Source organism: Lissotriton vulgaris, chromosome 7, assembly GCF_964263255.1.
Source record: "Lissotriton vulgaris chromosome 7, aLisVul1.2, whole genome shotgun sequence".
NCBI classification, from domain to species: domain Eukaryota; kingdom Metazoa; phylum Chordata; class Amphibia; order Caudata; family Salamandridae; genus Lissotriton; species Lissotriton vulgaris.
This window is the reverse complement of record NC_141695.1, coordinates 1,126,215,978-1,126,360,156: the sequence shown is the minus strand read 5'-3', so window position 1 is coordinate 1,126,360,156 and position 144,179 is coordinate 1,126,215,978.

The window sequence follows — 144,179 nt, the reverse complement described above, 5'->3', positions numbered from 1 at the left end:
ACTAAGCCCTTTGCTGGCAGAATTAAGACAAAATCCAAACCTTGACAGCCATCCCTTGTGTTCTTTATTCTCCTTACTTTTACCCCAATTCACCCCCACCCCTCGAATGGGGGTATCGTGATTCTATTTGTAACATTTTGCTGATTAACTCCTCCTGTAGTTTCAAATTCATAGAAGGTGATTAGGTCTGGGTTTAGCCAAGACCTTTTGATTTCAATAAAATTATGTGTATAATATGCTTACTTACCTACTTAACAGGGCTAATGGTAAGCTGTCTTCATGCCTTTGTCTACTACAGGGCTATTCAAATTTTTCTTGCACCCACTACAAAAAAACATCATGGGGCAGTGGGTCAGCCTACTCCTGCCTTTGGCTGACTTCACTGTGAGTGACAGCATTCTGTCTTTTCATAAGGAGCACATCCACGCACAAAGTAGTTCTCCAAAGAAAGTCCCAACAGTTTAACCAAAAATAACATTTTGCAAAAACCACGAAAAAACAAAACAAGCACTGACAAACCTAAAAGGGTGGCAGCCTATGGACGACCCATTAGCTTTGCCGATGCTTATTTTAAATTGTGTGCACAGGGTTTATTGTATGCTACAAATATGCTGATGACTCAAAAGCCCTTGTGGTTAAGGTGTATTTGAAAAAAGTTAATAAGCCATGAGAGTTTTTCAAACCATTGATTCTAGCAAACAGGGATCTGGGACTCACACTCAAATAAGCGATGAGCAGGGAAATCAAAGGGGATTCATATCGAGAAAGACCTTCTCACATCACGTAGCAGTTCCAGCAGCTTCAAAGTTGAGTTCTGCAGTTTTGCAAGAGTTCTATTTACCAGGATAGTGGAAGTATTTGAGGAAAGACAAAGACTTGCCAGACCCTTTCAGGTCATTCATAACAGACTCTGCTTCCTCCTTTCTGCTTGCTATTGGTCTGCAGTACATTCCCAGGGTTTTTCGAATCCTTCAATTGTTTATGACTCCATCTATCTGAATGGAAGGTTGTTTTATGCCTTTAGAATTATTTTTACATATTTTTAATGATACGATGGGCATTCAGTATTCAGGTCTTTCAGAAGGTTTTGCAGGGCCTGGGTTAGAACCAGTATATGGTGACTGAAATTATATCAATCATTATGAATGTAGGAAAATGCCTCTTTTTATGTGGTAACCCCCATTTTTTTGTGGACTGATGCTGTTGTTTTTTTTTTACTCTGAGCACTAGGACACTGCTAATGATGACCCATTGCTTGTTTTTCTGATCTCTACTCTAAAAAACGTTGAATTTGGCTATACTGCTAATTGGCATATTTAACTTACCTATAAATCCCTAGTACATGATACAAAGTGCAAACAGGTTTTGAATGTTAAATATCACTAGTGAACTTCAGCACCTATTGTGTCACCACTACAGTGACAACGTGAAACATGGCTCCACGCATACCACTGTAAGCTGTCTGTTAAAGCTACAAGCTTTAAATCTGATTTGTCAAAATAACCCCTTTGCCAGGTCAAAACCTTCCTTTTAAATATTAAAAAGTCAGCCCTATGTAGGTCTTACAAGCACTAAGGCGGGAGACATGGTATTAACAAGTAGGACATCTAGAAATGTAAGGTTACACATGTTCTCACACTCACAAAACCTCAGCAGAATCGGTTGTTCGATTAGTGACCAGTTGGAAGACGCCCGTATATGTTCAAGATCACAATACAATAAGATATACCAGTACACGGATAATGATTGAAAATATAGAGACTCAGAAGAATTCACTACACAAATCTCGACGCAACATTTAACCGAGTACAGTTTTTTGGCACCAGCAGGCAAAGAACATCTTCCATAGTACTTTACCTAATCCATTTAATCCTTAATCGCAAGAATATAAAGAGAAGTCTCCCAAATTCTCCCTCCACGTACTCGTCCTCTGGGAGCAACACTCATGGGAAACTGCGAGAAACATAAAAACCACAATATCCATATAGCAAAGCCAGTCTATTCGGATTCTATTACAGAAACCGCTATTGTGAAAGAAATACAGAATTCCTGAAGAAGGCATACGCCAAAACGTGTTGAATGGGAATTGGTTCTGTATTCGATGAATTGTTGTATATAATCCTTGTATTTTGCTTTGCACCATTTGTTCACATAATCTATGTTGCACGAACAGTCACTTATTTTATATGTGTAAAAAAAGAGTAAAAAAACCCCCAAAAAAACAGATAAAAAAGATGAAATAATAATTGAATATAACATTGTCATTATAATAAAACAATAGAACATATCAGGAACACATATAGTGTTAATTCGTTTATTTGTACAACGTCTAAGTTTGTCCTTGTGAAATATGCACAAAACCCGGTGCTATATGTTCGCTTTTCCTAAAGTATAAAAAAGAATGCAACCATCTAAAGAAAGGATCCTCTGATACCTTACAACAAACAAGCATTGGCAAAGCCAAGGGGGCTCATCTCGTTACCTATTAGTTTTGGCAATGCTTTTTGTCAATGCTATGGAGCATTGGCAAAAGAAATAGAAAAACGGAAGAAAAAAGGCATGATGTGAAGAGTATCTATACACATCACTAAATGCTCTTAAGTTTCCTGACCAAAACTGATAGTGGACTAGCTCTTTTTATCACTCTGTCTCAAAACTGGTCCTACAAGGTACACACGGGCATCAGCCATGGTACAAATTAACTTTCCTTCCTTATAAGGTTGCAAGAAAGGTGCCACTAAAATAGCTTTTTTTCACTCTGTCAAACATAGCCTGGCAATCATTGTTCAATCCAAACGCTAAATTTTTCTTTATTAGGCTTCTGAACGTCTTTATAATACTTTCAAAGTCCTTCAGGTATTTGGACTAGAAATGACAAAGTCCTTCAAAGGAGCATATCAATTCTTTGTCCTGAGGGGAAGGTGCACCAACAGTGCTATCAACCAAATTAGGCTTGGCCTCACACAATTGCTTGTTAGCGCATCACCCAATGCTGTACTTTACTCGCTCTGAACTTGTCCTTTTTCAACGTCACACCTTTGACTTGCAAAATTTGAAGAATACTATGAGAATTGCATCATATTATTGCACATCATCCCCAAAAATCAAGATGCTGTCCTGAAAGACTACCACAGTTTTAATTTCATTGATCATATCATAGATGACTTTCTGAAATACAGAGGCAGCTGATGCCAGACCAAATGCCATATGACAAAACTGAAAAGGGTTGACAAATGCAGTCAAGGGTCTTGAAGCAGAGACTAACACCACCTAATAAACAGAACTTTAAGATAGATCTTATTATACTGTTTGGCTTAATCCACCCAGGTAATGAGATATTCTATTCTGGAATGAGAAAATCATTTTACCCACAAGGCATTATTAAACCTCTTGAGGTCTACACACAAATGTTTACTCATTTAATGTTTTGCTAGCCAGAGAAACCAGCAAATGTGGTATTGACTGGATCAATTATATCTTGTTAAGAAGATCATCAATCGTTTTTCCAGACCATTCCTAACACTGTAAGGTACATATTGCAGTTTATTTGGCACAAAAAAATGTATTGGAATTTAGTGAGCCACACACTCGCCATATCCTCATTCTCCTCTGAACGTAGACCTTTTCACCAGGCCTGCGTACCATTTTACATTTAGCTTGGTGCCAGCACTCCAGAATCCTGATACCTTTCTTGGTGACTGTTAGAATCCACCGCTCTAGATAGAATGAGTACCATACACATTTACGATAACCTGTGCCCACCCTTAGGTAGCTTGGCTAAGAGCAGGCAGGCTTATCCTCAATGCCCAAGTGTGAAGTATTGGCACATCACCTCCCTCACAACACACTGTATTTGCCATAAAAAGACTCCATACTGTATGTATAAAACACTTTTCCTTGTATTACACTTAAACACTGAAATCAAAATGAGAAACGCATTGTATATACACTTTACGGTTATATGCACTTATCGACTTTCCCATTCGCAGAAAGGTCAAACAGTCATAGGTCTTGGACTATGCCTCGTGACCCAGCCCCTCAGTCTTCAACTAAACAAACTAATGAGACACGTTGCCCCTGCTGGTGCCCTGCTGACTAGACAGTCGGAACAACTCAGCATGGAAAGAAACAGTTACTTAGTTTTGTCCATCCAGATTAGACCTCTAGGCGCCCGATGGCACCTACATGAGTGCTGCACCAAAATCCTGCCATAGACAAAAGGTTGTGACCCAGGCAGCTGGTGTGCATCCCAGTCTGGAGAAAGGTTTCCCTTCAGGCGGAGGTGTGAACTGCTGTAACCCCGACAGTCAGCTGCGGGTGCCCATAAGACACATGAACTCCTCAGGCTTCGTCACAATGTTCTCCACAATAATGCTCCTTGTGACAAGGGTCCAGGGAGAGGGAGCCAAAGACCTCAGACAGAGGCTGTGATGTCAGGCGCTGTCGTTCCAGACTCAGGTTACCCCAACACCCATAAGACACCACACGCTCTGGAGAGCAAGCTAGCACAGGTCCCCTTGGTTGTAAGCACAGGACCTCAGACTCCCCATGCTCCCCCCACATTCCTTGAACTCCTCATGTGTTGGCACTTCAGGTGGCTGCTGATGTTTAAGAACACATTCCTCTGCACAGCAGGATGATGGTGTACTTCAGGACGGTCCTTGTCCCAAACAAAAATCACTTCCACCCATTTCTGCTGCACCCAGTGAAGTCCTTATGATCTTGTGGAAACTGTGAGATCATTTGTGTCCATGGGATCTCATGGACAGGAGGCCAGTTAACTGTCCCTTGAAGAATACGTCAGGTCCCAGGTGATTACAGTGGGCACTTAATTGCAGGCAAGCATTGTGCAGTCGAAATCCACCAAGTAATGTCCCAGCGCCGAACCAGCATAGTATGGTTCCAGATCCAAATGCGTCTCTAGCAGCTGAGGCCAGAGTCCCAGTAGTTATACCCACTATGGCCTTTGAGGATGCAATCAGTTTAACAGTCCAACTTCGAAATGCACAGCCCCTTTCTAAATGTTCATCTAGTATAATGGGGTGACCCAGTGCCCCTCAGAACCTGGGTGTTCAAGAATGTGGAGAATGTTGGTTCTGTTTGGTACAGAATAAATTTTTGGTATACTGAATAATAACCTATATACCGATTCTTGCTATACTCAATAATGACCAATAAAAAACAACACTACTCAAACCTTTCAGTAATAATCAATGGAAAGGGAATAGAAGAAAGGGCAGAAGAAAATGAATCAAAAACACACCCAATTTGAATCAATCAAAGTCTGTATTTAAGGATAAGTCCATATATTCTTATACATTTTATGGTGTTGAGATTACATAAAAGGCTGCCTAAGTTCATGAACATACAATTTGTTTTAACGGCGCAAATGCTGTAATGAAAAAAGTGCTAAATGTGATATATACAGTGATATACGAATTGCTGAAGCTGGTCATTCAGAGGACATCCATCCCTAGGTGAATAAAGCTCCGCACCGCTCGGGATTTTAAAATTCCATTTCACATGGGGCAGAGAGAGTAGGGTCAGGATTGTCTCAAGCATGTCAATGTTTCAACCCAATGAGGTGCGTGATTTACTAATAGGGACAGCGGGTCTTTCTCGAGACAAGGCGATACAAGGGACAGCCAGAAATAATGGAGAAAAAATCTCTTCAGTGAATGGTCCACCGTGAGTTGGACTCAAAAGGCAATAGCTGAAGTAAGTTCCTTGATGGTGATAAATTGCATCAGTGTGGCAGTGTCGCAGCATGGTTCTGTCTCTCTCTGGCGCTGCTCAGGAACTGAATAGCTATTTTCTGCATTTTCTTATTGGTTATTATTCAGGCAAGAATCATTATATAGTGATTATTATTCAGTAAAGCAAGAATCTATTCTGTACCCCACAGACCCTACATTTTCTTCTTTAAAATGTTGTGTTGTCTACCATCCTACCCCTGGTGGTTTGATCCCTATCTTTAGTGGGGCCAAGACCCTGCCCCTTGAAATGCAGGTGGCAATTCCACCCTCCGTAACCATCCCAGAAAAGCCCCTCAGAGTCAGAATTCTGCAGTTTCCCCTGAGCCCCTAGTTTATTGCCTTCAATCAGGAATGCACAGATCTAGCTGTTGCCCTAGAACCCAGATGTGAATTGGAGACAGGCCGACAGGCACACAGAGCTTCGAGCATCGAAATGCCCACTTTCCCAAAAGTGATATTTCCCCACATTTTATGTCAGATCCTCTTGCACTACTAGAGAGGATTCCCCATTATGAACTCATCGATATCAAACATGATAATACTACTCTTCTGCCCATAGGAAATACATCTCAATAGCCTTTCCCCACATTCCCCCAGGCTAATCAAATTCGAGAAACAGATTCCGTCAAACCGAACACATCACCCGGTGCCATTTACGACCCTGGCACATAACGCACAAACACACTTTCCCTACCTCTTCCCAGCACTGCACCCTGTCAGCAGGGAGAACTCCAATATAGCAAGAGACATGAAGAACCTTGGCACATAGCTTTTTAAATGCCAGACCAAGTAACAGTAACCTGTGCACACAGGCCCCACCAGGGAAAACCTGTGGCACAATCGATGAGCTACCTCCAATTACACAAAACCAGTGCTGCAGGCCCATGGATGAGCATTCGAAATACATTTTCTGGGTATATGTCTATACCCTTGACAAGGGACTTACAGCTAACTCGAATCAGCCAATCATGTATAAGATGAGCACAGCACTTTTGCACTGAATGACATCGTCAAATGCACTCAAAGTCCTAAGACTAGCATCCAGAGCAGTAGAAAATTGGGAAGGAGAAAAGCAAAAAGTCGAGGGAAAGCACACTAGAAAGGGCAATTTCCAACAGTGACATAAAACTTTTCTTTAATCTCACTTACTTGATTGTGAATCTGGACAAGAAGTAACTTATTAGTGCTATGCTACTCCCTTTGAAATCCCCCATGGTAATATCTGGTGGGAGAAAAACTTTGCAGTCCCAATCAAACTCATACAACAATGGAAATTACTGTGATCCTGGCATCTGAATCAACTAAGAGTTCTATGTACTTCTCATCTATCCCAACCTTCATTCAGGAATCAGCACATTTTTTACCTCAATTTCCTCAGTGGTGTCTTCCACTTCAACAGCCAAAACTAACTCATTCATTCTGCCACTCACCAAGTAATCTCCAACTACCTCTTCACTAGTTGCACAGCTCACCTCCACGCTCTTACCACCTTTACACAAGCTGCTTAAATGTTGCACAAAATATGTCCTGCATGTTTGTCCTACAGCTTAGCACTTCCTAGAATTGTCCTATCTTGTGGTTGATTCACTTTAAAGCATGTAGTATTTCTAACATGTAGTCAACTTGTTTGGGTTTAGCTAATTTGCTTAGCAGTTGTCGATCTGAAAACCTGTGGGGTTCTCAACTTCTCTTCACCTCCTATGAGAGCAATAATATGTGTATGGGTATTGCAGGTAGGTAAAGCATTGCAAGTGCTAAGATGTTTGGCATCCTGTTGAGATGTCTTGATGCTTCTTGAAATGTCCAGAGCTTTATCCAGTGATTGATTCTAGCAACCTAACAATCTATTGCACTTTTTGGTAATTGCATCTGACAGCTAGTTGATCACTTATAATTTTGAGATGCAAAGCCGTCAAACTCACAACTAACAGCAAACAGCGTCAGCACAATAATAAATCCATCTTTCGGTTCATTGGAGCCTTGACCCCACTTGAAGTACCTATGACGGTATACTACTAAGTGCTTTTGACCATCAATCAATTGTTCTTGCTGTTTCACTGCAGTTTGATATTCGTCTAGAGCTTCAACGTGTTGAGTAGCACACACAGGTAAGTGTTTAAATACATTTTGACCACCATTTTCTAGATAATTGTACATTTAATTATTCTACCAATCCGGTCCACATTTGTGGCCATCTCTGACACCCAGTTATGCATTAAAAAAGATCTAATTCAGCAATTCCACTTTGTTTGGAGGTTTCCTGGATCTTGCAAAAAGGGCTGGTGGAGAGGCATTCTACACTATGATTGGCTAGAAATATGAGTTAGCAAAAAATTGCATTAGGTTTTAATTTAACATAAAATGTTTGTATAAATAGTAAAGTAAACACAATAAAATTAAACTTTCAGAGACAGTGGGGAGTATGGGTAACTTCTGAAAGGTAGAAGCAGACTAAATAAAATTAAACTGGTGTCTGAGAACATGATAGTGTGTACACAAATCACCGTGGAGTCATCCTTGTTGACTTGCAGCTGCATAATGTTAATAAATAGAACATAACAATCACTGTGGAGCCTGCACAGAATCTTTTAGAAAGTAAGTTATTGACTAATTTTTATATTCAGGCAGATAATCCAAAAAGCTTGCACATATCCCTTAGACCCTCATTCTGAGTGATAGATTTAACTGCCATAATTGCACTCCTGCAGTTTTCTCCCGAAACATTTTAGAAGAACAATCCAGCCAAAATGTATTGGGTGAAGCATGCCAAAGAATTAAGGCACACATTTTGCATGTTATTTTCCATTTTCGGAAACAAGCTCCTAATAGGGAGTTTTTTTTATCAGGACTGATAAGTTCTGATTCAGTGAATTTAGCAGGTCCCAAAAAATACCAGCTCGAACACCCAGCCATTCGTAATGAGGGCAGTGGTGGACCTGTACCAGGCCCTTCGAATCAGCTAAAGCATGCCAGGAAGAGTTCAGCAGGTGGTGCTCTTATGCTACCCAGTGTAGGCTAGACTATGTAAGACTGGAGCAAACGTCACCAAACACAGGATCAGATGTCTGGGCTCTGACACTGACACTGACATGGCCCTGACACTCAGCCTGGGTGAAGTTTGCGGAGTTCTGCTACGAGTGGCGGAGTTTCTTTAGATAAATGCAGTTTGCGCTGATTTTCAGTGCCAGGTGGTTGTCCGCACTGTGCAATCATCACAAAGCATCATGCACAGTGCAAGCAGGCACTGCTTACTTTCTGCCGCTCGAGTAGATTTTTACTTGAGTGGCAGCTTTCTCAGCGTGAGCGGGTGGTTTCTCAACCCGAGCGGTCGCGAGCGTACGAGACCACTCGCAATGAGAAATCTGACCGCCAGCTTTGAGAAATCTCGCCGGGAGGTTGATTTTCCATGCTTGTGCTCACCAACTTGATGTTAACGATTGCAAGCGAGGAAAAAATCTCACCGGAAGGTGGATTTTCCTCGCTTGCGCTCGCCAACTTGGTGCTGATGAAAGCGAGCTCCGCGTAACACGAGCTGAGGGGAGTTCACCACCCAGACTTACATGCCACCCATTCATCAATAGTGACCATGAACTGGAGCAAACATTACAATGAAATTGCGTACAAGAATGAAAGCACAAACATGAATAACTTAAGGTGTTCATATCTTTCATGTTAGAATCTTAAAGAATTCACCCTAATTGTTCAGTTCTGTTTCCAATATCACCTAGGACTCATAAAGGTACATGTGGATCAAATAAAATTACGCTGTGTATCTGTGCCCGCCATATGCACGTTCTAATCTCCAAAAGTGATGCCACATCACAAAGAAGTCACAAAAGTAGAAGAGTAGTTTATTAAACAAAGCACAGTGTTCAGTCTGCCTTCCTGCCAATCGGCTGCTTGGTTCTCATAAATAAGCTGGTAATCACAACATTTATTAAAAGACCAAGCTTGTGTTTCCTCATAGTATTTCAGACTCTTATTAACAAATCTTTCATTAAAAGGGAATATGCTGGGTGTTGTCACCTCACTCAGGGGTGGTAGCTTAGTGGGTAGAATTGGGGGCGGTGAGCTTCAAATTTCCCATCAATCACGCTGACATATCTTGCCAAAATATATTATATTTGAAGCAGGGCATATGGGGCTTATGGCAGTGGAAAGGCAAACAGTGCTAATTGTTAGGGGTACTTAAAAGACAATATATTGTAAAATAGTATAGCATATTATTATAGTTTTTAGGAACATTAAAAGAGAGAGAAAGAGGGACAAAGAGAGAGTGAGAGATTTTCTCCTAGTGTGCATGTACAAATACCAAGTGAAATCCGACAGCCACTTTACTGTACCCGACTGAAAGCCCATGTACCCAACTATTTAATAGAGAATCCATTTATTAGGGGGTGTACCCCCTAAAGCTAGTCCCCTGACCCCAAACTACTGAAAAATCTTTATTTAGATACTTGGGGTCCTCTAACTATTATACTAAAATCTGGATTTATGCTTCAGTCACAATTTGATGTAAACAAATATGAATGCGATTTCTGTATTAATATGACGTGCTCTTTAGCCTTAGTATGCCTGCTAATGTTCATGACTCTAGGAGGCCTAGAAGACACTTCATTCACATTAGTACACTTGCTCATTTCCTACATTTCGAAGTAAAGCGAAGCTTTGCTTTCAATATAGGCAACCAGAAGAATGATTAAAAGAAATTAATGATGTCAGCAGTGTGTTCATCATTGTGTCCTTAATGTCTGGCAGGTTCACTGTGGGAGGATCCTGACACTAGCTCATCATGTACGTTTTGTTGAAAGTAGCACACTTCTGCCAGCTTTTTACCGTCCATAGACTTGTGTTGATGAAAAAATATATATAAACCGTTCGAATGTGCATCCATTTCAGTAATACATGCTCTAGCTGTCCATTTTCAGAGAAAGCTCTGGTCGGTTGAAACTGCAATTGTCTTTTGATTATTTGCCGTGTGGCTTGCTGTTTTTGCATTAAACGCATGTTAGAATGTTGGATTCTCGAACGTGTTGTGTTTGATTTTACCACAGGCCAACAGATGTCCTACTCCTATGCCAATGGCCACTTTGGGAAGACTGTACCCTGCGCCATGTTCGTTATTTTAGACAGTCTGCACCATATTTCCAGTTGGTCAATTTAAGGGTGAGTCCGCACCCCAATGCTATGCATCCAATTTGCAAAGTTGCATGCACTGTCCAGCTTGTAACACTTTGGGGGTATCAAGGCTAACACGACTTTTATTAAAAGGGAGAATGCCGGGTGTTGTCACCTCACCATTGAAAAAGCATTGTTTAGGAGCTTTGGGGCCCTGCAATTATAGACCTCATATGTGACTATGGGCTTTAGTCACAATCTGATTCAATACCTGATCGATCAAGGAGTATCACAGCAATGCGAATGCCTGATCTATCAATGTCTTTTCACCCTATGCTTCAGAGCATCCCAGTCCCATCCTGGCCCAGGCAATGAAGCCCATCTAAAGGAGTCTTGACAAAGGCTAGAATATGTTAGAGCCTTTTTCGCCATTCCAGAGAGCCGGCCTTCTGGGAGATCTTTTATTTTCCCTAGAGGTAAGCCTGCCTTTGAACTGAACTTCCTCCAACATCAGTTATCACACTTAGAGTGATTTTCAGATCCAGCTAATCTATGGTCCCATCAGTGCGGAAGTATCTAATCATAGCCTGGCTAAGTGAAGCCCTATTTGTAAAAACCACATTTCTCGGTCACTGAATCCCAATAGAAAGAAGTTGGGAAGTTTGAACTTTTAATCTGCCAACAATTTATCTGGGACTTTTTGTTTAAATACCCTTTGCCTTTCTCTAAGTATCATTAATGTGTCATTAGCGAGCCAGTAATTGTGGTCCAACCTGACCAAAAGGGAAAATTATATAACATTTTCAAGCAGGGTGATCCAGAGGAAAATTAGAGTCAATTTGTCCTAAATAGAGCCGATCATTAATGCTTACATATTTGGGAGCAATGAACCTATGACTATGTTCATCCTTAGCCATTTGTCTTCCTTTCTGTTGAATAGAAACAGTATTCCTATATTGTGGAGGTAGAGCAGAGAAGCATTTAGCTCTCTCATTAAGCGCTAAGCAGGACAGCACATGAAAGGATGAACCCTCCCTACGTGAACATAGCTCTCCCCCTGTTAGACTTGGTACAATCAGCAGGCCCTTCACGGCCCATTTCTGTCAAATAATACACCTAATCAATTAATGGTTTATAGGGGCAAGCGATTGGCTAATTCCCGATGCACCCCAATTATTCAGATTGATGGTGTGCTTTGGACTGTAACACAATCCCATCCCCACTGCTCCTGCGTTCCCCCTGAAGACGGGGACCACTATTTGCCCCCAAATCACTTTCTAGCCTAATCATCACATTTTTGTAACTTAATTTTGTTATGCGAGCCATTCCGAGAACTAAAGAGTTTCTGTAATAATATTTACTTTTCTGATCAATTACAATTCAGTGTTGTCAGATAATACACAGTACAAAAGTACACAAACACAATAGGAAGAAAGAAGTAGGGAAAACCTATATTTATGTGTATATGGCACCTTACCGCATGATGTGTGGCCATGCTCCCTCATTCAGATGCCATGCCCTTCTCACTGCTGACCACACTGTGTTAAACATAATATTGTAATCTCTTCTGCTTTAACATTAATGTTCGCTGGCTTCTGTGCACCACAATGTGCAATGGTATGTTTTGTAATCAAATGTGAATGCTGTTTTTGTATTAACCTAGTGTGCCCTTCATCCTCAGTATGCTTGCTAAGTTTCTTGCCTCTAGTAGGACTTGAATTCTTTTTATTTGGGTATTACATTTGCACATTTCCTGCTCTGGTGGTAAAGCATATCTTTGCTTTTGATATTGGGAACCAGAAGGGCGATTTATGGAATTACTGAAATCAGCAGTATGTACATGTGCATCTTATTTTCAAGGACGATGAGCATTTTCCCGGTGAGAAAATCCTTTCCACCTTCTCAGTAGATACGTTTCACTGAAAGGAACAAGTGTGTGCATATGTTTGCACATCAGAGATTTATATAGACGGAAACATGTATGAAGCACAATCAAATTTGCATCTATTTAAGCATTACATGCCCCAGCTAGACGTGTTTGGGTTAGAGCTTTGGTCGATTGAAAATACAGTTTTCCCTTTATTTGCTATGCTGTTTGCACTCAAAATAGGGACGCGCATAATTACGTGAAATTACTGCAAAATTATGCAAATTTTCACATAATAACTCAAAATGCAAATCCATTACTCCGCGCTATATTTTTGCTCAAAAGGCATCCTCTTGTCATTTTTTGGCGCAAGGCTGCATTTAAACAAGAGCACTTTGAACTATAGCCACTTGCTGCCTGTTGTCTCTGTTGCGTTGTGTTACATTTTAAAGGGAATTAACAGAAATTTCACTATTAGTGGTAAATCTTTACAGCAAATGGCACATAATTATGCAAAGTGGCAAAATGGCACAATTTCGGGAATTTCAAGTAACAAACTAAAATCAAATTACCGAAATTGCACGAATTACACTGTCATATTTTAAGTTTTGCCCAGGCCTAATTAAAAGTATGTTAGACTTTTGGCGTCCTGACATGTTGTGTTTTTTTTAACACACACTAATAAATGTTCTGCTCCAATTGCATCCACAATTTGGGATATCTGTACCATGCTACGTGATCACTATTTTAGAAGTTCTGAGACATCTATACATTTTGCCAACTTTAGGGTGAGTCAGAACCTCAATGCTATGTACCCAGAAAGAAAGTCACACACTCAGTCTTGTTTGTAGAGTTTTGGGGGCAGCTATCTCTTCACCTAACCCCTATATTTTCAGGGGATACACCCTCAAACCAAACTCTACATTGGACAGGAATTCCATGCCATGGCTGCAACATGCCGCCTGGGATACGTGCACTGTGTACAACTGCAGCTATTGAGTGCAACACAGGGTGAACCCCACATTTTTAGAGGCTTATGAAGGGCATTTCAGGATGAGAAGCGAATGTCCTTGCCTTCTGCAATACAGTAGTTTTTGGGGTGCAAGCCCACAGAGGGGCAGATTTACAAGCCCCTTGCGTCGTTTTTGCGCCACAGTTGCGTCAATGTTTGTGACGCAGCAGCAGCTTAAAAATGCGGCCCATTTACAACGTGACACAACTAGGGAGATGCGTCACGTTGTAAAGCACTGCGTCACATTATACCTGCTTCAAGTATAATGTATGCAGGGTGGGAGTTCCAACGCAAAAAAGCCTCGTAGAAGTGATGCAGTGAAATCTACAAGATATCACTGCGCCACTTCTAGGACGCCACTGCGGCAAATTCTTACGCCTGCTTGAAGCAGGCATAAGGAGTGACGCAGCACAATGAGGAGAGGCCTGCCCCTGCATTGCTGGAGTTGCATCGTGCTTGCGACACAACTCCAGCAATGCGTGACTTTTGCGTCAACAGATGCGTCAGAAATTCTGACGCATCTGTCAATCCTTGCCCATAGTGCACCCTATTGTAAATATGGCACATCCATAGTGGCGCAAGGGTTTCTCAAAGTGGCGCAGGGAAAGTGACGCATCTTCACAGATGCGTCACTTTCTTGTAAATCTGCCCCAAAGTACTTTCATCACACTATGCCACAGTCCAGAATTCAGCCCAGAGTCTGGTACCCGCATTATGAGTGCCATCTTAATTCTGTAGGGCTGGTAACAGAAGTCACTGGCCCCTTCAGAATTAAGAGAGCTGTGGAAGCCTTGCAGATCTCTTAACTATCACCTTGTGATTTTGGGTACTAAAAGTAGCCGAACCCTCAAGGTGAAAGTCTGGTTCAAAATGTGAAATTTGGAGGGGAGTCAGGCCCCGAATTTCCTATATCAATTCCTCAAATAATTCCTAATTTCTTCAGAGGGCGGAGGAGACTATGTACAAGTCTAGAGGATGTGCGAAGAAATGGAAAAAGGTGTGGGGCCCCTGGCGCAGATACCGGTCTGAGCAGGCGGGGTGGGATAACGTGGATTGTATTAATTGCCCATTCCACTACCAGTGTGTCCTTTCAGGTAAAAAGTACTGTTGATTCTCTGTGTGTATTCTGATCACTGCTGTGTATTGTATGAGACCTTCAGCACAATTAATGAAAAGATTTACACACAAAAAAAATCCTAATTTCTAACTGTTACTTTGGGTCCAACTGGTAAAGAGCCGGATTTTCCTCACCCCCGAAGACATCAGTATCACCAGTATCAGTCATTCCTGGGGGTGGTGAAAATCTGAGACATTTACCGGGCCACTCTCAATGAGGTCCTTGCAGTGTTTTGCAGCAAAGGGCTTTTGTCCCCAAACACTATGGAGAGGTTCAGAAACACGAGCCTCACATCCCATTTCCCACAACTCTGATGTGAGTAGATCAATGTAACTGTTCGTGGGTCTCTGTTGTATGTAGTAGCAGCAGTAGCAAAACAATCAGTTTAGAATTCATAGCTATTTACTGGGCATCCTGATGAGATCAGTAGATGGGTTGTGCTGAGGTCTCTGTCACAATCGATTACAGATTGATTTAATTGCTTCTGCACCCTGAGAAAGCCCCAGCCAAGGCTGCTCATGTAGGACGAAATGCATGTGGGCAATATTAATTTAACTTAATCTATTGTTGATGCTATAAGGCATGCTAGTGGTATTTCCAGTAAAAATATTTATTTTCATAAAACTTGCAAATGATTTATCATTTTTTAATTGTAGGTGATAACTAAGTATTGTAAGAACATCCGATCCATTTGTGACTGAAAAGATCTGCTCATATCTTGAGCCGTTCAGTACTGGGTTTCAGGCGGAGACGCTTTCGCCAGTTCCCTAAACAATTTAATTCATTTGAAATGGGCTAAAATGAACTGGTTGGTACCGGGTGGAGTTGAAAAAGAAGGAAACGTAACCTAGGAGTAATAGAACTATACCCAGGTAACTTAGATGTTAACTCACAAAGGACTAGGGAAGAAAGGAGTACCAAGCAAACTATATCACAGTGAAGTAAAATTTGTACAATAAACCAACAGAATATTTTAGGGCTTGGCTTGTGACACTTCGCAATGATATGCCCTGTTTAAAAACCCAAGCCTCGATCTGGAAAAAGGGAATCACCCCTTAGCTACTGTAAGATGACTTTGGGCCAGATGTATCAAGGCTTTTGCGACTCGCAAAGGCTGAAAATCGCAGATTTTCGGCCTTTGCGACTCGCAAACGGCCGTTTTGCGATATTTCACATGTATGAAATAATCGCAATTTATTTAATCGCAATTATTTGCGATTCCTTCTTTTGCATAGCATTTAAGGAATCGCAAATTTTGCGATTCCTTAAATGATATGTATGACACATTTTTGGTGTGCGAATTTCTGTAAAAAAATCGCATTTTACCATCAACTTGTAGTTGGTGGTAAATTGCGATTTTTTACAAAAATGCCCTAATTGGCATTTGTAAGGGTGGCATGTGACACTCATACATGCCCATAGGGCATGTATGTGTGCCACATGCACAGACATGTAGATTTGAGGGGTGCAGCAGGGTGTCTTTGAGACACCCCTGCACCCTTCAAATAATTCTCAAATTGCGATTAGCAAATTGCGAATTCGCAATTCGAGAATTACTGCACAATCATTCCTATGGGCCTCCTGGCCCATAGAAATGAATGGGAAAATTATTCCTTAATTGCGATTAGCAATTTGCTAATCGCAATTAAGGAATTTTATGGAATCGCTAAAAAATAGTGAATTTCTACATACATACCATTTTGCACTTCTCAAATAGCGATTCCTTAACAATCGCTATTAGAGAAGTGCAAAATGGTTTCTTGATACATCTGCCCCTTTGTTCCTCATTGACAGAGTGCACGGGGAGAATGTGTTCCTCTCTGTGGCTTGAATATCAGCTTCGAGGTCTTGTTTGCAGAGATAGTTTCCTGTCCTTATCCACAAGGATAATTGGGACTTGCATCTATTGAGAGGATAACCATCTTGTAGTGTCTGCTTTCGGCAAACTGGGGGGTATATTTACTAGGAAATGGCGTAGTGCGGTGCTGCATGCAATTTTGCAGTGCCGCGTTGTGTCATTTAAAAAATACAGGGATGCACCTTATTTACAAGGATACAATGCAGCCTGTGTTTTCCCTTGCGCTTAAAAAAAGCAGCCTAGTGCCAACATAGACACCCTTGCGTCATAGTGCAAGGGTGCCTGCTTTGCAGGCATGATTGTTCTTGTGCAGAAAGGGACACCTTCCTGCACATAAACAATCATTAATGCAATGTGTACTGCAGAATGCAGCACACATAGAAAGAGCAAAAACAAGGAAAAATAAAAGTGTTTCTCTTCATTGCACCAATATAACCCCTGCTATTCAGTGGTGTTAGTTTTTGGCACTGCCTCAGATTTATAGATCCTTGTAAATCTGTCACAGCATCAAAAAACAATCGCTAGTGCAGTGGAACGCACACAGCAACACCCATTACATGCCCTTTTATGCATAAAACTGCACAAAAGGGTACCATATTTGCAAAGCGTTGTTAAGCCCTGCAACGTGGCTTAATGCTGCTTTGTACATATGAAGCAGGGCAGTAAAACACCAGAAGGCTGGAGAGAGTGATGTTACGGTGGCACAATCACATTGTAAATATGCTCCTAGTTCTGAGAAAATGAAAAGATCCTGGACTGTAACTAGTTGCAGACTAAAGAAACCTTGAAAAAAGAAGACTGTGGTAAAAAGAGGATTGGGTAGAATTAGTCTTGAAGAAAATCACACAAAAGCTTTCATTCAGTAAAAACATCTTTAAATATTTAAAATCTTTAGGTCAGTACAATGTCTCATGTTGAGGGGGAAGACCAATTCAGAACACTTGTTGTTGAAAAAACTTTGACCCTTGGCCTTCTAAAGGCTTGCTTACTTATGCAGAAATGTTCCACCATCACTGTGCCAAGTGAGTCAATATGTTTAAGCTGCACGTTCAACAGCTACAAGACAGATCTCCAGTATGTGTGCTTGGCTTGACTTGCTCTCAGCTCATATATCACATTTACGAACATCCTATCAAGTGTCAAACCCAAGGCCGACAGCTGCTTCGATGCTTCCCGTTGGACACCTCACCTTCTTTGAGCCGCAGGGTTGACATACTTGAGCTAGAGCTTCAGTTGCCCACAACTCTGACTGTATAAGGTTTGAGACCAACAGCTGCATTTGTCTATAGATTGACATTCAGGATTTTGATTTAAACCAAAAAACACTGTAAGTCTGAAGGTATACCCATATTTGAGCTAAGGTGTCCCTTACCCCATATTTGTACCTATGTACATTGTCGTATGGTTTATTTGAGCCCATAAATGTATTACAGACCTTTAAAGTCTTTAATTCTTAAGTATATTGTTGTTTGCTTAAACATCCTCATACATCTTCTCTGAGTACTGCTCCATAGCTTTATTCTAGCTACCAAAATGAAGCTAAGAAACCCTTAGTGAGACTTCTCATGCCCTGCAAAGGACTACTCGACATTCACCGGTAGGCTAGTTTCTCACACTTTTTTTGACCAGAGCTTAAGGTATCTCTACCTTTCCACAATGGTGGGTTCCTTGGTCGAGCAGCATTTTCCATCCAGGTAGCTGTTAGACCTGGCATCTGTGGCATGGTCTGCCCCTGTATTTTTGCCTCTGCCTCTTGTGTTTTTGCAGTGTGCTGGATTTAGTTTTGCTGGTCTAGTTGCTTTGGGCACTGCCATTGTGCAAGTGCTCCCTCTGTAAATGGTTATTATGGATTGGTGTTTCCATGATAGGCTTAATTGACTTACTACTAAGTCCCTAGTACAGTGCACTGTGTGGGCCCAGGGCCTGTAGGTCAAAAGCTGCTAGTGGGCCTGCAGACCTGATTGTTCCACTCAACAAGCAGCTGTTCAAAAGAGTCTCAGACCTGCCACTGCAGTGTCTGAGCTTAGTCTAGTACTGTCATGTCGACCTGGCAAGTGCACCCACATGTCAGGCCCTAACCCTCTCTTTTCTTACATGTGAGTCACCCCTAAGGTAAGCTCAAATTACCCCTGTGGGCAGGCTGCAGTGTTTGTGAAAGGTAGGACATGTACTGATGTGTGTTACATGTCCTGATAGTAAACTACAATGTAGTTTGTTTTTCACTATTGAAAGGCTATCTGTCCCATTGGATAGAATAGGAGGTGATTTATAACATCTTATATGTATAACTTCCCAATGGGACAAGATGGGAAAGTGGAGTTTAGTATGCCTGAACTCAGAATATAAAGATGCATCCTTTAGTAAAGATGAGTTTTACATTTTGTGTTTGCAAGCACCAATTTTAGAAAGTGGTTATTTTCTTGCTTAGCCATCCTGTGCGCCTCTGTGGATTGACTGTCTGGCTTTGAAGTGACTGGGGCTGGGAATGTACATTCACTGATGTGCATTCAATGTAGACAGCCACTGTGGGGGGGGGGGGGCGTTTGAGGTGTGTCCTGCGTATCCTGGATGAGTCAGGGCTGGGCTGAATAGACCTGGGCTGCATTTAGAGTAAGGGGAGGAGATTTCTTTTTACCTGAATGGGCCTGGTCTGCCTTACACAATCCTGTCTCCACCTCCTGCCGGGAAGATGGACGAGAGAGGACGGAACTGGTTTTGACTGAGCACAGGGCTTCCATGCCACAAGAGAACAAAGAGAAATGCTGTGTATATATTGGGGCTCAGACTCCAGAACTTTATGTTAGTTCTGGACACAAGAGGACCCTCTGCCAAGGAGAAGAGCTGGGAAAGCTGAAGGAGAAGTACTGCCCCTTTGCTGTGTGCTTTCTGGGGTTGGCCTGCAGTAGCTGTTTATTCCAAGGAGAGTAACAGTGCATATATCCTGCTTGAAGAGTGTCTCCAAGTAATTGAGCAAGAGCTTACCCCCTGTTCAAGAAGTCTCAGGAACAGCAAAGACTTCACCAACCCTCTGGGCACTACCTCTAGAACCACAGGTTTCAGTTGCCACAGAGGAGAAGAGCAGCCAACTCTGTCACCAAGACCGTTGATGGCTCTGTGTCCTCCAGGCACCACCGAAGGCACTTCCCACTGCAACCCTAGTCTCACCAACGGCAATGGAGGGCCTCCTCCGAGCCGCTACTTGCACCGCGTCCTGTGGGCACAGCACTTCACACTGCCTTGCTTCACTCTGCCACCTGGACCTCAACTACACCGTCGCAGCCTGCCTGAACATCAACCGGCTCCATCACCTGCACTGTGACCTGCCAGCACCACATCGAGCACTGCCTCACTTTGCATCGCAGCCCTGGTCTCACCTATGCCATTGGAAGACCTACTAAATTGGCGAGGTGTCTGTTTGTAGTATTTTCACTGTGTTACTGTATGCATGCACACATGCTTTACAGACTGCTTCTGAGATAAGCCTGTCTGCTCGGGCCAAGCGACCAAGGGGGTGAGCAGGTGTTGTCTAAGGGTGTAATTCCCTTTCCCTTACTGGAAGCAAGGGTCCCTATTTGGACAAAGGTGTAAACCACTGCCAACTAGAGACCCCCAATTCTAACAGTAGCCATGCCCAATTGTTCAAATCATTCAACCTTCTTGTCTTCATCTACAAACATTCCAAGCCTTGTGGCACTTTCACACCTAGACCAAAGGCTTTATTTTGATTTTAGTGGTGTGGCAGCAGGGTGCCATGCCAGCTACTGCCACACCGCCAAAGCCATAAGGCGACCGCCCACCGGATTCCAAATGGAATCCAGGTTGGGTGGTCCGGTGGTGGCTGGCCCTTCACAGTGCAGTGCTAAGGCTCATACGTGAGCCCTAGAAAGGCACCACAATGGGAACACCATCGTACTTTCCTGCAGAGCATATTCTGTCAAGACCAAGCCCTGGATGGACTGGGGTTGCATTCAGAGAGGGGGGCAGGCCATGTGCCCCCACTGCATGCATCCCCTGGCACAGAGGAACCAGCGGGCCCTGTAGAGCCGCCTTTCTTTTCTCACTCCCTCACTTTTCACGGCGTGCTCACCTCCATGAACACTGTGATGGTGAGTAAACTCCTAATATTCTTGGTGGTGCTGTAAAAGCACTACCAACATATTAGGGGCCTCAGACCACTGCAAGACCTCTAGGGATCGTGGATCCCTGGTGGCAGCAGTGGTCCCATGGTAGTCCGACCGCCCAATGTTTCATAGCGCGATTGGACCAAAATAAGAGCCCTAAGCAGATTGTTCTTTGCTTGGCCTTCCATTATACCAACTTTACTGATCGCGGTGCATCCAACATACAAAATACCTTAACTCTAATTCATTAGGACCAAGGGATCATATCATCACACCACTACATACACTCAATTGGATACCAATTACATGACATATTCCTTTCTTGATCGCTCGTACAGCAGTACATATCATTGAACCTCATTCAACAAAACCAGCGGGGTCAGATAATACCATAACCATTTCATGCAGTTAGCCAACATATGCTTGCTTTCTTTTAATCATCATTGGTAAAAATACACATGAGGATCTCTGTATAGACCTCCAAGCAGTGTTTAATTTTTAAAAGAAGAAGTGCCTGGCCCAAAGTTTTGCTCAGACTACAGCGCACGATGCGATTGAACATCAGATGTATATAATAGCAAGACTGTGCAGTCTTGATTCCACTGCATGCATCTTTCAATCACCACTAGACACTCTCTGGCTCTTTCAAGATATTTTTCATCCCTGCTTTCACTCAATAATAACAGCTTCCCCATCTTTCTCCTCCTCCTTCTACCCCACTTTTGTGTTTTTCTCCTGCTTGCCCCCTGTCAAAGTTCCAGATAAAATCAGTTCCAATGGGGCCCACCTGCACCTACCACCTAAAATTACATCAAAGCCCTAAAAGGTGGTTCTTTCTCATTTTGCTGTCCAATCCCTTACTACCAACAGACCAATAGTAACATGACATATTGTCGCAACCTGCACACAGAAGACATGTAGGTACAGCAGCACCTAAAGCAACACCTGTTGCTAGGCCAATTCATTAATTAAAGCTCCCACCATGCCTAATTGCTGCCTCACATATTCTCACCTTATCATTGGTGTGAAAAGTTTCTTCTATCAACAATACATGTGCTCAACTCATCCTCAGGAAGTTCATTCATACCCATGTTAATTACAGCATCACGAGCCACTAAATTATGTATCTCTTCTTCTTTTAGAAACAGAGCCACTGTCCCGGACTCTACAGCCGCTCAGGCAGTAACTGGGAGGCTGGGTATGTTCCCCACTGGGATGTACAACATAGCCCAGTGGAGAACATGCTAAGTGTGCATGACTGTTTGGACGGCCCCAGAGGGCTGACCAAGCCATCATGCACACTTAGGGAGGGGGTGTAAACCACTCCTGCTCCCTCTGACGTGGGGGAGCCCAGCCCCCCCGCTCAACCTAGCTGGAGTCGGAGTCCTGCAAAGGAAAATAAAATGATAACAACTTCCTGTTATTATCATGTTCTTTTTCTTTTGCACTGCTCAATGAGCAGTGGGGCAACGCTCCTCCGCCTTAGCGGAGAAGCCACCACTGCTCACAGTATCCTCTGCACTGCCCTCAGATTTAGATGTCCTCTTCCCTATCACATATCCACATCACCAAAACCAGTTTTGCATACAACCCTCCTCGCAAAGGCAAAAGCTCACCATCTGGCAACTCAAAATAGTGCGTATGTACCTCACCACTTTTGGCATAGTTTGTCTTAGAACTCTGTCCACATGAAAGCAGTTTCTGCACATGTTCAGGCTAAGCCTTTATGCTTACTCACACAGAGTGCTAATTGACCTATGTCACCTCTAGGGTTTTCAGGCGTTGCGCACTGAAGATTGCCTGAAACAGTGCTGACTTTGCACAGAGATAGATCATGCACACTGTAACTATGCAACTGTGTTGAATGCTTACTAAACAGGGAGCAGTAACACATAAGCACATCTAAAGTATGGAGATGGGGTCTCAAACCTTTTCTGTAGTCAGAGCTACTTTTGATTAGTGAAGATTATCGAAAACTAGTGAAGGCTAAGCAACGTGTGCATTGTTACCAGACAACCCTTGCTTCATTGAATTTAAGCCTAAAGTCCATAGAGCCAGATACTGTGGTTTGAATAAAATACTTTGAATAGGGCCACTATGACAGGGCTGGCATGTGTGCCAGTGAGATTGTGGCTATTGGAGAGTAGGAACATGTGGGTGTATGAATGGAATTTATGTGTATGGGTGACTGAAAGCCTGCTTTATGTGTACTTGTGGCACACGACATACCTTTTTCATATGTGACATCATTACAATTATAACAGAAATATACAACCATTTTTAGGTCTCGCCTACGCAGCGCACATGCACTGCTTAGGCATGACCTTTAGCCGGCGGTTCCCTTTTTCAGCCAAAAACGTGCATGCATTCCATTGCCTTCAATTGCAAAGCGTGCACGTTTGAAGATTCCCTTGCGGGAGCGAGCAGCTGACGCCATATGTTAACAATTATCGTGACGTGCTGCTCGCTCCCGCAAGGGAATCGCACAGGCCCCTCTGCCCTCCCCTCCCCCTGCTGCCGCACGAGGCACGCGCGCTTGTGCTGGTTTATGTGGTCTTTCTGGCTGTGAGATTGTGTACTTGATGGGTATTCTCGCCGCATGAGCAGTCCTGGGTGTTGCGGGTGAGGGCTGGGTTCTCTTGGAGCTGGCTTGTCTGGGCAGACGGCACCCCTCGTGCCACCTTCAGGCAGCGCGCTGCACAGGTGATCACTGCATGCCAAATTAGCCGTAAAGCAACAAAGTGATGGTGTCTGCCATGTCCTCCATGGATCAGAAGGAGATTTCTCTGGCCAATGGTGCAGCCCACCATGAGAATTACAATGGCAACCTGGAGTGAGTGGAGGCTGCCTTCCTGGGGCCGCGGGACAGTTTATGGCTGGCAGTGATCGACTTATGCGCCAATTATAATGGCACGTGCGAAGAAAACGCCCTGCTGGAGAACGGGAGCCAGAGCACAGAGAGCGATGACCTCAGCATGGACCCTAGTCCCAGTGAACCTTTGAAAGAGACTTGCTTCTCCATTGGCCTGCAAGTGCTCTTTCCTTTTTCTGCTGGCCGGGTTCTGGACTGTGGCTGCCAGCATGGTACTGGATATAGTGCAGGTAAGTTACCTTAACCTCCCTGGCCTGCAAATGCTCTTTCCTTTCCTGCTGGCCGGATTCGGGACTGTGGCTACTGGCATAGTACTGGATATAGTGCAGGTAAGTTACCTTAACCTCCCCTCCTCCCCACCACACACTTCTAATCTTCACTGCCGCTCGATGCTGCTGTGGGATCCTTGTTTCCTACTTGTATATGATTATAGCAGATGTGTATGAATTTGAGGCCACATCCTGGACCGGTTTACAAATAATACAATTTCTGAAACGTTTGGAGTCTGTCTCATTGGAGTGGAATAGTTTGTTTTTGACTGTCAGAGAGAGGGGGGTGTGTGTGTGTGTGGTATATTTATTTATATATATTTGTTTATAGGTTATGTAGCGAACTACATCCATGGGAAGGGGCTTGGATTTCAACAACATTGTATAAGTGAAACATTGGAGGTCGAAAACAGTTCTGAGGGTTGCGATTTGAGGAGGATGGGCTCCTGGAAACATTTTTAGTTCTGGCTGTTGCACTGTAGTCTGCTGAACAGGTACTCCCATTCGTGTTTTGTAAATTTAGTGTCTCTTTTCAGAAAAGTTGTTAAAAATGTGAGTTAAAGAATGCTGTAGACCTTTTGTATCTCTGCACCGTTGTGTTCTCCAGTCAGATTTTTGGAAGTTATTTACACTCTCTTTTCCTACATGTGGATGTTTTACACCGAAGGTATGACCTGGTTGGCAGGTGCCTAACCTAGCATGAAAATGAGTTTCCTTTTTATTTGGTGAAATCATGTATTTTGATTTCAACATTGCTACATAACCCTATCAATCAGGGATATAGTGATGGGGAGAGTCTACACGTAGTCTTAGAGAAATCAGGCATACACAGAGGAAGTTTGTAAATTTTAAGTTTTGCTCGCGTACACCCACATTTTTTTTATTCGCTTACAAGGGACACATGTTGGCATAGAATGGGGATCAGCCAGGTTCCAGTAATGGCAGCGATTGTTATGCAAGAACAAGGTTACGGGCCCAAGAAATCATCCCACCTTTGTCACATTATAATACGCTCACAATGGAAACAATCATTGTCAAAGCCAATAGGTCTCACTTTTTGGACCTAATGACTTTGCCAATGCTTTTTGGAAATGCTGTACTGCATCAGCAAAAATATTTTTTTTACACCTGCTGCTCAGCATGACCAAAAATAATACAAGCATTGGCATAGCCAATAGGTCTAGCCTTTGGAACCTTATAAGTGTTTAGCTATGCAACAGTTGATGTTGCACCAAGGATACTGTGCTGCATAATTAAATACTTATAAGGTCCCAAAGGCGAGACCTATTGGCTATACCAATGCTTGTTTTGAATGGGAGAACTCTAAAGTGCAGAAAATTGTTTTGCAAAAATGTTCATCATATGGAACATTTTTCTGTACTTTAAATTTCCCCAACTTAAAATAATGGCTGTATATTAAGTGATAAAAATGGAACCATGTTTACCAGCCACTATGATCAAAATGCTTGCTGTATATATAGGTGACACTTTGAAATGGGTGAAAATTAAACTGAAAAACGTTATCTTTATGCTTATTTGGATTCCATAAAATGAATCATTTACATTTTCTCCCATTTCCAAGAGTCACATTTACAAACAGCAATTATCTTGCTCCCACTGGCTTGTAGAAAGTGTGGCATATTGATAACATGTAAATACTGCCATTTGTTTAAATCTGAAGAATTTAAAGTGAATAGCTTGCTTCATAAAACATTAAGACATAATTGGCTTAATTGAAAGTAGAGAAAAATATTAAGACTTAATGTTCCATAGAAATATTTTTATTCACTTTATATTTCTCCCATGTAAAAAAAGACATGGTTGTATTTTTCAGTTATAAATGTGGAGCAGTGTTTACTGGCCACTTGGAGCAAGAGGTCTGCTGTTTGTAAATTAGACACTTTGAAATGGGAAAAAATTAAACTAAGGAGTAAACTTAATAATTAAGGAACTTTTCATTTCAACTTGCCCCCGTTTAAAAGAATTCAGAAACATAATTCTGTTCTCACACTCCAGTATTGAGTTGGCAAGGACTTTTATTTAAGAGTTAAATACCTCAGTAGCCAGTTCTTCGTCTCTGTACTAAGCCTTGGTCCTAAGTCTGGGTGAGCACTGCTCATTATCAGGCCCTGCTATCTGCAGACTAATACTGATAATATAAATTAATCAAGTCTTCCCTTAACTTTAAAAGTAAAATGTGAGTCTGTGTTTATGTAAAAAACAACTCAAGGCTGTGAGATACTCTGAAGGTGTCTAGGAGCTACTGGTAGCTCACTACTAACTGTTTGGCGACACCTGGTATAGAACCTTCTTGTACGTACGTGCAAGAGTTTCTCAATTACTCTTACTAGATATTTTAAAAGTTTTATATGCCAGGATGGAGCTTGTACATGAGTTTAGAATATGCTGCAAAAAGCATTAATGTCCTCCCCTGTTATAGAAATCATACCTCTGCAGATATAAAAAGACTATGGTCTAGCCTCACAATTTAACAACAACTTCAAAGCAGTGTAATGCAAATTAAAACAGCATGCCCTGGGCTTACGCAACCCACATATCCGTATATCAAAGCAGCTTATCCGTGTCCCATACATCAGCAAATATATATGACATGTCATTAGCATGAGTCATATTGGTTCTGTTGTTGTTGCTGCCGATTTTATTCTCACCAACTTGCAACAACCTATGAAATATATAAAAATATACTATATCCTGCAGTCTTGGCTATTGCTGTATGATTTAAAAAAAATGTTATTTAGTTTATTAGAGAAACATCTCAAAAAGACATGAAATCAAAGGGAATAAAGAGAAAAGAGGAAGAGAAAAGAGGGCGGCTCAACATATTGACTGTAAGTTTTGTAGCTGTACAGCATGGTACACATCACAATCAAGTGTAGTATAGCCAGTCTATAGACACAGAGATGGACAATTAAATCAGGCCTTTGGGTGAAGGCAGGCATGTGTCTGTAAAAGCCAGAAGAGGTTGTGTACAAGCTGTAGAACTCTTTGTTTTAGAGGTTTATGGCAGAAGGCTCAGGTACACACCCACATTGTTGGGAGATTCATCAGACACTCGGGGGTCAGAGAATCCTAGAAAAGGACAGGTTGCGGAAGTATGGAATGATAAATGGCGAAGAGGGACCAGATGTTCAGAAGGTGGGTTAGACCTGGCTTGTACAGCAGGTTTATCCCCAGACTTTTTGCTTTTTGGCCTTCTGTTTCTAACCTGTTTTTGTTGTTTTCATGACTTTGGGCACTTTACCACTGCTAATCAGTGTTAATGTGCATATGCTCTCCCTGAAAGTTATTGTCATGGATTAGTGTATTTATAATTGGCTTATTTGATTTACTACTAAGAACCTAGTCTAGTACAGTACACTGTCTGTGCCCAGGGCCTGTAAATCAAATGCTAATAGTTGGCTTGCAGCACTGATTGTGCCACCCACACAAGCAGCCTTGCAAAAGGTTCTCAGATCTGCCATTGCAATGTCTCTGTGGAGTTCAGTACTGCCATGTCAACCTGGCAAGTGTACCCACTTGCCAGCCCTAACCTTTCATTTCTTACATCTGAGTCACCCCCAAGGTAGGCCCAAGGTACCCTTGTGGGCACGGTGCAGTGTATGTGAAAGGTAGGAAATGTTCTGATGTGTGTGGCATGTCCCGATAGTGTAATGCTGCCAATTTTGTTTTTCACTATTGAAAGGCAAGCTGTCCCATAGGATAGAATCTTATAGGTATAACTGCCCATGGGAACAAGGAAGGAGAATACAGTTTAGTATGCCTGAACTCAGAATGTAAACATGCATCTTTTTATTAAGGATGATTTTTACATTCAGGGTTTGAAAATACCACTTTTAGAAAGTAGGTATTTTCTTGCTTAGCCATTCAATGTGCCTCTGATAGGTTTGTGTATTGATTGTCTGGCGTTGGAGTGGCACGGGCTGGGGATGTACATTCTTTTCAGACAGTCACTTGGGGGGGTGGGGGGGGGTCCTGCCTTTCCAGGATGAGACAGAGCTGCCTGAATAGACCTGGGCTGCATTTAGATTAGGGGTAGGAAATTTCTTTCACACCTGAATGGGCCTGGTCTGCCTTGGACAGTGCTGTCTCCACCTCCTGCCAGGAAGCTGCACCAGAGAGGACAGAACTGGTTTTGGCCAAGCACAGAGCCTTTCTTCCACCAGAGAACAAAGAAAAATGGACTATAAATGTTGGGGCCCAGACCCCTGAGAGGAACTGTGTGTGTATCCTGATTGTGAAAGTCTCTCCAAGGGCTTGAGGTAGAGCTTGCCTCCTGTTCAAGAGGTCTCAGAAGCAGCAAAGACCTCACCATTGTTCTGGGCACCGTCTCTGGAACCGCTGGTTTCAGTCACCACAGGAGAAAAAGGCAGCCGACTCTGTCACTGTGTCCGTTGCAGGTTCCGTGTCCTGAAGATCCCGCAGAAGGCATGCCACACTTTGCACCACATCCTTGGTCTCACCACGCCGTCTTTACAATCGTCACTGAGGAGTTGCTTGCACTGCGTCTTGTGGACACCGCACTCCGCACCCCCTTGTTTCACCCTGCCTGGACGTCACCGACACCGTCGCTGCTCGATCCGAACTTCGACTGGCTCCGGCGACTGCACCGCAACCTGGCAGCACTTCATCAAGCACAACCTCACCCCACACCATAAACCTTGGTCCACAACGCCACCTGGACAAACATCAGCGAGCCGCTGCCTGCACCACCGCACCTTACACCGCTTATATCTTGCAATGCAACCGTGACGCTTAACCTGACCGACTCGCACCAACGTGTCGGGTATAATGAGAAAGGTACTGTTTACTAGTCTGTCAACCATAACTGCACCATTAATGTGCACTCTGGATCTTGCGAGCGTATAGACGAGTTTGATACAGCTAATGAAGTTGGGGCTGAGGCCAAGGTGCATCAGCAAGTGGAACAAATAGGGCCATTCCAAGGAGTCAAATGCCTTTGTTGCGTCAAGAAAAATTGCAGCCACATTAAGGTGACTGCACCCAGGGATAAAACCTGATTTATTGGGATGGACAATGTCTGGCAACACTGGCAGTAAGAGGGTTGTGATTTTGTTGTCCACATTAGTTATTGAGAGTGGACAATAGAAGTCACAATGGTTTGACAGTCTACCGGACTTCAAAGTGGTAACGATTACCACTTTGCGCAAAGAGGAGGGTAGCCTATCAATGTGACGTGCTTCCTCATATACAGCTAGTAGATGAAGGGCCAGGATCTGTGTGAAGGACCAGTATATGTGTGTATTCTTTGTAGAAAGACGTGGTAAGGCCCTCCAGACCAAGATCTTTGTCCCTGGGCATTCTCTAAATAACCTGCACAACATTCTTGGAATAGAACATTGAGATATTGCTGATAAGAGCTCTCCAGCCAGAGGAGTTGAATGGAGTTAAAAAACGTATCCATTCACACAGGATTGTGTGCTATTGATGAGTTATAAAGGTCCACATAAAAGGTGGTCATTGTGTGTGTGATGCCTTCAAGAACAGTGCGTGAGGTCCGTTGGTCATTGATCAATTCCATAGTATAATTGCTGGCCCCTTGTTTGCAGAGCTTCCTGGCAAGAGTTTGGCCAGATGTATCTCGCTCTCCATAGTGTCTAGCTACTTCCTCTTTGCCCAGATCGTGAGTCTTTCTAACCGCAGCCTCGTCATATTCATTGATTTGTTTCTGTATGGAAGCAAGGGTGTCACAGGAGGTATAAAAAGGCCAAAGAGTGTGGATATCAGCTTCAAACACCCTCGCCTCTTTGGAAGTGCATGCACTGCAAATAATGACTTTGAATACCTTCCGTAGAGTGGAGGCTGATTCCTCAGACAGGGTGTTGTGGGAAAAGTACTCTGAGATGATGAATTTGGTTTGTCACACAAAACAGGGTCTCTAAGGGCCTTATTGGAAAGCCTTCAGGAGAACGCTCGGCCACAGGTAGAGGAGAAAATGAACTCCAGAAAGAATAGTCTGCTCAGAAAGCATTCTGGGTAAGTGTTCATTTGTGGTGTCCTAAGGGTCTGCGTCTTTTGTTTTTATCCAGTAATAAATTCTAGATCAAGTGTTGCGTGCAGTGCCTACACAAGTGCCCTCCTTACTTTAGGTATGTTTGCGTCTCCATATGTCTATAAGGTCATTGTCCCTTATGATGACGTGGAGTTGAGATAGACATTGTCCCTTATGATGACGTGGAGATGAGCTGCAGCTCCAGCTTGTTGGCATCTCATGGCGATCTAAAATTATTTGAATTCTAAGACCTAGAGTACAGGACTGGACCCCACACCACAGATCAGTTGCCATACTTCAAAAAGGTCGGGGTTATCGACATTCGGTCCACTTACTGAGGCCATGGTGAGTGGGGCCCTGTAGGACACCATGCAATATAAAGTATCTACTCTGCTTGTCACACTGTAGACATATGCAACAAGAGACCTTTAAAGATAAGGATAACTACTCTGTGGGCATTGTTAGAGTACGTAACCCGTGGACATTCCAGGTCAGACACCGAAAGGTGATTGTCAATAAGTGGGACGCATGTGTCTTGACAGTAGAGTTTAGGTGCCCCATGCTATGTGCTATGAGGAGCAGTATGTGTGCTGCAGACATGGACATTTACATGCACAGTGGTAGGATAGCAAAGAGACAAACAAAAGAAAAACAAAACTCCCCCTCCCACTTCAACACCCCCAGCCAGTGAGCCATCCATAGTATGTCATGTAGGCTATGTTTAGATCTGTGAACATCTTCCTAATATCCTGGTCAGAAGAATGTTGACCAGGATGTTCGTTCCGCTGCAAAACACCAGGTTCTGAGTCTGCAACTCCAGCACTCCACTTGGCCGTGAAGGAGACCTCAGGTTGTGTGTTGTTGTGCTTGCCCATTTTAGGCAGGATGTCAGATGCAAAGCCAGCAGGCAATGAAGATATAGGGCCAGACAGGCCATCCGCATGCAGGGTCCCAGATCTGACCTCACCCCAGATTCACAGATGGTGCACAAGGACACGAAAAGGCCCAAGGCCCAGTGTGTCCTCCAGACCACCTTCAACAATGTGCCCACTCCTCCCTCCACGGGTTGCAGGGCCGAGGGTCAGTTCAGCCATGTCCTCAGCTTCACAAACATGGACGTCAGGACGCTGATCCCGTGGTGCCCACGGTTGGGCAGATGCTGCTCAGGGAGAACCAGATTACCCCCAAGATCACTTGTCCCTGGGCCTCAGCAAATGGCAAGTCATTCCTGGCCAGGGCCCGGCAATGAGCACTGGAATCCCCCTAGTCTTCTTCAGGCACCATCCTCAGCCCACCTAGGCACACCCATTCTGTTTGGATTCAGCCCACCAATACAACAGCTCAGAGAGTCGGGCCCTTCCTGCTAGCTGTGCAGCAAACATCCCCGTGGAGAAGTACATAATGTTTAAGTGTTAGTCAATTTACCAAATTGTGATAGTTATAATGGGATCAATCAGAGTTACAGCTTCTCTCGATACTGCTCTACAAGTACACTCAGATCTGCATTCACAGTCACATTCACATACACTTATTTTATAAATTCTCTTTGGTTGGTAGATGATTCTCAGTTATGACAACAACCTTGACCACTTTTCTTTTTCTCTATAGACGAGCTCTATCATCTCTCATTCAGAAAACAGATATAGACTTGGCTTTTGTCGGATAATTTGTTTCCTTCAGAATCCAGTGCGGTGCTCCCCTTGTCAGGCAAGGATGCCACTTGAGATAGCAGAGTATTGCAGATGCAAATCAAATCATAAGAGCTCATGGACTTGAGGTATCGGTTTCTGAGCCTGCACTTTCTGTCTAACATGAGCAATCTAAGTTCCTAATTCCAGTGGCAGTATTACTCCCAGCGTGTTACCTCCATGGGATATACCTCCCTGGGGCATTCTGAGTTGCCCAGTGTCTCCACACATGATAATTCTGGGCCAGCTACATCTAGTCTGTTTAAGCGGGCGTGACTATGTAGCCAGTGAAATTGCTGCAAGGACATTTGCAGGGCCTACATGAAGGAGCACAGCCTGGGCCCTGCCTAACACTTGAAGAACTACAATGGGGACCACATAATGCTTTCCCTGGTTTATACCTGCCATGACCTGCCCTGAACCTCTGGGATCTCTAATTGATCCCCACTAGCCCAGAGGAGGTGGGAAATGCCAGTGAATGTGTCCCTGGAATCAGAAATAAACACTGGAAAAATACCTACCATTCATAGATTCTAATTCTGTTTCTCATTATGGAGACAAATTTCATAATTGCTGGATTTTGGTGCAGGAAAACAGGCCAAAATTAGAGAGTTTGGCCCCCTGTCATCCACACATCAAAATCTAGCAAATTCATAATCCTTTTGCTTGAGCATGTCAAGTCTGCACATTCAGTCTGACTAATGTAGTTCTGTCTTCTGAGATCAGATCCTTCAAGATCAGTGTGAGATTTCCTGTTTGAAGCCTAACCTTATATTGCTAAGACTAACCCAAAGAGATTTCCCTGATGTATCAGGGTAGGGTTTTCACCTGTAGAGCCAACTGGGATACCACAGTCAGAAACATGACAGTCCACGCAATTAAAATAGTGCATAGTGCAGGTGATTGTCAGTTTGACAGACAGGGTACCCCGCAGCAGATAAGGTCCTAAAGTTTACATTTTACTAAAACAAATCGCCTATACTTAGGAAACATAAAATGGTGATTTAACTTAAGCAAGAAAAAGGGGTTCAAATGCAAAATATAAGAAGTTTGAAAAGCGAAGGCTAGAAAGAGGGCATTATCACTTGTTTATGAGTGTTAAAACCCAAGCTGCTTTGTGAAATGCAGGATCTGACTTAGAGTTTGGCTGAGATTGAATTGTCCGTCCACCTTATTACAAGTGCCGTAGGATATAATGCAGTTGGAACAGTGGTGGTTCCTCCTAAAGGGTAGAGGAGCGTTGCCATACCTGCTGTGAGTGCAGCAGGTAAACGTAAATAAAATGGTCATTACCATTATCAGTTTATTACAGCGCAGGCCGGCAGCACATCATATAAATTATATGATGTGCCCTAGTTTGAGTGTCAGAGTGTGAGGGGAGAGACAGGGCTGATGGCGGCATCAGGAGGACATGTGAAGCAGCCAGTGCAGGGTGCGCATGGAAGATTGGCCAACTGTCTTGCGATGGCCAGCATGACATGCACACTTCGGTGTTAAACTGGCAGAGGATTGCAGGCACAGGCACCAAGCCTCCTAAGGAGTGCCAGGTTAGTCTGCTCAATCCAATCCTGCTGCTTTTCTCAGGGTGAAAACAGCATGAGAGCAGCTCGAGGATTGGTTAGATTTGTGCTGGCCCTCCAGCTGTGCAGCTGAAGCCCTTCACAAGAATTTGCAGATGGAATCCTAATTCATTATAAAATAAAGGGCAGCTATGGAGACCCTATGGAGACCTGAGGCACAACGTATGAAAAGGAATTCAAGTCTTAAACATGGAGTTGCCATGAAACGTCAGCCATCACAGCAACACCATTTCGAACTTGGTCTGATCCCTGCTGTGGCCATTAGATACCGTCTCAGAAAAATACAGTGAGAACTGGCTGTCAAAATGGAAATGAGCCACATCAAAGTAGCCCTGGTTGTCAGGATGAAAAACAGGCCCCCAAAGCAGCCCTGCTGTCGAACAGGGGCTTGCTGTAGGAGGAATATTGTTCAGAACAGACCTTTGTACAGCTGTTTTTTTTCGGAGTGGGTGGGGGGGTTGGGGTGGATTAACTAAAACTGTGGGTACCAATAGCGACGGGGTGGAGTTCAACTCTTTTGTGTTACGTCTTGGCAGCACTGTGCATAGCGCCCCCTTTAATGTTGGCTCCACAATAACTCTGTGGTTTTAGTGAACATTGTGGAAAGTGATTGCACAGGATTCTCATCTCATTTATCTTATCTTACCAAAACCAAGAATCCTCGGCCGAGTAGACCTTTTATCTGCTGAGAAGTGTAAACGGGCGAAAACCAATACATTCACTACCATCTGTATGGACTAATCAATTTGGACTCAGAAAGGATCACTAACTCCGACTTACAATTTGACGAGGTTGAAGAAATACATGGGCACTAATACAAAGTTCATCCTACGCACCACTCTAATTTGATGCAGCATGAAAAGAATAAGCAATTCTAAAAAGATTAAACAAGCAACAACTGCTCCAATATCCAGTTCAGTCTTCATCAGTTGTTACAGAAAGGAAAAATAATCAGTTAATTCTGTCCCTACACTAACACTAAGGTGACATCCCTGCTTAGTATTTCTCCCAGGTAAGATCAAGAAAAGGTGTCAGCTCGTGAAGACTTCCTAGGAAGTACTCTCACGCTAAAAGGGTCAGCAGCCGAAGCTAAGTCTTCCTTATAAGAATCGATCCCTACTCCTCCCTCCTAACGGGTCTCTGCTAGCTCTTCCCTCAGGGCACTATCCCTAATACAAAAGGAAAATTTAGTAGAACACGCCCCTGTAACACCTCCTCTGGCTAGGCACCTCTCGTAAGTAACTTTCCACTGAAACTTGTACTCCATCCAGCAACGGTTTATATGTCCTTGGGTACCAGGCTTCTTCAGCGAGCTCCCAATTATCAGCATTCCATGATACACTGTTTCAGGTCTCCTCCATACCTAACTCCTAAAACAAAGAGAATCAGTCTAAGTAACAAGAACGATGTCCTTGCACCTGCAACGGAAAGCATGTGAACGAAGCAACCTTGCACGCAAAAGAAATCTGCTGACTGTCTTCAAGTGAGAGCTCTTCCAGGGAAACACATTATAGCCTACACAATTCAGCTAACATAAGAAATCATGAATAGGCCTTTCATAGCAAAACGTGAACATTAATTTAGGCCTTTACACATCAAGAATTACACGCGTTGAAAAACATTGCATCTATAAGCATTACATTTCTTCATTTTTATGGTTTAAATCTTTTATTAATTTTCAAGCAAGAGAAAAGAAACAAGCCCCCCAGCTCCATGGAATCAATGCAATATAGACAACAAGTGTCGCAAATAGTAGCATTGCCAAGGTAATATGAGCGGAGCGGGCCTGTGGGAATAAACAATAAAGGGAAAAGGGAAAAATCAAAACAAACAACTGTAGTCCAACAATACCACCCCCCACCCCCCCACCCCTCATCCACCAGAAAAGGGAAAAAATAATAATATGGGACGTGGTCGCTTGCGGTGCCGTGAGGAATCATTATGTGCAAGCTGTGTGTCTGAAAGGCGGAGAAGTCTGAGGCATCGGGTGCATGTCAATTCTCGGAACTCAGAGACAAGTGGGTCAAGAAAGGCTGCCACATCTCTGGAAAGTCAGACCCCTTGCCAGCTAAAATAAGGGTTAATTTCTCCATCGCCAACACCAGCCAGAGTCGCTGTAACCATCCGGAAAGTGTTGGGAGCCGGGCAGTGTGCCAATGCACCAGTATGTTCTGTGTGGCTGAGCCTAATGCAATGGCAATCTGTCGGCCCCTCTGGGACTTTAGCGGGTATGTTATGGGATTGGGTAAACCCAGGAGAATGTATGTAGGAAATCTCGGGAGCTGTGTCTCGAAGTGGGTATCTATTTCATCGAGCACCTTGGACCAGTATGAATGCCCCAGAGGAGATGCACCAGTTGCCCACCTTCCCGCAACCCCTCCAACAAAGGGCGCTTTGTTGTGGATCAAATCGATGCAGGCATTCCAGTGTATAATACCAATATGTGGCTATCTTAGTCAGTGTCTCAGTAAGTCCCATGTGGTATGCTGAGTGCCGAACCCTATGATATATTCCTTCCCATTCCTTTTTATCTGAGTGCCCTTCCCAGGTCCCATTCCTAACCAGCTCGACCAGCGTTATATGTATGCGTAGTGGACGTTAGTAACATTTTATATAGGTCGGAAATTATTTTTGTATAGGATGTGCGTGTGATGAGCCATTTCTCCTGGGGAGTCAGAAAGCGCTGAGCCTCCATGCGCAGGTGAAGTTCCCAGTGTCGGAGCTGTAGGTAGGGCAGGCGTTCCGATTCAGGAAGGTCATAATCTGCCTTAAATTGTCAGAATGGGATAATCCCCTCCAAGTCTAAGAGGTGGCCCGGGACCGACAGGAGGTAGAGCGCCAAGCGGGAAAGGATCTAGTACCCATGCCGGGTTGGAATTCTGGGTTATCGAACAGTGGTGTGAGGGGGGAGAGATACGTAGTCAGATTATGGGCAGTGTTAGTGCGATCTCAAGACTCCATAATCGTGCTTGTGATGTATGATGCATAAAGTTTGGGTGGTCTATGTGATTAATGGAGGAAAGGAATGCCCTGTGGAGGCATGGCTGCCACTGCCTGGTCCTGGTCCTGGAACAACCAATGTTTCTCCGACTCTAGTCAGTGCCATTCCACTAAATATCGAAGCTGTGAGGTGTAGAAATAGAGCTGGAGATCAGGAACCCCCCCGCCTCCCTTCTCCGGTGGAAGAATTGCTATTGAGTGCTTAAACCGGGGCTTGTGACCTTGCCAAATAAAATGTGTCAGGTCTGATTGGGTCTGTTGAATCCAGCCTAAGGGGGGGGGAAGGGGGAGGGTCTGAAAAATATACTGAATCTGGGGAAGGATAGCCCCTATCCTACCGAGCCAGGATAGAGTAGAGTATTTCCACGGGCCTAGCTCCTTGCGTATGTGTATGCAGAGTATGGAGTACTTGGTTTCAGAGGTAGCCTGTATGGAGGGGCCAGTTGAAGTCCTGGGTACGGAATAGAGGTGGGTGACCATTGTATGGGGTGTTCTTCTCGAAGATGAGATAGAGTGTGCGGGGATATAGAGATGTTGAGTGCGATCGACTTATCCATGTTAATCTTAAATTACGAGGCCAGTGCAAAGCAATGCATTTCAATGAAGAGGGATCGCAGCGCAGGGATCAGGTTAGAGAAGGAAAGCAGAATGTCATCTGCGTACAAGCTTATAGTGTGTACGTCTCCTCCAAACTTGATCCCAGAAATGAGGGGATGGCATCTAATCCCTAATGCTAAGGGTTCCATATAGAGTGTGAATAGAAGGGGCGAAAAAGGGCACCCTGCCTGGTGCCCCTTCAAATGGGAAAACAAGAGGACGTATCGTATTTAACCCGAACTGTTGCCTTGGGTGAGTGGTAGCAGTTGAGGATCACAGTACGCAGTTTCTCGCTGAAACCGACATGTAGGGCCAATGCACCCTGTCGAAGGCCTTCTCCGCATCGATGGCTAGGAGCATGTATTCTCCCTGAGTGCGAGACGCCTTTTCGATTAGGTGCAGGACACATTTGGTGTTATCACTCATTTGCCTCCTGGAGAATAGAGCCTGCTTGGTCCCGCTCAACTAGTTGGGACATGTAGGGTGCTAGATGGGTCACCATTATGCTAGTAAAGAGCTTAACCCCTTCGCTGCTCGCGTCGGCCAACGGCAGTGGCGCACACTACCTTCGTTGTGCTGCGCACGTCCGTTGGTCGATGCAGCCCCGCCCACTGCGCTAATCCACCGCACTGTGGTGCAATTGCCACTGTGGTTAAGCGGTTAATATCTATGTTAAGTAGAGAGATCGTTCTGTATGCAGCGCAGGATATTTTGTCTTTCCCGGGTTTCGGGATAACCACTATCGATGCTTCAAGCTTGAAGCGGGAGATCGCTGCTATATCTTCTTCAGTCCCAATGTCCCTATCTAAATGGTTGGCCGGTGCCTAGGTGAGGGAGGGTATATGTGCTGCCGCTGGATAGTCAGCACTATGCTGGGCGGCTAAGGGGTTGCTCGAGTAGAGCTCCGCATAGAAGTCCCGAAAGACTTCCGCTATTGCAGCATCTTGGGTGACGAGTTCGCCCCCTGAAGAGCGGATGGTTTGAACACCCTGTCCCTGTCTGGCTTCCCATAATTTGTGGGCCAGGACGCGACTGCACCTATTTCTTCCTATGCAGCATGAGTATCGGAGACGGAGGGTCGCATATTCGGCCCTGTCTTGGTCTAAAGCTGCAAGGTGCCGGAAGCACCCGTCCGCTGGTGCATCTGCTCCAGCTCCGCGACCTAAGTTCAGCCCGTTTACGACTACGTTCAAGGTTGTTAGCTGTGGATAGAGCTATAAATTACCCCCATATAACTACCTTTAGTGCCACCCACTGTGTTGCTAAAGAGGTGTCTGAGTTGGCGTTAAGGGCGAAATAATTTGTGATGGCTTTCTGGATCTGTTTGACTATGGAAGCTTGGTGGAGCAAGGTATCGCTCAGGTGCCAGTGTCTAGTAGGCTGCCATGTTGGTGGGAACTGAAAGGTGGCAACAACAGGGGAGTGGTCTGAAAGAGAGGCCATCAGGATCTCGGTGTCAGTCGTAACCGCATGCAGTGGGGAAGAACCAAGGAGGTAGTCCAACCTAGCGTATGTTTTGTGTGCTCCTGAATAAATGTGTAGGCTCGACTATGGGGGTGGAAGTGGCGCCAAAGAACTATGAACCCTTAGTCTTGAAGACGGGCCTGTCCAGCAGGCGAGAAAGTGCCAGTCTGGCCTGTACTCTGGCAGGAACGGTCACTAATGTTATTGAAGACAAGGTTCAGGTCACCCCCCCAGTAGTAGACGAAGTTCTGTAGTAGCTGTCGCCTCAGTGAGTGCGTCATGGAAAAACGTATCTTGCCCCTCATTGGGTGCGTATACAGACCCCGCTATGAAGGACACCCCTCCCATCAAGAACTGATATGTGAGCAATCGACCCCTGATCTCAGCTTCCTTCTGTAACACTCTACCCGGAAAGGATCAATAGACCAATATGGCAACCCCAGCAGACTTGGTGGGATTAGAGGAGAACATCTGTGTAGGGAAAGCCCTGGATTTCATCCTGTGAGGATCCTTGGGGAGGAGATGCGTCTCCTGTAGGAGGCATATATCAGCTTTGGTATGCTCCAAATAGTGAAGGACGGCTCTACGCCTGACTGGATCATTCAAACCTCGCACATTTAGTGTAAGGATTTTAAGAGAGTTGTGTGACATCTAGATTTGGGAGAGGATAAATGCTATGGTGTAGGCTATATTTCGTAGCGGGTGAGAAATTGTAAAGGGAGGAGGACCACAGCCTGGTTTCGAACAACATCCAAGGCACAGTGAGGGGAGGTGGACGATAGGACCCAAATCCGAAAAACCCAGAAACCCTCCAAAAAACAAAGGGGCATATTACCAACGAGTAGCAATATTTATCCCTAACTAGGCTTAGCAACAATTTTTTTATCCATAAGCATCGCCGGAAATTATCGCTGAGATAACATGCTATTAGCAACGTTCATCTTCAAAGCGATAATTTTTCCAGCGATAGCGTGAATATCGCTGACAATACAGTGATATTCACACATTAGCGACGAAATGCTCTTAGCCATGTTTCCACCTCCCTTTGGATAACATGGCTAAAAACTGGTCTGAGCAGGCGTTAGTTTTTGGCGATAGCAGGAATATTTTTATCGCTACGCCCACCTTACTAATAGGCGATAGCGATGTTAGCGACTGCTTTCAGTCGCTAACAGGTTGGGTACGCCCACTTTGCATGTCATTAGCGCTAAATATCGCTGACATGCAAAGTGGGCCCCAAACCACTCGCTATCGCCTAAAAGCTGTCGCTACCATCAGTTAGTGACAGCTTGCTAATATAGCGATAGAATTATCGCTGCTTAGCGGCCGAAAACGGCCTCTAAACTGACGATAATTGCCTATCGCCCCCCTTGGTAATATGCTCCAAAATAACACAAGAACGATAACATTTAGAGCAAATAGAGTCAAGAAAAATAGTCCGACATCCCAGGATGACCAGCAAATCAACAAATGGGGGGTCGATACTGTGATAAAGCAGGGGGTCTCAGCCCGACCCGCCGCCTGCCCAGGATCAAAGGGAGGACATTCAGAAAAATCAAAGACCCCTGTCCATTCACTTGTCGCCAGAGCCCGCTCCAGCCAAGGCATCTGACACGAAGACGAGGGCCGACTGCTGACTCCTGGCTATTTCAGTCTTGTTTGGTTTCCGGACACGCCTCCGTCGGCCCTGTTGCTTCCACCCGACAGGCAGATCTCAGGCTAGTGCTACGCTGATCGTCTTCATCGCTTGGTACAGCTAGGCCTAGAAGTCGGCAGGAGTCTGTGAGTTTGCCATTATTACGAAAGATTAGTTCGAAAGGGGTGAGCCCAGGAGTATGGGATTCCTTGCTGTTGAAGGTGTTCAGTCACAGGGCGAAATTGCCGGTGGCAACGAAGCGTGATCATGGGCACGTCTTGAAATAGCACCGGAGAGTGTCCCTGGAAAAAGATGGGGTGAAGAGATCTCTCCTTGGTGAGGTTGGCCTCTTTGGTTCTAAAGTCCTGGATGCCCACGAGAATATCCGCAGGGGGGATTAGATGCCGAGGTGGTCTGACTCTGTGCGCCCGGTCCAAAACGATCTCAGCTTCGTGGAAGGCACCTAGAATATGGTGGAACAGGCCCTAGCGAATGCACATAGGTCTTTAGTGTCCTCTGTCATCTTCACACCCCAGAGCCGGATGTTGTGTCGTATCTGCGAGACCTGTTTTCCAAATCCTTCAGGTGAGTTTGGATGTCGACATGCTGGTCCTGTAGTCAAAGTACCACCTGTTAGAGCATATTTGACTCGGTCGCCGCGGTGTCACTCTTCTCCTCTAGGGCGGCCACCCGATCCCCAACGTCGTCCACATATCTGCGTATCTCCTTGATCTCAGCTGTGAGATCATATTTCACAGATTGCAGGTCATCTCTGAGAGTTAGAAACAGCGACTCCAGGAATGCTTTCGTGATAGTCTCATCGTCAGGGCTTGCAGACTGAATTGGGCCGCAATCTCGGGAGCCGCGGTTGCCATGATGGGGATGGATTCAGAGCGTGTAAAAATATCTTTATGGGGCTTCACCTTTTTCCTCCTGAAGAGAACATACTCCCCTACCACCCCCAGAAGAGTTGTTGAGTGGGATATGGGTGAGATCACAGCCGATCAAGGGAGGTGCAGGTATGTCAGGCCTTTCTGGGCGCTAGGCGAACAGCGTGCATCCTCGTGTCTCTGCTGTGAATCAGCGTGGAGCTTTGCTACTGACCACTGTAAAGGCGTCTCAGGGGTGAAGGCAGGTGGCACGCCCGATCTCGGGGTGAGGGGTCCGGGTAGCTTTGCCAGATCCAGGCACCACGTGTTGCAGCTATGTGATGATATTGGAGTAAAGGCCGTGATAGCCGCTGCTAAGCCGGGCCTCTAGACAGTAGCACCCCAGGACAGAATAGTCCAGGCAGGCCCCAGCCCTCCAGCTTCACTTCCAGTTCTCGAGATGCGCGGCACTCAACCACAATGTGTCCGATATTTGCCTAGAGGCAGGATAATCCTGTCCCAAGTTGCATGGCTTCCATCCCAGCGCGGCTACAGGGTGCGCGCTCTTACCGGGCGTCCACAGCTTTAAGCATCCTTCAGAGGCAAGGCCTACCTCCACGTGTGCTGTGGGGCCCAGGCATTGATGGAGAGTCAGGCCGGTAATATGCTCAATTGTGAAGGCAGGGCCAGGGGCAGCCTCCAATCCCCAGGCCCGGTGGCAAGGTGCAAGGCGGCGCGTCCGTCTGACGGGAGATCTAAGGGCCCTACGAGCCCCTGGCGGATGACTCCAAAATCGAGGCTGGGGATCCTCGCGGCCTTGCGTGCAGCTGGGTTCTCACTGCATATTCACACTTAGCGTTTCCGGACACAAAAGCAACGTGCCTTGGCTCCTGAGGAGTGTCCAGTTAAGGCGAAGGGCAGTTAGACTGTCTCCACGAGCTCCGGCTGCCCCAGCGGGCAGTGTGGAAAGCAGGGTGGGGGCTGCGCTCAAGCTCGTGGCCTCGGTGCCCTCCAAGGCGGGTCTAGGCCGGCAGTCACAGGCAACTGGGCGTAGTGCTGGGTAACCCATGTGTCATCCGGGTTGCCTGTGAAGCGACTGGGCTAAGAGTGACTGGCCTCGATGGTCCATGCTCCAGAACACTGCGTTGTTGAAGCAGCTTCCATGCGTCGGCTAGGGGAAGGCCCGGTCGTCTCCTCGCGGTCCCCGCAAGGCAGCTGCGTATGTCGCCTTTGTTGGGATCTCAGGCCAGCTGTGGGAAGAGTTTTGTCGGGGGGCACTCTGAAGGCACCCCGAGTTATTTCCGTGCCCTGCGGAGACCAAAATGTGCCAAATTGGGCGTAAGACCGACAGGAGCTCTGAGCAATGCGTCCTACCTCTCTGCCATCTTGGCCACGCCCCCATTTCTTCACTTTTAAGGAACAATTAGTAATTTCGACTCGTGCAAACTTTTATGGTGCACATTTAAATCTAATGCATTACATTGCACATGGACTGATTCGTTAAGGACTTGCAATAAGCAATTACATTTAAATGTTGTTTAACTTTTTCAACTAACACAAACTAATTTTCTAAGATTACACATACATTGTTCATTATTACGTTCACATTTCTAATGATCAATCCTTAGTACAACACAAGAATACATGCAGGTGCGCCCTATCTGTGATTATGATGCGCCCCTACAATTTTCAGAATGGCATGATGCTTTATCATAAGTATGATGGAAGCTACGTGAATTGACATGGCTTCATCAGATCTTGCGTACTCCATGAACAGCTCAAGCATTTCATAAAATCGGATGGAGGAGGCCGCTCATCTGGAATCCATTACTATTTTTGTTCATTCATTAGCTGGCGACCATCTCTGTGCACATCCCACAGACAGGAAGTAGGATTGTGAGGTATCAAAAACAGTATTTGTGACTGAAGGTGGATGAAAGGATTTGGAGTGTTACTATTAATATGGTATCGGAGCCCAGACCTGCCATTGAAAATTTCTTTTTGCTCGATGGTTACTTTTAAATGTTTTTTATTGTTGCCCGTCCCCATTAAACTGCATCGTCCAATGTGTTTCTTCAGTTTTGTTCTTGCATAATTTCGATTAAGGTAATGTTCTTGTGGTGCTCAGCTCTCCCCACAAGTTCAGTTTGTGGAATAGCATGTGCCCTACTCATTATCACACGTGGCAGTCTTCGTACTGCTGTGGATTGAGTTCTTGGACTGCCACAGTTGTGACCGTCGCACTGTGTAATGTCATTTGTTATAACCACTAAGCAGAATTTCTGCACATCTTTTGTAACTTCCTTTTCTCTTGGCTGTATTGATCTTCTTTCAAGGGCGGCTCCTCTATAATGGCGGAGGAGCGTCGCCCCACTGCCAGCACAGGATAAATAAAACGATAATAACACACTGTTAGTATCATTTGATCTAGCTAAGTTAATTACGTCTGACAGGAGGTGCAGGCCGGGCAAAGGCAGGGAGGAGTACTGTGCACTTATAAGTGCACCTGTGTGTTTGGCCAGCCTGCTCAGGTCGGCCAAACACACATACACACTTTGATTTCCCCAATCCAGCTGTATTGTACAGCCGAGTTGGAGAAACCCCACAGGCTCCCAGGCATCGTATGAGCGGCAAAGGAGGCTGCTCAGACCAATCCTGGCGCTGATCGCAGGAGCAGAGCAGAGTGGAGCGGCAGGTAAGTGTTTTATGTTGTTGTTGTTTACCAACGTCTCCTCACCCCCCCTGCCCCCGCCACCCTACTGGTCTAAATTGAGGGTAGCCGCCACTGTTATTCATGAGCATCTGAGGATGACTTTGGACCACAGCTGGGCATCAGTAGTCTCTAGATAGTTTTGTTGTTCAGGGAGACGATCAGTTTTGCATGGTGGCCAGTTCAATATGCAGGGTAATGTAAAATAATGTTAGCTACTTCCGGGATGTTGATTCTGTACTTTTTCATGTAGCCCATGCACATTACTGTTGTATAGTAATTGCATTTATATATCGCGACTACTACCCCTGAAGAGGCGTCAAAACATACTTTGAACTAAGTGGAACCACTTGTTTGCACGTTTTAGAACTCTGGAGCTGTGGTTGTTTCAAGGCAGTGCGAGTTTTTCACAGGGTCTGTCAGTGGGTCAAAACGGTGTTCAGAATACATGACCATCTCTGCAGAAGGCATAGGATAGTGGTCACATATTTCAGTTGTAATTGTGATTCTATGCAAATGGGTGCAATGGGGCCCCCATCACGGGGGTACACAGTTTTCAAAATATGACAAAGCGAAAGCAAACGAAAATGCAATGTTTGTTCGCTACTTAAAACTCATCCCTAACTTTTACGCCCCACCACTTTCAAATGTCACCGATCATAACTGACTTGAAATAAGGTGGATGAAAAATCTGTCACGCTTGCGTTGGAGCAACCCACCCACAATCCTCTAAATCAGGGCCTTAGATAGTATACATCAGTGTATGTAACAACTAAGAAAAGTATGTGACATCTCTTAAACTCACTTTCCAAGTGACCTTGCTGCACTAATTAATGTAAGTTACACCCCACAGGAAGATGTCTACAAGTAACTGCATTGCAGCAAGTTTGTGTGATTTATTTTCACTCTTTTCTTTGGCCTGTGACTTAATGAGGTGAGGAAACACGACAGGGTGTGCTTTACTGCCCAATAACGCGCATCACAACTGTGATTCACGAGGCAGGAGAATCGAATGAGGCGAATCAATCATTTTAGAAGAGAAGAGAAGCCATAAACAAGTGACTTGAGATTTCAGTTACTGAGAAACAGCCCTGGGAAAATGAATCAGCCGTTTCTGCTAGACTATTTTCTTAAAAAGGGCCTCTTTAGTTAACTCAAATCCAAGTATATGTCAATGATATGGTGATAAAAAACAGGAGTGCATGGTCTTAAACTGTAATAAGTAGCAGGAGGGAGTAGATTCATTGTGTCGCATCACATGTTGTCCCCCAGTGCTGGTTGAGGCATGACAAAGGTTCATAGTCCCTATCCTCTGATTGAGTAGTACATACCAGCCGTAACTGGGGTCTATTTGGTCCCTTGCATGTCTGGGCATTGGTTCCACTATTGATAGCTGTGCTCCGGTTGAGCGATTCCAATTGAAAATCAAAAGCGCCTGCCTTTTTACTCAAAGTTTAGAAGTGTAACCCTGATGCTCTCAAGGCCTACATTCCCTGCATTAGCCATATCCGGTCATACATACAGCTGTGCTGCTAATTTGACCGGCAGCGACCTTTAGGAATCTTTCTTGATTTCTGCGAAAGTAGCATCTTCCCCATGGAATTTATATCAAATAAAAACAATGGTAGAGAGGCTGAAGTGGCACGCTGCATTTTTTGACCACCTACAACATCACAGCGTCGACCCTTTTTCCAAGGATAAAAATCCAGATTCCCATTAGCTTCTGAGAGGCTAGGGAAATAGAAGAAGTGGGAAATTCAGAAGGTAAACATAGCTCTTTAAAGTTCACCAGGGTCAAACTAGCAAAAGGAGAATGGCACTACCATGGAATTCAGACTGTCAATGCCCGTGACTTCAGGGACTTCACTGGGACAAACCCTCTATCCAAAACCTGAAGTATGGATGTAGGATGCCCGGAAGGGCTGTGTAATTATTAACTCAAAGACTTAGTAATGTAGTTGTAGGTCTTGATCTGCAGCGATGGAGCCATCTTTACAGAGGTTGGACAACAGACACGTTTTGCTATGAACCAAGGAGCTTTTTCGAGGCTGTTAAATATGAACATCATGGCAATACATTCACAAATAGATAACACTGTACGCCCAGTGATAAAACCATGCTAATAAAAACCTCACGTTGTGTTCATGTAATATAAAAGAACAGATTGGTAACATGGATTTGGAAAGAAATGGGTGAGAAACACCACTTATACAAAGGATAGTATTTTGTTGTTAAATAGTGACACTCAGTGTCTGAGAAAAGACCTCAGGGAGTAAGCAAATAACAATATGCTTGGAAAGCCACCATAGTTTGCTGGCTTTCCCTTCCACCCGGATCAACTTCAAGACATGGGATCATCTATAAACCCCTCAACAACTAGAAGGCAGCAAAGCTAGCAAACAATCAAGCCACATCTGGGCGATAATGCTGGACCTCAAGCCTGGGCATAGCCAGACTGGAGAGAAAGCATTCCAAGAAGGAAAAAAAAACAGGAGGCAAGCCTTCTATGTTCATGCTCCCAGGATTTGGAACCGCGTCCCTGTGGACATCTGATTTGCACCGACTCTTCTATAATTGAAGAAAAAGCTGAAGACATACTTCTTTGTGGACTATTACCCCTTGACCTTCATCTACTGATTGAATTGTCCCAGGGACCATGCCCCCCTGTTCAGCCCTCCATTGCTCTCGAGGTAGGCTGCCACTCTACCAATGCCTACATATACATATATTTGAATAGAAACTATATTGAGGGAAGGTAAGACATGGCCTGTCATCAAGTAGACTATTATATTGCTCGCTCCCCGTGACTGCCATCCATTCTGTAACCTACATTACTATACCATACCATATCTTCTAATTGAATTAGCATTCTGTTTTCCTTTTCTTAGTATCATGATTTGCCTTGAGTTGGCGACAATCCAACCTTTTGACTACACCGGCCATTTGCCATGGTTGCTTTCAATATTCCACCAATATGGCAGCCCTCAAAATGCGCTAGCTTCAAAGATTCTTTCAGTGCAACATTCCCTCTACTTTTACACTCATACTTCTATTTTACTGCCCATTGGATCACAGGCACATCAACAAAGATTGTTAGCTATTCAACATACATTGCTCAAATGCTTTTATTTTGATTTCCCTTTTGTACTCACTACAGCTGCTTAATTCTTCCATAGTCCACTGAAGTCCATGTTCCTATTGAACTTTAAATACACTCAGTATTGCAGATCGTCCCAATTTTTACACTCCTGTTATACTCTTTTGCCCCTTCTGACACTTGTGATTACTTGAATCATGGCGGCAGTTTTAAACTTTAACAAGTGTAAATTGCTCAAAAATGTAAGTACCCTTTGTGAATTAGACCCTCAATATTTTTGTAGCTCACCACATTGACAGCCTGCAAGGTCTGGGCCCTAATTTTTTATTTTTTTTCAATGAGAATAATACTAACACATTGTTGGAAAGATGGTCTGAGATTAATTACCAAATTAATTGGTTGTTAAGCGATTCTGTATAAAATCATGGGAAGTGGAGGGGCACGGTTTAAGCGTTTAATGTGTGCCTGTAGTCCCATTTACACTTTTCTGAACTCTTAGTTTGTAATTGACTGATCTTCCAGACTGCAAAGACACAAACAAAGGAAAACAGACCTGTTTTGGGCATTGGTGGTCTGGTAAACAGTTTTCACCTTGAAATGCCCTTTTATGCTCATTCTTAGAACCACCCTTCCATCTGTTCCCCTCACCCACAGACTCACTATAATCATTCAATCACACAGTGTATCATGATTGTGTAATTCACTCGCCAGCTCTTTGAAATGTTCCTGTTTTCCTTTGTACGGGCACACTTGCTATTCCATTTCTCTCCCCAACTGAACCCCAAAAAACACTGCAAATGCATTCATTCACTCACGCTCCCCTAGTAGTCCAATATCAAGCCTATATAGAAATGGCCAGGGCTCTACACACTCTAGTGTCTTTCAAGTTAGAGATGATGGAACCCTTTTGGCTCCTGTGGAACTCTTTAGAACTATTACGTAAGTGCTAGAACAGAATGCTATGAAGGCTATTTTAGAATGTTGAGTTCACGATTACACGCAAACGAATAAAGACGTGTAATACTAAGCTCCATGTGTGGCATAGTCATTGGTGGGTACCGAGGCTGGGGATGATGCTCCAACTCGCTACAAGTTAGGGGATAAGTAACACGAATATCGACAGTGCTCTCCCTGAGAGGTTGCCGTGGTCTGAGCAAACTGCTCATACGTGCCACATGTGTTGCAGTTGAAGTACGGAACGAATGATTAATTCATGTGGAGTTAAAGTGCAACTTCAGCTGTTGTAAAGAATTTGAAAAACAACTACAGCATTGCAAAGAAATTTACATTTTGGTGACTGAGAACCTGCTGGTCAGACCGTACATAAAGGTAATACACTGTTATGCAATATACAGTCATATGTGATACGGGGCACTAACGCTAAAGGAGTAAGCATGGGTGAATTTTGCGGATCTCGCGTTCGCGGATTTTGCGGATTTGCGAACTCGCAATCCGCAAAATCCGCGAATTCTCGCGAATTTGCGGAATTTTTTTTTTTATGTTCGCACGGGTTTCTGCAAGTTCGCGAGGGTTTTGTACAATTTCGCAAATTGCGAAATTGTACAAAACGCGTGCGAACTTGCAGCAACCCGTGCGAACACAATAATATGAAGAGAAAGAAGCTCCTGGTCACAGGAACAGCACGGGGATTGCGCTCATGAAAGTCAAGGATGCAAAGGCCTCTACCCAGCATCACAGCTGACTTTCCATGGTAGATTGTTTTTGGGCTAATGAATGAGTCACTGAATTTGAGCATCAACTAGTTCGAGCGACCATGTGTGTGTTACTATGCAATCGCCCCGAAGGGCGCAGGGGTCCCTTGAGTGAGCTGTCCATCATAGTGGGTGAATGGCGGGAAGACGGTGCAAACCGCGAGTGTGTGCGTGGGGCCAAACGTGCGGGGCTTCCATGCGAGTTCACATGCCTCTTGTGTGCATAAAAGGTCAGAGAAAGATCAGTTCAGCAGATGAAGAGAAAAAGCTCCACAGGAAGGGTCACAGGAAGGGCATTTGTAAATATTTTAGGATGGCGCCGGCAAGCTGCCAGCCCCATCCTAAAATACTTACTAAATTAGCTTCAACAGGAAGCTCTAATAGATAAAATAAAGCAGTTGCGAGCACCTGCTTTATTTTATCTATTAGAGCTTCCTGTTGAAGCTAACTTAGTAACTATTTTAGGATGGCGCTGGCAGCTTGCCGGCGCCATCCTAAAATAGTTACAACAGGGCAGGCTTGAACTTTTGCCCCCGGAAAAATCCGCCGCTCGCGGATTTGCAGATTTTCGGTAAATTCGCGGGAGTTCGTGGATTGCGAATTTACCAAAAATCCGCAAATTCCGCGAGCGGAACGGATTTTCCGCCCATGCTTATAAAGGAGAAGGCAACCATGTTTTGAAAGAGCAGCAAATATTGACAGAGAATTCCCAGATAACGCTGCGATCAAAAGCGCTGCGAGGCAGAGATCAATCAGGTGTCAGACAGTACATAAAAACACCTAAAAAACAAAGCAAGTCAAATACAATAAATTGTCAGAACTGAATGATGAGAGTAAGACCACAGAGTTGGGCAGAGTAGCTGCAGAAGAAGTGCTAGGGTTGTGTTTAAGGAGCATTTGATATCTAATGCGGCACACCATCAAAGTTGCTGGGTGGCAGCTCAAAACAACTTCTGAGGTCTCGAGAAGAGTGAAAGGCTCCAGTGGAGACCAAGAGAGAGGTCATGGTTTCAGTCGGGTGCCAGAACAGCACATGGTCTTAGAGGTGGTATGAATGAAGCAGGTCCTAGTGGACAGCAGAATGTGTCAGAGAGAGTTCAACCCTCAATTTCAGACACTGTTAGAAATGGCTACAACACTGCCACTTTCTTTAAACCACCACCACAGTTCAAGATAGCCAAATAGTCAAATATTGGTGATAGGTGGACTATTTGGATAAAGACCATTGATGATTTCATTGATGCACCTGAAGAGGCTTATAAAAAATAATCAAGTGTCTAAAAAATCCTGCTGGAGATGGAGCAAAAGAAGTCATAAAGAAAATGCAGTGAACTGACAAAGAAGTCACTAATCGTCAGATTAAAGAAGGGCTGAATCTCAAGTTTAATTCAATGCCAGAATTTGGTTACAAATGAAAAATCTTCAACCAACAACACCAGAAAGTTGGTGAAACCATTGATGAATTTGTGGAGAGACTCAACACACTCATCAGACATTGTAAGTTCAATTAATCAAATGATGAAGGTATGCATCTGATATTTATTGACGGATCCTTGTCACACTCATTCAGAAGACGAATGCTGAGAGAAACTCTTAGTCTGGAGTGAGAGTTAGTGGCTGCCAAAGCTGAAGAGCATGCTGATAGACAAGGTACCGACATGGAGGATCCCAGAATAAATCCGACATGAGTGTGAAAAGTAAGCCAAAACGAAAGACTAAAGGACACAAAGTGATGTCTACCCGTCAAAAAAAGTTGTGTTTTAGAAGTTGATTTTCATTTCCATACAAAGATAAATGGACAGCTTTTGAACAGATATGTAAAGAATGTAGGAAGTAGAACTATTTTGTGATGGTTTGCAAAGTGAAGGTAAAAGTAACTAAGTATTGGCACAAAGACAAAATAGCCACCAGAACGTTCCATAAGCAATGTTTGGTGCACACCCACAAGGCCAAGTGACGACGTAAGTTGAGACAAATCGACACCGAACAAAGTGAATTATCTTCTGAATCATTGCCAAACAGTTCTTCTGTGTCGGTATCAAGTGAAGAAAATGATTATGCCATGTCAATGTTTGCCTCAGAAAAGCATGCACATGTTGGTTTGGCTGCTTGTGAAGAAAAACTGCAGTAAAGGAAAGATCGGCATGTCAAAGCACCAAAGTCATTCAAACATTGTCCGAAGATTACACTGAAGGTAAATGATTGTTTGATAACTTTCAATGAGGATATCTGTCCTGTTGCTCAGAGACATAGACAAATTGCTTTTCATCTATAAGAAGCTGTTGAAAAATAACATGAATCTTCACTTAAGCATGATATTATTGAGCATTCCACTGGTCCAAACCCATCGGTTTCTCCCATGGTAGCAGTACCTAAAAGGGACAGTAAAGGAGCTGTACGCATATACATTGATATGCGTCAGGCAAACAAGGCAATTGAACAAGAAAAACATCCAGGTCTACACATTGCTGACATGATAACACAATTAAGTGGTGCAAAGATCTTCTCTCGCCTAGATTTAAATAAAGGTTATCAGTTGGAACTGGAACGAGATTGCATATAAATTGCAACCTTTTCTACACATGTTGGTCTGTTTCGATACAAAAGATTACGTTTTGGTGTATCATCTGCTGAAGAACTGTTTCAAGGCGTCATTCAATGTATTGTATAGTCTGTCATGAATGTGTTCAATTACAGCTATGACATATTTTCGGAGGTACACAAAAAAGCACAACAAAGCTCTTAGACAAGTATGTTGTTTACTTGCTGAATCAGCTTTGACTTTGAATGCAGACAAGTGTGAGTTTCATAAGACAAAGCTATAGTTCTTTGGCTATAGCTTTTCTGATGGAGGTATGACACCAGATTCTGCTAAAGTACAAGCGCTGTAAATGCTGACTCCCCCACAATATGTTTCTATGATGCACTCATTTCTTCGCATGGCTGTTTACTGTTCCAGATACATACAAAAACATTGCCACTATAAGTGCTCCGTTGAGAGACTTGACAACATTTTTTTTATTTCATTGGTCACATGAATGTGAGAAAAGTTTTAAGAAAATCAAACAAGCCATTGAGAATACTACTGAAATGGCATATTTCAATCCGATGCTTCATACAGTCGGGTTAGGCGCTATAATTGCACAGCACAGTGGACACCTGAATGCTAGAAGGCATTTTGTGGCATATGCCAGTAGGAGTATGTCACAATATGCACATTCACAACCAGAAAAAGAAAATTTAGCCATGGTATGGGCTTGGAAACATATTCATGTATTCCTGTATGGCAAACATTTTAGGCTAGTAACTGATCGTCAAGCTTCACTGACTCTATTTGGCAATCCACAGGCCAAAATGCCTCCCGCATTGAATGATGGGGACTTCGGCTACCAGTGTGCAATTATATTATCGATCATCATTCAGGGAAGGATCAGAACCCTGATATCTACTTTTCCAAGGTGCCTATACAAGATCATTGTCCTCTATCCAAAACGGCTGAGGCCTATATTAATTTCATTGTAATTTCAAACACACCAGCTTCTATTTCATTAACCCAGATTATCATTGCCAAGAGTCATGCTAGTGACATGTTAAAGTTGAAAGATATAATTAGACATCAGCCATGGAACCAAGACACTCGACAGCCCACCAGTGATGATGATTTTCAAAACTACAAATATGTGAAGGATGAACTGCCCATAACTCAGGAAGGATATATACTACGAGGGTTGGGAATTCTGATTCCGGAGAGACTGTGATAGAAAATAATTGAAGTAGCCCATGAAGGACATTGTGGAATTGTTGCCACAAAACAAGCTCTCTGAGACCAAGTCTGCTTTCCTTATCTTGATGACAGGGTTGAAAAGGAATTAAAGGCTTGTCATATGTGCAGCTACGTTTCTACAAAACCTTCTTACCACTCCTTGAACATGTCAGAACTAAGCATGCATGTGAGAGAATAGCCATTAACTTTTTCAGTCCATGCAACAATGCACATCACCGTATGGTGATTATGGACGAATGCTCATGATTTCCGTTAATTAAAGATTTTTTGTCTACTACTCAAGAACTAGTCATTGAAAAATTAGGTGTCATCTTTGTGATTTGGGGTATTCCAGGCATAATGAAGTCTGACAATTGCCCGCCTTTCAACTGTCGAGAGTTTAAAGATTTTCTGGAGCATTTGGATGTATAGAATCAGAAGAGTATACATCTGTGGCCGTAGGCCAACTGACTTGTTGAGCATTATATGAGTACGATAATGGAAGAAATGCAGCATTCTACTCTTGAGAAGCTCAATTTTAAAACTTTGTTAAATTCTACCTTGTGGGCTTATTGTTCAATACCGCGCTCGACCACAGGTGAAAGTCCTGCGACAATGATGTTCGGGAGAGCAGTGAATACCAAGTTACCTCAATCAGAGAAAGAAAGATGAGTTTGAGACAGCAACTCATGAGAAGGATTTGGTTAACAAAAAAGAGAGGAAAGTGTATGCTGACAAAAGACAACATGTGAAAAACATTGTCTTTAAGAAAGGTGATCCAGTGCTCGTACGGTAAATGCAGAGAAGAAACTTTGATGCTCCATTTGATGCATAAACCTTTCAAGTGGTGTCTACTAAAGGACACATGGGGGCATACTTGCAGGCTTCTATCTCCACCGGAGCGTCACTTTTTTGACGCTCCGGTGGCATAGCGTCATTTCCCTTATTTACAAGGTGGAACTAAGCCACTTAACATGGCTTGATGCCAAGTAGTAAACATATCCCTTTCCGCATAGCCCTCTGCGGTAAAAGGGCATGCAATGGGTTTTTCTGTGGGCATTCCACCACAACACCCATTGCTTTTTGATGTTGCCCCAGATTTACAAGGCTAAGGAAGCGCCAAAAACGAACGCCACGGAATACCATGTGTTAGATTGGCGATACGAAGAGAAATTATTAATTTCTCCTCGTTTTTTGCTCTTTCCATTTGTGCTGCATTCTGCATTTTGCAGCATATATGGAGAAAGAGCAGATCACCATTATTGATTGTTTATGTGCAGGAAGGGGTCCCTTTCCACACATAAACAATAGTCATTGCATCATGGCTGGTAGGGTTCATGAGCTGCTACTATGCAGCTTTTTGTGCACTTTGACGCAGCACCACAATGTGACTTGTTTTGTAAATATGCTCCCTGGTGACTGCCCAGCACCCTGGGAAGTCTATTACCAGAGACTCTTCTCATTTTAGGCACCTAACTAGTCGCTGAACTAACTGTTAAAAGAGAGACTGGGTCTGAAACATCAGTGACTGCAGTTGCCTCTACACCATTAACTCAGATCCTGAACATTGGTGAAGACACCACCTAGTTTCCCAGACAGAACAAGATCAGGTTGAACAATTAAAGAGCTAAAAATATTGATTGAAGATATTTAATTGCAAATGTTTATCTATTCATATATTTTTTTAACAGAGAGGGAGTTGTAGTGTCTTGCAAGTTGAAAATGATGTAAACCTTTTGGCTCCTGATGAACTTCGCAGAACTGTGACGTAAGTGTTGGAGTGAAATGCCATGAGGGCTATTTTGGAATATTGAGTTTGCGGGTACCCTCAGACAAATAAAGGTGTGCAATACTATGCTCCATTTGTTGCTTAGTCATTGGCAGGTATCCAGGCTGAGGAGGACGCTACACACTTTACATCATTCTAGGTGTTGACTCATACTCTATCAAGCCAATATCATAGATGCTTCAATAGATTACCAGCCATCTAGGCATCTTAGGCCCTGAGAGTGTAAGAGCATGACCTTCAGCACTCTGAGAATTTCTACTTCTTGAGATCTAATGCTTCTGCTCACCTAGATGTAAGTTATTACATAGAACAACGGTTCCTGTGGTGTTATATTTGTATAAATTACTCAAATATTTGCTTAATAGCAATTTATCGTCACACAGTAAGGTATGTCAGAGATGACAAAAGAGGTGCAAGGACAAGTTGCAGTAGGTCTCAGTAATGTTTATATTTCAAAACATACGTTGCTTAATTGTACAATGATATAAAGTTTGTCACATAATCATTTCAAAAGCACAACAAAAACTATAAAGGTGCACAGTGTCCCAAGTGTATACATGTGAAACCAAAAAAATAATTACAACAACACTAAAATCAACATAAACACAACGGTTTCTTATAGGATGACCAGGTAAGGAAAATGACCCAAATATTGATAATTAATTTTAACTAGTGACCATATCTAGTCATAGGCACTAGTGGCAGGTTCGATTCCTTAAAGCGTCGACGGCGTTTCAACCCTTGAGAATGTGGGTCTCATCAGGACAGGACATATGGGGACATCTGTATATGGACTTATTATCACCCAAGTGTGATGAAAAGGTTAAAGTTAGACTTACAGGTAGCCCAGCCGGGTACACTGTAGTGGTCAGCGTCTCAGAGTAATAGGTTAAACTTCTCCAGGAAATAAGTATTTTCTGCAGGACAATGCCTGAAAATATAGCGCTGGCACTGAATAGTGCTGGGTATAGCAGCTACGTAATTACGTCGATGTAGCCTTACAGGGCGATGCCTGAGAGGAGCTTGCAACGCTCAGTGGCGTCAGCTAGATGTAAGAGCACTTTAGAAAGTGTATGGGAAGGCAAATATTAGCCCCATTGCTCTCTGCCACCACAACACACTGTACTTATTGGTTTGACAAGTAATATAATGATCCAGGAGAGGCTGGTTTGAGTAGAGTCACACACTGAGCCATTTCCTCTTTTCATCCTACACGGTGTAACTTGCTACCATTTCATTGCTCCCCTTCTAGGCAAAGTCGCTGAGAAACATGTTAATACCATTATCTCACAATTTGTGGAGGAGAATAATATTCTACACCAGTCCCAGATGGGGTTCAATCATGAACACAGCACAGAATCTGCTCTCCTCCTAGTCACAGAAAAACTTAAAATGATACTGACCAGGAGGGAGTGGCCTTCATCCTTCTTCTTGACCTTAGCGCAGCGTTTGATACTGTTGATCACAGTTTAATACACAGACTAAGGGAGATTGGGATTCAGGATAAGGGCCATCCTTTGGCTGGCCTTCTTCCTAAGTGAACAATCATTCCAATGCATGGAATCTGGCTTCCTCTCAGACTTGTTTGCTGCCCCATACAGAGTTCCTCAGGGTTCGGTGCTTAGTCCCATCTTGTTTAATGTTTACATGAGCCCACTTGCACAAATTATAGAGGAGTTTGGATTGTCAGTTGCGTCCTATGCCGACGACATACAAGTGGTAATCTCAGTGTCTGATGCAACTAACTCCAATCATTTGCAGCTGGTCTCTTGATAGGAAAAGATAGCAAACTGAACTGATGTTCCTGGGCAACTGCACAGGCCCTTGGAACAGGATCAGCTGGCCTGATAACTGGGGTGTGCCCCTGCCCACAAGCCCTCCATCAAGAACTTGGGGATGTGGCTAGATGAGAATCTTTCCATGGATTCCCAAGGAAAAAAACTTTCAGCCACCTGCTTCTGTAATCTATGTCTGATCCGGATGATCATAGACATCCTTCCAGATCAAGGTCGGAGAACGGTGATCCAGGCACTAGTGGTATCAAGATTGGACTACAGTAACTCACTGCACCTAGGGACCCGCAAATACGTAGTAAATAGGCTTCAGGTTGTTCACAACATGGCGGCCAGGATGCTACTGAAGATACCCAAGCAGGAGTCAGTGGAAGCGTCACTGAGCAAACTACGTTGGCTACCTATCCAATCCAGGGTCTAGTTCAGGGGTCTCCAACCTTTTGTGTAGTGTGAGCTACTTCTGGTCACTGAAAATCATCGTGAGCTACTAAAGCCCAAGCAACTCGCGCATTTTTTGAGCGACCTCCCCCGCCCTGAAAGAAACTACTTTTTTCCCCTTTTTACGTGTGCACTGTCTTCTGCAGCACAGTGAGACAAAAAGCTAAAGCACAAGCCACAACAGTCACACAACAAAAGCACAAGCCGTGCAAGCGGAGGCTGATGCTTGTTGGAATGGGACAGAAAAGAAGCTCTGGCACCAAATTAAAAGCAGCCCCATAAGCCGTGTCTGATGGCTCACTGCACTAAAGCAGCCACTGCAGGGGCCTGTGCTTGGCCTCATGGTCACAGGTTTAAATCCCAGCAGGTCCACTCATCCTTTCATCCATTTGAGGTCGATATAACGAATAGCCTTGAGTTGGGTAACAATAAACATCTGTAATTCAGCCCCAGGACACCTTCTGGTAATAGTGTGCTTTGCAACTAGACCTAGACCTGTTATGTTATTAAATATAGGGCAGGCAAATGAAATAGCTAAAAAAAAGTGGCCCACATTTGCAAAATAAGTAAAACTTAGACATGTAGGGCGGTGTTTTTCAAGGTATGGAAGACTACTTGGCTATTTGTGCTTGCAGCAGGCAATGTTTGGTACTATCAGAAAAATTTACAATAAAAAGCAGCCCACCAGCCAACAAAATCGGCACACAAATAGCCAAAAACCCACAGACAAGCATTGGCACAGACTACCAACCAATACAATTGTCACACAAACAGACGACAAAACAACCATACATAACATCCGACATGAAACAGTCAAGGCCTCACTGTGGAGAGGCCAGAGCTGGGAAGCCAGAGCTGCCTGAGTCCCTGAAGAGCACACAGAGGCCAGTGAAAAGGCACATTGTGGTCCAGCCCACCTCTGGTTCAGTCAGCACAGGCTCAGAATGGACCAGCTTGAGAGGTGCTTCCGGTGCCCTCTTCCTGCCCCATGCTATCGCCCCCTGCACCCTGTCCCCTGTTTCTGCTCTCTGTCCTCCCCTGCTCTCACTCCGTGCTTCTGGTACCCCCCCCTGTCTGCCCGGTTCTGTGCCACAGGACCCTGCCTCTGTCCCACTCCCTATTCACTGCATATCCATGGCTAAGGTCCCTGCACCTGTACCTGCCCTGCTCACCACTGTCCTCTATCGCTGCACTCCCCCTGTCCCTTGTTCTGCCCAACATGTCTGCCTTTCTGCCTCTGCTCCCTGCCCCAACCCCTGCACTCTGTCCTGGCTCCCGGACACGCTCTCTGTTACTGCACCTTGCCCATGCTCCCTGCCCCTTCTCTAACCCTACACTGCCCTTATCCTGCCCTTGCTCCTGTCCTGAGCCCTGTTCGCCGTCTCTGGCTCTCCCTCACTCTTTCCTTGCCCCCCTCCCTCCTGGTCTACGCTCTAAGTCTGTCGGTGACATCTCGACAATCTTCTCGTCGAACCCTCTGTCTCTCTCCATCCCCACTGTCTATCCCCAGCCCCTCTCTCTCCTCCTACCCCTACTGACTCCACCAGGCCCCCTCTCCGTCCTGCCTCTCATGGTATCTCTGCGCCTCCACTGTCTCTCCCGAGCCCCTCTCTTGTCTGCCCCTCACTGTCTCTCTCTGCCCCAACTGTCTCTCCCCAGCCCCTTTCTTGTCTGCCCCTCACTGTCTCTCTCTGCCCCAACTGTCTCTCCCCAGCCCCTTTCTCTCCCCAGCCCCTCTCTCTCTTGCTCCTCGCGGTCTCTTTCAGTACAGCTGCGCCTCTCTCTCACACTCTCTTTCCAGCGCCCCAGTCTCTCCCTAGCACCACTGTCTCCTCCTGCCCCTGTCTGTCCTGCCCCTCACCGTGTCTCTCCAGTGGGGTCCTTCCTCCTCTCAGCCGGAGGGTTGGACACCGGGAAGGTTGCCTTTAAGCATGTTGCGATGTAGCGCTTAGCACTCGTCTCCCAAGCCTGATCGGGGTTCCAGGTTCACCCCTCCCCCTTTGTGTTGGCGGGGGCCTCCACGTATGAGCCCCTCTCCCCCCTCTCCACACCTCCCGGTATATTTTGACTGCCAGCAGAGCTGGCTCTGGTCTGCTGCGGGTAGACAGTCTCTGAGAGGCTCAGCCCCGCACTGACCGCGAGATATCTTCGCGGCCGCCGGGTTTTACTTGGGGGGTGGGGGATAGGCTTGCAAATGGCCGCGTCACGCCGCGGCCCATAGTCGGGGGTGGGGGGGGGGAGGGGGTGGGGGGAAACAATGCCGGTGAGGCACTGGGAGCTGCCCAGGGTCTATGGGCTTCCGGGTTTGTGCTAAAGCGGCCGCATTGCTTCGGCCCTCGTCACCATTCCACTGATCCTCCCTCTCGCGAGACTGCAGCGATGAACGTCATCCTCTTCGGCCCGCCCCACCCCATCTAAGCGCAAGCCAATTGAACAGCTGCGTTGGGGGAGGGCGGGCCACAGACACGGAAATAAGCCTGAACAGCCCAAAATGAAACTAATGGGCTAATAAATTGAGCGGCCCTCGGCGAGCTACTCACAGGGTATGGGCGAGCTACCGGTAGCTCGCGATCGACCGGTTGGAGACCCCTGGTCTAGTTCAAGGCTCTCTGTCTAGCCCACAAAGCTTTGCACGGCAGGGGTTCAGCCCTGTTATAATCCCTCGTTTCTCCATATTTCCCCAACGGGTCTCTCAGGTCATCTTCTGACTTCCTCATGAGCGCAACGAGGATCAAAAGAACCAGATGGGGAGTGAGATCCTTTTCCCATTTGGTCCCAAAACTCTGAAACTCAATTTCCACGGAATTGAGGCTGCTAAAGGACGTTTGTAGTTTCAGGAAGAAAGTCGAAACATGGTTCTTTCCATAATTGCCCCTCCACAACACCCTGCGCTCCTCTCTGCCATGCTGAGAAGCCCTTGGGCAGCTATGCGCTCTTAAAATCACATAAACATACCCATGAAGGCAAGTATTCAGCCCCTTAATTAGAGGTATTAAGCGCAGTATAAATGTTACAACTGAGAAACCCTATGTCTTTGATCACAACTATGATCTAATTCAATGCTATGAGATTGTTTAAAAATGGAGCTGTCTTTTTTCCTGCATATTATTCAGGTTTTAGAGCGTTTTAGAATGATAATTTACTAATTTTATAATTTCAGTATTTAATTAAAAAACCTAGGACTTTCCCCATGCTCCTTTCCCCCAAGGAACTGTAGAAGCATTTTATAACCATAATTTGTTCTTTCAATATGTGGTGAAAACTCTTTGTAAAGGGTGGCAGGAGGAAACTCATGAATTATTATGGCACATATTTCATTTCCACTGCACATATTTATATTAAAAAGTATTTCGCTGGTTGCACGACCCTCACACAGCTCCTGCTGAAAGTCGTTTAAAACTTCTCTGTCAACCCTCCAGAGGCCATGGGTTTGCAGCTCCTCGACGCCCCCAGGTTTAGTGAGAGCATGTGCATGGTATCTTTCTTTATGAGTGACAGGTGCTTCACACATGCAAATGAGCTATCATTATTAGTCCCCGTAATGTCTTAATTAGCATGAAAGACATCGGAGATAGAAGAAAAGAAACAAAAGGTATTGTTTTTTTCCCGGGGTACCAATATGAGACAGAATATTCATAAGCACGCCTTCCAGAGAACAATGTGACCATCACCCTGATGGCTCTGAAAAAAATGTAAGTTGGGAGCCGTGGAAAGGATCACATACCAGAAACAGGCAGAATACAAAAGTAATTTACATCACATTAGCCTTTGTGTTGGCAAAGTAATTGTGCGGTAGGAAAAATTATTAAGTTCATTTTTCTTTGAGGAAGTAATGCAGTTCGGGAGATGAAGCCTCGAACGGTAGACTAAGTTGGACCCCATCCGCGATGGAAAGTCCGACAAAAATGTGATGTTGTAGTCAACAGACCAGTCTGTCAGTACGCTGCCCTTTCTGCCCCTCCAAAGGCCACGTTCTCTTTGGAAGGTATCAGTTCTCTCAGATGTCACAGACTGCTCCGCAAAATAGATTCACGAACACTCAGAACCGCTATAAATGGCCTTAGTCCCTAGGCAGAGGGTAAAAGGGGCGTTCGTGAAAAGGATTCCTTTTGACAAATGTATGTAAACACATGGTATTTCTTAAGCAGGAACGAGGTCAAACGGCAGCATGGAGGGTTAATGCTTTGTGGTGTAGTTTCCTTTATAGAGGTGAGTCTTCAACTCTTTCCTAAACTGGAAAACTTGGGGAGGTCCTGATGGATACAGAGGTGTCCCAGCTCTTGGGTTCACAGGTGGAAGAGATTTGTTTTCCTCTGTTTGTTCTTTTATACAATGGTGCCTTGGCTGCGGCTGTGCCAAGATCCACTAAATCTGGAGAAATCTGCAAGATAAGCAGAGGTGCCATTTATAGGGACATATTCTGTAGAAACTGTAGGAGCAACATACGTTGGGCCCTAAATTGATGCATTGCACAAATAAACATTTCCTATAGCAACTTTGAAGGGGCGAAAATTAAGTGGGATTCAACATGGAGACAGAGGGGTTGATCACAAGGGAGCCAGTCATACTGTTTCCGATTCAAACTCCACCTTTTATACCCAAAAAATTACAATGTCGGTGCAAGACCAGGTAGCAAATTTCGCACACTGTGGAATGGGGAATAACATTTGCGGTTGGTACTTTCTTTCACTTTCCACTGTGTAAAGCCTGGAAGCAGGCGCAATTTGTGTACTGGCAGTTTGGGGACTAACACACGCTTATTAGTGGGTGCGGAATTTGCAGCATTATATTGCAGCCCCATCGTGAGCAGAGCCAGGAGGTGATAGGTGGCAGTGAATGACAAATGCTTCACGTCCTTATAGTAGGAAGCTGATTTCTGCACCATTCATGCGACAAAACAAATATGTGCCACATGATCCCCGAGCTGCTCAAAGTGATTGCTCTGTAACAAATCCCTCAAGGCTATTAAAAGTACAGCGAAGCTATGGGACACGAGTTCTATGGAATTAGAGCTCAATTATGTGCTTTTCCTAAATACTTCCTGTTACAGCAGTTTGTCATTGACATACTTAATTAGGCATTTAACAATATTTTCCAGATGTTCCCATTTGGCTGGACACATGTTTCTCATATCTGCATTAACTCGGTCAAGTTGTGAAGCTATGAAAAAACATAGCCTTGGGCCACACTGCAAGCCCACTGGAAAAAGAAGCAGCTTGCACGAAGGTAGCAGCATCCTGATGCACTTTGTTGTATAGAATATCAATTATGAGAAACCGTGCCACATTAATAACATAGGGCCTGATTACGGGTTGGCGGTGGGGATACTCTGTCAAAAACGTGACAGATGTCCCGTCCGCCCTATAACAAGTACCATAGGATATTATGTAATAGCAATACAGTAGACAAGATACGTGCCACATTTGTAATGGAGTCAAAATATTGAGGACAAAAATGTCAAGTGCACTTATATGTAGATTTACTATTCTTAACTTCACAGCTTTGTCCCTTAATGCCTTGATTTCAATGATTATCTATCTATCTATCTATCTATCTATCTATCTATCTATCTATCTATCTATCTATCTATCTATCTATCTATCTATCTATCTATCTATCTATCTATCTATCTATCTATCTATCTATCTGTCTGTCTGTCTGTCTGTCTGTCTGTCTGTCTGTCTGTCTGTCTGTCTGTCTGTCTGTCTGTCTGTCTGTCTGTCTGTCTATCTATCTATCTATACAAAAAAAGGTTCAGGTGACATTATCATTAGGTGTTGAAATGAGACAGGAACTGTGCCCCCTTGATTCACTACACTGCTGATGACCTCGCATTACAGCACTCATGACATATTAAATAGATAATATGTGAGTTCATAAGTGCAAGATGAAGGTATAAGTTATAGTAAACAGACTAAATTATAACTAGTGAATGTTGTGGGTTTTGGGTCATTTTAAGGCCATTTCATGTCTCCTTTCAACACCTAACTTTAACATCACTTTAGCTATTGTTTTTTTCTGTGACTTTCTGGGGGTTTTTGATCATATTTTAAATTGACCCAAACAAACAAGTACACAAGCTCCCAGCCCCTGTTGCACATTGCCTTACGCCCTGCACAACAGAGGCTGGCCACTGGCCTGGTCTGATTGTCAGGATAAGTGCCCGACCATGCCGTAGCACCCAACTACGCTGCATGCAATCTATACACAGTGGTGTTTAGTACAGGGCCTAGCCTCAAGGCCTGGCCCTGCACCCAAACTCTCAGCAGGCTGCCAAACCCCCTCTGTGCACAGCCTCTGGCTTCGCACAGAGGGAGTTGGTCACTGGGCCTGTGCCCAATCCTCAGCAGGTGTCACTCTACAGGCATCTATCTCCCGCTGTACACAAAGTTTGTCTACCAACATTTTGATTATGTTAAAATTAGGGAGCTGTTTTGGGACTGCCAATATGTTTTTCATTAGTATACTGATGTGGAAAGGGGATGCTGACCTTATGCAGCTAAAATAAAAACCTTCCCTCACATTTATAACCTGCATTAAAATCTCAAAGCTCATTTACTTCAGCCTTCTCCCTTGGAAAGGCTTTAAATTCAACAGATAATATTCCAACAAAATGTGGTCCAGGAGTACCTGGCTTTTGTCTTGAAAACAAAATGTTAGTGGTCTAGTTGTTCGTTAGAACTTCATGGTGAACCTTTAATTAATCACTAAGGAGTTCACTGATGACTGCTGCTGGTGTTGGAGTACATATTTTACTCTAAATGTCAGAATGTTTTACAGAAATGGATGAAGAAGACATTTGAGAACTCAAAGAAAATGTGTCCTCATGTTAGTTTTCTAGCGAACTAAATATAATTTCTATGACATAAATAATTGCCTCTGTTCATTTCTAAAGAAAATCCTTTCAGCTGTGCAGCTTTGATACTATTAAGCATTTGTTTAGGTGTGCCACATTTTTGTCTCAAATACAGAATGTTAATTCTGCAGTTGTGTATTAGAACATTGTATTGAAGCTGCAGTAGAACACTGGAGAATCAAGTGACAGGTTGTTACTGCTCGTTGGAAGTAATTTTGACTCAGAATATCAGACTTTCCTCTCACATGAGTGAGGATGATAGCACACATACAAAGAAAATGTTTTCTCATTTTAGCTTTGGTGCTCCATCCATAACCTTCTATAATCTCTATGAGAAAATCATGAGAGAAAATGGTTTTCTTTTAAACATGATCCATCAAATAACAGCAAAATTTAGCATATGTCACAGGGTAAAATCACATTAGAACACCTCACAATTCATAAAATTTGCACGGTGCCTCCAACAAACTTTTCATTTTCATTGGTGGCTGATCTTTGTGGTGGCAGCACTCAGAAACGCTGCTGGAGAAAGACGGGCAGACTGCGAGTTTAACTCTTCTGCTCACTCGCTTTCCTGCACTATAGCTGTAGCGCTATTTTAAAAATTGATTTTTGCTCATTTACACTCAATTGCATGACGAATTGTGTTGTATGTACTTTTAATTAAATTGCACCCGTTTTAATACCTGCACTGTTTCCCAGTTCCCCTGTGCCCTGTTCCACCGCGGCTGTTCTGTGCCGATTGTAGTGGAGGGCCAGGTCGGGCGGCGCCATCTTGAGTGAGGCCCGGTCCCTGGCTGGTCGGGAGGTAGCGGTCCAGCTCGGGGAGGGGCTTGGGTGCTAAATAATGGTCCCCCATAGGGCGCGCAGCGGGCGCGCAGCGGGCGCGCCGAAGGAGCGCCAAAGGAGGGCCCGTCTGTGCCCGTCCGTGCCTCGGACGGGCCCAGGGCCAGCCATGCTGCTCGGCGACCTTTTGGGATCTCTTCGATAGAGAAACGCAGGTACTCGCGCAGTGATCTGTGGAGTCTGGCTCCCCCTGCTAAGGGTTTACCCTGCCCTCGGGTAGTCCCTGACTGTGCTTTATGCCCCCACTGTGGCTTCTTCCCCCAACTCTCCCTTTCTTCACATCCAGTCAATAATGTCCCTGCCCCCAACATCAGGGCGGGTTTGATTAATGCCAGATCTGCGGTGAGGCATGCCGCTGATATTTTTGAATTACTAGGGGAAGGCCAGTTGGATGTATTGTTCCTCACGGAGACGTGGATGACTAACACTTCCGCCCCCAGTGTAGAACTTGCTGTCCCCAGGGGTTTTAAGATAGTTAGGGTTGATCGCCCCCTAGGTAGAGGGGGGGGGGTAGCAGTTGTTTTTAGGGAGGGGTGGAGCTTCACTTCTGAGCCTCCGATTACGGATGCTGGGGTAGAGGTTCTTCATTTTTCAATAAAAACTTCTCCTCATTTTACCTTGGGTGGATCTTTGATCTATAGGCCACCGGGCCAGCCTAACCATTTTCTGGATTCCTTAGAAGAATACATAGTGCCGCGGGCCCTAAGCTTTCCCAAGTTTCTTCTGGTTGGCGACTTAAATATCCATATGGATGTTCCGGACGCCCCGGAAGCCCGAAGACTTGGTGAAATCCTCGAGCTTGCTCAACTTAATCAATGGGTCACTGGTTCAACGCATGCGGGTGGTCATTTGCTTGACCTGGTCTGCTATAATTTTCCCATTCAGTCGGTCACTGTGGAAAAGACTACATGGTCGGATCATGATTTGGTCAGATTCATGTGGGAAATGCCCGAACCCAGCCTCCCACCTCCCATCAGTCACCCCCAAAAGATTAATGTACTCGAGTTCAGACAGGCTTTGTCCAGTACCTGCCCAAAACTTAACTTAAGTTTGGACGTGGCAGTCTGTGAGTTTAATGAGTGGGCTCGAGAGGCGACTATCGCCTCTACTAAGCAAAGTACGGTGTGTAGAGCTAGGCGCTCTCCCTCCCAACCCTGGTTCTCCCCTGAACTGAGAGAGCTGAAACTGGGGTGTAAAAAATTAGAACGAGTTTGGAGATGTGGATATAGCTCTGAGGCTAAATCCGCTCTACGACTCGCCCAGAAAGATTATTATACAGCCATCAAGGTAGCTAAGGGAAATTTTTATGCAGGGCGCATTGCCAAGGCTGACAACAATAGCAAAGAGATTTTTACTATTGCTAAAAGTTTTATGTCTCCTGTGGCTGATGCTATTCCACTCCCGTCCTCTGCGCAATGGTGTGAGGAGCTGTCCTCCTTTTTCATTACGAAAATAACGAGGATTCAGCAGGACCTTCTAGCGGCCCTCCCAGCCGATCACTTAGCTGCTGATTTGGGCCCTTCACTATGTCCAAATCCAGGACAGCAGTTTACGAACTTTGCGCAAATTGAGGAGAGTACCGTTCTCCCTCTCCTTCAGTCCCTGAAGTCTGGCTCCCCAGCCGATCCGTGCCCGGCCCGGGTGCTGTCGGAGGTGGCGGAAACAGTCTGCGCGGAGATCACGCAGATAGTTAACCTTTCCTTGGCCACTCGGGAGGTGCCGTCAGTTTGGAAACAGGCCAAGCTGCTGCCGCTTTTGAAGAAACCTGGATTGGATGTGTCGGTTCCCGGGAACTACCGTCCCATCTCTCTTCTTCCGGCACTTACAAAAATTTGTGAGAAGGTAGTTCTTCAACAACTGGAGAGCTTTGTTGACACCTCTAATGCCCTCCATCCCGCTCAATCAGGCTTCAGGGCGGCTTATAGCACTGAGACGGCGCTGGTGGAGATGACTGAGTCAATTCGGGAATGTCTGGACGGAGGTGGCAGAGCGGTCCTAATTTTATTGGACCTCTCTGCCGCGTTCGATACCGTCCCCTATGAGCTCCTTCTCCGCCGGTTGTCGACCATTGGTATTGGGGGGGTTGTCCTAGACTGGCTATCCTCTTTTATGTCTGACAGGACTCAGCAGGTCTGGATGCCTCCTCACGCCTCTGAGCCTAAACCACTGCTTACAGGGGTTCCGCAGGGGTCTACTCTTAGCCCCCTGCTGTTCAATGTCTATATAACCCCCTTGGTTTTTTTGGCAGAACAGTTTGGGGCTAAGATAATAGGGTATGCAGATGATACCCAACTGCTGTTTACCTGGCCGGATGATAATCTGGACACATCGGTAGTTCATCTGTGCTTGTCCGCTGTATTTCGCTGGTTAACACAGGCCCAGTTGAAATGCAACGAGGAAAAATCTGAAGTACTTTTTTATGGTTCCTTCCCCACCTCGTTCAAGAATACACTGTGGCCTCCAAATATTCCCTGCCCGAAAGAGATGGGGAGACCAGCAAAAAACCTCGGCATCTGGTTCACAGAGGATCTCAGATTCGAGGTCCATATTAAAAAACTTACAGGCACCTGTTTTGCTACCCTAAAAATGCTCCGCAAATTCTTCCCTCTTCTCCCTAGGGATGCTAAGGAGACGGTTGCTAGAGCACTTATACTGGCTAGGCTGGATTATGTGAATGCATTGTTTAGTGGCATCCCGGCCTATTTGGTGAAACGCCTTCAAATTATCCAGAATGCGGCAGTCCGACTCTTATTTAACATCCCGAGACGGAAGAGCGTTCGCTCTGAGATGCGCACGCTCCACTGGCTTCCGGTTGCTCAACGCATTCTGTTTAAATCACTGGTGCTTGCGTTTCGTGCCTCCCATGATCAAGGCCCCTTGTATCTGAGGAAGAGATTTACCAGCTATGTCCCTGCACGTACCCTCAGATCCTCCACCCTGTACAAATTGTATCTTCCCCGCTTCAAACGAGCAAGACTTGGTGGTCAATCGATCTCTGTGATCGGGGCCCGGGCCTGGAATGCTCTCCCTCTCCAGCTACGTTCTATGTCCTCAGTGGCTGATTTTAAAAAACATCTGAAAACACATCTGTTCAAGAGTGTAAGCTAAGTTTTCCTCGTGTGTCTCACTGTCTGCCTCTCCTCTACTCGCGCCAGGATACTCTCCAGTAACGGAGCGCGCTATAAAATGGTTTATACTTATACTTATACTTATACTTACTTATTGTGACTAAAATTTGTTAGCACTCCTCATAATCCTGTTTGTGACCCTCAATAACAGGCTATGCACTACAATGCATTTCAATAGGGACCATGTCCCTAGTTCTGTAATGGCTGCCACAATATGTTGTCCATGTTGTTGCCAGTCAATCAAAAAGGGGTACATTTGTGCCCTTCACATGACCCTGGGGGTCATGTGTGCTCACCCGACCCATTTTACATTTTTTTATTTAATTCTCAGGACTCAAGGACCATGTGTCTTAGTCCAGAAATGACTGCCACAACATATTGTTCTTGTTGCGGTGAGCCAATTAGGATTGACCAATACTCCTTAAATTGACCAATCAGAGCATTTCTGTGCACCAGTGGTCTACATATCACTAACTGTTTCTGGTGGTTAAGTACCTCATTCCCACCCTGACCACCTTTAAATGCTAATGTATCAAAAACTACTAAACATATTTACACTAAATATTGAAAAACACTAACGCTGAATAAAGTTCTAATTTTCTGCCAAATTAGTGTAATTCCATTCAACAATTTTTGTGTCAGAGAGAAAACCTTCCTTGTAATAAAAAAGGAAAATGGGTAAACATTTTTGAACTACCCCCCTTTTCTTGCCCCTTGCTTGACGGATCAGAGTGAAACTTTCTATGAAAGCCAAAGTGGATGAAATTCTCTTGGGAAAGTTTTATGCAGAGCCATTGAGTGGCACCAAATTTTTAAGATTAAAAGATTACAAAAATTAATGCCTCTAAAAGTCTGACCTAACTATAACTATTGTGGCAGATATATATACAAACACACACACACACAGACACACACACAAGCACACGCACACACACACACACACACACGTACACATAATATATATATATCCTAGCAGTCACCAGTAGGTAGTAATACTTAGGACATACTTTCCAGAGGAAAAGTTTTTTTTTCTTGCTTATATTTTTGTCACAGTTTGGCGATTCTTCATGAAAATTTCCAAAAATGTTCCTTTCTCTGTATAGCTGCACAAGGGAAATTTAGGAGTGATCTGCCGAACAAGGGCTAAGAAACGAGGGAAGGTAAAAAAAAATGTGTTTCCAATGCAGTTTTCCAAAGGGATTTTGTACATGGCTAGTTTGAACTGCTGGACGGAATTACACCAGATTTGGCAGAGAAGCAGCAGTTGGTCCATAAAGAGCCCTTTTTGTGATTTGGTGTAGTAGTTGTAGAGTTATTAATGAAAAAAGAAATATAGATCTCTAGGAATGCAGACATGAGGAATCCGCGGTGCCACATGCCAATACCAATGCCTTGATTGGCTGCCCACAACCTGACTGGGAGGTTGCGGCTGCCATTTTAAGTATCAGGGAACGGTCCTGGGGCCTCAAAATGTTTCTGCAAAGTGGTTAAAGGGGTCAGGTTACCTCTATGAGTGTGTTAGAGGAGTGTCAGCGGGACCTATGTTGCATACAAAATTGAGTTATGGCAGTTTTTTTTCCACATCTGGAATCCATGGATCCCCTGTGATGCTCAGTGCGGTCTCTGTGTAAATATGTGATGGATCTGTGAACTTTGCTGCACTCTGAAAAAATAACACTTTCAGACCCACTCCAACAACCACACAGGTACCCTGACACCCATTTATAGACCCACCCAGGCAGTCACACACCCACTCAAAGAACTATGCAGACCTTCACAAGCCTACTCGCAGAGCCATGCAGGCACTCTCAGAGCTACTCACAGACCCAGATAGGTACTCATACACCCACTGACACATGTATATCAGTATTGACACACCCTTTCATACACTCACACAGACAATCACACACCCATCCACAGACCCACTCAGACACTTTCACACCCACTCAGGAACTCACATGCCCACTCACAGACCCACTCAAACACGCACACACCCACTCAGAGACTCACACACCTACTCACAGACCCACACACTCACACACCCACTCACAGACCCACTCTGACACTCACACACCCAGTAACAGATCTAAACAGACACTTAGGCACCTACTTACATACCCACTCTCACACCCTCTCACAGACCCACTCAGACACTCACACACACACACACACACACACTCACAGACTGTCTCAGGCACGCTCAACCCCACAAAGACACTCACACATCCACTCTCAGACCCACGCATAATACACTCCTACTCCCACTCAAGAACCACTCCAACACTCTCACACTCACTCACACAACCATTCATCACACATCCACTCAAAGACCCACTCAGACACTCTCAGACCCACACAGACACTCAGACACCCACTCACAGACCCTCTCATATACTCAAACACCCAGTGACAGACCCACACAGACACTCAGACACCCACTCATAGACCTATTCAGACACTCACAGTGCTGGAGTGGGTTTGTGAGTGTGTGTCACTCACAAACCCACTCCAGCACTCTCACACCCAGTCACTGATCCACTCAGGTACTCTCGCACCCACTCACATACCTATACAAACACTCACACACCCACTCCCAGACCCACCTAAGCCCTTGCACATCCACTCACAGACCATTTCAAACACTCACACACCCACTCAGACATTCTGAAACCCACTCACAGACCCACTCAGTCACTCACACAGCCACTCACAGACCCACTCAGACACTGTTAGACCTACTCACAGACCCACACAGACACTCACACACCCAATCATAGACCCACTCAGACACTCTCACACCCAGTGACAGACACTCACACATCTGCTCACAGACCCACTCACAGACTCACAGACCCACTCATAGACCGACTCAGATGCTCATACTCCCAAACACAGACCCAAAAAGACACTCAGACACCCACTCAAGTCCCATTCATAACCTCACTCACAGATCTACTCAGACACTCACACACCCACTCACAGACCCACACAGACACTCACACACCCATTTACAGACCCGCTCAGATATTGATGAGGTATTTGGAACCGTGAGTGTGAAGATTGCTCATTCACATCATGTACAGAAATAGTTTTGGAGCGTTTTCTTTATTTAACACTACCGGATTGCAAAACTGTGTCTTTTGGCAGATTGTTCAAATTTCAAAGCAGGGCAAATATCTATTTCTGAAAGAACATACACTATCAGGGCTATTACATTTCATGAATGACTTATTGTCTCATTTGGTGACTACACTATCTATGTAAAAAGTGAAAGGGAATGGACAGAATATAATAATAGCAACCTCAAAGTCAAACAAAGACTGCCTTATAAGCTACCAAATTCTTACCTTTTGTTTCTGGAACCAGAGTTTTAAGTAGGAATACAGTTCTAAAAGTGGAATAGTCTAGTTGCAGTGGATATATTATCAGGAGTTATAGCATCATGCGACCTACCAGGGGTGATATCTCAGTCAGTGCAATCTGTATTTCGGCACATAGCCAATAAAAGAATAGATGAAAGCATAGTTCAGTACAATAAAAAAAACACTTAAAACAACATACCAGTTCATGAACCCAACCATCCAAATTTAACCAAAGCATTGCCGATCCACAATCAAATATGCAAAAAAGTATAAAAGGCAAATTAAAGTCAGTAACATCTAAAAACCCATAAGAACATCAGACTCATTGAAGTTAAAAAAAAAAGAAACCCACTAGCTAAACAGATGTTTATGCCTGTACCTTCACATATGCATAAAAAATTGGGAAACAGGAAACACGATGCATTGACTGGTGTTACTTCTTAAAATCCTATATGCAGGTCTGTAATTGCTCATCCTCAGATTGCAACAAAGCAGTAAAATCCACTTGTTTCTGATTACGTGATAACCTGGGCAGCAAAAATATGACATACTCCGTCAACTTCTCAACCTGAGGACAAAATGGACAATAACTATCATCGTTGCTTAAAAAGTGCTTCCGTTTGGCTGTGAAGACGCATAGGTGAAGAGTCCCTAAGTGAAATTTAACATATGGGGTTTTCGTCAAAAGAGGTTTTATCTCATGCAAATATATATCCATACAGTAATCAATTTTGAAGTCTAAAAAAGAATCAGTGGGCGATCCTACCCTTACACTTTTTAACTCAGGTTTAGAGACTAGTCCAGAATATGACCACAAATTGGAATACCTAATCCATCCCAAACAAGCCTTCAGAGATTGAAACTAGGAAATTTTACAAACCCCAGGTTGTCTCATAACATCTTCAACAGCCATGCAAAAAGAGGAGAGTTCAGGGGTGACCCACAAACAATTCCAATGCAAGAGTGGCCTCAAACTCACGACATCATAAATCCATTTGAGACCATAACCAAGACGTACAGAGACACACTGAGTGCTCACTGGTAGGCCAAATAGATTCCTTGCAAATTGATTTTCAACTGTTTCTATTGAGTGTGAATCCTGGAAACCTAATTTTTTCCTCCATACAGGTTAGCTCCTAAAGCCTGACTTTTGCAAATCTCAAGAGCGGGAGACACTTTTGATAAGGCTTTTCATCTGCTAGTGTGCCTTACATATCTAGAATTAGTTCTAGTGATAAAGGTTTCATTTACAGGATATATATTTCTTTAGATTAGTAGAGAAAGTACAGGTAAAATTGTTGCTGAAAAAATTGTAGTGAGTGAAATGCACTGTGCTGCTTAGTTAGAGTCACATAGTGTGCAGTTTTCCTTTTCTAACATCATTATAATTGTTTTTTTTCCCCACTGTTGAATGATGATTATTTCCAAAATACACCATATATGGTGTATGAGTATAGGAACTGAGAATAGTAAAGAAAGGAAAATGAAATGCATAATTTTAATGTAGCATAGCATTACAGCATAAGAACTGAGTAGTACTTTGTTTATTATGAAGTTATGCATTATTAAAATTGTAACTTTATTGTAGAATTTTATAAGTTGTAATACTAACTCATATTTCAGTTTTTTTTCTTTTCATACAGATGTATGCCACCATTTGTTGGAGTAAAGTATTTTACTGATGAATGTTTCATAAGATTACATTCTCAGGGTATTCACCCAGGTAGACACTAATACTGCCACTCACACAATCAGCTACACACTGATAAAGGCACTGACTTATCCTTGTACACATCAATATAGCTACTGATACACCCAGCCAAACATTGATACAGTCTCTCAAAGACCCACTCACATACACAATACAACCACTGACACACCCAGCCACACACTAATACAGTGTGTGACACATCCAGGTACACATTGTTAGACACTGACACACCCAAGCACACACTGATGCGGCTACTCATACAGCCAACCACATTCTGATAATACAGAGACTGATACATTCATGCACGCACCAATACCACCACTGAGATACCCAGGAACCTATCGATACAGCCACTTACACACCAAGCCAAACACAGATACAGCCTATCAAACACACATACACACACAGATACAGCCACTGACACACCCAGCCACACACTGATACTGTTTCTGAAATTCTTAGACACACATTGTTAGACACTGACACACCCAGGCGCACACCCATATGGCTAATCACACACCCTGACACATTCTGATACATAAACTGGTACATTCATGCACACACCGATACTGCCACTGACACATGCCAGCACACACTGATATAAACACTGACACACTCAGGCACACACTGATACAGTGTCTGACACACTCAGGTACACATTTATAGACACTGAGACACCCAGACACACACATATACAACTACAGACACATCCATCCACTCGGAGGCCTCAGGGTAGCTACGCGCTATAGAAATTAAAATTCACCCACACTCCAATATACACACTGACACATCCAGGCACATACTCATACAGCCAATAACACACCCTCTCACATATCGATTCAGCCACTTAGACATTCAACCAAACGCTCAAACAGAAGTATTGATAAAGGCACTGACACATCCAGGCACACATTAATACAGGCACTAGCACAGCCAGACACATATTGTTAAATACAATGAGACACCCAGGCAAACACCAATATAGCCACTGACACACTCAGGAACCCACCAATACAGCCACTGAAAACCCAGACACACATTCATACACCCGATAACTCACCAAATCACACATTTATAGAGCCACTTATACACCCATGCACACACTGATGCAGCTACTGACACATCTATCCACACTCCCTTACCACTACTGACACACACAGTCAAATACTAATACACTCACTAACACACCGATACAGCCTCTCAAACACCAGTACACGATCACTGAAACAATTTTGATGGCAAACATATAGAACTACAAAAATATTGAGTAAAAAATATAGAATGCCAAAATATCGACTTTCTATCTCCAAACAGGTAAGTACAAAAATATCTTATCAAAAATATCGTTGTAAAAAATATAGATAGTCAAAATATCGTATTTTTTAAATAGTTAAAAGTAATTTAAATTTAATGAAATATTTAATATAACTAACTCAAACATACTTAAAATACTTAAATAACATTAAAATTAAGAAATAATTAAAATAAATTGGCTCCGTTGCACAATCCTTTGGCGCTCAATCCACCGGTGCCGTGACTCCTAAGCAGAGCCCCAATTTGGAAATATTTGGAAATATTTTATACAAATCCCTTTGCTCAAGGGAATGAGTCAGCACTCACGGACCAGTTTCTCCCAAAGTACTTTATTTCTTTTTGTTCAATCTCCACCGATTAACACAAGGTTTGTGTCAATCGGTGGAGATTGAACAAAAAGAAATAAAGTACTTTGGGAGAAACTGGTCCGTGAGTGCTGACTCATTCCCTTGAGCAAAGGGATTTGTATAAAATATATATATATATATATATATATATATATATATATATATATATATATATATATATATATATATATATATATATATATATATATATATATATATATATATCCAACAAAAGATTGCCTGCTGTAAGGAAGCCCTTCTCAGGTAAGTAAAGTTTAAGCCATCTTTATTGATAGGTGAAAAGCAATGTTCAGAAATTCACGTAGTGCTCCACAGAACATCAATGCCCAACGCATTTCGTGATAACGATCACTTCCTCAGGGGCTGTGGGCCAACAGGCGAGCAATTCAGGACAGCAGTTTTAAGTTCGAGCTCCCGCCCAGGTGGGCGTGGCCAGCACGTTGCATGCTGGTACTTGGAGTCATAATCCCAGTGGATCACTGTATCAATGTATCATTAAGCTACATTGCGAAACGCGTTGTTTTCCTGCTGATTAAAATGTTACGTGCACAGCAACTTTCGAGTGTCGGAGACGTCTGTTCGATTGAAAGGAGGATTGTGGTGAAAAAAAAAAAATATATATATATATATATATATATATATATATATATATATATATATATATATATATATATATATATATATATATATATATATATAAACATAGTATTAATAAAAAATATACAATATATTTACCATAGGATAGCGAGAGGGTTACATTTACTATTACCACTCCAGTGACTGTAACAGTAGAAAAAACATTGGATAGCGTAGCAGTAAAAATTACTATTCCCACTCCAGAGAGTGCAACAGGAGGGAAAGCGTTGGATAGCGTAGGGGTAAAAATTACTATTCCCACTTCAATGAGTGCAACAGTAGGGAAAGTGTTGGATAGCGTAGGGGTAAAAATTACTATTCCCACTCCAGTGAGTGCAACAGTAGGGAAAGCTTTGGATAGCGGCAGGGTAAAAATTACTATTCCCACTCCAGACAGTGCAACATTAGGAAAGCGTTGGATAGCGTGGCGGTAAAAAATACTATTCCAACTCCAGTGAGTGCAACAGTAGGGAAAACGCTGGATAGCGTAGGCATAACTTTTACTATTCCCACTCCAGTGAGTGCAACAGTAGGGAAAGCATTGGATACCGGGAAGGTAAAAATTACTATTCCCACTCCAAAGAGTGCAACAGTAGGGAAAGCGTTGGATAGCGTAGAGGTAACAATTACTATTTCCACTCCAGAGAGTGCAACAGTAGGGAAAGTGCTGGATAGCGTAGGGCTAAAAATTACTATTCCCATTCCAGAGAAAGTGCGACAGTAGGCAAAGCGTTGGATAGCGGGAGGGTAAAAATTACTATTCCCACTCCAGTGAGTGCAACAGTAGGTAAAGCATTGGATAGCGTAGGGGTAAAAATTACTATTCCCACTCAGAGAAAGTGCGACAGTAGGCAAAGTGGTGGATAGCGGGAGGTTAAAAATTACTATTCACACTCCAGTGAGTGCAACAGTAGAGAAAGCGATGGATAGCCTAGGGGTAAACATTACTATTCCCACTCCAGTGAGTGCAACAGTAGGGAAAGCGTTGGATAGCGGGAGGGTAAAAATTACTATTCTCACTCCAGAGAGTGCAACAGTAGGGAAAGCGTTGGATAGTGTGGGGGTAAAAATTATTATACCCACTCCAGAGAATGCAACAGTAAGGAAAGTGTTGGATAGCGATAGGGTAAAAATTACTGTTCCCACTCCAGAATGTGCAACAGAAGGGAAAGCATTGGATAGCGGAGGGTAAAAATTACTATTCACACTCCAGTGAGTAGAACAGTAGAGAAAGTGATGAATAGCGTAGGGGTAAATATTACTATTCCCACTCCAGTGAGTGCAGCAGTAGGGAAAGCGTTGGATAGCTGGAGGGTACAAATTACTATTCCCACTCCAGAGAGTGCAACAGTAGGGAAAGCGTTGGATAGCGTGGGGGTAAAAATTATTATTCCCACTCCAGAGAGTGCAACAGTAAGGAAAGCGTTGGATAGCGGGAGGGTAAAAATTACTATTCCCACTCCAGAAAGTGAAACAGTACGGAAAGCATGGCATTGCGTAGGGGTAAAAATTACTATTCCCACTCCAGTGAGTGCAACAGTATGGAAAGCGTTGGATAGCGTAGGACTAAAAATTACTATTCCCACTCCAATGAGTGCAACAGTAGGGAAAGCGTTGGATAGCGGGAGGGAAAAAATTACTATTCCAACTCCAGAGAGTGCAACAGTAGGGAAAGCGTTGGATAGCGTAGGGGTAAACATTACTATTCCCAATCCAGGGAGTTCAAAAGTAGGGAAAGCGTTGGATAGCGTAGGCATAACATTTACTATTCCCACTCCAGTGAGTGCAACAGTAGGGAAAGCATTGGATACCGGGAAGGTAAAAATTACTATTCCCACTCCAGAGAGTGCAACAGTAGGGAAAGCGTTGGATAGCGTAGAGATAAAAATTACTATTCCCACTCCAGAGAGGGCAACAGTAGCGAAAGCATTGGATAGCGTAGGGGTAAAAATTACTATTCCCACTCCAAGAGTGCAACAGTAGGGAAAGCGTTGGATAGTGGGACTGTAAAAATTACTATTCCCACTCCAGAAAGTGCGACAGTAGGCAAAGCGTTGGATAGCGGGAGGGTAAAAATTACTATTCACACTCCAGTGAGTGCAACAGTAGAGAAAGAGATGGATAGCGTAGGGGTAAAAATTACTATTCCCACTCCAGTGAGTGCAACAGTAGGGAAAGCGTTGGATAGCGGGAGGGTAAAAATTACTATTCCCACTCCAGAGAGTGCAACAGTAGGGAAAGCGTTGGATAGCGTGGGGGTAAAAATGACAATTCCCACTCCAGTGAGTGCAACAGTAGGGAAAGCGTTGGATAGCGTAGGAGTAAAAATTACTATTCCCACTCCTATGAGTGCAACAGTAGGGAAAGCGTTGGATAGCGGGAGGGAAAAAAATACTATTCCAACTCCAGAGAGTGCAACAGTAGGGAAAGTGTTGGATAGCGTTGGGGTAAACATTACTATTCCCAATCCAGAAAGTTCAACAGTAGGAAAAGCGTTGGATAGCGTAGGCATAACATTTACTATTCCCACTCCAGTGAGTGCAACAGTAGGGAAAGCATTGGATATCGGGAAGGTAAAAATTACTATTCCAACTCCAGAGAGTGCAACAGTAGGGAAATCGTTGGATAGCGTAGAGATAAAAATTACTATTCCCACTCCAGAGAGTGCAACAGTAGGGAAAGCGTAGGATAGCGTAGGGGTAAAAATTACTATTCCCTCTCCAAAGAGTGCAACAGTAGGGGAAGTGTTGGATAGCGTAGGGGTAAAAATTACTATTCCCACTCCAGTGAGTGCACAGTAGGGAAAGCGTTGGATAGCAGGAGGGTAAAAACTACTTTTCCCACTCCAGTGAGTGCAACAGTAGGGAAAGTAAATACTTCATATATAAATAAAAATAAAATAAATATTAATACCAATTACAAATTCATTAAAATAATGAACACTTTTATATTATATATTAATTAATCAATTAAAAATACAAATAAAAGTGTATTTAAAATAATTACCTACTAATACAAATTATTTACCAATTAACAATAAATTAATTAACAAATAAAAAAGAATTAAAAATTAGATTAAAAAAAAGAATTCAAAAATTGAATTACTTACAATTAAATTACTTCCCACCCTATTCCCCTATAAACCCACAACCCACTACAGAAAATAAATTAATAAAATTAACATAATTATAAATTAATAAATTATTTTAAATTAATTACCCATTATATTTTAATTAATTACCAATTAATAATTAATTAACAATTTATTCTAAATAAATACAAATAAATAAATTAACATATTTAATTATTCTTTATTAAATAAGTTCCCACCCTATTTCCCTATAAACCCACAACCCGCTACAGAAAATAAATTACTAAAATTAACATAATTATCAAATAATCAATTATTTAAAATGAATTACCAATCATATTTTAATTAATTAACAATTAATAATTAATTAACAATTAATTCAAAATAAATACCAATAAATACATTAACATATTTAATTAATTATAATTAAATTACTTCCCACCCTATTCCCCTATAAACCCACAACCCGCTACAGAATTATATTACGCAAAAATTAGATACCGTAAAAAAAATGAATATAAATAATAAAATAAATATACACTTTTCAAACATATAGTAACATAAAAACACTTTAAAAATTGATATTAACTTACTTACCTCAAATTTGATATTTTTGTATTCTATATTCTGTCCATTCTATATTTTTGTAGTCTATATTCTGTCCATTCTATATTTTTGTTGTCTATATTCTGTCCATTGTATATTTTTGTTGTCTATATTCTGTCCATTCGATATTATGTCCATTCTATATTTTTGATTCAATATTAATGCTATCCTATTCAATATTTTTGTAGTCTATATTCTGTCCAGTCGATATTGCGTCCATTCTATATTTTTTAATTGATTTTAATGCAAATCAATAGTAAAAACTTATATTTTGAGTGTATACCACCAGTACACATACAGATACAGTCACGGACACACCCAGCCACACACTGATACAAAGTCTTACACATCCAGACACACTTTATTAGACACTGCCACATCCAGGAACACACTGATGCAGCTAGTGATACACCCAGCCACACTCTTATACAGAGACTGACACATCCATGCACACTATAATACAGGCACTTACATACCAGGTACTCACTGATACTGCCACTGACTCACCCAAGTTCACACCGATACAGCCTCTCACACACCCATGGACACACTGATACAGCCACTGACATACCCAGACACACTCCAATACAGAAACGGACACACCCAGGCACATACTCATACAGCCAATGACACATACAATCATACATCAATACAGCCACTTGGATATTCAGCCAAACACTGATACAGCCTCTCAAACACCCATACACATACTGATATAGCCACTGACACACCCAGCCAAACAACGACACAGCCACAACACACCCAGGCACACACTAATACACCCAATAACACACCCAATCACACATTGATTGAGCCACTTACACACCCAGGCACATACTGATGCAGCTACCAATACACCCAGGCAGATAATGATGCAACAGCTGAAACACCCAATCATGCTCTGATACAGCCACTGACACACCAAGTAACACACTAATATAGACACTAACAAACCCAGGCATAGATTGTTACAGACACTGACACACCAAGGCAAACATCAATATAGCCGCTGACACACTTTGGCACCCAATAACACACCCACACACACATCAGTAGAGACACTTATACACCCATGCACAGACTGATACAGCTACTGACACACCCAGACACACTCCAAAACAGCTACTGACACACCTAGTCAAACACTAATACACTCACTTAAACACCAAGCCAAACACGGATACAGCCTCCCAAACACCAGTACACACACAAATATAGTAAATGACATACCCAGCCACACACTGATACTCTTACACACCCAGACACACATTGTCAGATGCTGACACATCCAGGCACACACCAATACAGCTAGTGGCACACCCAGCCACACTCCGATACAGAGATGGCACATTCATGCACACTCTACTACAGTCACTGAAATTCCCAGGCCCTCACTGATACAGCAACTGACACACCCAAGCTCACACAGATACAGCCTCCTCTCACACACTCAGGGACACACTGATACTGCCACGGACATACCCAGATACAGATACTGAAACACCAAGCCACACTGCAATAAAAAAACTGTCACACCCAGGCACATACTCATAGAGCCAATGACACACCCAATCACATATCAATACAGACACTTAGTCATGCAGACAAACACTGATTCTGCCTCTCAGACATTTATACACATATTGATACAGCCACTGACATACCTAGGCACACACTAATACAGACACTAGCACACCAAGGCACACATTATTAAGACACTGACACACCCAGCCAAACACCAATATAGCCACTGACACACTGAGGCACACATGATACATCCGTTGGCACACCAAGACGCAGACTCATACACCCTACACACCTACTCACACATCGATCGAGCCACTTACACACCCCGGGGCACATTTACAAACCCCCTGGGGTGCCTTGCACTGCTTTTGGGCAGCTGTTGTATCACTTTTCCTGACATAATGGCGGGACTTAATTTGCTCCATATTTACATGGATGCAGATACATCACTTTTTATTAGGTTATGTCGGTTTTTCCTGCATCGGAATTGGCTGCGTCACATTAGATTTTAATTTATGCAAGGTATTTGTTCTGTCAGAAACGCCTCCCATAAAACTGATGCAGTGCTATTTAACACTTTTTCAGTTTTTGGCGCATCTGGCTGCTGCGCTACTAATGCATCACAATTCCTTCGCCTGCTAAACCCACGTGTAGAAATGACACATCAGCTGTGGCCAAGGGATCACACCAGCTGTAGTGACTTGACTGCAATCTGCAATCAAGTCACATGGTCAGTGGGCTACAGAAGATAGATATGTGCATGTAATGTCACATTGTGTGACATTACATGCTGATGTTACAAATACAAGTGGGCACTATGCCTATTTGCATGCGTCACATCCAGGACCAATATTGTTAGAGAGCAAAGAGACTTTGTCATCTTTTCACACTCTAACATATTGGTCCTGTATTTTGATGCATTGGTGTAGTTGAGTCGGTATTCCCACCAACTACAGTAATGTGCCACTTTTGAGCCGGATGCTATAAGGAATCATTCACATGGACACATCAGATGTATCCTTGAAAACGTGTGCCATGGATTTCCGTATTGTTAATATGGTGCATCCATGATGGCACCATGGTTTCTGCCGCAGGTGCAAGTAAAACTGATGCATTTCTGCTTTAGCACAGTGATTTTTTAATTTTATTTCTATTTGGAGAGTTTTATAAAGCGCGAACAAGATCCTAGCAGTTATCAGAGCGCTGTAAAGAAAAAAAATATTACTTATACAGGAAATAGAAATTGATACAATTAAATGTACATAAAATATAGTAAAAAGCAGCATAGTTAGATTTAGCATCAATAAGTGTCTTGTAGTTGAGAGCGTGAAAGCATCTCATTCCAGGGTTTCAATATTTCAATATTTTATCTAGCAAGTACAAATTTGGATTGGTTGTGGCAGACTATTTTAACAAGTGGTGGTAAGTTCATTTTATGACGGATCCCAATTCACAAGAAGTAATCACATTTTTACAAAGTTTATTTGGTAGAGAAGGTTTCCCAAAAGAAATTGTGTCCGACAACGGTGTACAATTTACATCACAGGATGTCTGATTTTATGAGTCAATCTGGGATTTCACTCCAGCGTCTGGCATTATATCACCCACAGGCCAATGGTTTTATTGAACGCAATAACCGCATTTTGGTCAGGTGTGTTCAGTGGGCTGTATGAGCCAACATTGATATCAAAGAGGCTGTGCAGAGTATGTTGTGGGCACATAAGGCGAAGCCTTTTACATTACTAATTTCAGATCCACAATATTGGAGTGGTAAGTAAACCATATCGCCTGAATGCAATAACATTTTATTATAAATCTCCGTCATGTATTTACAATCTGGAGACATCTCTCATTTTCAACAATATAAATATAAACCTTGCCCTTATTGTATAGGGATCCTGAGATATTCTAATGCGTAACTCTTAAGTATTGCATCTTTATTTATAACTGATTCAAAATAAAAAATACTGTTCTATATAACACTAATCCTAAACATTTGTAATTCTCAGAAGTATTTTATAAAGTCCATATTATATTGATATATACTAAGCCTATTTATGCCGAATAACCATATTCATTAAAAATGCGGGACTTTATTTATGAAATACATTTAGCCCATTCTTCCCTAAGGTTCAGTTCATATTCATATTCAGTTCAGTTCTAGCTTCAGATGGACTACTGTTGCCTTATTTTTTTCTCTTATTTTGCCCATTGCAACCTCATCTATTTCCTAAACCTTCTCCAGGATGAACCAGCGACAATCAGAACAACCATGGTTAGCCAGAATAAAATGTTCAACCATGGGTGCATTCAGTTTACCTGTTCTCAGTACTGAATTATGTTCCGTTAAACGTGTTCTTAACTCATGGCTTCGTTCCCTTACATAGCCTAGGCCACAGGGGCACTGTAGGAAATATACCACATTACTACTACGACAATTATTCAGGCTTCTATAGATCACCTTCGTGCCATTGTATTCCATCTCTTTACTTTCCATACATTTTTCACATATCGCACAATTTACACATGTGTTGTTATCAATCGCTCTGTTTTGACTTAAGGTCATTTGAAGGTATCCACTGATTTGTCTTTATGTATGAACCAGATCATTTTTCAAATATCTATAGCATTTATACGGAAAGATGGTTTCTCCAGTTTTATATCTTCACCATCATTCAAAATATCCCAATTTTTAATGACAATATTTCTCATTTGATTGCTAACAGTAGAGAATTGTCTCACCTCGGACCTGGGGAACTGGGTTCGAGTCTCGGTAACAACGCTAAACATCCTGTGATTCTGGGAAAATCACTTAATCTCCCCGTGCCTAACAAAAATGAATGTGTGTCCTCATGTAACGTAACTGGTGCTATGTAAAGCGCTCTGATACCCGATTCGGTTGCGGGTCAAGTTTGCGCTATATAAAACTGCAAAAAAAAAAGAAAAAAAAATCTTTTTGTCCTTCTGTCTGTACCCATTTTGTTTATTGAACATACTCTCCCTGTCATAAAATCTTGCCCTTTTGAAGGAATGGTTAATTAGTTTCTTGCAGTATAAGTATAGAACTGGTTCTGGGAATATGTATGAATGAATGGAAAGTAGTAGGACTTAGTGATATAGATGCCTCAAATCCCAGAGAACTTTATGGTGCCACTGGGGCAAGATGGCCGCCAGCAGGCCGTAGGGGAAAGTCGTGTTTTTCCTCTCTCCCAGATGGTGTTTGTTTCCCCGACCCTGACCTGTGTGTGAGACTGGGAAAAGAAGCTAGTTATGTAACTGCTGCTTCTACGCTTCCGAGAAAAGTGACCGCTTTCAGAGAAAAGAATTAAAAGAGAACTAAGGAGAACTAAGGAGAGTAAATAATGCAACGTAATGCTGGGAGCGTTAGTTAAGTGGACGGGCCTGATTTAGCATTCACTGCGTTTAACCGAATTAAGGCAGACAGATACGAAAAACCTGGTCCTGAACGCTTCTTTGCTGTTTGTTCGGCTGGAGTAGGTTGGTGTAAGTCATGGGCCCCAAATTGCAGAAGTCGCCGAGGGAACACAGGCAGCACCGGGACGAGCGTGATAAACCGGAAGAAGATGAGGACGTTACCTCTAGTGATCCTGGGGCGCCGGTGACTAACCTAAGTGATCCTGGGGCGCCGGTGACTAACCTAAGGGCAAAGATGAGGACGAAAGCGCAGATGCGCAGAGAGGCGGCAAAGGAATTAAAGGCCCTAAAGATAAAAGAAAAGGAAATAGAACTGGAAAAAAGGAAGGCATTCACTGCTAAAAAAGGTAGCAAGGAGCAAGCAGCACCTGCGGATTCAGCGGTGAGAGAGGCAGCTCTTCGCCAACCCACTATAATCAAGTCTTTTTCCCCTCTCCCAGCTTCAGCTCTGATTCCGAGCCCGACTTTGGTCATACTATGTGCGGTAAAAACGCCGGATCAGACGCAGACCCACCTGCATCCGCTTCAAGCAGCCACCGTTACGGAAGTTACAGAGGCAGCAGATTCTGGAGCCTTTTGGAGTGAGCCGCGCTGTGAGGGCGGGACAACGAGCAATGTGCAGCCGTCCGTAACGCAGCCTGCGATGTCGGTCTCTGAGAAAGAGACGCAGAGAACGGACACAGGGGTGAAGCTGAGTGATGTGGATATAATTACTAATGTGGCTGCTACGGTATCTGCAGGTACGGACACAGTAAGGAAGGCATTAAAGGATGTGGCCAAGGATCTCCCTGTTAGCTTACAGGTATGTGGAGGTGGAATGGCGCAGCCCTTGACTAACAGTGCGGTACCAGGACCTAATGAGCTAAGTTCTGGGCAGCAAATAACTATAACGAGTGATGGCCCCTGTGGTGCTGGGGATGGCACAAATAACGATATAAATAATCATATAAAGAACACAGCAAGCAATGAAAATGTAGCACAGTCTTGTGAGAAGATTCCTTATGTTGGGGGAGAGGGTATACCTGTAACACAGGAGGTGGATGCAACAGTCGGAGCAGTTTTGCTGGCCAAATCAAATGCAGAAACGTTTGACATAGATATTATAGACAATGGGCGAGTACAGGCTGAAAACGCTGCCTCGCATCCGGTGTGTAATATACAGGAGGTAAATATTCTCACGCTAGCTATGGCATCACCTAGTGACGAATGCTTCTATACCGGTAATGGTGAAGCTGATGAAGAAGACAATGAGGGGGAGGAGGAGGGTTTTGCTACAAGCTCGGTGACCAGTGAAGGCTCTGATACAGATTCAGACATCACCTCACCCTCTCCTGAGAGCCATAATGAGGATTCAGCTTGAGAAGTTTCTGAAACAGATCAAGAAACTGTACACAGAGGACGTGCAATGAGGACCGATAAGACTAAGACTAGATTGCGCAGCAGTGCTAAGAACTTCCGAAGCTCTCCTCAATCATTAATTGCCAAGAAGCTTGATTGGGATTATTCGGCCACCTCACAGTTATATCAAGATGGAGCTAGTGATCTACAGCATTCTAACCCAGAGGCAAGGGGGAGAGGTGGCAACTCTAACTTTGATTTATTATTCTCGACTCTAAAACAAATTCAGGGTGAAGCCAGGGCTGAGAGCCGAAGGGCAAAACACGCTAACAAAAAAATACAGGGGACGCTGCGAAAGGTGAATAAGTTGTATGCAGAGGTGGTTGCCAGAGTCTCAGAGGTGGAGGAAAGGACAGGGAAGCTCAAAGACAATGTGGTGAAGCTACAGGAAACTAAGCAGGAACAAGACAAGACATCTTCAGATGTGCTCTGGAAATTAGAAGAATTTGAAAATAGACAGAGACGCAATAACATAAGACTACTTGGGGTGGAGGAAGGGAAGGAGGGAGAAGATGTGTGGGCATTTGTGGTTGAACTACTGAAAGGGGCATTTCCGGAAATGGACCGATGGGACTGGGAAAGTGAGGTGCAGCGAGCCCATAGGTTCCCAATGACGCAGAAAAGGGGTAACATGCCTAGCAAATCACGTGCAATTCTGGTATATGTAGGCAATTTTTTGTTACGAGAGGAAATAATGAGCAAGGCGAAACCACAATCTAAGCGTACATATAAGGATATATCTTTTTTTGCCCGGCTTGACTTCTGCCACGCCACCATCGAGAGGAGGTGGCACATGAGGCAGTTGATAACTCCTTTTCAGAATGTAGGCTGCGAGGTTTATTTAATGTTTCCAGCACGCCTCAAAGTAGGTTTTAATGGGCATTTCAGAGTTTTTTACTCTGAAATTATGGCTCAAGAGTACCTCACTTCTCTTAAAGAGAATAGGGAGCAGAATAGGGAGCAGAATAGGCAGTTGGTTGTGGTGAGGGAGGTACCCCGGAAGAGGTAATAAGGTGTAGTAGTATGTATTGGAAACATACTTGATACTAGATATAAGATATGTAAAAAACTTGCAGAATCTGATAGTGTATATATATTTTTTTCTCACAATAGGTTTGGGGGTCAGGGATTAAAAAAGGGGTTTAAAAGAAAAAATATGAGGTTTAAGATGGGAGAGGGGGGAGGCAAGACAACCTAGGAGCCTCGGCTGTCAGACAAAGGTCCGGTGGACCTATTTGCCAGTATGGGGGGAGGGTGCTCAGGGGTGGGGTGTCTGGGGAGGGGCGGGGAGGGGAGGAGTACAGGGCACAGTATAATGGAAAAATATAAGGGTGATATAGGAGACTGTGGTGAACAGGAGAACGAGTGCTGGGTAAGAGACAGTGGTAGTTTGTATCAAATTAAAACAAATGTGGAGAGTTCAGAATCAAAATGGTTTCAAAGTTTTTGTATGGATTTATTAGCTAGGAAAATTAGTAAAAATCTTTTATGGGTACTAGATTTGTAACTTGGAATGTCTGCGGGTTGAACGATTATCAGAAGAGACAAAGGGTCTCAATTGCATTAAGACAAATGAATGTAGATTTTATATTCTTGCAAGAAACGCATATCATGTCTTCACAAGTGCACCTGCTGGAGCAGATGGGCTTTCATGTATTAGTATATTCTAGGCAAGGTACCAAAACCAGAGGGGTAGCTATAATGTCAAGGAATAAGAATGTGGGGCCTCATTTATGAGAAATGACGCACCGCTGCGTGAAAGCAGCGATGCGTCACTGCTCAGTGCGCACTCCTTGTGTCATGACTGATGCGTCATATTTATACTATGACGCATCATGTCGCAAGGAGTTACAGATACGTCAGTATTTCTGACGTATCTGTAGGCGTAAAAGTGACGCATTGCTGGAGTGTGTCACAAAAGTGACGCAACTCCAGCAATGTGTACTTTCACATGGGCAAGCCCCATGTTGTTAGTGCCTGCGTCAGTCTTACACCTGCCATGAAGCAGGCGTAAGATTTTGATGCTTTAGTGGCCAAGACATGGCGCAGTGAAATCTTATAGATTTCACTGCGTCACTTCCATGACCCTTTCTTGCGTCAAAACGCCCCCCTTGCATACATTATACCTGGCACAGGTATAATGTGGCGCAGGGGTTTACAAAGTGACGCATCTACCTAGATGCGTCACTTTGTAAATATGGCACAAAAAGGAGAAATTTTTACGCCACTGGTGCGTCACAAAAAGTGACTCACCGGCGGCGTAAAAGTGACGCACTGCCTCATAAATGAGGCCCCCGGTACTCAGAAAGAAATTGGAAGATCAGTGGGGGAGGTGGGCAATGGTTGAATGTTTGATTGAGGGGGAGTAGAAAACCTTGGGGGTTGTATATGGATCAACAGAGGATGACCCAGAGATTCTACAATTCCTGGATGTGGAACTTGCTGTTTGGGCCCCTCGTATTATTATGGCCGGGGATTTTAATATTAACGGGGCAGACGGGTTAGGGGTAGGCTCTTTTGGTAGATATCAAGGTAGAAAAAAAAAGGGTATATCAAGCACTACTTAATTTACTAATGAATAATGTTCTGTCAGACGTGTGGGGGAAAATCAGATCAGATAAAAAAGGATTCATATATTACTCGGCTCAACACTGAATTTGTGTAAGGCTTGATTAGTTTTTTGTATCGAATGCACTGCTTTCTAGTCTAAAGATAGATAGGCTTCCACAGATTTTCAGCGACCATAACCCCCTCATTCTAACATTAAAAGCAACAGCAGGAACTAGAACTGAGAGGGCATGGACCTTTGAAAGAGGGCTTCTACAGGATGACAAGTATATACATCATTTGTCAAAGTGGATGAAAGACTTTTTTTAGAGCAATAGAGGAAGCGCGGCTGCAGGGATGGTGTGGGATGCCTTTAAGGCAGGTGCCCGCGGAGAGACCCTCAGCTTCAGTGCATTTAAGCGTAAACAGGAGCAGCTCAGGAATAGTGAATTAGTTAGGGCAGCCCTAGATGCGGAGGAGGAGTTGCATCAATGCGTATTAACAGGGGTATCAGTGGAACAAGCACTTATTAAGGTGATGAAAGCAAAAAGTCATGCAAAAGAAGACATTGCGAACAAGGCAGCCAAGAACTTTATTCGTAAAACGGAGAGATGCCACGAATTCAGTGAGAAAGTAGGACACACCTTAGCCATATATACTAGACAAATAGCAGCATCCGGAATGATAAGGGAAATCAGGGATACAACTGGCGGATTACATTCGGATTGGGAGGAAATACGAGAAGTATTTAGGAAATTCTATGAGGTGCTGTACGATGACCAGCAGTCTATTGACCCTAGGGAAATAACCAACTATTTACAGGACAATCCGTTGGAAAGGCTTACAGAAGAGGAGGCAGAAGGGTTAGAAGAACCTTTGGATTTAGTAGAGATTAAAGCAGCTACAGCAAATCTCCCTTCAGGAAAAGCTGCTGGTCCTGACCAGCTGCCTATGGAATTTTATAAAAAGTTTTGGGAAATACTTGGAGATGATTTAGTTACAACAATACAGATAGCCCAAACAGAGGAATCTATCCCAGGGTCATGGGGGGGAGTGGATATTGTGTTAATATTAAAAAAGGGGAAGTCTGCCACCGAGCCGGGATCCTAAAGGCTGATTACCTTAATGAATACTGATACTAAAATTTATTCTAAGGCACTGGAAACAAGATTTGCTAGAACAATAGGAAACCTTGTAAGTAGTAATCAACACGGGTTTATCCCTGGAAGGGGCACTACTCACCATACGGGCAAGGTTATCACTTTGTTTGATGCCACGGAGGTCACAGGAGACCCGATAGCGGTTATGTTATTAGATGCCGAAAAGGCTTTTGATCGGGTCTCCTGGGACTATTTGTGGCATGTTTTAATGAGGGCAGGGGTTAAAGAGGGATATGTTAAAGCATTACGGGCATTATACACTGATCCAGTCACTTCTATATGAGTAAACGCAGGTTCTACTTGGCAATTCCGGATTAAGCGGGGCACGAGGCAGGGATGCCCGTGCTCCCCGCTCCTGTTCGCAATGTATATGGACCCATTAATCCGTAGGATAGAGATGTGTGAGAGAATCACCCCTTTGTCCACACATCTGGGGCAATGCAAGATTCTTGCATATGCCGATGATGTGGCGGTGATTATACCAAACCCCGTGGAGGCTATTGGGCAGATAGAGATTGAGGCACGGAGGTTTGGACGTATTTCTGGATACGCATTAAACACATCCAAGACGCAGATAATTAAAAATTCTCACGCGTATTGTAATGACATCCGAGTGGTTCAAACAGGGGTGTACCTTGGAGTGAATATTACTGCTGATCTCGATACTCTAGTAGAAAAGAACATTGCCCCTATAATCGCTAAAGTAAGGAAGGAACTACACAGATTTGACAATTTACACTTTCAATCGTTGGGCGCACTAATATTGTAAAAATGATGGTTTTGCCAACATTTCTGTATATATTTAGAGCGATTTCACGATTTTTTAAAAACAAGTGGTTTAAGACCTGTGAGCATATGATTAATCGGTTCATTTGGGCAAAGGGGAAAACAAAGAGAGCGCTCAGATTTATGGAACTCCCGCGTGAAAGGGGAGGATGGGCGCTACCAGATTTAAAGTTATATTATTGGGCAGCAGCATTACAATATATGGTGGGCCTGCTGGGAGGTGCAGAAGCAGAAGGGCAGGATGAATTTGGTACATTAGCTATTTATGGATTGGTTATGGGGGCGGAGGCGGAAAATTTATTTTTGAAATTTACAGATGCAAGTTACTTCAAAAGGACAAGATTTAAGACTATCCTAGCAGCATATAATATTTGGAAAGCATTCGCTAAGAGGTTTGGTATAGGGAAGTATAATGCCTATACAAGAATGGATGGTAATTCTACTCTCCCTAGCGAGGTTTTTTCTGGTGCAGCCTTTAATGAGTTGGGGAGGCAAGGAATTCGGAAGCTTAGTGACATTCTAGGTCCACAAGGCATGATGCAATTCTCGGAGTTACAGACAAGCTATGGTTTAGATACGAGACAATTTTTTTAATATCTCCAAGTAAGAAGCTTTATTAGTAAAAAAAGTGGGGTGTTGCGGGCTTTGCGAAGAACCCAATAATGGAGGTTATACAAACAGGCATAGACTGTACGATTAAGAGGTTCTATCTAGAATTGTTAAAGTCGAAGAAGGATGACTTGGAAAAATGGGCAGATAAGTGGGCAACCGGTTTAGATATAGGCCGAGATCAGTTTTTTTTGTCATTGGATATGGGGCAGAAACTGCTGTGCTCAGCTTCATTACAGTCCCAACACTATAAAGTTTTGTATCATTCAAACTATACACCAGCAAAAATTGCCCAATGGGGAGGCGTATCTGGTACCAGATGCTTTAGATGTGGCAGTTTAGAGGCTGATTTAGTACATGTTTTTGCACCATGCCCCCACCTGGAAACAACTAAGAAGGATATAGAGAGTTTTCTAAATAATGCATTAGGAATTGAGATTGTATTAACTCCACCAATAATACTACTAGGAGTTGATGCGGAGGGGCAGATACGGGGTGGAAGCTTTATATTCTTAGCAATGGCAGTTCTCAGATTATGCATTGCTTCGGCATGGCTTGATCCCCTACCCCCGACGCACCATCAGTGGTTAGCTAAATTGCTGTCAATTTATAAGTTAGAATCTGCGATATATGCTAGGAAGGGGAAAAAGGGAAGAAAGCTGGGCATACAAATTTGGGAACCGATTACTCGTTGGAAAGAAGGAAATATCAGTTAATAGAAAAAAAAAATTGTGCTCTCTCCTTTTGTACTCTTTTTTGCTATTTGGTTCTTTTTTCCTTCTGTTTCTCTTCTGTGTCTTACATTGTAGATAGGCGATTCTGTTCTCCAGCAAGTAGGGGTTGATTTAAGAATGTAATGTAATGTAGATAATTGCATTTATGTAATGATTGGCTTTATATATGTCTTTAATATAACTTTACTTTTAGTGTGCCCTGTACTTGTTATAAAAATGGGGAAAAATCCAATAAAAAAAAAAAGAACTTTATGGTGCCATATAAGAATGATAAAATATGGCTTGTATTTAATTCTAAAATAAGGGATATGTGCGTGTATATATAAATGCTTTTTTAATTGTTTTAATTCTTGTATTATTGTATTTTTGATTATGCTGATTCTTTAAGGTACTGATAAAGACTATCAAATAGATATTTATATGTTTCACATAGGTATCGCCCTTAGTGATTGATAATTGAATTATTAAAGAGAGGAATAATTCATGTCTTGATAAAGGAGGTCCTCATTGGGCTGATATCACCGAAATGCGTCGAAGCTACAAATATACTAAATCTGGTGGACATATTGGCATGGTTGAAAGACATAAGGAGAAGATTTGTTAAATTCTTGCCTTTTTTTAACCTTTTACCGATTAGTTAAACAAACAACAAACGTTAGCTGTTTGTCGCATATGTTTCTTCCTCTATTATCTTCCCCCTTCTTTTCTTCCTATAACTTTCTCAGCTTTTTTGTGGGGATTAGCCATTGTAAATTGGATTCAAACAAACTATTGGAGATTTGTTGCTTATGAATTGTAAGTTTTTTTTTTTATCAAAAATCTCTTTTTGGATTGAGTGTAGTTTTAATATGTTTATTGTCTGTAAAAACCAATGGAGTTTTAATGTAAAATAATTCTGCAGGTAAATTTTATATTAATACAAATAATTATTTTTTACAAATTATCATTTTTTTTATGGTACGATAAGTAAAATCAGGATTGAGGTGAATTAAAAGTTAATTGGAAGTTAGATGCAGACATGTGAATGTGCTGAATGTTTTAAATCCAAAGGTAATCCAATTTCAGACATTTCAGTTCATACAGAGCCCTGTCCCTTTGGTTTCAGGGGCTTCTCTATTTATGTGTTCTAAATTTTAACAGTTTTACACTTTTTCGTGTTTTTTTCCCAACAAAAAGTAAACAGGGTACTAAAAGGGTAAGGTAAGGGAAATGCAAAGAAGCAATTGGCTTCAGTGTTCAAAAATATTAACTAGCAACTGGAAGCAAAAAAAACAAAAAGCTAACAGTGATGCTTCTACACTGTATTCAAGAATGCACCCACAGAAGACATTTTTACAGCAAAAAGCATGTGGCATTTGTCATAGTCAATAACTATGTCCCTATAGTTACTTGGGCTACCTGTAACTTACGCCTCTGCAATGCACTGCTTAGACCTCACATATTACATCACTCATGATGACATGATCAGTGAAATCACTGATGACATCATTGATGACATCTCAAGCGAAATCACTGATGACTTCATCCAGTGATTGTGAGTGTTTTCTTAATGTTTCTAAGTGATAAACATATATACTGAAGTACCACAAAAGTTAAATTAGCGCAGGCAACTATAACTGCCTAATTTCTATGGTTTTGTGCGTGTATAATCTGAGCTTAACTATAATGTTATGTAACTTTTCTTTTTCCTAGTGAATATATGTATATATATAATATACATATTATACACACACACACACATATATATATATATATATATATACACACACATAAATATTTATTATAGTTATAGTTATTCATAGTTAGGACCTATTTTCCATAGGAAAATCGCAACATCCTATTCCTCAATCACTTTTGGCGCCGATTGACGAATCTTTGCAAAATTTTCAAAACTCGTGGGGCGCTCCGGTCCGCTCCTATCTTGAAAGTTTTGGGGAGATTCAGCAAGGGGGATGCCGAGAAAAAAGGGGGGTCCAAAAATGTGTTTTTCCCATGCAATTTGCCATAGGAAACTTTAGACACGTCTATCGCCTGTACTAGTGAACCGAATTACACCAAATTTTACAAAAAGGTAGGCCTTGGTTCAGAAAGATCCCTTATTGTTAAATGGTGTAAAGCCGTTCAGTAGTTGCTGAGAAAATAGAAAGTAAAAAAGTGTCGATATCTATGGCCGCGACGGATCCACGCATCCTCCCGATCACGAACTGCTTGCTAATTGGCTGTCAACACTCTAAAGCAGGAAGGGTTGGCAGCCATCTTGTGCCAACTTAAAACGCGCCACAGGGTGGGTGTGCACACATGCCACCTCAGGCCCGCCCCCTTTGTTCACCACTGTGCAAACACACCTCCTGGCGAGTTGTAAGTTGGGGAATTAATTCCCCTTCAATACTGAGGGTCACTGGGGGCCAACTAGCCCACCAGGTACCTCCAGTATGCGCCAGGGAGCTGCGTTGCAGAGATGTTTTCAGAGGCCATACCCCTTTTACACCCCTCTGCAACGCAGCTCTGTGGCGCTTACTAGAGGTACTTAGTGGGCTAGTTGGACCCTATGGACCATCAGGATTCAAGGGGACTTAATCCCCCAACTTAAAACGTGCCACAGGACACGTTCGCACAGTGGTGAAGGGAGGGGGCGGACCTGAGGTGACGTGTGCAAACACGCCCTGTGGTGCATTTTAAGTTGGGGAAATAATTCCCCTTCAATCCTGAGGGCCCTGGGGCCAACTAGCCCACCAGGGGCTTCCAGTAAGCGCCACTGCACTGAGGTGGTCCAGGACGTGCCCCTTTTTACACCTCTCTGCAACACAGCTCTGCGGTGCATACTGGAGGTACCTAGTGGGCTAGTTGGACCCTTGGGACCTGCAGGATTCAAGGGGACATAATCTCCCAACTTAAAACGGCCACAGGGCGAGTTTACACAGTGGTGAAGGGAGGAGGCGGGCCTGATGTGACCTGTGCAAACACACACTATGGCGCATTGTAAGCTGGGGAAAGAATTCCCCTTCAATCCAGAGGGCCACTGGGGGCCAACTAGCCCACCAGATGCTTCCAGTTAGCGCCACTGCGCCACTGCACTGCGTTGCAGAGAGGTGGTCCAGGACGTGCCCCTTTTTACACTTCTCTGCAACAACACTTACTGGAGGTACCTAGTAGGCTAGTTTGACCCTAGGCACCCTTAGGATTCAAGAGGACTTAATCTCCCAACTTAAAACAACCACAGGGCGTGTTTACACAGTGGGGAAGGGAGGGGATGGGGCTTGAGGTGACATGTGCAAACACGCCCTGTGGCGCGTTTTAAGTTGGATAAATAATTCCCCTTCAATCCTGAGGGCCCTTGGGGGCTATCTAGCACACCAGGTACATCCAGTCAGCGCCACTGCGCTGTGTTGCAGAGAGGTGGTCAAGGCTGTGCCCCTTTTTACACGTCTCTGCAACGCAGCTCTGTGGTGCTTATTGGAGGTACCTAGTGGGCTAGTTGGACCCTAGGGACCCTCAGGATTCAAGGGGACTTAATCTCCCAACTTAAAACGGCCACTGGGCGTGTTTACACAGTGGTGAACGGAGGGTACGGGGTCTGAGGAGACGTGTGCAAAGACTCCCTGTGGCGTGTTTTAAGTTGGGGAAATAATTCCCCTTCAATCCTGAGGGCCCCTGGGTAACAACTAGCCCAATTAGGGCTTCCAGTAAGTGCCACTGCACTTCATTGCAGAGAGGTGGTCTAAGCTGTGCCCCTTTTTACACTTCTCTGCAACGCAGCTCTGTTTCGCTTACTGGAGGTACCTAGTGGGCTAGTTGGACCCTAGGGACCCCCAGGATTCAAGGGGACTTAATCTCCCAACTTAAAAATGCCACAGGGAAGGGAGGGGTACCAGGCCTGAGGTGACATGTGCAAACACGCCCTGTGGCGCGTTTGAAGTTGGAGAAATAATTCCCTTCAATCCTGAGGGCCCCTGGTAGCAAACAGGCCCACCAGGTGCTTCCAGTAAGCGCCACTGCCCTGCGTTGCAGAGAGGTGGTCCGAGGTCATGCCCCATTTTACACCTCTCTGCACTGCAACTCTGTGGCACTTACTGGGCATATCTGGTGGGTTAGTTGGCCCCCAGGGACCCTCAGGATTCAAGGGGACCTTATCCCCCAACTTAAAATGCCCACAGGGCGTGTTTGCACACATGTCACCCCAGGCCCCCCTCCCTTCAACAGTTTGCAAACGTACCCCATGGCGCATTTTAAGAGGTAGTTTTAATCCCCTTGCCCTGTTATGTACGTTGGGGCTTACAGAGGAGGTCATGCTAATCACAGGGGTACCCCAACGCATAGTGTTCCTTAGTGTATGTAGGTGTTTTCACTATATTCTAAGTGTCTTTTAGCATACCAGTGGCTCTAGGCCTGTTTAGTCAGAGTCAGTTACCACCAGTACCCGTCTGAAAAAATTGTAGGCTCAGGATGATTTTGCAACAAGCCCTCTTTCTACTCCTCTGTTGGTTCTTTCTGGGGATGTCTTGCTTCTTCCTGCACTTTTCGTTTTTGAGGTCTTCTTTTGCTTCTTTCTGCATTTCTTTTACTTCTTTCTGTGCTTTTTTTCTTCTTTCTTCACATGTCCTACCTCTCTAGGCATAGGTGGAAACTAGCATTTAAAAAAACCTTACAAATTCACTTAAAAAACCATAGGTTTCAGGAACGTTATAGTTAGGAATTAGCATTTATAAAACATTTGAAATTCAATGAAAAAAAATAGGTTTCAGGCACGTTATAGTCAGAAATATGGCAAAGACAGCGAAGATAGCAGAAGATCGAAAGATGATGCATCGCAAACACTTTACTACACTGACCAGAGTACTTAGGGGCGACACCGCCGGTGTGTGAGTAGTGTGCGATCCCACCCCCATTTGTAACTTTAAAGCTCCCGTGAGCAGTGGGCTGACAAGCCTGGGATCCCGCACCTACGCGCCTGAGTGGTACTATACCTGGCAGATATTGGCAGCCATCGACAACCCCAGTAAGCGGCCTATCCCTGCTGACGAGGGGTGATACCCCGAAACACGTGTCCAGGGATGGCGAAGACAGCGAAGGTAGCAGAAGATCGAAAGATGATGCATCGCGAACACTTTACTACATTGACCAGAGTCCTTAGGGGCGACACTGCCGGTGTGTGAGTAGTGTGCGACCCCACCCCCATTTGTAACTTTAAAGTTCCCGTGAGCAGTGGGCTGATGAGCCAGAGATCCCGCACCTACGCGCCTGAGTGGTACTATACCTGGCAGATATTGACAGGCATCGGCAACCCCAGTACACGGCCTACCCCTGCTGAGACGGGTGATACCCCGAAACACGTGTCCAGGGATGGCGAAGACAGCGAAGATAGCAGAAGATCGAAAGATGATGCATCGCGAACACTTTACTACATTGACCAGAGCCCTTAGGGGCGACACCGCCGGTGTGTGAGTAGTGTGCGACCTCATCCCCATTTGTAACTTTAAAGCTCCCATGAGCAGTGGGCTGACGAGCCTGGGATCCCGCACCTACGCACCTGAGAGGTACTATACCTGGCAGATATTGGCAGCCATCGGCAACCCCAGTACACGGCCTATCCCTGCTGATGAGGGGTGATACCCCGAAACACATGTCCAGGGATGGCGAAGACAGCGAAGATAGCAGAAGATCGAAAGGTGATGCATCGCGAACACTTTACTACATTCGCCAGAGTCCTTAGGGGCGACACCGCTGGTGTGTGAGTAGTGTGCGACCCCACCCCCATTTGTAGTCAGAAATTAGCATTTAAAAAACCTTAGAAATTCACTGAAAAAACCATAGGTTTCAGGGGTGTTAAAGTTAGTTGGATATTTCACTCGTACAAAACCATAGAAATTCCTCCGTTATAGTTAGTTCCGCTAACTATATCTTGCGCGCCCGCAATGGACTACATATTACATTACTCATGACATGGTCAGTGACATCACTCATGACATCACTGATGTTATTTGAGATGTCATCCGTGATGTCATGAGTGATGTCACTGACCATGTCATGAGTGATGTAATATGTGAAGTCATCCACAGTGCAATGCGGCTGCGCGAGTTATAGTTAGCTGAACTAACTATAACGGCGGAATTTCTATAAATGTCCAACTAACTATAATGCCCCTGAAACCTATGTTTTTTTCAGTGAATTTATATATATATATATATATATATATATATATATATATATATATATATATATATATATATATACATATACATATATATGGCACATAGAGAAAAAAAACGGAGGGACACCATGGGGTACTGTGGGATAGGGGCTTTATTTCTTGAGCACAGGCATGACGCGTTTCGGCATTTGCTTTTATCAAATGCCAGCTCTCACCCCAAACTTGCAACAGTCCATCTAAATACCTCCAGTCGCTCCGCCATCCGTGGTCATCCTGATTGGTTAGGCCAAAGTCACATACAGGCCTGTAGTCCCTGTAGAAAACTATAGATCCCAGCATGCACTCCCACTACATGCAAGGTAGGTTTGTTTTGCCCAAGAACGGTGTAGTCTGTGACAATCAGGTTGTATAAAAGCCCTTTTAAGGACTGCAGCAGTCAAGGTAATTAAAACAAAATTCCCCTCCCAAGTCCCCAAAATGCCTCAAACCATACAATTCTGCTCCTGACGGGGGCCTGGAAAACTCGAATGCAGTGATCCGGATTCCTTTGCGAAGTCACAAACTCCTGTTTGCACCGGCCAGATACCAAGGGCGGCTGTGGTGGGTCAGAGCCTCCATTCTGGATTTGAAAGCACAGGACACAGCGGGGCTTCAGTAGTTGTTTTATTAGGAGGCTTGCATTGCATGACCGGTTTCGGTGAAATGCCTTTATCAAATGCTGCAGTCCCAACAGTGTGTCACCCACTTGTTGATCTTTATGGCAGGCTCCTCCTTCCCCAGTGGTGGTTGGCTCACCTACACCTCGGTACCACTGCTTGCATGAATAACTACCAGTCCCATATGCCGCAAGCTGATACTTCAGTGCAGTGCGGTGGGAAATCACACTGAAATTAAAAAATTGGCAACTTAATGTCCCTAACTTTCATCCACCAACCTCTGTCGGTTGAAGATCTTGGAGGCGCAGGTACAGTGACGGCGTCTCTTGAACACAATAGAGGCCCGCTGGAAACATTACATTCTTTAATGGTGGAGGGGGGCTGCGTGGCCCCCCTCCTGGGCAACTTATGGCCCCGGGGACCCCATCCCCCGGGCCTGCCCTTTCCTTTGGTGACCGTCGCGGGGGCCCCCAAGCCCCCCAAAGTCCCTGCCGGTTCCCCGCATCTTGCTGGAGCCGTCATTGCTTTTCTGCATGGGGAGCAGCTAACAGCTAACATTAGGTTTCCTGCTCTCTCTTTCAAAAACCAAAGCAGTTTGCTATGGTAGGGCGGGAGGCGCGAGGCTCCCGCCCGACCATAGCAAACAGTAGTGTCCCGGGGTAGGCACGCCGGGACACTGCAGGAGCCGGCCCTGGGGGGTGGTGGTCCCCAGGGCCATCAAGGGCTCCAGGAGGGGGACCAAACACCCCCTCCCACAAGTTAAAAGCCCTGGGGGTGGTGGTCCCCGGGACTGGGGGGGTCCATTGCGGACCCCCTTATTGTAAATATTAATGCTCCGGGCAGGTGGCAGTCCCCGGGGCGCGTGGGGAGCTTGAGCCCCCCCACACAGGCTATTTTTTTTCTTTAAAAAAAAAGAGGCCCGGGGGTGTCGGTTCCCGGGGCTACTGGGGGGCCATGAGCACCCCGCATACATAATATTAAAGCCCTGGGGGGGTAGTCCCCGAGGCTGGGGGCCCCTCTGGGCCCCCCATTATTATTAAAAAAAAAGCCCCGTCCCAGGAGCTGCGAGGGGCAGTTAGCCCCCCACATATGTAACGTGCTAAGCCCCGGGGGGTGGGGGTCCACGGGGTTTGGGGGCCCCCATTAAAATAAACAAAAAAGCGGCTTCGGGATTTGTTTGTTTTTTGCGGGATACGCGTACCTACGCGTATCCCGCGATTTAAAAAAAAAAAAAAATTGTTTGCCATGGGGGTCCTTGTGGGACTCCCTGAACAGGCCTAGGAGGTCAGGGTGTTTCTACCCTGCCCCCTTTGCGTGTTTTCGCATTTCTTTCACTGCTTTCTTGTGCCTTGGTTCTACCGAGAAAATTACAAAAAACAATTTGATGGACAGAATGTAGATCAATGTCTTACATTCACCCCAGTACAATGATCTGGGCCTAAATCCATCGTTTTTTGCACTCCACACCACCCTGGGTTAGATAATGGCTTTATGCAAATCAGCTCTGACCCTGTGCCCCAGGCACAAGATGGCTACCAGCACTTCCTGGTTTGGAATGTTGACAGCCAATTAGCATGCAGCTGGTACTCTGGAGGGTACGCGTATGATTCTCAGACGGTACGCGTACGGTACAACTTCGCAAATATATCTATGATTTTACTTTTGATTTTCTAAGGAACTACTAAACAGATTTACACCATTTAACAAAAAGCATAATATGCAAACCAATTCTACCTTTTTGCCAAATTTGCTGTAATTCCGTTCAGCAGTTAAAGGTCCCTATGGAAAATTGCATGGGGAAAACACGTTTTGGGACCACCCTTTTTTCTCTGCCCCCACTTCACAAATCAACCCGAAACTTTCAGGGAAGAAGTGGAGCGGAGCAGGCCATCTTCTTTAAGAATTTTGCGAAGATTCGTCGACCAGCGCTAAAGTTATTCCAAATAGAATGTTGCGGATTTCCTATGGAAACTAGGTCCTAACTATAACTACCTACTGGCTACCGTCAGTAGGTAATATATATATACACACACACACACATATTTATATAAATATATACATAATGTATATATATATATATATATATATATATATATATATATATATATATATATATATATATAACTGAGTTAATGCAGAACATGTATATGTGTTTATATATCTATATATCCTTAATATTTCGGCTATGATCCTCAGGAAGCACGATAATATGTACTTGATATTTCAGGCACACACCCTAATATTTAAATTAGATATGCGAATTTATATTTACTGGTATTCTAGTGCAACTGCTTGCCTGTGAAATGTGATAATGTAGACCGTTTGTGGAGAAGCGGGGGTACGACAAGTAGAATTTATGTACGACTTTAGGATTGAGACACTGGCCAGATATCCACCAAAAGATTGTTTGAACCAACTCAGATTGATTAATTTGGCAAAAATTACAACAGACAAATTCATCCCAGAAAGCCCTGCAGACAAAATCCTCTTTTAGGCATGGCCTACACACAGCTTGGCAAGGGGCAATGGTAAGCCCACGGGAGCCACTGGCTCACTATGTCTGTGAGCGAAAGCAAGTTGATGGATCACAAGTGCACTTATGCATAAAAGAAGTGAGCTACACTGCCAGGGCTGGTGGACTAATACTTTGCTTTGCAAATGTGTTTTTTTCGCTTGTTTTTGTTATCCTTGAATGTGTAAACTATGACGTCAGCTTCCAATATTTTATAGCTTTAGTTCTTTGTGCCAATAAAAATCATTTTTTTCTGTGATGTGCATTAAACATAAAGAGTTTCTATAGCTTCTCTAAGTATAACTGGCTGCTAGGATGAGCCCACAGTCAAAATATATGAATGATTCAGGTATTTTTAAATAAAAAACCTTATTGCACTTATATAACTGCAACTTTTAGAGATCAGCATGATTTCTATTTTTCATTTAATTTTGTATCATATACTTGCTATAAAAAATAAATTAGAAAATCTCTGCAGAGTGCCAGAAGCAGACTTATTGCTTTCCCAATGCGTGTAACTTTTGTTCCCTCAGTGGACAAAGTAAGTAGAAATTGGGAAATCTTAATCAGAATAATCTGTTTTGCAAATATTCGGCAATAAACTCTTACAGGTACATGCATCAAACTCGGCATTTGCGATTCCTTAATTGCGATTTTTAAGGAATCGCAATTAAGGAATTGCAAATGCCTATGCATCAAGAAATCGCTAAATAAATTGCAATTTCTTAGAATTCCTTAATTGCGATTCGCATTTTGCGAATCGCAATTAAGGAATCCCTTCCCATTCATTCCTATGGGCCTAGAGGCCCATAGGAATGAATGGGAAGACAATCTCAATTTGCGAATCGCAATTAGCTAATCGCAAATTGAGATTGCGATTTCAAGGGTGCAGGGGTGTCCAAAGGACACCCTGTTGCACCCCTGAAATCAAACAATGCACATATGTTGTGTACACACATGCCCTAAGGGCATGTGTGTGCACAACATGAAAGTTAAAAAAATGCAAAAAATAGCATTTTTCTAACATTTCGCAAAATTACCATGAGGTCCAACCTCATGGTAATTTTTTCTCTCTAATTGCGAATTCGCAATTTTTCTTAGGTTCATGCATTGCTTTTGAGGAATCGCAAATTTGCGATTCCTTAAAAGTAATCGCACTTGAAAAAAATCGCTAAAATAGCGATTTATTCACTTTTAAGTTGATGCATCCCAAATAGTGATTTGGGAATCGCAAACGGCCGAATTTTGCGATTCGCACCGTTTGCGATTCCCAAATCGCTTGATGCATGTGCCTGTTAGTGATTCAAACTTCACAATAAAGACGCAAAATCAAAAACAATTTTGAAATATAAAAATCGTGGCATGAGGGCTAATAATTATTTGCATTTTTTAGGTACTTTCTATAAAAAAAATATTAGATTCTATGAATAGAAATAAAAGTAGCATGTGCTGTTTTACGACCTATTCAGAATTCACGTGTGACGGACAGATTTGAAAAAAGGAGCATTGACTGATCGAGCTGCTGGATCAGCTGATGTGTTTTGCATAGGTTGAACCCTCTGTCACAGAAAGATGTTCTAATATGAGTGTCACTATTATGTTGAAAGGAGACAATACAGCTGGAATACAGAATGCCTCATTAAGGGCCAGATAGGGCTAAAATTGTTTTCCATGCCAGCCCTTACCATCTTCGAAACCAGCTGCATCAACTGAAAATCCATCATGGTTAGTATCCCCACCTATCTAGCCGATAAGTGCACACTTCTAGTCATTTTCAAGAAACTCGCAGCCAGCCCACCATCAGACTGGAGAAGTAGTGAAAAAAGAAAAAGACAAGGGCGCAGGCATTCTCCATTTATACATCTGAGATATGGAACAACATCCCTGTGCCTATCTACACCACCTCTAATCTCTTCTTCAGTTCAGGAAAGAGCTGAAGACGCAACTCTTCATTTGTTAACTGCATCTTTGTCTTTTACCCTATTCAGCTCACTGTTGCTTTCTGGCTAAGTTTGTGCTCTACAAATGCCAAACATATGCATACAAAATACAAAGGTGCTTATTTTTTGGCCCTAGCGTCACTTTTCTGCCACCAGTGCGTCCCTTTTTGGAATGCAACAGCGGTGTAAAAAATGCGGCATGTTGCGTCAAATTTACAAAGTGATGCATCTAGGTAGGCGAGTCACTTTGTAAACCCCTGCGCCACATTATACCTGCGCCAGGTATAATGTATGCAGTGGGGCGTTCTGGCGTTAGAGAGGGTCGTAGAAGTGACGCAGTAAAATCTATGAGATTTCACTGCAACACTTTTAGGACGCAAATACATCAATATTTTATGCCTGCCTCATGGCAGGCATAAGACTGACGCAGGCACAGTTAACTTGGGACTTGCTCATTTGTAATAACCCATTGCTGGAGTTGCATCACTTTTGTGGCACACTCCAGCAATGCGTCATTTTTGTGCTTACAGATACGTCAGAAATACTGACGTATCTGTAACTCCTTGCGACATGATGCGTCATACTGTCAATATGACGCATCATGGATGTTGCATGGAGGGCGTAATGAAAAGTGACTCATCACTGTTTTCTCACAGCGATGCGTCACTTTTCATAAATGAGGGCCAAAGTCTTGTTTTCTGGAGCATATGTGTTCAATAACTGGTACCACCTTTTACTATGGGTGATAGCTGAGCCTTTGCAAAGTTGACTTGTCCCATTTTGGTCAAACAAAATGTTTAAGGGAGTGATGGTGAGTCTGGTAACATTTTACAATTACACGAAAGTAGTATGGGAACAGCTGTACCAGTCAGAATATTGTAAGTTCTTCCAACATAACCCATAGCACAATTTTATGTCGAACAACATGCTGTACCTCCCCAGTGTATCTTTAAAGAGAAGCGCTGTAATGACGATGCTACAAGGGTTAATGACTTGCCAGTGTACTTGATTTTTGAAGTGAATTCTAGAATGCATACGTATTTAAACGTTATTGGCGCTGGCCCTCACTGCAAGGTCACCCCAAAACCTTTTGCCTTCCTCCTCCCATTTGTTGCTAAATTAGTTTTTGCTGGCCTTAGGACTCTGTAAAGTTTACCACTGCTAACCAGTGCTAAAGTGCTTGTGCTCTCTGCTTTAACCATGGTAACATTGGCTTATAGCCAGTTGGTATATATACCTCATAAGGTGCACTACATGTGCCCAGGGCTGGTAAATTAAATGCTACTAGTGGGTCTGCAGCACTGATTGTGCTATCCACTTAAGTAGGCCTTTAAACAAGTCTCAGACCTGCCATTGCAGAGCCTGTGTGTGCAGTGTAAACTGTCATGTTGACCTGGCAAAATAAACCTTTTATCAGGCCGTAACCATTCCTTTTTATACCAATAAATCACCAATACGGTAGCCCCTGGAAAGTCCAGATACGGGTACAGTCTATTTAACGTGTGGGTTTAAGTTTTACATGTCCTGAGACCGAAAAAATCTTACATTTGCTTGGTACTAATGCAAGACCTATCTCTCCCATAGGACAACATTGGAGTTACCTTATTACATTTTATCAGTGTAATCTCCAAATGGGCAGAGATAACCAGTTCATCTTTGGTTAATACTGAATCTTAATTTAAAATCCTAACTTATGTTGAAGTTGGATTTTAAATTACAGTTCTGAAAATGTAACATATAGAAAGGTAGCATTTAATTTACTTAGCCATTTGGTGCCTGCAGCTTATTTCTGATCACATGACTGGGTGTAGTTTTCAGTTGGACTTTGTGTATCCCTCCTAGAAAGCCACACACATGGTGTGAGTGGTTAGGCCATCCCTGGCAGGAAGGGGAGGAGAGGAGCTGAACCCAGCCTCACTTACACTTGAACAGCTTGTGTCCTGTCACCACACAAAATACTGCATACCGCCTGTGGTTAGGCTGGACCCATGGCCATGAAGGCAGGGCATTTGTGCACTTCAAAGGAATGCCTCCAGAACTTCAAAGGCACAACTGTGTGTAAAAGAAGAACCTCAGACACTACCAGTTCACTGTACTTTTGGACCTGTAGATACTCTGCCAGAAAAAAGGACTGTCGTGATGCTATAAGGACTGTCACTCTGCTGGACTGCTGTTCTAAAGAAACTGGTGCTCTACTGTGTTGTGTTGACCTGCTGCCCTCTTGCCTGGGGAGGGAGAATGGGACCTGAAACTTCATCTTTAACCCAGGACCCCAGAATCACTAAAAAGGGTAGTCGCCTGGCTTCCTGATCTGAGCCTCAGGGATGTACAAGGCTCCCCAACCAGCTCCTGGACCCCGCTGCAGCATGTACCTGACCACCCATAGGTGACCCCCAGGTCCTAAACCCTCGGTGTGGCTCAGTGGGCTCTTACATTTTGCTTTTGGGCTCTTTGCAACCGTGAGCAGGCCCATTTGCACAAGAACCAAGCCGCTCACACAGAAAGCACTGCCGCTAGCTCTTCTCTTCATACAGCAGTTTCAACAGCCCCTAAGGGACCACTAAAGGAAAGCTGCGGCCCACCATCTACGATGTCTGGTCTGCTCTCTGCGGCATGTCGACAACTGCTGATGACGCTCTCCTTGCTCCTTGCTAACCTCTACAAAGCAAATAGGACTTTTGACACAAAACGTGAGAAGGTAATACTTCAGCTGGACTAATTTGGGACTGTATCCGACCCGCGCTCAACCACTGTCAACCTGAATGTTTGACTTTGACCCGGTCCAGTGCAATCAGTTACCTGTTGTTGTCGCTTTTTGCTTTTAAGAGCTAACTTTCTGTTTATTCTTTAAATATTCATAACTCCAGTTCTACTGATTGGATATTTTTCGCTTTGGTCTTGTTTTATTTATTAAATTAAGCTCTATATGTCCAACATGGTTTGGGATCTTTTTGTGTGGTGTTTTCACTGTTTTACTGTTTGAAGTGATGGACAAATACTTCACACATTTCCTCTAAGTTAAGCCTGACTGCTCTTTGCCAAGCTATTAGGGGGTTGATCAGCGGTTAATCTGGGGCTTGCGTGTGACTTACATTGATAGAATTGTGGTTGCTGCTTGATCAGGGTTCACACTTCAGTCAACAGCAACCCATTTTCTAACAAAAGTCATAATTACAATTTGTTTGTATTGATAGAACATATATCAACATTCACATCCATGACATGTTAAGCTCTGATGCCTTATATGGTTCATTAACAATGTTAGTGGACTTACTTGTACATTCTCTGATTGATGAACCCCAGGGAGATGCAAAATAATTGGTGTATTTACAGCATTCACCAGATGCAATCTTAGAAAAAGATAGTATTGGTCGCATTCTGAATAATGTGGTACACCCACAATTAGGATACCTGGGTGCAAATTGAGGATAGACTGGGAATTCATCTAAGCATTTCCCACAGATATTAGAAGGACACATTTGCTCAAGGTAAAATGATAGGGCATGGCATTCCTTTTTTTCTTCAATTCAACCTCGACAACTACCATGATCATGCGTTAATAGTATTTCCATTGTATGATTTTACAGCACAGATAACTCATAGCAATCTTTTATGAGAAATGTAAATGTCAGTAAAGTGTAATAACCAATGTAGATGTTGTGGGTGCTTTTTGAATTGAAGGGGCCATCCTGTGGAAAATGTCACAACATATCTCAAAAACCCCTCCTGCCATCATAACATAACAGGTATCTTGTTGCTGAATAACAGATGTACATTGTTACCAAATAGTACTAATGAATCACCAAAACAGTCCGAAGTCTATTCAAAAAGGAATGCTACTCTTTTGTATAAAAACTCTACAAAGAGGGTATAACTATTCCCTTCCATCCTCCTCCTAGTTGGAGGTACAGTGAAGTATAGTTACTTGGTAGCCCAGATGATGACACTGGACACGCAATGTGTAATGATGGGACACTAATGATCCCTGGCAGAGTTTTTTCCTGGTTTCTTTTTCCATTTCCTTTGCTTTTTGTGGCCATCTAATTGTTGGCCGTTCTTCCTGCATCTCTAACCAATCAAAAAAACCTTCTTTGTTTATCTTCTGTACTAGAGTTCTGAGTACTTAAGATTTGGAGTGTTCATACATTGACGAGCATTCCTTTTTGGATAGACTTCGGAGTGTTTTGGTGATTGATTAATTGAAACTGGGGATTGAGTCCGCGAGTCTCTAAACTTATCCCTCCAGGCCCTTCTTTTGTTGTTTGACCAAATAGTACTACCCATTAAACATGGGAAAATGCAAAATTACACATGTTCCCCCATGCCATTGATTAGCAAATCTAGGCCCAACCCTCCTTGACTTCTTATTTTGCTGCCCATCAGCTACTTGATTGATGGCCTTCCAGAAGTGAGCCAAGACAGCCATTTGCCATAGGACATATTGTAAAAAAGTGTCATGTGTGTTTAATTTTTTCTTTGTTGGAGAAAACTGGATTTATGGGCAGGTTCACTGGAATGATGTGCTTATGAGCAGTCAGGCTTAATTTAGAGACTGCAGAAGTGGGTCTGTGGCCGAGTGCGGAGGGAGGTTGCAAACAAGGCACGCACCAGTGTTTTGGACCACCTGAAGTTTGGAGAGTAGATTCTCATTGATGGCAGCAAGGAGTGTATTGCCATAATCAAGGTGACTGATTACCAAGGCTTGAAGCAAGGTTTTCTTTGAGGAAATTAGTAATAGAGGGAAGACTCTTCTCAGCAGACGTAGCATATGGAAGCAGGGCCCTGTGGTGGCAGCGGTGGCAGTGGTGTGCTCTTTTATAGAAAGAGATTGGTCTAAGTGGTCTAAGTAGACTCCAAGGTTTTTTACTACCAATTTATGTGAATGGCTGGGCCACCATTATGAAGCCCAAGGGAAGTTGAGCTTCTCCAAATAGCATAATTTCTGTTTTCGTAGGGTTACGTTGCAGTCGGTTTTCTAACTTCAAAGTGGATATGGCCTTTATCCCGGAGGAGAATAAGGCTTTAGATTTGGACAGGTTGGAGCCAAAAGAGAAAAGAAGGTGCGTGTCATCAGCATATGAAATAATCTCAATCCCAAAACCTCTGATAATCTTAGCAAGGGGGGGGCACATAAATATTAAAAAGCAAAAGGCTCAGAAAGGAGCCTGGGGTACTCCGTAGGCCAGTTGCATAGTTCTGGACCTACAGGGGCCGAGGATTGTCATTTGGAATCTCTGTGACAGTAAACCCTTTAACCATTTAAGGGCCATTCCTTGGATCCCTAAATCCTGGAGTCTGTCAAGAAGTCGGGGGTGATACACCGAATCAAATGGCGCTAACAAGTCTAGCAAAATCAGTATATAGGAAAGAAAGTTTCATTTCAATAGTGATTTTAATATTTTCTTCCCAATACAGTAAAATACTTTCAAAACATTTTATTCTAGGTGAATGCATTCACTGGCACTATATAAGAATCGAAACATCAAAGGCTAAATCGACAAAATTATCCAAGATGGTGTCGCCTTGCTGGAATTAAACATGAACATCTCCATGTTAATCAAATGGAAATTAGCTACATGTTAACCATACTTTTGCCAATACAAAGTCATGCAATTACAAACTCACTTGCCTGACCACGCCATACCAATAAAGCAATTACTGCACCAGAGAGGGAGAGACAACGTACCAAAATAGTCACAGAATGAAGAACCGCAAATTGAAACAGGTTCTACAAACATTAAGTCACACCTAATGCATGATTAACACTTCAATAGAAAATCATCCCCAATTGAAATTCACAATTTAGAAAGAAGAGACTCATTGGCTAATTGGTAGGTTTTATTCAGAGCAAATAAAAACAGACAACAAAAAACAAACAAATACTGCAAGCAAGTTGAGTACACAAACGTTGGCCCCGTTCGGGTGACCTAAGGGCATATAAAGGCGTCTGAGCTAAAACTGGTGTTTGGCGTCATTTACCACAGGCGTCCTCTGTCTGTACTGCTGTGGATCTGCAAACTGTGCCAAGTAAGCCCTTCCAGCACTTTACTCTGAGTGAGGAAAAACAGTCACAAACTTCTCCTGGAGTTAGTGTAGTAGGCACAAGCTCAGAAACAATAATCAGCCAATAGAACCAATAACTTTATTATTCAACAAAGTGCTTGTCTTTTGGAAAGAATGGTACTTTTTAACTGCATAGCTATACCAAATACTATACTATAATAATATTCCATTCAAACAACATACAGGATGATAACACTGGTCATTGTTCTTTTATGAGCTCTACACCTGTTATCACACTTTTCATGCTCTCTCTCATCTAAATGACCATAGTTGAATCTGTTCCCTTATCAAAACTATGATAGAAGCGTGAATATGGCTCAGGTGCAAATCACATTCGAATGTGAAGTCAGTAACTGTTTACTCAGCTTATTAAGTGAAATCAATAAGGACTAGCCTGTTTGTGAATTTACATAGACTCAAGACTGTAAGACCGGATACAAACCCTTTTGTTTGTTCATGAAGCCCTCACCCACCAACCTGGTTGGTGGCATGCTTCATCATCGGGCCCACCCAGTGACACCGAGTGTGTCCCAGGTGTGCTTCGACGCCTGAATACAGTGTCACTGGGCGGGCCCGATGATGAAGCATGCCACCAACCAGTTTGGTGGGTGAGGGCTTCATAAACAAGCAAAAGGGTTTGTACCCTGTCTTACAGTCTTGAGTCTATGTAAATTTACAAATAGGCTAGTCCTTATTGACTTCACATATAAAAACCCTGGTGATACGGACTAGCTACCTAGTCCTCTCTCTCTCTGATAGTGATATACTCAGCTTATTACCCATGGTGTCGTAGTGGGTGTGTGTTGGACTTGGCCCTTCTGGCAGGTTCACCCCTAAACTTTTTGCTTTTACTATGTGATTTAGTGGTAGTGATTTTCGGTCCCTACGCACTTTTTCCCTGTGTCCCAGGGTAAAGGGCGTGCGTGTAGTGAGGTTGGTCTGCCCTCCCATAGGAATGCATGGGGAATGTGTGTGTCCCTGGTAATTCCTGATGCGTGGGGTGTGCAGGCCGAGTTTGGTATGTGCAAACTCGTGAGATTGAATGTTGCACAATGATCTGTGCAGCGTGAATGTGTCTACGTGGTGGAAGTGCCACTTCTAGACATTGCTGTGTGTGTGCAGTAAGGGTGCTGGCGTGTGATTGGCTGGAGCTGGCTGGTGAGCCTGGCTCCAGGAGTCTGGATGGGTCTGCCCCGGTGGTGAGTGTTGAGATTAGCATGAGTGATGTGAGGGAGGGGTGCACCTGGGTCCTGAATAGGGCTGGGCTTTCCCCACACAATGCTGGCTCCGCCCCCTGTGGTGCGTCTAATGACCCTAGCCTCCCTAGTGAATAGAAAGGGTGGTTGAGCACATCAAGAGTGCTCCCAGACCAGCTGCGACTGGTTTTTCCCCCACCCTGCACACAGACAAAGGTTTTCATGTATTAAAAGGGGCTGTGTCCCATTGAAAAATGTTCTCTTCCAGGATCCTTTTGCTGAGAGGGACTGCTGCTGCTGGGCACCAGGAGGACCACCACTGGTGATTGCCTTCCTGCCTGGAGGGCCCAGTGAGCTGGCTCTGGGCCCAGCCTTGCCCCCCTGCCTACCTAAAGAACTTTGCTGGATCTGGACCTTGCCTCTAGCGCTTGAGAGCGGTTTGTTTTGCTTATAGCGCCTGGGAGCGCTTTATTTTGCTTATAGCGCTTGAAAGCGCTTTATCTTGCCCTTCAGCGCTTGGGAGCACTGTGATCCTCTGCCTAGTGCTGGGAGCGCTTTACTTTCACCTCTAGCGCTGGGAGCGCTTTTCCTCTGGCGCCTGGGAGCGCTTTTGTGTCTATAGCGCTTGGAAGCGCTGTAATTACCCGTCAAGCGCCTGAAGGTGTTTTTTTCATGTCCAGCGCATGGAGCACTTCGATTTGCGTATAACGCTGAGGAGCGCTGTGCTCCAGAGGGTGCCCACCCCTCGTTCTGTGCGCAGAGACTCACCGCCGCCGCCCGGCTGGAAATCAGGCAGGCCGGGGGCGGGACGACAGAGACATCCTGAAGCTGGAAGGAGCAGGGCTGCCGGCAACAGCGGGGCTCCAGTGAGGAAGGGAGAGCCCCGCACCGAAGGAAACCCGGAGCAGAGAAGAAACGTGCTGGTGCCCCCGCTGGGCTCTCCTGAGGAAGAGAGCGCCACCCGCCGCCACTATCCGCACCCGGCCTCCAGAAGCAGAACCGGGGGAAGAGGAGGCCGCCGCCCTCGCAGGAGGAAGCCTACAAGCCAGTGAGTGGGGGCCCGGTGTCCAGAAGCAAAGAGGAGGGCGTTGAGGCACTTTGCCGGTGCCCGCCCCTCCCCTTCAGGCGCCCCAGTTGTTTCTAGAGCCCAGAGAGGCTCGTGAGTGCCGCATCGCATTTCCAGCCCATAAGGGCTACTGGGAAATTATTCCTCCGAGTCCCCAAGGGGGGACTCCTACGATTTGGCAGCATCTTGGCATTGCAAGTCCCCAGAGGGGGGACTCCAAAAAGCCGCACCTTTGTTTTCAGAGCCCCGAGAGGCTCAAGCCGCACCCTTGTTTGTTTAGAGCCCTGAGAGGCTCTTGGAGGCCACATTAATTTCTACGAGCCCAGAGAGGCATAGAGGGCACCCTTTCTCCGTGGTAGAGTGGCCCCGGAAGGCAGCGGGCCACTCTCACCTGCCCCACATTTGCCAGGAGGCCACAAGAGGCTCCTGAGGGCCCAGTCATTTGTGCAGAGCCGACAAGGCTCCAGCTTTTGCCCCATCATTGTTCTACAGCTGCCCAGCACTTAGTGGGCAGCTGCTACGTTTAGGCCCCTGACATTGGGATACAGGGCATCCTAGCCCCAACGAGGCCAGTTGGCCTGGGTACAGTCACGGGTGGTGACTAATGTGATTGTTGCGCAATTGTGTTTTGCTGCACCTCTAAATGTGTTTTGATGCGTCATTTGCCTTGTTCTTACACCGCTGAATGTATGGTTATGCATCATGTGTTTTCCTTCCCTACACCTCTGAATGTTGTGATGCATCATGTGTAATATGTTCTTGCTTATACCCCTAAATGTATGGTGATACTTAGGTGGTTGTTCTTGCTAGTACAGGTGTTGCTAGTAAGGTCCTGGTTCCCTTCGCAATATTGTCCTAAGGTGGTTAGGGTTGCGTAGGAGGAACTTACCCTTTACCAGTAATTACTGGTTATGTGCTACATGTACTATTTTGATGCTACAGTTATTATAGGTTCTATGTGCTAAGTGTTATGCCTACCAGTATAATTATTCCTACAAAGTTCTAATTCCAACAAGTATTCTAGTTCTAAAAGTGCATCCCCCTGACAGTGGTACATGTGGCCCTGTCCTGTAAATAATCCCCTGTAAATTCTGCCTGTGCCTGTTGGCACATTGTAAAGTGTATGTTTTTATTTAAGGTGTTTTGTATAATACAAAGGCTATTTTTATATATAACCTTGTGTGGAGTTTCCTTTGTCGTGGGCCTTGGATGCTGTTGTTGGGTGCGCGAGCAAACGCTTTACACATGGCCTCCGAGATTAGCCTTTCTGCTCGCGTCACGTTAACTAGAGGCTGTGAAGAGGTTATCTTGGTGTGAAACTCCCTTGCCCTGACTTAGAGTGGTGGTCTCTGACTGACTTTGGCACGAGCCTTGGCCAGCCAGAGATCCCATTTCTTACAGTGTGAAATCAAAAGTTAGCACTCTGTGTTTAGGCTAAGCATCTCAATCCAACAGCCGACGCTGAAGAAATTGAGCACAACCCACGTCTTCTCTGAGTGCAGTTGACCTGGATGGTCTGACATCTCTCAGTGGGCCCTAGCACCACTGTGCATCACTGTGCAGGTGCTCTTGGCAGTTGTAGAGGACTTCTGGGTAGAGTCAGACACTAGTAACGGCAGTCGTAGCGCTGTCCGATGCATATGTTGAGGCAGATGCTGCCCACCCTGGGCCGATACTCATAAAGTTCCATCAGTTGCAGCCCAACCTGGGTCAGTACATTTGGTATAAGCAAAATCTCAGCTTCTCCAGCAGAAACTGCAGACTTCAGGTGATGTCCCCTCACCTTCAGGAGACAGGCTGTGTGACAGGTAGCAGCCCTGGTCCCACAACATTCCTTCACATGCTCTGCAGAGCACTTCCTTTCTTGGACATGAAGAATTTGGAACTGGAATTAAGTGGTTTGGGCCCACTTTTATACACATTTTCTAGACATTGTCCTTGAAATTCACTGTGTCAAATGTCAGAGCTGGTTTTGGGTGGTTCTCTTTCAAGTGTCTTTCTCAGGCTGCTCTCCAAACACAGCCCCTATACAAAATAATGCTTCTCAGAACAGGTAGCACTGGGGATCGCTGCAAACCAGAGTACCAACAATGCAGGTGAGTGAAGTATGAGGTTGCTGCTCTTGGCTTTCATTAGCCCATCAGAAGTAGGAGTCAGGGATAGACAAGCTAGGACAACTGTCCTAGATACTTTCTCACCTTGCGCAATGGAAACTGCATACTACACATGCATACATACACTAGACATGCACACAGGATGTCAGTACAAGGGTCTGGGGTTTCATATGACTGCCATTGACACAAATAAAAAGGTCTGGTGAACTATATCATACCACAAACCATGGTATACCACCACCACAGTCGTATGTGGTAATCTCAAGACAAGGACAGTAGCCCTTTTTCCACTCTGAAGGTGCGTCTGGTGCACCTTCGAAGGTTAGAGGGCAGGTCCTGGACCTTGCATTGTCAGGCACAGGTCTAGGCCTCTGAGCAAACCTTAGATTAGCATGGGAGCCAAAAACAAAAGTCAGCATACCAGATGCACATGCAGTTGGGCTCTCATACATCTGTGTAACATTCAATGGACATTCCCATCCCAACAAGAACTCATCTAATAAATGGAGACCTTGAAGCATCACAATGAATGCATTTAAAGGCAACTGCATATAGTGGCCATTGGCTCTTAAAATAACTGTATAGGTACCAGAATCTTATGTTGCTCCATTTATATTTATTCATAGGATTTATCACTTGTTCTCTTTACATATTATGTGGAGGAATAAGTCTCAGGTTTCTGTTTTTTCCTAGCGAGAGGGGTCTCTGTTGTGTGGACTTATTGGCAGTTACAGGCCTGAGTAAGCATAGGTGGTGTGGAAGTGAGGGCTTGGATGTCCCCTAACGTAGGGCTCTAAATTGGTCTTATAACCTTCCAACTGACCCTGTCCTGTGCAGTTTCAAAACAGGAGATGAACGATCTCTTTGAAGTGAATCAAATTTGGGCTTTGGAGCTTACTTCTTTCCACCTAACCTTAGGGTTTTGATGGACCTCTCTGTGATTGGAAGGGCTTGTGTCTCTTCAAGAGGGTTAAGGCAGCATGTTTTAGTAGAGTAGTGTGATTTGTTCCTAGCTCTACTCAATGGGTGGTGTTCGAATCCTGAGATCTGATGAGGTGACATAGATACTGGTTTTTGCTTCCTTATGGAATGGATTCATCTATCTATGATCTCTTTGTGATTGTCCTAGTCTGATTGGCTTTAATTCTTTGTTCCTTTATTGCTGCGGCTGGATATTCAATATTCTGTCACTCGCTGGGTGTCCTTAGTCCCTGGAACAGCCAGGTCTGTTTTCCCATTTAAACCAAGTGTTGACTTTAAGGTTCACACATCCAACAATTTTAAAATTCCCAGCACCTGGGACTTTCTTCCCCTGGTTCTTAATTACATACTCTCTATCATTAGAAAGGTTGTCTCTCTTGTTCTTACAAGTCTTGGAGGTATGTTAGATTGGAGAGAACAGTGACCGTCACTGGTTGTATTTTACTGCGTCAACCACCACTACCTGAATCACAATTTATCAACCGTTCCCCTACCGTAAATCACATTACGTTTTTTCAAATTATTATTAATGTATCTTTCTTAATTAAAAATGTGCAACTTTTCTTTTTGTATTTTAAACGTTTTTCTTAATCTATTTTCCATATAGTAATACATTGCAAAATAAAATGTATTTATTAATTATCCTGAACATTTCCTTATTATGATTTCTATCTCCAATTCTAATTTTATTTTAAATATTTTTATATATTCTCTTTGCTAAAAACAAGTACTAAGAGTAAGTTTTAATTTCCTTTATTTTATTTTATTTACTTTTATTTAAAGTCTTTTTATGTTATCTGAGTAAATATCCAAATCTTTATCATTATTGTAACACTAATTGTTTATTGATATGAATGCATTTTTATTACATAAACAAAGCATGAAAAAGAAAAAATCGGGGAATCCCCACACCAAGCTTCCCTATAATGTTATACCACTGGCAATTCCCCATCCAGTGTTTCCAGATGCAGATTTTAAAACTTTGATTCCATGTTGGAGTAGAAGGCCAGATCGGTGACGAAATACAACCTACATTTTCCTCCAATTTGAATCAGGTGTAAATGTTACAAAGGCACATTTAACAATTGATACTTCCAAATAAGTATTGGAATCATAAAAAAAATATATACAGTGAGGCATATTACCAAGGGCCTTTTCGCTGCTTTAGCTGGACTTTTTCCCTCTAAAGCGGCAAAAATGTTATCGCCCAATTACCAAGCTGTCGCTAACACCAGTTAGCAACAGCTTGTAGGCGATAGCGAGCATTTTTGGGGCCCGCTTTGCATGTCAGCGATAATTATCGCTAATGACATGCAAAGTGGGCGTGCCAAAATGTTAGCAACTGAAAACAGTCGCTAACAACGCTATCGCCTATTACATACAAGGGCAAAACGATGGAAATAGCGCGAATAGCTCCAAAAGCTAACGCCTGCTAATACCAGTTCTTAGCCATGTTATCCAAGGGGAGGTGGATAACATGGCTAAGAGCTGTTTCACGCTAATGCGTGAATATCGCTGTATTGTCATCGATATTTACACATTTCGCCTGATTTTTATTGCTTTGAGATAAACCTTGCTAATAGCAAGTTATCTCAGCGATAAAAATCGGTGAAGCGCGGCGATAATAATTTTGCCGCTAACCCTACTTAGCAATAAATATTGCGGTTTGTAGGTAATATGCCCCAGTGTGTTATTTTTTTAAAAACGTTAACCCATCAATGAGCTACAGAGATGACAAAGCCAAGTTCATGGCAAGTGTTGCTAGTCAGTGCAGGTGTGGTGTGTACATAATTAAAGCACCTTCTAATAGGGATACTCAGAACCTGACAGGCACATCACAATGAGCAAAGAGGAAGCCCTGGTGCAACGTCGATACAGACAGTCGTGGATGCAACTTATAATAATGCAGCAACAGATACAGACTCAAACAGCAAGAATACCAGCAGAGACACAACAAGAAGTAAGATGCAGAAGAGAGCCTAGGTTGATAAGGAGATTTATAAAGTCACTAAATGTGTCCTGAGCATACATATGCAGCCAGTACCGGATTGACTTGGATACTATATATTGCTTTTGGATGCAACAATGAATCTCGTATATCTCTCCCTGATGCAAATAAAGACCACTGCATTTTTTGCAACCGGTGTCTTCTAGGGTCCAATAAGATCAATGCATGAAATGTCACAGCCCATATTTTATAAAATAAAAGAAAGCAGGCAATAGATCACTCCCTGATATTACTACCAAACATTTCCAACACACACACAAACTGTGAATGCTCTGAACCTACGCCATTTTAGGTTTGCCAAATATCACAGGTACACTCTTTTGTACCTACGTGCCATTGATTCATCCAAAGTAAATGAACAAATGTATTGAAACCGCAAGACACAACACACTTTCAATGTGCAATTCAATGATATTAAGAAACAGTAACCTTCCACACACCATGGCAGGACACCACCCTCATACAAGAAGTCTGTTTGGTAAGCACAGATAATAATCACTCATTCATTTAATATTTATAATGTACATGAAATGTATATCTCGCTTACCTCTATGGTTGTTGCAGGCGAGTATGGATATGCTTTAAGAAGTCGATTGTTAACAGCTATCGATGGTGCCCAAACACAATCTAAACGTGCATACAACAAGCCACGCATTACAATTTGATTGTAATAGAATGCACATCTGGATTACTGAAAAAGACTGTCCCATCGCACAGGGCGCGCATTAGGTTATGTACCTTATACGGTTTGCAAAATTAATGTTTAGTTTTGCAAGCTCCACGCTTTGGCTAAAAGACAGCGGGTGTCTATGTCTGTTATTAAGTATGCAAATGATGATAATCCAGATAATGACTGTATGTCACATCCATAGAAAAAAGGTGTAATTACCAAGTTATAGAAGACACACCCTGTGAAAGGACACTTGGAAATGCACAAGCTATTATTCCAGTGCTTGCTGTGGCAGAGGCACCACTGTAGTAGATTTAGTTAAAAGTGTAAGGGAAAACATTCATCCTCAAAAGGTCACTGAAATGTAAGTTACGAACATCCTATAGGATTTAAGGAAACCTACCACAAGCTCACAAGAGCCCACAATACCTATACAAAAAATATAATTCACAATGTTCCTGAAAAAACAATTGGACAACTCCTTGCCAGCCACAGCCCATGGAGGGAGTTCCATGGGGCAGAAAGGCGGGGCGGGGAGGGGCAGGGTGGGGGGTGCTAAACACCGGAATATGGATAATTGGAGGTAAGTAAACAATTTAATAAATGAAACGAATTTCGTAGTGCGCCCTGCATCGCATTTTGCTTACCTCCAATTATCCATAGTCCGGTGTTTAGCACTCCCCAACCTGCCCGTCTGTGCCCGCCTTCCTGCTCCACGGAACTCCCTCCACGGGCCGCGGCTGCTCCTTGCCACAGACAACCGAGAACAAGCATTTACAATGCAATGGTTTTGCCTTTGTTAAAGTTAGAGCTATTGGCATTGCTCTTGACATTATTTTTATTTATGTTTTTTTTTTAACATAAATAAATGGCATTGTCATTTACAATAGCAGGGCACAGGGAAGGGGGGGGCGAGGAGAGACTAAGGAGAGCTGCGGGCTCAGGGAAGGGGGGGCGAGGAGAGACGAAGGAGAGCTGCGGGCTGTTGTTGTAATGCTTGCATGGATGAGTTGGTGGATATGGATGGGTGCATGCATGGATGGGTGTATGGATGGGTGTATGGATAGATGCATGGATGGGAGAATGGATAGATGCATATTTACAGACAATCCCTCAACAATTTATGAAATCCACCAACCCATCCAACCAACAACCCATCCATGCATCCACCCATACATCCATGCATCATGCATACATCCATCCATCATGCATCCATCCACCCACTGCGTCCCACTCCGACCCCTCTAAATATAACTCATTTTTTCTGTATATAGAGATGACTGTATTCACTAGTATATGCAGTAGACCTTTCTACTCTAACATTCCTATGTGACTCTTGCAGTACATCTATTCATATCCCTTCCATATGTATATAGAAATATAACGAGAATCAACAGTCTCTTCTTTGTGTGACTACATCTAGTAAATTTCAATTGTTTTCCTGTTTGTATCTTTTACTTAACGCATGTAAATCAAAGTCCTTAGGTTTGGCAACTGGTTCTTATGTAAAGCGCTCTGACACCTTCGGGTAAAGTTCGCGCTACATAAAATCACATTAAATAAAACTTTACCCCACAAATCCAAGCATCCATTTGTGCCTAGGCTTACATTTGTGCCTAGGCTTACATTTTACGGCCTCGAAGCACACAGAGAAGGGACAGTTTACTAAGTCGAGGCTTTTTAGGGTGCATGGCAGGGGACAGTTTTAGGCGCCAAGGGAGGGTAGGGAGCAGAGTCAGAGTACTTCACGGAGGTAGGAGCCAGTTTTTTATGGTTCAGGGCAGGGGGCTGCGGTACTTTTTGGAGCATGGCCTTATTTTAAAGGGCTCAGTTCAGGTGGAGGAACGGCACAAAACACCAGGCAGACAGAGGGCAGAAGGACACAAAAACGAGGGGAAACAATTGTAACTGAGGGCAGATTGGCACAAAAACCTAGGCAGACAGAGGGAAGAAGGACACAAAAACGAGGGGAAACAATTATAACTGAGGGCAGATTGGCAGAGAAAACTAGGCAGACAGAGGGAAGAAGGACACAAAAACGAGGGGGGATGATTCTAACGGAGGGCAGGACGGCACAAATCACGAGGCAGACAGAGGGCAGAAGGACACAAAAACGAGGGGGGATGATTGTAACAGAGGGCAGAACGGCACAAAACACGAAAAAGTGCAAGCGAAACCTTTACAATAGCACTTCACCAAATACCACCTAGTCGTCACACAAATCCACATAAGGGGGAAAAACTCATTGCAATACCTGAAGTAAAGCACCTGTTGAAGGTCATAGATTGATTATAAAAATACGGAGAGCGGGAGGGGCTTCGGCTGCAACGCCTGCAAGTTCTCCTGCATCCGGACCTGCCACACACCAGCACCCGCCAAGACGAGCACCAGCAGCAACCACCTCAAGTGCATCCTGTTCAACACCCGCTCCGTCCACAGACACGCCATCGAACTCTGGAACCTCATCGACACCACAGCTCCTGACGTTGCCTTCCTCACCGAAACCTGGATGAACGCCTCCTCCGCTCCCGACATCGCCATCGCCATCCCAGAGGGCTACAAGATCACCCGGAGGGACCGCACGACCAACCAAACGGGAGGAGGCATCGCCATCATCCACAAGGACACCATCCGCATCACGACCAAAACCGACGGCATCCTGACCACCGCCGAACATCTACACTTCCAGATCCACACCGACCCGAAGACCACCCTCAGAGGCACCCTGATCTACCGTCCCCCGGGACCACGCACACACTTCAGCGAGGACATCGCCGACTTCATCAGCCCGCATGCCCTCCCCTCCGCTGACTACATCCTCCTGGGAGACATCAACTTCCACCTGGAGAACAACAACGACCGCAACACCAGCATCCTGCTCGACAACCTCGCCAACCTCGGACTCAAGCAGCTGGTGTCCACCCCCACCCACCTCGCCGGCCACACCCTCGACGCCGTCTTCTCGTCCAGCAAAGACATCACCTTCACCCACGCCACAGGACTCCACTGGACGGACCACAGCTGCGTCCACTTCACCTTCAGAAGAACGACGACACACCACCACCAGCAACAGGTTGCCCGAAGAAGCTGGAACAAGATCACTGCCGACCAGCTCGCCGCTTCCCTGAGCCAGCACCCTCCCGCCAGCTCATCGAACCCCAGCCAGGCCGCCGACAACCTCTCGAAGTGGATCAGCAACTGCGCGGACGAACTCACCCCACTGAGGACCCCGCCCAGCCGACCCGGCAGCAAGAAGGCCCCATGGTTCACCGACGAACTCAAGAGCTCCAAGAAGAACTGCCGAGCCCTCGAGAAAGCCTGGAGAAGAGAACCAACACCGGACAACATGGCCACCCTCAAGCGTGCCACCCGAAAACACCACCAGCTGCTCCGCGCCACCAAGAAAACTGCCTTCAAGGACCGGCTGGACAACAACACACACAACAGCAAGGAACTCTTCAACATCGTGAAAGAGCTCTCCAACCCAACGCCGGAAACAACGACATCACCCCATCGCAAGAACTCTGCAACTCCTTCGCCTCCTACTTCCACAACAAGATCGCAGACATACACGACAGCTTCAGCACCCAACCGACGAACGCCACGACCGACACGACCGAACCAACGCCCCCCACCACCACCCTCCGCGCCTGGACCCACATCAGCACCGAAGACACCGTCCGCATGATGAACTCCATCCACTCTGGATCGCCGACCGACCCCTGCCCTCACCACATCTTCAACAAAGCCGACGATGTCATCGCACCCCACCTACGGGACATCATCAACACCTCCTTCACCACCGCCACTTTCCCAGAGAGCTGGAAGCATGCCGAACTCAGCGCGCTACTCAAGAAACCAACAGCGGACACCACCGAACTCAAGAATTACCGTCCCATCTCGCTGCTCCCCTTTCCAGCCAAAGTCATCGAGAAGACCGTCAACAAGCAGCTGGCCGCCTTCCTTGAGACAAATGGATCCCTAGACCCCTCGCAGTCGGGCTTCCGGGCCTACCACAGCACCAAGACCGCCCTCATCGCTGCCACCGATGACATTCGAGCCCTGATGGACAACGGAGAAACAGCGGCCCTGATCCTCCTTGACCTCTCCGCGGCCTTCGACACCGTCTGCCACCGCACCCTAGTGCAGCGCCTCAGCAACGTCGGAATCCAGGAGAAGGCACTAGAATGGATCGTCTCTTTCCTCGACGGAAGGACACAGAGAGTCCGCCTACCACCGTACAAATCAGAGTCCACCGAACTCATCTGCGGCGTACCCCAAGGTTCCTCGCTGAGCCCAACCCTCTTCAACGTCTACATGAGCCCCCTCACTGCCATCGCACGCCAACACAACCTTAACATCATCTCCTACGCCGACGACACCCAGCTGATCCTCTCCCTGACCAACGACCCCGCCGCCGCCAGAGCCAACCTTCACGAAGGTATGAAAGAGGTAGCCGAGTGGATGTCGACCAGCCGCCTTAAGCTGAACTCGGACAAGACGGAAGTCCTCATCCTGGGATCCTCGCCCTCCGCCTGGGACGACTCCTGGTGGCCACCCGCCCTGGGCACCGCACCCAAACCAACAGACCACGCACGCAACCTGGGCTTCATCCTGGACTCCTCCCTCTCCATGACCAGGCAAGTCAACGCCATCTCCTCGTCGTGCTTCAACACCCTGCGCATGCTACGGAAGATCTTCCGGTGGATCCCCACCGAGACCAGGAAGACGGTCACCCAGGCCCTCGTCACCAGCCGACTGGACTACGGCAACGCCCTCTACGCCGGAACCACCGCCAAGCTCCAGAAGAGACTCCAGCGGATCCAGAACGCCCTAGCCAGACTCATCCTCGACGTCCCATGACACAGCCACATCTCCGAACACCTGAGAGACCTGCACTGGCTCCCGGTCAACAAGAGAATCACCTTCCGTCTCCTCACCCACGCTCACAAAGCCCTTCACGACCAAGGCCCGAGCTACCTCAACAACCGCATCAACTTCTACGCTCCCAAACGACACCTCCGTTCAGCCAATCACGCCCTCGCCGCCGTCCCCCGCATCCGAAGAGCGACGACAGGAGGAAGGTCCTTCTCCTACCTGGCCGCCAAGACCTGGAACTCCCTCCCGACCGACCTGCGCCTGACCCAAGACCACCTCACCTTCAGGAAGAAGCTCAAGACCTGGCTGTTCGAGCAGTAGCAACACCCCCCCCTCAGCGCCTTGAGACCCTCCGGGTAAGTAGTGCGCTCTACAAATGCCTATGATTGATTGATTGAGGGGGGGCAGAGGCGGGAACGGGCACCGGGAGAGGCTGCAGAGCAGCACCGCCTACACCCAGAGATGCAGGCCGGGCCACGGGATTGCCAGCAGCCACCGCTGCCCCCAGGACAGAACCACATCGCTGCTGGCGGCTGTGATCCCCGGGGCTCCTGTACTCCCGAGCCTCCTGCACGCACGGGTCCTCCCACAGGACACGGCAGAGTGAGCTCCGCTCCGGGGGAGCCGACCCTCGCTGCCCCTCCGAGAGGTTCAAAGGGGAGAACTCTCCGACCGCCTCCAAGACGAACGGACAAGTCCAACCACGCCCAGGGAAGAAAACGCGGGCCTCCATTTATGGAGCTAGCCAATGGGAGCCGAGGGACGTGCCTATATCCCATATTGTAATCATTAGATTTCGCCTGCGCGAACTGCTTGCGCAGTAACGCCAGGCAAAACCTAAAAACTAGAGAAGCAAAAAGAGCATCCAGAACAAAATAAAACCCCACAAAATCAAAAAATAATCCTTATTAAGACTAGCCACATTTTAGTTACACCAGAATAACTTGCATAATTTTGGGAATGTTGTATTATGCTTTTTAAGTTATGCCATTGTACCATGTCGCATAATGACTTGCCATTTGGTATAATTATTTAGAAAGTATGCAGAAATACGTGAAAATGACCAGAACACAAGCAGCTGAGGCTCTTGCTGCTTGTTTTTTTCCTTCTGTTTATTTACAGCTAAATGCGTTCTCAAATTAAAAATTGATGCACATACTAATTGATGCTACAATATAGCTCTATGTGATGGATTTGCATTTTGAAAATTACCACAAAAACAATGCCTATGCATCTAACAATAACCTTCTAATACTAACACAGTGCAACAGATGGATGGTGGCTGGCACATTTAAATTGTGCCCACCACCATTTACACACATATAAATTATCCATGGCCAAAAACATAAAACATATGTATCTCTAATATATACACTGCTTCCAATCAAACACAGTGCAGCCTATAACGATCAATAATCAAATAAAAACTATAATCTTCAAAACATTATGAATGATTTTGAAGAAGCTGCAATTTCTACTGTCCTGGAAGTTTACCCACACACAACAATACAAGGGTGCTACTACCACCCCCATGTATAAGGGGTCACCTACAAAAACGTATACTTAGGGCCTGATCCAAAAAGGCAGTAGCAGCTGGCAGGCATGAGGGTGGAGAGGTAAGGGAGTGGGGGACAAAATAAAATAGGGAAAAAAACACTTACCTCTTTCGCTGTCAACGTTTTTCTCTGCTTCTCTGGGAGTCCTGGAACCAGGAAGCACCACAGCTTCCCACAGCCAATCACCACTCTGCAGTGCAGAGTTGGGATTGGCTCCCCTAAGCCAATCACAATGCTGCAATGCAGTGCTGTGGTTGGCCTGAGCGCTGTGGATCAACGCTCAGATGAGGACTTGGGGCCTAAGTATCTTCCCCACCAGGCTGTGCAATGCAGCCTGGTGGGGAACATCCAAAGTGCGCATGACTGTTTGGTCAGGCCAAGACGGCCTGCCAAACACTCATGCACACTTGGAGTGTGCAAACCACTCCTCCCCCTGTGCCTCTAGCCCCACTCCACCCTAACCCTGCCCTGAACATGAGAAAAATAAAACAATAATAAATATTTTATTATTATTTTATTTTTCCAGCTGAAAGAGCAGTGGGACAACACTTCTCTTCCTTAGTGGAGGAGCCACCCCTGCAAAAAGATAACTTACTCTTTTGAGTATAAGTTTCAGTAGTCACAAACTCTATGTGTAATTTTTACTACAAACAGTGTAATTTACTTGTCTCCAGCCCCTAATTTGAGGGGGGAATCAGAATAGTCACAATTTATGACTGTTAAGTTACTACAAATAATTTATGAACGCATTTTACATCTTGGGGACTTCCACGCTCAAAGCAGAGACTCCACATGGGTGTAATCAGGAGACTGAACACATAGGGCAGAATATCCTCACACAAACATCCACGAATGATACTGAGCTAGTGACCTACACATGGCAATGAACTGGAACATTAGATGCACCTAAAATCAGTCAGGTAAGCCTGACATACATTTACTTGAAAACACATATATAGTCGCCAAAATCGTAGGTTCTATTTCTTTCCTCTTCAACATTTGCCTCTTTGCTACCCAAATGCTATTTGCCGCTATATATTTTGGTGACACTGAGAGAACAAAGTATGCTGATTGTGCAGAGGAGCAAGAGAAATTTCACTGAGCAGGAGACAGACGTTGTAAGTTTGTGGTTCAAAAGTGCAAAAGGTACATGGACTGCTGCCCTTCTACCTCAATGACTTATGGCTAGAGGGGACCGATGTGATCAATTCATTGGGGGGGAGGTCAGTTCCAGACCGTGGGGATATAAAGAAAAAGCATTTTCAATGCAAAAGGTCTTGCATTTGTAAGAGTTAGAGCTATTGGTGTTGTAAATGATATTGCCTTAAACCCAAGTGCTTTTGTTTGGAGTGTTGTTGATGTATGTGATGTGGTGTTGAATTATGGTGGGTGGATTGAAATTGTTAGTTGTGGAATTGTGTGGGGTGGTTTTGTGTGGTGTGTAGTGTATTTGTGTAGTAGAATTTTGTGGCATGGTGAATTGATAGAGGTGAGAGGTGCAGAGAATTTATAGACAGGACATTGGGAAGATGTTGTGCTCGATGACCTTAAGTGAACCACATGAGCGAGGCGGCAAGAGTGCATGAGAGAACGAGCGAGAGTGGTGAGAGATGGCATGAAGGAGAGAGAGAGAGAGATTGATGATTAGGAGGGGCACCAGAGGGGGTGGGCAAAAGGTTGGCTTGTGCACAGTCTGAGGAGGTACAGGAAGGCAGCATGTGCGAGGAGGCAGTATAGAAAAGAGATAGGGAGTGAGGGAGGGTCGAGAGGGGGCAGTGGGATTGCTGGGTGAGAGGCGGTAGTGACATTGTGAGGGAGAGATGAGAAGGGCAGTGGGTGTGTTGTGGAGAGATTGTAGGGTTGGTGGAAATGCAAGGGAGAGATAGGTTGCATTGGAATTATTTGCAGGGAATTGTGTGTTATGGGATTTTGTGGTGTGGCTTCTTTAGTGGAAATATGTTGTATGGTGTGCTGTAAACTGTGTGGAGAGTAATTAAATAGTATTAAGTATAACAAAATGATGTATTGTTAGATTGTGAGTTATAAAGTTAATTATTTGGAATGTATTGTGTGTTGTGTATTTGTAAGTTTTGGAATTGAATTATGTGGTGTGATGTGAAATTTTGTGACATGATGTGGGAATCTTTGTTGTGGAACGGGGGTATGCGATGTGTATATTGCCTGAAATACTTTTTGTAACATAGGCTGTACCCTACATTATGCATTTTACATATCTGACGTTTGTGGTGTTGTCTACACATAGGGAATTTCATAGTCAAAAAAATCTTTATTTCGGTTGAACAAAACCATAAAAGATTCACATCATTAATTTTTTTTAAAAGGAAACAGTTTAGAACCCAGGAGTTCCAGATTACTCCCACTTTCACATTCATTGTTCCTTAAGAAAGATCCTTCGAAGGCGGTTGCAATATTAAAACAATAAATACATGTTTTTCTAGTTAAAAACAGGAGAAAGCATTTGCCATTCGTTAAAGTTGATACATTCGAATGTCTTGCAATAAATATACATTTTTAAAACATACTTAATATAAACAGTATTACATCCTTTTTCTATACAATATATGAATAATCCTGACACCAATTCTTGTCCCTGTGCCCAAATTGCAACTACTGTCTCACTAGGCTGTGTCTCTATGTTCTCAAAATCTAAGACCCCGTCTCCTTTGCACTATCTCCACAGAGAAAAGGTGTCTACTTACACTAAAGACAATGGATTGGGTAGTCTCGCTTCTGAGAACTCTTTCGGCATCACAAAGGTGCCTAAAGCCCAGAAGAAGACAAATCAGTTTTATCCATTTCTTCCTGAAATGAGTGTAGGCTGGACACAAAAATAGTATATGTGCCTCGTCCTCACTTATTCCCATAGTGTACAAATCACATTTTGCCAGAACTTCCTTCCCTGCATTATCCACATTACGCACCCATTTAGCAGTATTAGCCTTAATTTGCAATAAGCCGTAGTGGAATTTTAAATACATAGACTTCGCTAAAGACGGTAAAATCTCATCCATGAAACCTTCGAAACTGCTCACTGTTTTCACACAAAGGAACTCGAGAGTTAGGGCACCTACCCTCGGGTTCCGTAGCGTGGAGCCAGCGAGGTAGTCCCAATATCTTTCTTTTAGCAGTTTTTTGCAGCCCAGGGTCAGACAATCGGGCTCGGCCCAATAATGGTATAGCCCAAGCTTTGTAAACAAATCCTGGATGTGGTTCAACCATATCAGCCGAGTCGTATTTTTTATTTTCATAACTTCCTTTAGGGAATCTCTGTAGTCAGCTAGTTCATCTGTTGCCCAGAGACGTACCCAATATAGCACGGTCGCAAAGTGGCATGATCATCAATGCAATGTATATTAAGGTCCATTGTAAGTGGAATTAGGGGTGTGCGCCATGGGATTGCTAATATTTGTCTGTAAAAAATGTTTTCATGTGTCATAAAGGCGCATTTAGCTGTATGGCCCCATAATTCAGCCCCATAGAGGGAAGAAGATTGGGCTTTGAATTTATATAGCTCTAGTGCAGGGGTCACCGCTTTACAGTAGCTGATCTTGTGTCTCTTGGCTATTGGGACTAGATTTTGAACAAGATGAGTTTTACTTCTAGCCACTTGAGATTTCCAGTTCATTTTGGTGTCTAGAGTAATACCCAAATAATTAAAACTATGCACATACTCGATCATTTCATTGTTAACTGTTAGTGTTCTTTTAAAATTTCTGTGAGGATTAACCGCCATGTACTTGGTTTTAGATGAGTTAATTTCCAAACCTTTTTCATCACAGTAACACCGAAAGGCATCAAGTTGATTTTGTGATCCTCTAGGTGTCTGTGAGATTATAATAGTGTCATCTGCAAAGAACAATGCTGGCACATGTTCACAATCCAGCTTGGGAGAGTCATGCTCGCAGCCCAAGAGGGTGTCCGGTATGTCATTGACGTAAAAGGAGAATAGTGTAGGAGCCAGCACACATCCTTGCCTCACACCTCTCCTTATCTCAATGCGCTCAGTCACTTCTCCATTTGGTCCCCATCTCACCCTGGCGTTATTAGCCTTGTGAAGATTAATAATCTGTTTCAAAATATTCCCGGGGACCCCTTGATCTCTCAATCTCGACCACAGGGCGCCTCTGGGTACAAGGTCAAAAGCCGCCCTGAGGTCGACAAATGCCACATACAGATGTGCCCTCTTTATGTTGATGTACTTCCAGATGATACATAAAAATCTGAACACTTGATTGACAGTGCTAATTTTCCCTCTAAAACCAGCCAGGTACTTGATTAGAGTACTTGTTTCCTCCATCCAAGCACTTAGCTTAGTTAATATTTGGCATGCAAATACCTTCTGAAGGACGTCAAGGAGGCTAATGGGTCTGTAATGGGCCGGATTCATTCTGTCGCCCTTTTTAAAAATAGTTACTATTTCAGTGCCCCGCCATGTCTCTGGTATTAGCGCCCCTTGCAATATTATTACAAACGCAATTTATATAAGGAGCCCATAGCATATTTTCGTGTTTCCACAGGTCCCACTGTATCCTATCCGGCCCAGGTGCTTTCCCGGATATAGTTGCCTTAATGGCTGCAATAGTTTCAGCCATACTAAAGGTCAGGGTTATCTCACTTGAGACTGACCCTATTTCATGATTGTCCAGTGTGGGCTCGTTTCCAATCGGGAGGTATAATGTTGCAAATTGTGAGGTCCACACTTTGGCTTCGAGAAAAGTGTCCTTAGCGGGGGTTCCATCTCTGGTGCCCCTGGCTATCATGCCCCAAAAGGATACCTGATCATTTGCTTTGCATGCTTCAAGCAGATCTGACCAAATTTTTCCATCCCAACTTTTTTTTGCCTTTGCGAGTGTCCCCTGATATAATTTCCTTTTCTACCTGAGCATAGGCACATCATTGCATGTTGAAGCCGCAATTAATTCCTTTTTGGCATGGCGGCAGGCCTTATCATACCAAACATCCCCTTTGGCTAAATTTCGCCGGCCTGTTTTCATTGGCTTGGTGGCTTTAGTTAGTATTTCTCCCAGTCCCAGAGTAATTTTTTCATGGATCCGTGTAATAGGGATCTCATGCACTGGGACATTATCGAAAGGGGACAAAAGGTCTACATACAGATCGTAGATTCTTTTTACGGTGTTCTCATTCCCCAATATCATTGGTCACCTCAGTGCTCAGCGATTATTAGACAACAGTGGGTCAATGTTGGTATGCTGACTAGAGGATCCCCCCATGTAGGGCAGGTTAAATAGTGCTGAACCAATATTCAGATTGAGTGGGAGGTGGTCACTTTCGATACGCTCATCCCCTCAAGGTCTATTGCCATCGGCCAGAGTGGAATTGAGACCATTATGTAGTCCAAATGGCAACAGCAGGTGCCCCGCTTAAAAGTTGGTCTTCTTGGACTATCAGATGGAAGGCGCCAATTGCAGGCCCGCAATCCATGAGCCCCAGTCAGATGCAAAATCTGAGCTGCGGCCTTTGAGCATGCTACTGGTGTTTTAGTTTCAATTCCAGGGATATTATTGGCATTGTCCTCCTGATCAAAGATACTTTCAAAACCAATTATGGGTTCGAATTTTCTATTAAAATCGCCCCCGATAATAATCATAGTTTTCTAGTCACAGTTCGAGATAATATTATCTAAATGATCGATAACCTCTACCTCTTTATTTGCCGCAGAGGGCCTACTGTAAACATTTAAGATACATATTTCTCTTTTATTGGCTCCCATGAACCTTATTCCTAGAATATCTGGGCTATTAGAATCAATTTGAGTACAGTCTAGCCCTAAAGTAGTTTTTGTCCATAATGCCAGACCTCCTGAGCGTCTTCATTTGTTTACATTGGTAGCGGGCACACAAAAAGATTCAAATCCAATTTTGTAACGGGGTTCGACAGCCCAAGTTTCTTGAAATATTATACTGTCACCACTCTCAATGTATTCTTACCACATAGGGTCGCTCAAATTCTTTTTTAGACCGGCAAAATTCCAGGACCTCAGTTTAATAGTGGGTGTACTCTCTAGGTTCGGAATTCTACCTTCTGTATTTATTGCCCAGATGCATCAACCTTTTTAGGAAGTGCAAACGGTGCGATTCGCATAAATCGGCCTTTTGCACTTCCTAAATTGGTTACTGGGATGCATCAAGCATTTTTTGGAAATCGCTTTTTTTGCGAGTTCCAAAAAATGCGATTGCTGTTAAGGAATCGCACATTTGCGATTCCTTAACAGCAATGCATCATCCCCAAAACATTTGCGATTTCCAAAATTGCAAATGCAAATTACCACGAAGTTGAACTTCGTGGTAATTTGCAAAAATGTTTAAAAACGCATGAAAATGCATTTTTTAAACGTGTACGTTACAGGCACACATGTCCTTAGGACATGTGTGTATGTAACTCACATGTAAATGTGCATTTCATGAGTGCAGGGGGGGGGTCCTTTGGACCCCCCTCTCCACCCTTGAAAGGCTTTGATGCATTCCGAATTGAAATTGCGAATTCGCAATTCCCATTCATTCCTATGGGCATTTCAGCCCATAGGAATGAATGGGAATATCGGATTCGCTATTTGGAACTCGCAATTTTATTGGAATTCGGTAAAAATTGCGATTTTTACCGAATTCCAATAAAATTGCGAATTTAATGATGCATTGCCATTTGCGAATCCTTAATTGCGATTCCTTATTTTTCGCAATTAAGGAATCGCAAATGACAACGTTGATGCATCTAGGGGTATGTTCCCAAGCAGTACTGGTGTCATGGGTTCATGGTTAGAGCTCAGTTCAGACCTAGCCAGGGGATCGTCTTTATTTTTATTGGCCTGATTAACTCTTTCCAGGTCAGGGGTATTAGTAACTTCTAGGGGAGGTGGGGCCACTTTTTTAATCTCCCCACCTCTGCCAGTGAATAATTTGCTATTCAGGGTTTCATCGGCAACCTTATCGCTCAGCTCAGAGTCCTTCCCCCTCTTTGCTGGCGATCTAGAAACCAGCTGAAGGCAAGGAAACCAAGGTAGCTTCATTTGCTGTCTTTTAATAACCGTTTTATTATTGTTGCCCACACGAGCAACCTCCTTTGCAGATAATAAACTCATTTCCTGATCTCTCAGTCAATCAACACCTTCCATCCCATATAACTCTGTGAAGCGATAGGGACACAGAAGTTGTTCTCAAAGCTTCCCATTGCCCCTCTTTCTCGGATTCCTAGGAGGTTTTGGGCCGATCGAGGTGCTGGTGGTGGATGGTAAAAATAACTTAAATCGAACGTGTTAATCCCACTTCTGCCCCTTGGATGGCATTGGTCGCAAATACAACTTACTACATGCCTGTCCCTGAAATTTACAATGACAGAGTCCCCAGGTATATCCTTTGGCCTTTGCCCCACCAAGCCTACTCTACGGGCAAAGAGAACTTCCCTATTGATGTGTTTTGGGAGTGGTCTATTCTCATTTAGCCAGAATGCTACTTTGTTATTAAGCTCAGGGTAGGTTTCAATTTGATCATTTTTTACCTCCTGGACCCCCGTTAGTACAACAACGTACGGGACCGAGTCGGGTGGTAAGTTGACAGTTTTTAGGCAGGAGTTTTTCTGCAACATATTGTTAGTATTATTAGTGTTTTTTTTTCCAAAGCAAGGGTTTCCTTAGCCAAAATGTTTGCATTTTTTAGCCTTGCGTGTGTCTCCTTCCCTCGTGGATCTCTATCAGAGCCAGCTAGTCCTTTCCCAGTGCTTGTGGTTGTCAAATCGGTGTTGACAGGAGCCACAGAGGTCAGGGTGTTTGTTGTTTGGAGTACAGGCTCGCTAGCCAGAGCTGCTTTGGGCTTCTGGGCGTTTGCAATAGCCAAGCTACTATTGGATATGCGCTCAGGCAACATTTTTAAAGTGTAGAAATTATCTACAGTGGACTGTTCAAATCTCTCCAACCTCTCACTGATTTGTTTTGATCTTTCAACAAGGGGTAGGATTAGAGACTTTACTAGTTGCTCCACCTGTGACATAAATCCATCAAGTAAATGTGAATAGTTGGGTCAGCCCCCAAGGTGCTAATTGGGAGTGGATGGGGAATAGGTGGCAATGCTTCGGGTGTTGGTGTGGTGTTTCCAATAGCCACCCCTTCTTCTGTTGAATTATGTGATGTTGTTGTGGTTTTTATAATTTTTGGACATCTCCCCTTTTGAACACCCCCTCCTCGTTTCCTCTTTGCAGTACCTGTCTTCTTGTCTGTGTTTGTCACATAGGGATTTTAGCTGGAGGGTGTACAGCGAGTACAAATCCTCGGCTAGGCACTACTGGCTCCCTTTTGTGCCATTGTGCGAGGCTGAACACCATGCAGAACAAACATAATTATTGAGAGGATAAAGAAGACTTCAAAAAATGTATACTAGAATGATGAAATGTGTTTCCAAAGACTGGTATAGTTGTTCACATCATCTGCTTTACAAATGTAGGTGTGTGCAGTGCTCACCCCCTGTCCCATTGCCCTAATTATGTCATTTTGCCAATTATCAAACTTTTGAAATGCTAAATTAAAATTAAGTTCCTGATTTTTTGCCTTTTTGTCTTGTAGGCCTTCAGTTAAAGGTTAAACAACCCAGTGGGTGACGAAAAGATATGTTGTGATAGTTTTTCAAATAAGAATGCCAGCACCTCACTACTAATGAGCTAGCATTAAAATTCATTAAACCACTGAGCACGCTAAAGAGATTTTTTTCCAGAACAATGCGGGCAGTGAAATGTTAAGTGCCTGAAGAAACACTGTGAAAAGAAACAATGTGCTGCCACCCCTCTTTCTGAGCTCATCCTGGGCCTAAAGGTTGGGGTGAATTAAGAGGAGAAAGCTGAAATGGGTCCTGCTGTGCAGCACATGCTGTGGGTGGTGCCCCCATAGGGCCGCCAGTGACACATAGCCGCATATTATACTGCACACATGGATTGAAAACAAATAGTGGAGGGCTAGAAGAGGACACCACAGAAACACATTCTAGTGACCCCAATTATGTCACATTGCCCATTTGCAAAATTGTGAAATGCAAAAAATGAAATTGAGTTCATGTCTTTTTTTCTTGTAGGTAATCAGACAAAAGTTAAACAGCCCGATAGGTGACAAGAAAGGATTTAACCTGATAGTTTTTATTTCTCTCTGAGTTTTATATAGGGTGAACTCGACCCAAAGGTATTGGAGCGCTTTACAAGAGTACCAGTTGCGTTACAGATGGACACATTCATTTTTGTCAGGCATGGGGAGATTACATGATTTGCACAGAATTACAGGATGTTGAGCGGCTCTGCTGAATCTCAAACCTGATTCCCAAGCTTCGAGGTCCACTGCTCTAGCCATTAGGCCACATCCTCTCTCCTCCCTTGAGAGCATCCGTGTAATCTCAATATTCAACTATAAACTGTAGAACTTGACAAACAACTATGTTCAGGCGTGGTGAACAACCAACTGTAAAGCACTTCAATGTCTTGAAAGTAGCAAGCGCTATAGGAATGCAATTACGGCACACATCTTGATTATACACGGGGCGCAATTAGTTAACTAAAATAGGAAGGGTCAGCTCTTCTCAAACATGTAAGTGGCTTTGACAGCCAGATGCACAATTCTGCTGCCTATTTCAACACTATAATATGTGCTTAGATGTGAGTGGCAGGACACACAGCACTACTGAGAAGTTCAGAAGGAAACTTAACGCAATGAAAAGACACAAACTATGCGATGTGAACATTTTTGCACGGAACAGACTTTGAAGTTATCGTGTATGGACTCATAAACTTAAAGAAGCATACATAGTCAGGCTTGGCAGGTGAATTGTATCTAGAGCACGGGGGGGTGGGGGGGGGGGGAGGGGGTGCAGCCACGAGGAAAGTTGATCTGGGAACTGGCACTTACCACAGATTGTAAGGATGGGTGGTGGATGATTTCAACTAAATAATATTTTGGATGCGAAACACAAGGGACAGAGGATTAAGATGAAAGGATGTTCTTCTGATCTGTAACAGAACTTAAAACACCAGACCAAATGGGTAGATAAGAATACCTTTAAAATGATAAAATAAAAGCTTGGAATTGTTGGGTCACGAACTACAATTCAACCTATGCTATGAATGCAATTGATCATAACCAGGGATCAGAATTCTTAAAGGCGCATGCACCCTAGAGTACGAGAAACAACAAAACACCTCCCAGACCGGCCACGATAAAAAAAGGTAGTGGTTTGACTTCAACTTCCAAGAGGAAAAAATCCAAATTACTGGGTCGGAGAAGATAATATGAAACAGGCATCTGAAAGCGACTGCCCTATACTTATGAAGCGAAACAAGAAGTAGTGCTTCTTGTTCCCCAAAATGGCAACAATAAAATCTCTTCCTTCTCCAGAAGTCCAATTGCGCTGAGCACGCAAGGGTGTAAACACAAATCTACATATCATGCCGTACATCAATAAGTGGCTATACACAGAGTCTTGTGCACATAAAAAGCCACAAATAAGCAAATCTGCACACAACATAGTGTAAACACACAATGCTGTAGTGTAGTCAGGGCCGGACTGGGAACCAAAACCGGCCCTGGCAGAGGGTCCGGAGGTGCGGCTGAGCTCGTTGCCAGGGCCGGTTTTTGTCCGATTTTGTTCCAGAGCCGATTTTGCAGCTATGCTGCAATTAGGGCCCTGTAACAAAAACGGCTCCCAGGGGCCCCAAACTGGCCCCCACACATGCGGCGCACCGGGGGATTGTCCGGTGCCCGCAACGGCCAGTCCGGGCCAGAGTGTGGTATTGAATGTTTTATACACATTGTCACGCAAAGAAAGCTGTAAACACACGATAATAATACAGTGTTGTGTACATACATGACATGCTGTGATGTACACAGTCTGGCACACAAGCTCACAAATACAAAGTCCTTTTTCCCCCTGGACTCACCTTCCATGTCGAGGCGCGCCGCCCGTAAACAGCAGATCAGCACCAAGAACTGGTGTACTTGAAACTGCACCCACGAGCGCTCAGGGATTCGTACGAAATTGCCAAACCATGCTGCCTGTGTGTATTGCAGAACCATGCTGCCGGTGTGTATTGCCGAACCATGCTGCCTGTGTGTATTGCAGAACCATGCTGCCGGTGTGTATTGCAGAACCATGCTGCCGGTGTGTATTGCTGAACCATGCTGCCTGTGTGTATTGCAGAACCATGCTGCCGGTGTGTATTGCCGAACCATGCTGCCTGTGTGTATTGCAGAACCATGCTGCCGGTGTGTATTGCCGAACCATGCTGCCTGTGTGTATTGCAGAACCATGCTGCCGGTGTGTATTGCAGAACCATGCTGCCGGTGTGTATTGCTGAACCATGCTGCCTGTGTGTATTGCAGAACCATGCTGCCGGTGTGTATTGCAGAACCATGCTGCCGTTGTGTATTGCCGAACCATGCTGCGGGTGTGTATTGCAGAACCATGCTGCCGGTGTGTATTGCCGAACCATGCTGCCTGTGTGTATTGCAGAACCATGCTGCCGGTGTGTATTGCAGAACCATGCTGCCGGTGTGTATTGCCGAACCATGCTGCCGGTGTGTATTGCCGAACCATGCTGCCGGTGTGTATTGCAGAACCATGCTGCCGGTGTGTATTGCCGAACCATGCTGCCTGTGTGTATTGCCGAACCATGCTGCCGGTGTGTATTGCCGAACCATGCTGCCTGTGTGTATTGCAGAACCATGCTGCCGGTGTGTATTGCAGAACCATGCTGCCGTTGTGTATTGCCGAACCATGCTGCCGGTGTGTATTGCAGAACCATGCTGCCGGTGTGTATTGCCGAACCATGCTGCCTGTGTGTATTGCAGAACCATGCTGCCGGTGTGTATTGCCGAACCATGCTGCCGGTGTGTATTGCAGAACCATGCTGCCGGTGTGTATTGCCGAACCATGCTGCCGGTGTGTATTGCAGAACCATGCTGCCGGTGTGTATTGCCGAACCATGCTGCCGGTGTGTATTGCCGAACCATGCTGCCGGTGTGTATTGCAGAACCATGCTGCCGGTGTGTATTGCCGAACCATGCTGCCTGTGTGTATTGCAGAACCATGCTGCCGGTGTGTATTGCCGAACCATGCTGCCTGTGTGTATTGCAGAACCATGCTGCCGGTGTGTAATGCAGAACCATGCTGCCGGTGTGTATTGCCGAACCATGCTGCCGGTGTGTATTGCCGAACCATTCTGCCTGTGTGTATTGCAGAACCATGCTGCCGGTGTGTATTGCAGAACCATGCTGCCGGTGTGTATTGCAGAACCATGCTGCCTGTGTGTATTGCAGAACCATGCTGCCGGTGTGTATTGCCGAACCATGCTGCCTGTGTGTATTGCAGAACCATGCTGCCGGTGTGTATTGCCGAACCATGCTGCCGGTGTGTATTGCCGAACCATGCTGCCGGTGTGTATTGCCGAACCATTCTGCCTGTGTGTATTGCAGAACCATGCTGCCGGTGTGTATTGCCGAACCATGCAGCCTGTGTGTATTGCAGAACCATGCTGCCGGTGTGTATTGCCGAACCATGCTGCCTGTGTATATTGCAGAACCATGCTGCCGGTGTGTATTGCAGAACCATGCTGCCGGTGTGTATTGCAGAACCATGCTGCCTGTGTGTATTGCAGAACCATGCAGCCTGTGCGTATTGCAGAACCATGCTGCCGGTGTGCCAGAGAGTCTGTTCCCTCCGCGGAAATACATTTTAAAGTTATTAACAGAAGTAAAACTTTATTTTTATTTTTTTTTTTTGGTAGACCTTTATTCACATCATCAGAGAGTTACACAGCCAGGAGCCTACAACCCTGGGGCCGGCTGCAATCAAAGTAAAGTGCGTGTTCAATGTGGTACACAAACAAGGATGCGTAGTCCAGGTGTAGTGGAAGATCCCTCTTTATTGACAGATAGTTAGGTGGCAGGTTACAGGATAGTAAGTAACAGGGAGAAACCCCACCAGGAGAGAGCTACCAGCTCCTCAGCCTCAGATGACCAACTGACAATCTTTACACAGAGAGGCACACCAACATTCCATGATGTCACAGGACATTCTCATAAAGTGGTAGAGAGGGAAAATACATAGAAGCATTTACCACACATCCTCTTCCGTTAACAAACAACAGCAAGAAAGAAGTTAAGACGGAGCAGAAGGATTCAGAGGAGACTGTAGACACAAAAGCTAATCAAAGGGACATATTGAAAAGCAGGAAACTCAAGCAAGAAAGCAGAAACAAAGGACAATAAAAAGAGGCATGTAGAAAGATAAACATAAGATGCACAGATGAACTAGATGCAAATTACATAACATGCCCATCCACCCTCCTTAATAAAACAAGGTAGCGATCCTGGCAAATCAAGCAGGGTGTAACAACTCAATGACAAAATCAGTGCAGATGGAAATAAGCACAATAAGATGAACAGAGCAACCTACAGAAAAAGGAATGCCTTGCAAAAGAGACTAGTGCATGACGTGCACTAACAACCTCCCCATAAAGGGTGCACATAGAAAGGCAACCTTAAAACCGTGGAACAAAACAACTCCCCAGGAAAGGGTACACCAGAGAAACATAACACCCCTGGAACAAAATAGACAGTAGCCACGCAATTGCGGCACAACTACACCAAGAGGTAGCGCTGACAACGCACCCCGATAACCCACATAGAGTGATGCAACCCCTCCCCAAACAAAAGGGTACACCATTAAACAATGTAGGAATTGTTCAAGATAACATCACTAAATGGCGGCGCTGACAACGCACGCCACCTTCCCCAGAAAAGGGTACACAAAGAAAACTAATCTTTGAAACCTTGGAGAAAAATAGCTACATGCAGGCAACCTCCCCAAATAAAACGTAACTTCTCCAAAGAGTAACGACAAGACCCTAAGAAACCACATATAGGCACTGGCACCACAACCCCCACAACCTCCCCTAAGTAAGGGTACACCATAAGTACTAACCTTAAGTACATGGATGGGGTAAGATGAGACACAAACACCCTAACTGCAGAAGCAGGGTGACACACAGGATACCCACCCTGTGAGACCAAACGTCCCCTATAAATAAATATACAGGGTACACCATAAGGTACAACATCACCCTAGTTACAAGATATGGCATTGACTGGCCACAGACCCTCCCCTAAATAAGGGTACACTGTAGGGTTAAAACATTGCCTTAGGAATTTGGAGTACAGCAAAAGACAACCACTGACCAAAAATACACAAAAAGAAACAAGGCCCCAAAAATGGATGGAACAACCCATTAAGCACAACCCACACACAGCAGCGCGCATTGTACAACGAGATACCAAATCGGAACATAAATATAAAAAAAAACAAATGAGTATAGCTCCGGTGAGCGATATCTCACCCGAGGACTTCTTGGCTGGCACGCCCAGGGTGGAGGCTGTCCAAGTTAAAAAGGACACTGGTGGGGTTTGCTGGGCGTTACTCTGATTTTCAGGAGGTAACTTACTTAAATGTAGAACAGTCCTTGGTTCCCTTTAACGTTGAGCTTGAATGTTCCTTCCTTGCAGCGTAGATTAGTCCAAAAACGTCGCCAAACTGTGGTAAACAAACAAGGATGCGTAGTCCATATGTAGTGGAAGATCCCTCTTTATTGACAGATAGTTAGGTGGCAGGTTACAGGATAGTAAGTAACAGGGAGAAACCCCACCAGGAGAGAGCTACCAGCTCCTCAGCCTCAGATGACCAACTGACAATCTTTACACAGGGAGGCACACCAACATTCCATGATGTCACAGGACATTCTCATAAAGTGGTAGAGAGGGAAAATACATAGAAGCATTTACCACATTCAACATGAAGTATACACAGCCATTCAGCCGACAACTTCCGTCCGGCGGCGTGAAGCACATAAATGAGGCCTATTCTATGGTAATTTTGTTGGTGTATTAAAACATACACAGTAAACATTAACAAAGAACACCCCAACCATGAGACCCACACATAATAATCGTCCCGGTCAAGAAGCATTGTGTGACAACTTCGATCCATGCACCCAGATCACCCCCCCATCCCAACCCCCCCCCATAACAGTCCCCCGCACACCCATCCACAACTGTGTTACTTATCATTCCGTGTCAGATTCCAACGTGACCAAATAGTCAGTAAAGTAGGACCAAAAGTCTTTGGGCCTAGAGCGTGCAGGCAAACTCTCTTCATATGTCAGTAGTCTGTCCCTGCAGCTTGACATATCCACGAACCACTTTTTAGTAGTGGGCACCTGTGTAGAGTGCCAGCACTGGGACACTTGTCTCTTGGCCAACAGCAGGGCAATCGCACAGAATTTACGTCTGGATGATTTAAGCTGTGGCACAATGCCCAGTAAGCAGCAACGAATCGTGCAGTTCACCTCAGCCCCCACCATTGTCGTAAGTGTAGTAGTTACCTCTGACCAGTATTTCTGTATTGCAGAACAACCCCAGGCTAAGTGAATAAAATCAGCGCCTTCGGCACCACATCTTTTGCACCCGGTGTCCTCCCTCATGCCGAACCTACCCATATGCGCCGGGGTGTAATAGGCCTGATGTAGATACTTGTAGTGTATAATTTTGAGGTTACCGTTAGGAGTCAGGATTTGTGTAAGCGCGCAAGCTTGTTCCCATTCCTTCTCTGTCAGTGGATCATCGAGCACCAAGTCCCACCTATTTCTAGCCTTGTCCGTGGTTCGTGGGATGTCAGCCTGTGCAGCATAGTATAACCTCGATGTCAGGTGGGACAGATCCTGTGAAGCAATGAGAAGCTGCAGTGCATCTAATACAGCCGGTTCTTCCGGAAAAGTGGGGTACAATTCCATCAGTGCTCTCTTTAGTCTGTAGTATGTGAAGGAGAACAATTGTGTCTTGTTATGTATGTACTGTAAATCCTCCACCTCTACGAATCTGCCCTCCGGAAACAGATCACCCATCTGAGCAATGCCCACCCTCTGTAGTAACGACATCCCCACCTTCTCACAAGTGACAGACAGCGCTGCGTGATCATGTAGTGGCATGTTACGAGTATAGAGTGGTAGTTTGTGCGCCAACCTCCCAAGTTCATGCCATGCCTTGATGGTGGTGTCCACTGTGTTAATGTTGGGTGCGTGCAACGGCGGGCATTTGTGTGACAGTACCGCATTTAGAGGGATCGGGGCCGCATCGCCCTCTTCAATGGCTGTGTGAGTCAAGTACGGCACCATATGGAACCAATATGCTGCATATTGCGCCTGCGCGCACAAGTAATAGAGTCTGAAATCCGGCACCCCAAAACCCCCCTTGGTGTATGGGAGCGTTAAAGTCTGAAGGTCAATCCGTGCTTGCTTTCCTGCCCAAATGAGTTGCAGTGTCAACGACTTAAGTCTATGGAACACCTCACTAGGTGGAGTGATAGGGATGTTGAAGAAGAGGTACAGCAGTTTGGGCAACACATTCATTTTGACTATGGCGATACGGTCAGCCAGAGATAGTGGCAGCTGTATCCAGCATTTCACTTTGTCCTCCAGCGCGGAAATAGTAACGCCATACTTCGCACGCAGCACTACTTCCGGGTCTCTATGAAATTGCACCCCCAGGTATCGCACCGGATCGGACTGCCACTCCAAGGGGTAGACAACATCGATGGGAGTCGTAGTGTCAGTAAGCAGAATAATGGAGGATTTAGACCAATTTATCGCAAGCCCCGAGTGACCACCGAATTTGATGTACTCCCTCAGAAGTTGATTGAGGTGGACATGTGGATCCCTCACGTAAAGAACCATGTCATCCGCGTACAATGAAATGTGTAGCGGCCTGGCGGGGAAGTGTAGGGCAGATGTGTTATAGTTTTGCCTTATAATACAGGCCAGCGGTTCCAGTGCCAGAGCGAATATCAGAGGGGAGAGCGGACAGCCTTGCCTGGTACCGCGCTCCACCGCAAACTCGCCGGACAGGTGCCCGTTAATCCAGACCCTGGCTCTGGGGTTAGTATATAAGAGGGACACCCACTGGACAAACCGTTTCGGGAAGCCCATGCGATGTAATACTGTGATTAGGTACCTCCATTCGATCGAATCGAATGCCTTTGCTGCGTCTAATAAGACTGCAACCGCCTTCTTCTGAGGTTGTAGATAATGAGCCAGAGCGAACAGTGTTCTGGTATTGTGAGACGTGGATCGGGTCGGGACAAAACCCGCCTGATCAGGCAGAACCAAGTTGGTCATCATTGGCTTTAGTCTCATGGCCAAGAGTTTTGCCAGGATTTTGGAGTCGACATTAATCAATGATAGTGGCCATTAGGAGTCACATTGGGTGGGGTCTTTAGGGGGTTTCAGTAGGGCTATAATGACTGCTTCTCGAAGTGTGGGGGACAGTTCACCTTTGTCAAATGCCGCCCCGTACATCTCCGTCAGCCTGGGAGCAAGAATGTCTACATAGTGTTTATAAAATTCGGCTGTGTAGCCATCGGGGCCTGGCGCCTTGCCATTCGGAGGCGCTTTTATCACTTCCGTGACCTCCTCCTCCGTAATGGGCGCCGCTAGATATTCCCTCTGATGATCAGATAGCCATGCAATAGCCACATCCCTGAGGTACTCGTTGATGTACTCTGTGGACGCAATCGGCTGCGAAGCATACAGTGTGCTAAAGGAGGACACAAAGCCACGCAAAACATCTGCCGGCTGTGTCAAGATGACATCGTTCTCAGCTTTTATTCCCAGCACTGCGGTGTGTTTTTTCCCTTCACATATTTTGGCCGCCAGTAGCCCACCCGGTCTGCCACCCTCACCAAATCGTCTAGCCGTGTGTCGTTTATCCATATATTTTATCTCATCATCTACCAGCGATTGATGTTCCGTGTGTAATGTGCGCAGTCGTCCCAGAATCGTAGGGTCTCGAGTAGTTTCATATTCCCGTTCCAAATCCCTCAACTGCGTGTCACATTTCTTAATTTGATGCCTAATGTCTCTAAGGATTCCAAAGGTGATGCTCATGCAAACCCCCCTTATCGTCGCCTTAAAGGCTTCCCACCAGAGGCATGGGTCGTCTGTCGTTGGCTCGTTGAGCAGGAAATAATCTTTGATAGCTTTATGGATAGTGTCAGCATATACAATGTCAGTTAAGGCCCGCGAGTTAAATGTCCAATGATGAGGAGGTGGAACATGACCTGGGATCGTCATTGTTAACAAAACCGGGTTATGGTCCGACAGCGTTCTGGGAAGCACCTTCATGCCTCTAGTCCAATGGACAATGTCATCTGTGCCCAACCAGTAATCCAACCGCGACCAACTGTTATGGCATGCAGAAATGTGTGTAGCCCCCGTGTCCCTTGGATAGTTATGCCTCCATATATCCGTCAGTCCCACATCCGCTAGTATGTTGTGAAGTTGTGTTCTGGCCTGTTTGTGTGACTCGGTGGAGTGTGCTGAGCGATCCATCCCATCAGTGAGGGTCACGTTCCAGTCCCCCCCGCACAAAATCTTAGTGTGTGTGAATTGTTGTAGATGTCCCCACAACTCGTGGAAAAAGCCAGGCGAGTCCACATTAGGGCCATACACATTAAGCAAAGTCAGTGCCACACCCTGTAGTGTACCCGATATGAGAACGTATCTGCCTCCCGGATCATGTAATGGCCGTGAGACTTTGAAATTGAGACCCTTCCTCAACAGTATCATTACTCCCCTGGAGTAGGATGAGTATGTTGCGACATAGACAGAGTCAGCCCTCTTAAGACCAATAGACTGATGCGTGTTGGGAGCGATGTGTGTTTCCTGTAAGAAAGCAACGTCAATGTGGTGTCTGGTCAGATATGCAAAAACTCTCCTAATTTTTCTGGGCTGTGTCAGTCCTCTCACATTCCATGTTAAGAGGTTGATATGCGTGTCAGGCGAGTGAGCCTGTCTCCGAGTCATCGTTGCGGTGGTAGTGTATACAATCGCCACACAGTATTCGACTCCCTGGGGGTATGGGAGAGGTGGCCAAGGGCAGTGAAATGTGGTGCAATGTGTACCAGATTGTGCATAAACACATGATGGACAAGATTTGCCTGCAAAGGTCTCAGAACCGCAACATACAACATATCCCCCCACCCCCACCCACTCCAGCAACCCAAACATGCCGAAGCCAGTCTTCCCTCCCCAATGCCCTCAAAACCATGTCAGGGCTAAACACAAGAACCAATCCTGTAGAACTTTTGTGGGGAACTCCCTAGTGGAGGTCCGCCGGGGTCACAACTCTGCACTCAAGCTAATGAGTGCGGACGGTGTTCTCGCTGTTGGTAGAAATACACGTTACTATACTCAACACCCCAGACCTACAAAACCCTCATGATCGAAAAAACTGCAAATGACCACTAGGCGATGCATATTCCGTTCCAGGAAGGACCCATTTCTAGGCCCTAATAACAAGCTGATAGTGCATGTACCCGGTCAACTAGTCAACAGTGTAAAACAGAGAGCAATATTCCACCCACACATAGCTGATTTCAGAAGCGTGATCAATAGGCGGGCAGCGTGCTCCGTTCTGTGACTCACCCGCAGTTTCCCGCTCCCCCAACCCGTCACCATCCCTCAGAAACAATCAGTACTAAGTCCTCTAAGCAATGCAGAAAAAATAAGAGGGTAGCCCGCCACCGGGCAGACCAGCCTCGGCGACGGAGCTCGACCAGCAAGTGTTCACAGGCAGCCCCTCCTCTAGGAAGAGCAGGCAAGACCACGCGCCGGGGCTGGTGATCGATTGATTAGGGCGCCATTTTCAAATGTCCCCGAGCAGGGAAGCCCGCCCGCCAGTAAGGCACAACCCGCAAGACCCGGTACAGCACTGTTCCACCCCGAATTTTATACAAGTCTTAAGTAATATCAATAAGTCAATATACTGGTGATGCATAGGCAGTGACAATCCCAGAGTTTAACATCAGCTCCGCCATTAGTCTATCTCGACCTGCACCGCCGACAGGGCCCCAGAGAAACCACGTGGAGGCCAGCCGTTATATACTCACAGGCAGCAGAAGGTATACGACGACCCCTCCAGCTCAGTCAGAGTCGGCCTGCTGTTCATTACGTGCCTCAGCTTTTCTCTGTGCGAAGACTCGTTTCACAAAGTCCTGTGCCGTCTTCGGGTTCGCAAGTATCAAAGGTCTACCCTCCCACTGCACCCGAAGACGAGCTGGGTAAAGCATAGAGTAAGGGACTTGAAGCTCACGAAGCTTGGCCTTTACCGCCGAGTATTCCTTGCGTGCTTGCTGTATCGCTACTGTGTGGTCCGGAAAGAATTCCAGTTTATTACCCTGATGAGTAATAGGTCCCTTCTCCCTCGCCAACCTCAAGATGGTGTCTCTGTCCCGTAATTCAAAACTCTGGCCACAATCGGCCTTGGTGAGGCTCCCGGTGGCGGTCGGGGTGCAAGGGATCTATGTGCACGCTCAATGACAAAAATGTGTGAGAAAGAGTCTTCGCCAAACACGTCCCTACACAGTTTCTCGATGTATTGTTCCATTTTCCAGGTGTTGGTGGATTCCGGCAGTCCCGCGATGCGTACGTTGTTGCACCTCGAACGCGCTTCCAAATCCTCCTCTCTCGCCTTTATTACCTCCAACACCTTCTCCATGGCCGTGCATTTGGTAGTGGTAGCATGGGATTCGTCCTCCACCCCCGATATTCTCGTTTCTGCAGTGTCCAGTCTCTCCCCGTGTTTCTCCAACTTGGCCGCCATTCCATCCATTCTGTACGTGAGATTGTCTAGTTTCCCATTGATGTCCTGTAGACTCGACTGGATGGCCAAGAGGATCTTCTCCATGTTGCTGCCTGCCTCCTGGTCGCTCGGTGTGTCGTTCATTGCAGGAGACCCCGCGTCCGTAGCTTTCGACGATTTCTTTGCCTCAAAGGATAACTTCTGTTGTTGCTTCTCCGACTTTCCCATTGCCGCTGAAGGTGGCGTGATCGGTGCCCTGAACCGCTGCGCAGAGCTCGTTATTCTGTAGCCTGTCGCCGTTTTGAGGCCGTACACCTCTTGCTCTCCCGTGGTGGATGTTTGCTATTACAGGGGGACACCAAACACAAATCCCTCGTTCGCGCAACTCATGTGAGGTGAGGGCAGAGATCTGGAAATGGCGCCCACGATCGTCTCCTCGCGCCCGTCAAAGCTGCTCCCACTGCCGTATCCGATCGTTAGCAGAGCGTGACCGAGGTCCGCTGCATTCGCACCCAGCACCAAGCCGGAAGGTGGTCACGAGTCCTTGATGGTGATCGATCGTGGTAGGTGCTCCGCAGACGCTCAGCAGTCCGCCACCGTAACTGTACTTTCGAGAGCCGCCATGTTGTTTTCGGCAGGTCGTGGCCCCACCGAGTTGCCACCACGCAGGCTCCCCAGCCCGACAGGGCAATCGTACCCGTGTCGCTGCGAGGTCATAACGCGCCACTCCGATCAATATGCTCAGGTGAGCGCTGGTGGTCAGAACGTCGCCATCAGGTCGTGCGATCAGGGGAGAGCGGCGGGTGCCATCTTGTCCTCTCCCGACCTCCGGAGCGGAAAACGCCACTGTTTATCTGCAATCGCTCGTTTCTGGCACTAGGTCTTTGCACATCTCATGCACGCTGTCTTCCTACGCCTGTTGGTCCGTTTTAGGCGGTGTTAGCGGGCATTTTGACGGTCTTAGGGCGCCTTGATCTCAGCCGTCCGGCGGAGCTGCAAACTCACCCAGCCATTCTGCTGTGCGCCCCCTAGCGCCCCCAACAAAAGTAAAACTTTACTCAATCTGGCCCCAGATGTCCGGAGCAGGAGATAAAATAGTTGTACCAAAAGGAACATGGTAACAATTGCAGCGTAAAGAAACTGTACTTGGCCGGAGCTCCCCAGCGAAAACACTGAAGTGATCTATCAGGAGCACCAACAAATGAGGAGCCTGCAGAGAAGACTGACGCAGGAGTCATCCTATGGTAATCAGCAGGAGGGATTACACCTGTATATTGACTATCACAGGTCTTGCAGACAAGCATGCACACTGATGCTCGACCTAAAAATGGCAGGATGAGAGGCGGCAGATGAAGTTCTTCAGGATAGAGCTTGCCAGAGTTCTTCCTTGAGGTGCAATTGGAGCCTATCTCCATTTCACCCCCCCCTGTG